The sequence below is a fragment of the Papilio polytes genome, unplaced genomic scaffold (genome assembly GCF_000836215.1).
Source record: "Papilio polytes unplaced genomic scaffold, Ppol_1.0 DF823177.1, whole genome shotgun sequence".
Lineage (NCBI taxonomy): Eukaryota > Metazoa > Arthropoda > Insecta > Lepidoptera > Papilionidae > Papilio > Papilio polytes.
Genome location: NW_013526027.1, coordinates 228575 through 343822, shown reverse-complemented (window position 1 = coordinate 343822; position 115248 = coordinate 228575). Strand labels below are relative to the sequence as shown.

The 115248-nt window shown below is 32.6% G+C and overlaps 8 protein-coding genes across 16 annotated transcripts in view; 7 read left to right on the top strand and 1 right to left on the bottom strand.

Annotated features, from left to right (window-relative positions):
* The window catches only part of LOC106105193 (rap1 GTPase-activating protein 1), a 197409-nt gene extending 186110 nt beyond the window's left edge, over positions 1 to 11299 (top strand). For 7 of the 8 annotated variants that reach the window (XM_013285460.1, XM_013285457.1, XM_013285459.1 and 4 more), the window contains 10 exons: positions 4718 to 4865; positions 5304 to 5579; positions 5717 to 5898; positions 6190 to 6287; positions 7064 to 7423; positions 7767 to 7848; positions 8276 to 8450; positions 8933 to 8971; positions 9463 to 9647; positions 10208 to 11299. In XM_013285460.1, the coding sequence (XP_013140914.1) occupies positions 4718 to 4865; positions 5304 to 5579; positions 5717 to 5898; positions 6190 to 6287; positions 7064 to 7423; positions 7767 to 7848; positions 8276 to 8450; positions 8933 to 8971; positions 9463 to 9647; positions 10208 to 10354 (1692 nt within the window). In that variant the 3' untranslated portion in view covers positions 10355 to 11299. The remainder of the gene's footprint in view (positions 1 to 4717; positions 4866 to 5303; positions 5580 to 5716; positions 5899 to 6189; positions 6288 to 7063; positions 7424 to 7766; positions 7849 to 8275; positions 8451 to 8932; positions 8972 to 9462; positions 9648 to 10207) is intronic. The other variant, XM_013285461.1, reaches the window with a different exon arrangement.
* Positions 11300 to 49321: 38022 nt separating this feature from the next.
* On the top strand, positions 49322 to 55144 carry LOC106105136 (synaptotagmin-15-like). The gene is made up of 9 exons (XM_013285368.1): positions 49322 to 49428; positions 50318 to 50448; positions 52324 to 52412; positions 52557 to 52681; positions 53046 to 53139; positions 53374 to 53541; positions 54173 to 54280; positions 54632 to 54848; positions 54954 to 55144. The coding sequence occupies exons 1-9, from the start codon at positions 49322 to 49324 to the stop codon at positions 55079 to 55081; spliced, it is 1167 nt and encodes a 388-aa protein (XP_013140822.1). The 3' UTR covers positions 55082 to 55144.
* A 14291-nt stretch (positions 55145 to 69435) lies between these two features.
* LOC106105231 (basic juvenile hormone-suppressible protein 2-like) lies at positions 69436 to 72302 on the top strand. Its single transcript, XM_013285508.1, has 5 exons — positions 69436 to 69547; positions 69746 to 69879; positions 69959 to 70792; positions 70875 to 71047; positions 71199 to 72302. Exons 1-5 carry the CDS (start codon positions 69469 to 69471, stop codon positions 72223 to 72225), a joined length of 2247 nt encoding a protein of 748 aa, XP_013140962.1. The 5' UTR covers positions 69436 to 69468; the 3' UTR covers positions 72226 to 72302.
* Positions 72303 to 75407: 3105 nt separating this feature from the next.
* Positions 75408 to 78187, top strand: LOC106105230 (basic juvenile hormone-suppressible protein 2-like). The gene is made up of 5 exons (XM_013285507.1): positions 75408 to 75511; positions 75700 to 75833; positions 75910 to 76743; positions 76816 to 76988; positions 77069 to 78187. The coding sequence occupies exons 1-5, from the start codon at positions 75433 to 75435 to the stop codon at positions 78096 to 78098; spliced, it is 2250 nt and encodes a 749-aa protein (XP_013140961.1). The 5' UTR covers positions 75408 to 75432; the 3' UTR covers positions 78099 to 78187.
* Positions 78188 to 82733: 4546 nt separating this feature from the next.
* On the top strand, positions 82734 to 86218 carry LOC106105199 (hexamerin-like). The gene is made up of 5 exons (XM_013285469.1): positions 82734 to 82856; positions 83081 to 83223; positions 83303 to 84091; positions 84162 to 84286; positions 84386 to 86218. Exons 1-5 carry the CDS (start codon positions 82760 to 82762, stop codon positions 86121 to 86123), a joined length of 2892 nt encoding a protein of 963 aa, XP_013140923.1. The 5' UTR covers positions 82734 to 82759; the 3' UTR covers positions 86124 to 86218.
* A 4180-nt stretch (positions 86219 to 90398) lies between these two features.
* LOC106105202 (troponin C) lies at positions 90399 to 93950 on the top strand. The gene is made up of 5 exons (XM_013285473.1): positions 90399 to 90508; positions 90850 to 91021; positions 92078 to 92180; positions 92671 to 92819; positions 93583 to 93950. The coding sequence occupies exons 1-5, from the start codon at positions 90506 to 90508 to the stop codon at positions 93609 to 93611; spliced, it is 456 nt and encodes a 151-aa protein (XP_013140927.1). The 5' UTR covers positions 90399 to 90505; the 3' UTR covers positions 93612 to 93950.
* Positions 93951 to 94569: 619 nt separating this feature from the next.
* Positions 94570 to 98214, top strand: LOC106105201 (basic juvenile hormone-suppressible protein 2-like). 2 transcript variants are annotated; one of them, XM_013285472.1, is made up of 5 exons: positions 94570 to 94804; positions 95270 to 95337; positions 95600 to 96421; positions 96769 to 96914; positions 97259 to 98214. In XM_013285472.1, the coding sequence occupies exons 1-5, from the start codon at positions 94702 to 94704 to the stop codon at positions 98112 to 98114; spliced, it is 1995 nt and encodes a 664-aa protein (XP_013140926.1). In that variant the 5' UTR covers positions 94570 to 94701; the 3' UTR covers positions 98115 to 98214. The 2 variants fall into 2 exon arrangements, with proteins under 2 accessions (XP_013140926.1, XP_013140925.1); XM_013285471.1 differs by having other exon boundaries at positions 95225 to 95337.
* A 97-nt stretch (positions 98215 to 98311) lies between these two features.
* Positions 98312 to 101690, bottom strand: LOC106105200 (arylphorin subunit alpha-like). Its single transcript, XM_013285470.1, has 5 exons — positions 101563 to 101690; positions 100702 to 100835; positions 99786 to 100613; positions 99537 to 99703; positions 98312 to 99301 (listed from the first exon to the last, which is right to left on the bottom strand). The coding sequence occupies exons 1-5, from the start codon at positions 101651 to 101653 to the stop codon at positions 98410 to 98412; spliced, it is 2112 nt and encodes a 703-aa protein (XP_013140924.1). The 5' UTR covers positions 101654 to 101690; the 3' UTR covers positions 98312 to 98409.
* Between the last annotated feature and the right edge of the window lie 13558 nt (positions 101691 to 115248).

The window sequence follows — 115248 nt, the reverse complement described above, 5'->3', positions numbered from 1 at the left end:
TTGTTTTTGGTGTATTTTGTTTTGTTTTGTTTTTCGTGTATTTTGTTTTTTCAATCTATACTAATGTTATAAAGAGGAAAGAATTGTTATTTTGTATGTTTTGAAGTTATTAAAAAACTACTGAGCCGAGTTAAAATTCTTTCATCGTTAGAAAGGTATTTTATCTGTGAGTAACATAGTCTATATTTTTAAATTTCCCGCGGGTTCGCAACCAACAGCTAGTTAATAATAATTTGCAATAGTACTAAAACAAATGACGTCAAAGGTCATTGGATTTTTGTTTATGATGTCTTGTTTTAGAAATTACGTAGGATTACATTAGTATTAGTTAGAGTACAACTTGCAACTAAAATCACATAAACGTTTTTACAAACTGTTTCAACTCATTATATGCTTTGGGAGAATAGTTCTAACGTCACTTTGATGAATCAAACCTGCATAACGATGTAAACTAGTAACTAAAAACAATAATAAAAAAGTTCCTTGTGTAATAAAATCTTATACGACGTAACCTATATTCTAGTCGACCGTATGTTTGAGACAAGACTTTCGTAATGATACAAGTACGATGTCTATCATATTTAATAGTTGATGTACGTACAGGATGTTTACATATACATTAAATTAATGTCTCAATAGATGACTGGGTCACCAAAATATAAACTGTTGGGAATTGTGCAATAAATATAGGTCAATTACTTAAGAGTTCGAGATGTAAGTACATAGGGGACTATTCATAATAATCTACATTGATTTTTAGATAATTGTGGTCGAGATGGATTAAATATTATTACGACATTATAATTGATAAGCTAAAAGAAAACTAAATGGTTGATTAAAAAAGGATTCATTGATGTAGAAGTAAGTGTTCCTTATTTAAAAATCCATTCAGTGGAACCAATAAGATATTTATAGTGGTAAATAGTATGAAAATAAATGAAATCTTAATAAAAGATGTAACAAAGTTTACTATTGTCATCCAAACCTTTCGTTAAACAGATGTCTGAACAAAGGAAAGGAGAAAGCAATAAGTAAATGCGTCGTTTTTTTGACGCAAAATTGGTTCGGAGACAATTTCGGCAAAGAGAAAATTATGGACCCTTAGAAATGATTGCCATTTTCACTGTCACCGTTCAACTGAATAAATCGGGGGACGACTTAGAAAGAAAAATGCTTTGTGTCTGCAGCGAGACTGACACAAAAGGTAACAAAACCGCTCACAAAGTATTTCTTTGCGATTGTAAAAGTTTGTGTCATTAGAGATTTTTTTACGATTGTTCTTAGTTCGAGGTCAGTGGAGTGAATATGGTTCTGAATCATTAAAAGTTATTGAAACAAATAAACATCAATCTTGCTCTTAAAAGTAAGAAAAACAATTGAAATAAACCTAGGATTTTCAGTCTTTTTAGAAGTTAAATTAAATCGAACAATTGTTCTTATGTTTTACGTATAATATGTGAACTCAACTCATTTAAAATAATTGTAAATTTCAAAGTTGTAATTGCATTTCCATTCAACCCTCAAGAGTCAATATGAGGCAGTTGGTTATTATTTTGGGATTGTTTGCTTAAAACTACGTAAACTTTGGGTATAATTAATGAAAACTTTGGTATATAAGATTAAGTTTAGATATTAAATAAACAATTTAATATAAACTAATTTGATACCATTGAAACAAGGATTCTTAGGGTAGACTCCAGACCCCTTACTTGGGACTGAAAACGTATAGTGAGCTGATGATGATGTAACAAGCATAGTAGGCGTTTATTTTAATATTAATAAAATTAATGTTATTATCTTAAAACATAATCTAATTTCGAAATCATAAATTGGGATGTTTTATGTGCATATCAGTTTATGTCAGATGCCATTTTCACCGTCCATGATTCCCCTATTTTTATAATATAAAATGTGAGACTCAATCACCGATGCGATCCATCAGAGCTTTGAAAAAGAGGCATTAACCCCTCGCCCCTTCAATTACCGTCTTTAGCTTTCAATTTGCGTCTTTGTGGCCCATGAAAAAGGACAGCCGATAAATTCGGTATTTTCAATACGATGACTGGCAATCTTTGATGTTTGAGCGGTGATGTGAAAGTTACAATACTAATACACATTTTTCGGCAAAGATTTTTCCTCCCTTTATAAATTTTACCAGTCTGTAATAACCTTACCAATTTTGGTTTTACATATTTTAAATGCAATATGAATTGAGAAGAATTGGTTTTGAATTTTTCTACTTATCTTACTAATATTATAAATGCAAGTTTAGATGGATGGATAGACGGATGTTTGTTAGAGTTTGTTGCCTAAACGAATAAACAGATCTCCATAACATTTGACATAGACGTACAAGAGAGTCTGAATAAACACGTAGTCTACACACTTTTGTTATTTTTTATTACACGCTGACGGAGTCGCAGGTAGCAGGTAGTATTGGTTAATTCTGAAAGGGTCAATTTCGTTAAATCATGTTTACACTTGCTATTTAAGTTTTATTGTTTTCTTAATTATAGAATCCCCACTTAAAAAAGTAATAAACCCATTATATTGGTTCAGTAATTATCATTACAAGCCGTCGATAATTTCGAAGCTAAATGGTTTTAATTTAATTGGTTAGTCGCTAATGAGTTTCTGGCAACATACGAGGAGCTAATGACGTTCTCAGCACTAGTTGCAACTTTTACCACACACATGGAAACTTAATTGAAAATCAAATAGTATGAATAGATATGTATTCAATTGAATGCGCAAAAAATATTTTGTAGTAAAAAATGAAGTCAGTACTAAAAAAAGATCTTATTCACCATAAAGCAGTATTTGATAACCACTAGTAGAGCATAAGTCACTTTATCGATTGTAATTTGATACTTTATTTAAAAGAGAACGAAAATGAGAGAATTACACTAGTTAAGATAGTGGAAACTCACAGTTATGGACGACTCACAAGAACAACAATACATACATGGAATTTTGAGAGATTATTGTATTTAAAATAAATTCAAACTCTGACTAACTGGAAAACACTTCGAAAGCTTAATCTGTCAACTGTACGTAATATTCGCCATTACAATAGACTATCCTTCAACCGTGTACTATAATGGGTTGGTCGAGGTCAACGTAAGAAACAAAGCGAAAACTAATTACTATTTCCTTCGTTGGTAGCTTTGTTTTTTTTACAAACATAACGGGTAATGGAAAAACTTAATACCGTCAATTTTTAATACCTTATATGGTCAATATTGGAATGTAGAATAAAATTATCTTAGAAATATTCAATGATTCATGTTTTTTCTTTAGAAAACTTTACATATTTTAATCACATTCTGGTAAATTTTGAAAAAAAGATTGTACAGTATTCGTTGTGATTTAAGTTCATAATCTATGATTTATTTACCCTAAGACCTAAGATAAAAATGATATTTTTTTTACGTCTATTCCACTCTAGTACTTTAAGAGCCATATATGACACAATTCACACAATTGAATCCTTCAAAGAACAACATAATTAACCAGACGACGCAATCTGTAAGTGAATCAGAGCTAATAGTGCGTGATGATATCATACACCGGTTTGATGAGGTACCAGCTGATATGGCCAATAAACGGCAAACCCACCTACATTGTAATTGAAACAATTGTTAAACACTGTATATTCCCGTCTTGTAAACTGATACGTATTTATCTAAGGAAATAAATCATACTAATATAAATGCGAATGTTTCTAGTTTAATTGTTAGTTTGTAGCCTAAACTGCTAAACGGATATCGATGAAATATGACATATATGTGGACGATAGTCTGGAAGAACAGATAGGCAACTTACTTTTGCTTTTTTTAATTCCACACTGACGGTGTCGCGATCGAAAACTAGTTCTTTTTAAAATTGATAATACTGATCTTATACGTTGTAAATCTGTAGTAATATAAATGTAAACAAACCCATTAAAAGACATTGTATTTCCAAAAATAAGTGTGATTTTCGGTTTTAGTAATATTATAATTCCTAATATACATAGTAGAGAGCATGTAAAGGTATCATATTATTTAGTTACATAAGTTTGTTTTTGTTTGTCTGATGAAATATAATATGAATTAATATTAACTTTTATTTTTAAAAAGGTTCTTAAAGTAGGTCTCGGTAGTCCTATAATTAACAAATGTTGATATTTACATGTATGTAAACATATTTTTCCCTCTTGCTTGTTGACCGACACAAAGGAAGTCTGCACTCGATTTATAAAACTGATAACTTTTAATTACACATGAAAATGGTCATTGCACGATTTTCCTGTTTTGAAATAATATATTACACTACGGTTATAGACGAGAGCTAATAATGTTGTTTTTTCACCTCTTAAAGTAAAATAACACTATTAGAACAAAACTGTTTTTCCATTTTGTCTTCAATTAAAACCACCAGTCCTATAGCAAACACTGAACGAATATGTAATATACTTTATGGGCGGAAATTGGAATGGTTGCCTCGCCTGTCAGACTAATTGGCGACGGCATTATGATGGTTTACAAAAAGATTGCCATGGTACTCGCCTTTATTTACTACTAGCTTTCGCCCGTGACTCCGTGGAATAAAAAAAAAACAAAATGATGTAGCGTAACTTGTCTAACCACGTAACTTGTCTAAAACTTAGGTCAAACTAGCAAAAATCCAGCTTCGGAAACCCAGCATAATTCACATTTCATGTTTTTGTTACTAGGAACACATAAACTTGGTTGGGTTCGACGAGAACCAGAGCCCGGTGGTGATGTCCCTGAAGAACGAGCACATGGCGGGGCAGGACCACACGCGGATACTGCTGCGGCTTCGCACAGAGACTATGCATGGACTTATACCAGTTACAACAAGTTAGTAGATACATTTATTCACAAGTGGGCATAGTTAATATAATTAAACTACGTTAAACGTTAATTCATCTCGTCCACCACTCACTTGCATACCCATAGCATAGGAGACTAGCATGCCAGTTAATGATTCAGCATACCAGTAACATGCGATGTCCCGCAAAAACAGACTAAATTGACGAAAATTTAATTAAACCGAAGTTAACAAAAGCTTTAACGTTAACATTTTTGGAACTAACCTAATAGTTAATCTGTTATGCTGATTGGTTTGCAAATAAGCAGCAATACTAAATTGTAAATAAAATTCATCATCATCGTCACCAGCATCATACGTCCCCACCGAGAGGATCGGACCCTAAGTTAGGGAAGAGTAGACCTAATTCTTAGAAAAAATAAAATGATTAGAGTACACGTAACTTAAAAGGAACTATTGTGTTTCAGGATCTGGTATAATACCATCACCAGCGAGAATGGCAAAGATGTTGAACGAGCAAGTGAATGTGGATAACTTTATGGCGGTGACGTGTCTGAGCGCATCGCCTCTCATCGCTACTTACGACGAGCACGTGCTTGTTAATGACTTTAAGTTCGGCGTCCTCTACCAGAAGTATGGACAGACTACAGAGGAAGAACTCTTCGGGAACAACGAGACGTCGCCCGTCTTTGATGAGTTCCTTGAAATGTTAGGACAGAGGATTAAATTGAAGGACCATAAAGGTAATATTTTCTATTATCTAAACTATTTTTATATCTTCATGCGGATGAAGCCCCACGCGATTTACCGTATGAAGAAATCTATCCACCAAAGATCCCATATCTTGTGTGGCATGGTCTTAGTATGATGTGTGTGGCAGGGTACCGCGGCGGGCTGGACATCCAGAACGGTCACACGGGCTCGGAGGCGGTGTACGAGCGGCACGAGGAACGTCAGATCATGTTCCATGTGGCGCCGCTGCTCCCGCACACGGCGGGCGACGCGCAGCAGTTGCAGCGCAAGCGGCACGTCGGCAACGATATTGTTGCCCTCGTCTTCCAGGTAAGCATATATAGTTGATAAAAATTTTATCAAGTTCACTGTATTTACCGGGGAACAATACAATTAAACTAGGGTATTCATGTGCCCTAGTCAATCTGTTTAAAGTAGACCATAGCTAACGGTGACTCAGAATTTGTTTCAATTCAGACCTAAAGATTGTCTTGATTTTACTGCACCAATCTCTACCGATGAAATCTGTAATGTCATTGATTTTGGGATTATCATGCATCTTAAATAATGTTCTTGATATCTTAATTAACATTACTTAAGTTCTGTTGTTTCTTTTTCCAGGAAAAGGCGACTCCTTTCACCCCTGACATGATAGCGTCCCACTTTCTTCACGCTTTCATCGTGGTCACGCCTCTGGAGACGAACGGCGGGGAGACCAGGTAACTATTCAATTAATGAATATTGCTAACCACGATAACAAACTGAAAAATCAAGTTAATGTATCTAAAGCGAGAAAGCGAGGGAAATAATAATGCTATTTAAATTTTATAATGCAGTTTCTTCATAAATTGTATGTTTAGTTTCATCGCTTACTCTCTCTTGTACACTTGTCAAGTTGTTTTGCATAAAGTTTGTTTAACTTCGCGAGCGCACGGGGGCGCTATTTGCATCTAGTGTCGGGAGAATTGCCCGGAAAAGAGAATGGAAATTCTCATGGTAATTTATATGCAAACGAATCGCGACTTTGTAATTAGGCAGCTTTTTACCGGACCGAATATACGAGTATTCAATCCGTCGGGCAATATTCCCTTGATGTTGATTTTGCTGATTGAACTAAATGTATGAACTTTTATATTCGTTAACCAAGCATTTACTATGATACGCAACTTCATATCATATTGCATTCTGTATAATATTATTTACTTAAAAGCACATAGATAGTTTATATTATTTTCACGCCCAGTTAAGAATGGTTATGGTTTTTTTTTGTTGTCGCGGGGAATGCATTTACGCACTTCACCGTCCATGCTGCGGAGGCAGCAAGGACAGTTTCGTGTGGGACTCCCGGCCTTAAACAATGGTTATGGTACTCCAGTTAAATTCTGATTTACGTGAGATGACCATAAGCATACCACTTTAGGACTTTTATTTAATAGGAATTTATATCAGTTGTATAGATTAGAAACTAAAGTTTTTTTTTTCATTTAATTTCCAGGTACAAAGTGGCCGTCACCGCGCGTGAGGATGTCCCATTCTTCGGGCCGACTCTCCCTCAGCCGTCTGTATTCCGCAAGGGGCGTGAATTCAAAGAGTTCCTCCTTACCAAGTTGATCAACGCTGAAAACGCGTGCTACAAAGCGGCTAAGTTCGCACAACTTAAGCTGCGAACGCGGGCATCTTTGCTCCAGAACTTAGCTGAAGACTTGAAGAGTAAAACGATAGAGTTTCTTGGTACGGGGGTGAGAAGCGAACCCGTCGCCGTCTCGCCGCAGCCGGAGGGGTTTGGGACTCCGAAGATGGAAGGTCCAGGCGCCAGATTTTTCGAGACTGTGAAGAAAGCAATTTACAAAGGCAGGTTAGTTCAGGCATTGGTTGTTGATTAACATTAATAATGTAAGTTTTAAACAAAAACTCTCTTTTTTGTTAAAATTTTAGCAATTACGGTTAAAGTATTTACTAACACTTTATTCGCCAATAATATAATCGTGCGTTGAGAAGGTTAAAAGAAACAAATGTGAAATTTTGATTTCCAGTCAACGAACTTTCAGTCAATGACCTTTCTATTTTAGTCTGCTTTACCTAGAATGAAAGGGTAAGGATAAACTAATTATAACAAAATCGACAAAATACATTTCATGTAATTTAACACCTGCTTGTCTTGCAGAAATGTTAACCTTTGTTTGTTGTTAATTCTACAGATCGCCTAGCGACCCATCGGGGGACAGCACGAAGGGGTCACTTAACAAGAAAATCAATATACACGATACACCTACCCCAAACGTAAGTGTTTAAACAACATTTCGACCTCTCACGCAACAAAAAGCAATACAAAACAAATTCATACTCTATTAAGGGATTTTTCCTATAATTAAAACTAAGTGAAGCTGCCGCTAAAAATAAGCACTAGTAAAAGACTATAGGAAGAATAGAGAAGGGCTACTTCCTTCACTACTGTTTTCCTTACGATTTAATTTGCTGACGATGAATTGTACGTTCGTGGTTTAGTGATTTAAGCACTTGCCTTGTAATCTACAGATCTTAGGTTCGAATCCCGCAATGTACCAATGTGAATTTCGAATTTCATATGTACATAATGTCCTCGACGTTCTTACGTTGAAGCAAAACATTGTGATTGTAACCTGTATATATCGACGAAGAATTTCAATAGTATAGCGGCCAGGTGATGACAATGAAATTGTGTGTTCAGAGCGGTCGTTCGAAGACGTCCGTAGCGTCGTCATCCGCGTCAGCAGTGTCCGTGCGGTCTGCGGGCGGCTCGGGCGGCTCCAGTCCAGACGTGACGTCACGCGCCGCGCCGCCCCGCGCTCACCACGACCACAGCGACGACTCCAGCCTCAACTCCGTCGACCTCGACCCACTCGGTGAGATACTATCAACCTTATTGAGTTAAATTCAAGATCTATTTTCCATTAGCACGACTAGCCTTGAGACTGTCCGCGTGCAATTGTTTAAGTAATGTGATATCCACTGGAGCGACTACAATTGGCATAGAAATCGTATAGCTATTCAGGTGAAAATGGAAAAGGGATTTTTCTCTTTACTAAGCTGAAATTTCTAAAAAACTTAATTATGTTTTGTACTGTATAGTCTATTTTAATTATTTATGATGCTTGTCTTTTAAACCACTATTTTAACATCAATACATTACGTTGTATTCTTTCCGTTTAATTTTCGTATATATTTTATGTAACAATCATAAAAATAATTACCTTTTCTTTCATTGTATATGAATGACATTTATTATAAATATGTAGCTAAAGAGACGTATGTTAGTTTTTTCCCCTTATTATTTTTGTAGTATATTTATTATATAAATTAAAATACATTTTTTCCTTTCAATTAGACGACAAGGACTGGCTGAGTTGTGGTAAAGGCGCAACAGGTTAGTCCTTAAAAAGTTTTATATACCATGTCATTGTTCACATAACATTAAATAGATTCTTTTGTGAATTTCGCATGGAATCATTAGTCTCTGAAATATATATCATCATTCATATGCGATGCATACTAAACCTATGAACGTTCTAGAACAACCTTTTGAATAACATCTCATTAACATATTTATGTAATAAATTGCCAGAGTTATTTATGTCCTTTATTTTTATATTCCATATAATTCCAATAAACCTAACTTTTGAGCATATTCGAAATTATCTTCTAATATTGTATTAAAAAATTGGAAAGTGGCATCTATTTCATTTGATAATTTGAAATTCTTAAATATACAACTAACAATCACAAAATCAACTGCAAATAGAATTAAAAAAAGTAAAAAAGCAAAATGACTGAATATACATTTCTCTTCCAATGTAAGTTTTCTATGATCATTCAAAGCGATATAGTTGACATATCTTAATAATTAACATGTTCTAGGTACGCCAGTTTACGTGGACAGCGACACTGGACTGGAATCGATGTCATCTGCTGAGGCGGGTGCGGGCGCGGGCGGGGCGGGGGCTGCGCGGGGCGAGGCGGGCGCGCGCGCTGACCTCGACTTGCTGCGCCAGGAGGTGTGCCGTCTTAAGAACGACAAGCTCGATCTACTGAAGCAAAATATCGTTAGTATTGTTTGTTACTTTACTATCTAAAAACGTTTGACGGATAAATATTCTTTACCTTTTTCTACTTACACTATTATTCCCAATAAAAGCTAAAATGTCATTACTGACTAGCTGTTCCCGTGCGGCTTCATCCGCATGAAGTTATGAATACTTTATTTCATTATTTACATTTATGAACTGTCAAAATAAAATGCATAAATGACAACCTTGCTTCCTTTATGTTGGCAGCTTGTAGTTTGTGATGCCTTTCCCACATTAAGATTTATTTCTATTTTATTTACCCCCTAAGTTTAATATCGTGAAAATATATAGCTTAAAGCGTGTGGTAAGTGTAGGGCATTTTATTAAAGGAAGAATTATTCAAAAATATGCCGTGATTGCTCACATCCTACGCCACGAAGTAGAGTGTGTTTACGCTTTATTATATTAATATAGATTACCATATATTTAATGTAATTAAATATAAAAAACTAACCTTTGTGGAGAATCTTTAGATAAAAAATATATCTCCAATATAAATATAACATCTTATAATATAATTATAAACTTTTTTCCAGGCATGGCAAAACGAGATCAAATGCCTTCGTGAGAGGGAGATCAAACTGCAAGGCGAGTTGATGTCCATGTCCAAGGAAATGAGGAAGATCCGCGAGCACCAGAGCACCATCATACCGAACCCTTCGTCGCACGACTCCACTGCTTAGAACAGTTACTATGATTGTATGTGATTCGGACACGTCGGACAAAAGAGACGTGCCAAATCAAATCAACCACTTGCGGAGTCCACATTTTGGAAAGAAACTGTAATAATATGTTTATTATGTTAAAGTTTCGGCAGTGCGAACGCGTTAGAAAATACTAAAACGCCTCAATGCGTAGTAATGTTAGTAGAAACACTATATCTATTTTCTTCATATCTGGGAATGATTGTGCAATATTAAATTTGCAATAATTTACGTAATTATTACGTATGATTTATATTTTCATTTATGCAATAACAAAGTTTGCCTATTCTATACATTCCTGTAATCTCTATGGTATTATTGGATATGTGTGGACTTTGTTCGTGCAATTTTGTGTATTTTTGATCATTTGCATTTAAATCAAAAATTGTATTAAAAGCTTAGATCTTCGCTTGACTGATTAAAATGCTATGATTAACTTTGTATAGTTATTAGAGAGAATTTGATTCGACTCTTCTATGTTATATCAAAATTAATATTGGAATTTCAGATTTAGTAGAACAACTTAGGGTAGTGTTCCACTGCTTTAATTATTGTATAAATTATTGTCTCTGGTTCTTCAAGGAGAAAGGGATGGTAATATGTTTATACAATTTTTATCAGTGGAAATTCAATAATGAACTGTGAAAACAGTTTGAATCATTATCTTAATTCGAAACAAGAACAAATAAAGACCTTGATTTATATTACCTTTTAGACCTCATAGAAAAGATTGTGTTTATTAAAATAAAAAATATAACTCGATTTAGCCATTATTTCTATGCGCGTAAATGTAAACGAGGAAATCTTAATGTATATTTAGTAATTTTTAATGTACTCTTGGTACTAAATAGTTGGTATTTTGGCGTTGACGGAGTAAGATCTTGAATTTTTTGATAGTTGATTTGATGTTAGAGTACTTTATTTAAAAAAAATTAGAGAAGTTTTCAATGTATAGTTTTTATAGGTATTAAAAAATACAAAAAAAAACTAACGGTACCTACGAAATTTAGCCTTGACTTGTAGAGCCTTTACGTATATGGTGCATTAGTAAAAATGTTAATAGACGCAATCTTATAGTCTGTTAAATATTAGAATATCTATTTTATAATAATGTATAAATACTATCCCAGTATACATTATATTATGTACTATTTATATATTAAATATTTCATTACTTCAGTGCAATTCTATTCGTAGAAGCACAGGATCTGTTTCCTTTTACTTAAGTTCTCCAGTTATTGTAAATATATTTTAACTGGACTTAGACTAATTTAATTAAACAGTATTTTTTTTCTAATTTATGTTAAAATTAAGCGTCGTTTCTCGAGTGTCTTTGAGTTTTGATATGTTTTGTTGTTTGTAATTAATATTTTATACCAAAGTTAACATTCCCCACTATGATAGTGTTTTTTAATTCACGTTTAAAGAAACGGAGAAACAGTATTCTTGATTTAATTAACGGATCACATTAACATTATAACATATTTCTAATTTTACATTTACTATCATATTAAATGTAATCTTTTGGATTGTTCGACTGTTGATTATAATTAAGTTTTAAAAAAAATAACTGTTAATTCGTCTTTTCTCGACCTAAACCAAATATTGCAAGCGCGGAGCGTTAGAACATTATAGATTATAACTTTAAGAGATACTATGGAAATATATGAATAGTTAATTACTAAATAATTGTTGTTTCATTGCCTAATGTGATCTGAAAACTTCCTTACTAATTTACCTTATACCACCTTATACCCATTTACATGTTTTCACTACTCAACGAAAAAACGCAACTGAGTGTGTGGACTTATGTATCAATATAGATAAAATGTTTACCTATTGAAAATTGATCGTACATTTAAACGAACCCAAAAAATCCTTTTATGTATGGAAGACGCTGAATTCTCTTAAATAATAACACTTACATATTTACATCAAATAATTTAAGCATGCAAAGGGTTCGAAATAATTTAAACAATTTCTTTGTACGTCTTTAATTCATAAACATAGAATTTATTACATTATTGTCATATAGTATAAACATATAAAAAAACAGAACATGTTTTGTTATTTTCAGTGCCATCTGTAAGTTCATGCCTAAACGTGGGAAATCCCAAGTAGCGCGAACGATGTAGAGACAAATATTTAATTCTCATACATACCTCAGGGTAATGGTTTAGCGTTTCGATCCCTAGATGGCAGCTTTTTGAAAAATATTTTTTTAATTTAACTACCAAAAATACCTAAAAATAAGCCACGCTTACAGTTATGAATATACTTCACCTGTTAATTATATACTCATCTCTCGCTATAGCTAGCTCTGTCTATTATAATGTCCGCCTAACTATTAATTCCCTTATTTGTATTTACCAGAAACTTGTAGATTTAATTATACTAAGATTTTTTTTTAGAGTTTGTAGCCTAAGATGAATGGGTGTCGATGAAATTTGGCATAGGTGTAGATCTGGATAGTGTTTGTTTAGTAAGAACACAGGCTACTTACGTTTGCTTTTTTTTAAATCCTAGGCTGAAGGAATCGCAGCCATAAGCCCATCAATAAAATAAAAAAAAAGATTGAGTATTTTTATTAACAACACTGATCCCTCCATCGGTGATTATAAGATTACAACTTCCCAATTTTTTTTCAAGTAGATTCATTGACATTAAATAAAATAACACTGTGAATCTATAAATATAAAAATAATTCTCAGTATCTTATACAAAAGCTCTGAAGTATCATAAGTAAATAAAAAAGTTAATTTTGTTTGCAGATGACTTTGACCTAAAAAAACAATAGCTTATCTAAAAAAGTATATCTTAAAGAATTTCACAGGCAAGGATTAACGCTTTAACTTTATAGTTTTTAATTTCTTTTGCTTGTACAGTCTTCTTTAAAGTCGAGAAAGTAATTTTTTATTCAAAGCACTCCTAGTTTAATTAATTATTAAAAAATATAACATGTTTTGCTTAGTAACTAGTTTTTATAGACATTTTAATTAAGACAATTGAATAAATAATAATAACGTAATAAAAATACTATATCTATACTAATTAATTAAAAACGGCTCAACTCACGCTTTTTTTCTCCGGTGACGGCACCGACTAGTTTCGGATCCTTCGGGGATCCTTCTTCAGGGCGAGTATTATTTAACTTTTGTTCGCGGTCGCGTCGCGCCTCGCACTGCGGGCCAGGGCGCGGAGGGCGCGGTTCGAGGGGGCGGGGGGCGCCAAGAGCGTTGTGGCCGCTTCGTGCTTCGGCGACGGAGATGTCGACGGGTTCAAAAATGTTGAAGTGTCGCTATTGTTGTTATTAAAATTTAACGGGGCGCAGAATGTACTGACAATGTCAGTCATGTATTCATCATCGTTGTTCTTCTGCTTCGGTATTGATAACACGGGTTTCTATACTAATATTATAAAGAGGGAAGATTTGTATTTTTGGATTTTTGTATGTATTGTTATAATTCAAAAACTATTTGGTCGATTATAAAAATTCTTTCACCATTAGAAAAGCAACGTTATCAGTGAGTAATATAGACTATATTTTTTATATCACGCAGACGAAGTTGCGAGCAACAACTAGTACAAGATGAAGTAATTTAATGGATTTATTTAATATGATGAATACTATCCAACAATAACAATAACAATGGCAACGATATTTTACAAAATGACAAACTCCAGTCTAGTTTTCTCTTATTTAATAAAATAAATTACGTCAGGTGCTCTTTCGTACATCACATGTTTACAAGGAAAACCTGAAACAAAAAAATGTCATCTTATTACACAAAGAAATTGACGTAGTAAAATTAACTCCAAGAGCCCATTCAACATATTCCCTACAAACGTTAAATAACAGAAAAAAAAATGTAACTGTTACTAAAATTTGAGGTAATGTTGTTCGTAACACAAAATGTTAGAAATTACAAAACAATACACAGAACGTTGAATATCGCTGCATTAGCGAACTATGCACTTTAGTGGAATATTAGTTTTGAACTAATTTCTTGGTTGCTATGTAGAGAACATAGTGTGTTATAATAAACATTTTAATTCTCTATTCTGTACTCACGTCAATTAAAGAAAAAAAATGTAATAACTTTAAACATTTACAGAGGTGGATACATTGGGTTCAAAGTAAAACCAAAGACGGACATTTAGGTCATCAACTAATACGGTTTTGATCCTGCGCCCCTAATATATATTTGAGATACACCCTGTATACAGAAAGATGATAGTTATTACTTTTTTAAATAGTTGATCTATTACTGTTAAGAGTTAACTCATGATGTTATGCAACTATTCGTGGTTTGGTCGTTAAATGTGTTTACATTTTATCGCCCCCACATATTCGTCGCTTCAAGTCGGCCATTTAATTAATAGACTGTTGACAATGAATCTGTTTACATTTACACTATAACGTTTGTTCTGTCGCCATACTTGATTTAGTTAAAATATGTTGACTAACATTACGTTGAAAAATGTTTTCAGTTAAACTGATAATGTGCTAGAATTCTTTCGATTATTTGATTTATATTGAATACATAATCTATACTAATATAATTAAAGAGGAAAGATTTGTATTTTTGTATGTATTGAAATAACTCAAAAACTACTGGCCCGATTTCAAATTCTTTTACCATTAACAAGGTACGTTATCAGTGAGTAAGATAAGCTATGCTTTTTATCATTTTTTAATCACACGCGGGCAATATCGCGAGCAACAGCTAGTATAAAATTTAGTTAAACATAATCAAATATACAAGCTATCTAATCATTAATGTGTAAAGTGTATCGACCCATTTTGAAGAATTTAACTAGTATAATTTAAATTTATTCGTATTACAGTAGTAACGAACAGATCTTTGTTCTGATAAATTGCCGTTAAGATTTACACGTAAAGTTAAGTGAACGTCGAAAAGGTGGTTTTCGATTTATCATCATTAACTTGAATAATAGTCCACATTAATTTTACTTAGTATTAACTTAACTAAAGAATTCTTATCCCAATTTGGAAAGAAGGGATCCTATTTTTAATTTCATTTGTAATACATATCTTAATTTGTATTTACTATAGACTAGACTAGATATAGACTTATTTGATTTAATGTAAATGGGGGAAAAACAAAATTGATACTATCAATTCATTTTCAAATCTCAACAAACATCTGCTCATATTATAATCGAACCAGAAATCGTCTTATCTTATCCTTTTTTTATCTACACCTACATTTTTGCCTATCTTAAAACCAATTTTCATCCCTCTATTCCTATAAACCAATAAATGCATGAACGAACCTAATTGAATCCTCTAGATAAGCAGATTTGGAATTTGTCAGCACGTTATTTATGTTTGAGAAAATATCGAATTATTACATTTTTTCCCTTCGATGCTAGATTGAATTTATTTCGTATGATCGTATAAATTGTATTTATTCAAGGAATTGTAGCTTCATAAATATACGTAAACATTCTGCGAGGAAATGAATTGCCGTTTGCGCGTTTGTTTTTTGATCCAGTTTTTATCTTTGTTAATTTGAAAGTGGAATAAAAATATGAGAATATTACGGTTTATTTTTGTAAGTCGTTTTGCACGTTACGTTTTTTACCATAATTCTAAAAGTTTTATTCTAGATAGAAATTAAGAATTACTATTTTTTGATGTTATTATAGCTTTATTTACACTTCGACAAAAAATAATAATTACCGCTATTTAATTTCAGGACAATTTCTTAAAGTAATTAAATTAATTTGCTTAACAACTGAACCCTATCCCTAGCCGCCATAAGCTCAAAATCCCCAGCGGTTTGCCATTCATTATATAAATTTAATGTTTAATTTTACCGTAAATTTGTTCAGCTGTTTTATGTTAGCACTTCGTGAATATTTTTTCTGTTTGGTTTAATATTTTTATTAGGCGTAATATAAAAGAAACTTCTAAACTAACATAAAATATGAAAGTTTATTTTATCAAGTTTTAACATTATTCTTTAGTAAGTAACTTTGATTGGAAGATTTTAAGTTCACTTCTAACTAAAACTAAGTCATAAAAAGTTTGAAAGTCGATCATCCTACATATTTCGTTTTTTGGCTTTAGTTAAATTAAAATTTATATCATTGGATGGAATTAACGTATTATAGTTGTTTTAATAAAAGAGATTGTTAATCTCCATAGGGTTTTAGTTTTTTTTTTAAATTTTAACTTCATTATGAAGGTTTGAATATATTTTAGCCAGAGGTAAATTTCAAAACACAGCACTTTTCATATTGTAATTCCTCCAAATCCACGATATCAAGGATTTCACTCACAATATTTAGAGTACAAATATTAAAAAGGGTTTACTATTAAAATATACGTGAAATTTCAACAAGATTATTATTTCAAATATACGAATTTTATTGCATAAAGAAAATTTCTTCGAATTAATTTTCGTTTTCTCTCACATATTTTACAATACGCGTATGATTTTCTACAAGGGTTATTTCCAACATTGAATAAACCTATTCATTATTTTTATAAGTCTAGAGTCTTAACCTTTCAGACAATGTGTTTAGTTTTACAAAGTATTTTTACGTAGAAAAATTACGATATAAGCAGTAAGTTGAGATATATGACGGCTAAGCTTGCAATGTCAGACATTTATACACAAAACATATGCTTTAAACACATATTTCTTTACGTTTAATATTTATTTTATATCTAAGATATACTAAGGTCGAAGTATTAGATAAAATTTAAACAAAAATTACGCTAAAATACAGCTCAGTGTTTTTTCATTTTTTTATTAAAATGTAACCAAGTCTGTGGGGACCAATCCATAGCCAATATCTCTTCTCAAATCAAATTTAGTTTCAATATTCGAGGGTCACTGTAAAAGCTTTTCGCTATTTGATAGAGTATTACATTATTTGAGTAGAAATTTCATACTATGAATATGGAAATGTCTTTAAATGGCATGGGTTTTCACTGCCGAAACAGGTGTGCAAATCATATTGATTACTGTTATTTCAAAGACAAAAAATGTACGGTACTTCTGTATTCATTGTGGAATGGAAATTAGATATACGATTAGTTCTATTATACTTCAGGGATACCAAGAGAAATGTACTAGATAATATACCTGAAACCTCTTAACAAACTTGCCTTATTTCCCTGGAGTCAGTAGAATCTAGAAGATACTTCAACTTGAAAAGCAACACTTCTGTAGTGTAAACTAATTAAATGCTATTACAGGGATGTGGATATTGACTTCTCTCTTAATCTCTCAGATAAAAAAGAGATAGCAATACATTCCAGCACAGGTGTTTAGGTAGTAGAAACTGATTGGTACATTAAGAATTTAATAACACAGAATTCAAGTTTGGAATTACTTGGTTTTGTACGTCTTATATTATACTAGATTTGCCGAGCTATTACGTCCGCGTGGAATTAAAAAAAACTAAAGTGAATAGCCTATGTTTCCTTCCATACTACCCTCTACATCTACGCCAACTTTCATCGAAATCCGTTTAGGCTACAAACTCTTACAAACATCCATCCTTCGATCCATCCATCTAAACTTTCGCATTTATAATATTAGTATGATAATAATGTTATAATACATGTTTCACTTTGAGATGTAATATATTACTATGCCAAGCGTTTTTTCCATTCCACGCATCATTCTCGCTTTGTTATTTTTATCAAAGGAATTGTCAAGTGAAGGAAACTAATGCGTTTACATCAAAAACTATGGAAAAAAATTTCTTCAAAGTAACAACTTTTTACATTAGTTTTCTTTCTCAGATTGCTTTCCTTTTATCAGTGAAAAAAATTTAGTTAAACCAGAATGATAACAAAATTAAGAAAAGGTGAGATATGCAAAAATAATGTGTCTCAAGAAAAAAAAATTATAAACTCGATAGGATGGAGTTGAGTTTACAATTTGTTTTAGTAAATATACGTCACAATTTACATAAAATATTAAAACAATGTATTAATATAAGCATGGAATTTACATTATTATTAATTTAGGCGTTAAATTGTAAAGAGATATCAAATAATCTGTAAAGAATTATCTCAGTTTTCGTAATAAAACGTATGACGGATGTATAAGATAGATGTACGGTGTGTGAGCGCGGAGTCAGTTTTCTTAAAATTTCAAATATTTACTTTTGCTTCTAACGTTGGATGAATTTCTTAAGTTCAGTAACTACAAGGTACTGCACAAATATGTCTAACAATATTTTTCTAATGCTATCAGATATAATTTATTTACTTTTTATGACACAAAGGAATGTTCTCAACGCAAATGGAAAGTAAAATATTTATTCTAAGAGTAATTTTGAAAATGACATCTGAAATGTATAATGCTTCAAAGAGATTTGAAAATGCAACACAAAATTAAATATGCGATACTTTAATACATCTTCTTTACAGTTTAATTTACTTAAAATATTTTATCAAAATCTTAATGCATGATTTACAATTCAGAAAATTGTCAAATATTCACCTTTCGTCGTGTATTTTAGCGAAGATGAAATATCACATAAAGTTTTTACAAAGGAAAATGTCGCTCTTGTATCAACGTCTAGTCAGTTTTATGTTTCAATCTTGGATTTTACAATAAATATATTACGAGTACACGTGTGCGAAACATGCAATTTTACTGCAAACGTCTGCATGAGTTTCACAATATAGTTTATTTTTAATAAGGTTACAAACCAATTTAAAATAAAATTTGATTAATTAGAGATATATGTGCTCGACATAATATATATTTTTAATATTAAATAAATATAACCCTCGGGAAAATATTTAAATACGAATTAAGCCGAGCGCGTAAATTATAACCTGCCAGCATTTATATTAGTACAAGTTAATGGATCCATTTAAATTAAATTGCTATAATTCGCTAGAGAATATATAAAAATCCATTTGTACACAAAGAAACTCGGAGTTTATTATATAAACCCCAAAGCGTTTCGTTTTTACGAAATCTTGAATTTACTTTTTTCTTTAATCGGACGATTTACATGAACCCGGTGTTTTACCCATGAGTTTTTTTTTTTATTTAATGAAGTACGTAGTACTGTTATATTTTATAAACTTTTACTGATAGTGTAATCATTTAATTATTTGACCACAAATTATATTAACACGGATATAAAAAATCAGTTACTGAAATGTAATATTATATGAAATAATACCAAAATGAAGGCCTTTATAGCAGGGAGACGTCCCCAATTGCGGGTAATTTCATTAACAGGAGCTTTTACATTGCAATTACGCCTTGAACATGACAAAAGCGATACTAAATTGTTTAATATACTTAATATTGTATTATATTATAAAAGTATTGTAATAAAATGTCCTTTTATTGATATTTTCCTTAGTCTATGTTAACGGAAAAATGTATCTTGTTTCAATGGAAGGCGATCGAAACTGTTTCATAATTTTTATCAACAGTTAAATTATTTACTTTACTTACGGAATTATTGTCCTTGTCATCTTACTAATATTATAAATGCGAAAGTTTGGACGGATGGATGTTTGTTAGAGTTTGTAGCCTAAACGGCTGAACTGATCTCGATGAAATTTGGCATAGTTGTAGAACATAGTTTGGAAGAACGCATAGGCTACTTACTTTTTTTTAATTCTACGCGGAAGGAGTCGCGGGCGAAAGCTTGTATAGAAATAAAAGTTTCATAGTCAAAAGAAATGGGAGGAAAGTTTATTTAATTTAACAAATCTAATAAATTCATCGTAAATCTACTTAATTATAAGTTTTATTTAAGAAAGATATTAAAGAATACATAATAAGGCTAATTTCAACTTTTTTAATCTTCAAGCCTTTTGGAAATGTCTTGAATAAAAGCGGCAATACTTTTGAGGAATTCATTAAAACATTCATTAAAATGATTTCCAGTAATTAACAGAGAACGCCGCAGGCCTGTTCATCGGGAAAGGTTAACTCGACGCTTCTAAATATTTGCACTCACTTTGAACTGAATTCTTTTTTTTTATTTATAAAATACAAGCTACAACTTTAGGTTTGCTCGGGTATGAATGATATTAAATCAAAAATAAAACAGCATATGTTGAGATTTCTCACTTATTTCGTTATCGATAACAGAAAGAAGCGTCAATAGTTAAATATTAAGAGAACAGAGCATTTGAAAATATTATTTTTGTTATAAACAAAGTAATATGATTTCAAAACTCGTAAATAGAAACTTCTGGTTGCGGATTCAATTAGGTTAAAGACACTTTACTTTTAAATAACCACTCTCGCGATTCCGACCGCGAGGAATTTAAAAAAAAAGTAGCCTATGTGATCTTCCAGACTATCCTCTACATCTATGCCAAATTTCATCAAGTTCCATTCAGCTGTTTAGGCTACAAACTCTAACAAACATCCATCTATCCATCTAAAATTTCACATTTATATTATTAGTGAGATTATAATGGCTCATTTCAATCTTAAGCACGTATTTTACTAAAGTTCTTAAGTAACACGAGCTTTAATATTTTATAACCAATTAACCCGGGACAGTGCATGTTAATTAATGTAAGGCTACATCAAAGGTTGGTTCCAATAACTTTTTTTCTACACAAAAAGGTGGCAAACGAGCAAGTGGCCACCTAAATCCGCCGAAATGGCGAAGTGACCGCTGCTTATACACATCCGCAATTGCAGATGCGTTGCCTATCCTAAATCGACGAAAGAGGAGAAGCATGTAAAGAGGATATTTCCCCATCCTATGCGTCTCCTCCACCGTTAAATCCCTTTCCCATCCATTCTTCTCTTAAAGAAAAAGGTGGGACGGGAAAGGGACTAAAATGGGGCCTTCGGCACCACACTCATCAGACGAAACGCGGAATTGCTCCCACTACACGCCTGTCCTTTGTGTGGTCGTGGTATTGCACCGGGCGAGCCGACCCATTCGTGTGAAGATGTTAAAGCGGGCTCTACCACTGTCAAACCAACTTACGCACGTAAATAATAGTTACACTAATGTTAAACAATATTTCTATTATTTTGCAATGATAAAGCCAAAAATCACGTGTTCCGAAATAACTATATTAAAATACGCAATGTTTCGTAGATATGTGATATTTATCTAACATGATAACATTCTTTGTTATTTATTACGACATTTCCTTTGTTCATGGACAATATTGAAACATGCTCTATAATCTTCTACATAATATTGCTTAAAATAAGTGCGTTATATTAAGAAAGAAATCGACATAGAAGTTACACTACAGTGTTCTTTATAATTTAAACATTTAAAGAATTTTGTGGATGTTTATGGGCAACAGTCGCTTTCCATTTCGGTGGACTCAGGTGGCCGCTTGCTCGTTTGCCACCTTATATTATATAAAAAAAAGAATGGTGAAATAACTAATTGTAAAATTAAAATAAAAAAAATCAAGGCTATTATAACAATATTATTATATATTTTTTGAGCAAAACTCGTTGTTTTCCCCATAATTAAAACCAAGTCCTAACATTTATCTGCTAAGCTAGTACTGTATCATAAAAACAATAATTTGACCCACATCGTAGTTACTTCGTACGTGTTCTATTTATTATTCCTGTCACATTAAGCATAAAACATTGCCGCCCCCGTTTCGGCTTTTAGGAAACTGTATAAATCTGAATTTGTAGAGATTTGTCCAACTAGTCACAACTAAAGAAAAAAATATATATTTATACAATGTATAAAGCAAAAAAGATTTGAAATGATACATAGAATTGAATTATCTTTCACAATGACAATTTGCAGTTTAGTTTTGCTACGATGTAGTACGGAATTGCTACGTCGTAGCACATAAATGCTAACTTAACCTGATCGACATAGACGTAAATCTCCTGCATTTGATACACCAATTTCAATTGAATGTTGCGTTGCTTTAAGATTATTGTGTACATTTAATTATACTAATCATAGTGGACTAATATTATAAATGCGAAAGTTTAGTTGGAAGGATGGATTTTTGTTAGAGTTTGTAGCCTAAACGGCTGAACGAATTTCGATGAAATTTGGTTTATATTTAGAGGATAGTCTGGAAGAACACATAGGCTTCTCATTATTTTTTTTTAATCCCTGCGGATGGAGTCGCGGGCGAAAGCTAGTGTAAAATAATTTTAAAGTGATTTCGCATAATCCAATGCGACTAAGCCTTAAGTCTTAAGAGGTAATAAACACACCAAAGGAATTACGTAAATAGGAAAATTTAATAAATAAATTACGTAACAGGAACATACGTTGTTGAAATACAATTAATCGAATTAACCGTTTTATTTAGGTTATAACAAATATTCAACACGATGAATGTCAGAGTAATAATTTAGATATTACCTTTGACTTAAGTTACGAGAACAAAAGCCTATTAATTAGTTAAAAGGTTACGTTGAAGCTCAATAAAGGACTGTTTTAGAATCCTCACCGAGTTTTGGTTAATTAGCATACGAATCGTGAAGCCGACAGTTATTGATAATTTCTATTACTTTGCCTAATTAAATTTATGTTAAAGGCTTAAATTTCCTTGTAACCCTTTCATCTTGGAATTTAAAATAAGAATTAATTGAGTTGGAACAACGCTATACACTGGACTTGCTGTTAGTTTAAATACAAGGTAACTTTACTTTATTAACTTTGTATTAAAAATACATTCAGAAAACTATAAAAACATCGTAAAATAAAAATGGCACATTTTATGAACGTTAAAACAGCAAATGTCAATTTAGTAATTTTAGTTCGGGACAAAGTGACATTCCATTCACATTCGGCCTGCGAACTCCGCCATCTTATATCTCAATGCAAATTAAAAACTCGATTACAGTTGTAAATAAACTTTAATCTCTCGAGTATCATTTTGACTTTCATGCTTTATTTGAAAACATTCCAAATTTAAAACGTAAAAAGTAATGACTTTACTGTGTTTTTTACGAACCGAAACGCTATTTTTTTCATTACATATGTATCCAGTAGGTAAGTATTTATGTATAATACACTATGTGGTTAGTAATAACATATCGTTGACGAATTATATAAGGGCCTTTCCCCCCATTGCCAGATAGAGGCTCAGATGGCTAAAAAATGACGTCACTGTCAGATAGGGTACCAAAATACGATTATTATCTGCCAATTTACAAGAATTTAGTAGAACTGACTAAACATTCAAAACCACCGATTAATATTTCCTAGATTCTAAGATCTCTCAATGATTTTCTAAAATTATTTAAAGCTAGTCCTGATTTAAACTCCTTGAAGTCCATAAAATGTTGGTAAAACAGAATTGTTTATTATACTTCAGTTCTTATCTGTAGGAACCGTAAGCCGTAAACCCGTACAAAGTAGAATTAATTGTCCTCCAGAAATGATTCATTTAAAGATTTAGATTATAAGATAACACTTTAAAAGTTTTGTTTTAACTCTTTTATTATTTACGAGTAATACATTATTTAGAATAGATTATGAACGTTTAGAATTTTTGTAGATAATGTTTGGTTTTAATTATTTTTTTCAAAAGTTTAAAAGACACTAGTTGTGTATTATTTAGTTATTGTAATAAATATAAATTGAGTAAAACTTTTTTATTGTTATAGAGATGTTTCTAATAATTCAATTGATTTGATTGAAGAATTAAAAAATGTTAATAAAGTTTCAAAAAACCCTTTTTAATTTCTATTTTATATTTATTTACAACTCTGCCTGTCAAGAGCATGTTTAGAAGTTTGAAAGTTAAAAGCCCGGGGTAAGTAACGAAGCAGCTTTACATTAAGTTAGACGCGTTCTCGGAATTACTTAGCGTGTTTTGAACAGTATTCACCAAAGTTACATAAAAACTTATTTAATCAGAAATACGAACCGGTTATCCTAGAAGTATAGCAAATAATTATATAGGATAGAAGATTGATTTGCGTTTCTATGGGTTTTCTTGGGTTTTTCTTTTACAACGATTTCCTTGTTTTTATTACTTATTAATAAAATTTACAAAAGCAGTGGCTGCAAACTGATAAAAAATAAATCAAAACAATTTAACTTCGCACAACTTACGTGTTGTTTCTAGTTGAAACATGCATTCATGCATTGAATTTACAAACTGTTTGAATACGTTTATAGGTCATACTAAACTTGCGTACACTTAATTATAAATTAATGCATACGTATACAAAGTCGAAGCAACTTGACATGCAAGTTTAGTATTCTGTTTGTAGTTTAAAGCCTGCAACACTCCTACGTAAATGCACGGTAACTGAACATACAAAAGCGTAGTGGTTTTGTACGATATTCACACAACTTGTATATAATATTGTAAAAATCGAGAGAAATACCTGACTTCTTAATAATATTATAAATACAATATGTACAAGTTTAGATGGATGGATGAATAGGTAGATGTATGTTAAGAGTTTGCCACCGGCACAGTAAAGTTTGGAAGAACACATAGGCTGTTTATTTTATATAAAAATCTTTTAGTTTCACTCGGACGCAGTCGGGTTTGAAAGCTAGTAAATAAATAAAGTTCGGTAATGTACTTTATTCATTCCTTATATAGGTATCAGTCTCCTATTAAACCCCATTTTATCCTCTCTACCCGATGAAAACATATTTTAAAGCACTTTTTTCAATGAGCAATCTAAAGAAACCTTTCAAGAGACAGGTCTTTTCAGGATGCGAGGTGTCTTTCAGAGTTTTTTTCTACTTAGAAAACTTATCAACTAGCTAAGCTTAGGTTTTAAAGCTGATTCCTATAAGGTATTCCGTAATGATCCGTACTCATCATCATCATCTCCTTATCCTTATAATAATAAGTGATCATTTCAATAATTTTGAAGTGTTTAATATTATAAAGTGGAAAGATTTGTATTTTTATACGAATAAAATAACTCAAAAACTACTCGGCCGATTTCAAAAGTACATTCATCATTATAAGGCTACGTTATCACTGATTAGCATAGAATATATTTTCTTAATTCGCCTCAGACGAAGTTGCGAGTAAAATCTAGTATTATATAAATTAGCAATTATTTCTAAACAAAATTTAGATTTCCCTGAATTTGCCGAATTAACTTCAATAACACCAACGCCTGTTAAGCAATATAACAACTTGCTGAAATAAAATCTAACCTCAACTAAGTTAGTACTTAATTGTTGATCATAATGAAAGCTTTCTGGTTGGAGCTGTGAGAAATTTTGCTTTTAAAAGTTTTGTTCATTTGCTTAATTAAATTTAGTTCCAACTAAAATTTGCGATAACACAATAATATTAAAACAACTTGGATAAGTCCATTTATTTTTGTACTAAATTTAAAACTAAAGTATACAATCAAATATGTTTGCTTTATTTATTTAAATTTAAACTTTATGACTGATTACCGAAACATCATGACTTAAAGATCTATTTCATATTTTTCAAGGAGAGCGAAAGAGATGTCTATACATTTTGGACGAGTATTACAACACAACTACGGTAAGAAAGCTTACATATATGTTACAGTGAATGGAAATCTTACCCTTTACAAACCTTTGGCTTCATACGTCAACCCTTCTCTCATTTGCATATTCACTGTATACTCGTATGTATTGTTATTTAAAAGATAAAAAAGCAAAACAAATCTCATTTAAATGAAATAAATGGATTTAAAAAAATGTTTTACGCTCGAATACCCTTGTCATTTGAAGTACTATGAATAACCTCGACGAGCACTTGTACCGGAAGCCTGTCAGCACTGTACATGACAGCTGTTAACTTGAACAGGCATTTCAAATAAGTAGTATATTCCAACAAACGACATTTTTTTCATTGCTAAGTTATTACGAACTTAACGATGGGGACATAAACCAGAAAGTGTTAAGATTTAATGTGGAAGGCTACAAAGGTAGAGGAAGACCGAAAAAAGTATGGATGGATTGTGTGAAAGAGATTGCTTAAGAAGGGTGTGGATTCAGATATGACGGCTGATAGAGATGTATGGAAGAGCAGCACATACTGTGCCAACTCTCCGTAAGGGATAGGGGGAAGTGGATGATTATAAGGTATTACAAACTCGCGGAACAATGATGTGACTTGACTAATCAAAGCTCACAACAGTTTCACATAATAGTCGTATCAGAAATGATATGTTAAGTTATTGGTGGCAACATTAAAAGGGCCAATTATGGCTTATGGTTACCCTTTTCTATAAATTGAGAACTAACAAATATTTACGTAATTATTTTATATAAAATTCTTACATTACATCCTATTCTAGTACGACGAAACTTGGCAAATTATAATTTAACTTATGTATGTATTTGTAATATAAAAAAAGCAAATGCTTTGAATAACAATTCAATTTTTTTTCTCTTTGATGGTTGATTTCTTTTATCAAAAAATACACTTTAATGCACTTTCATTATTTAACCCAAGTTAATCTTTACCAAAATTAATTTGGCTTAATCGAATTAATTACTTACCTCGCGCACAAAATTGAATTTTACATGGTAAAAACGTTAACGGAAAAGAGAAATGCAAATTAAAATCGAATTACCCACAGAAAATGTGACCACAGAATTTTTTCCACGCAATCGTACAGAAAATTTGAATTGACAATTGTTTATTTTGTCAGATTTATTCACGAAAAGAATTCACTATATTATTTTTCAATTTCAATAAAAAGCAAACTGTGCAAAAAGTTAGACTGTGCTTCCAAAGATAACATCCTAATCGGAATATATAAGAACTAAAACTGAATAGGTTTCTATCTGGGGCATACGTGTTCTGATTTTATAAGTTTTATCAAGCGCACTAATACCACGGTAATTTTAGTATTGCTAGATAAAAATCTTATTTGTAAGGAACAAAGATCATAAAAATTATTGCCCAAGAAAAATACAAAAATAAAAAACAACAAAACAAAATTTACAAAACTTATTAACGATTTAGAAAAAAAAACTATAAATAAAACAGTTCTCAGCCAAAAGTAGAATGCTCAGCTGATGGGGCTTCCAGCATGACACTGAAGGCCGCGCGGATTCCAGACTCCAGGAATAATTTTAAATATTTGTATTTGGAATAAACATTTTCGTAGTATTATTGTCTATATTCCTTAGTTTTTACGTAAATAAGTTGTGGGTAAGCGGTATAAGCCGTTATAAGCAATAATTATTTTGTAAACCATATTTACCACGTTAATGAGTCTCTCAGTCTTGGATAGAGATAACTACATTATACTGAGATGAGTTTATAATTAACTATATGTTGTACAGGTCTCGTGTGTGTGTATTTTTTTAATAATATGATTTTTCTTGTTATCTTGTATAAGTTGATCCGAACTATTTTTATCTATGCATTTTAAACATACAGTTTTTCCGCATATTTGACCAATTTTATTCGTTCGCATTACGTATCTTTTCTCACTCAGCATCTAAAGATCACACATCGTAAAGGTATAAATCATTTAATCTTCCTTTATAAGAAATAAGTAGTTCCCTTAATTAGCGTGTTAAAACAATCATTTGTTTTATTACTCGAAGAATACAAAGTGTTAAACGAAACGTAAACCTAAAACTATTCATTAAATATAAGTACTAGCAAATGTTATGTACGCCAGTATTTGCTTTTAACAATACAAAATTGACTTAAAACTATTTTATATAGTAAAACGCTAAATAAACCTCATATTTACATATGTATAAGAAACGATACTGAAAGTACTTAAGTAAATAAATAAATAAAGTGTTACATAAGTATACTGAATATAACACAGTGACGTCATCACACCCTGAACGAAATTCCTATCATTTATGTTGAATTCGCAATTGGACTTTAAAAGCTTCCGTCATTAAAATTAACTTCCATTTTAGAAGTGTTCGTCGGAATTGAATGTAATTGAATTATTATAAACGTATTCAAGTTATTTACATAATAATGTGCTTATGTTTTCGATTTTCACATTTATTATTATTTACTGAAATAGCATTTGTTATATGTAAAACAAGACGCTACTTTCCATTTTTGCAAACATATACAAATTTACTTCATTGATCTAAAAAGTAATTAATACTATGCACAGATATGTTCATTAACGACGATAGATTTTGTTTTTCTTTCAAGAATAAGAAGAACAAGAGAAGATCAAGAACAAGAATCTGAAGAAGAACAAATGAAGATCAAGAACAAGAATCTCTTATTGACACATATTAATAATGTGTGTCAACAAAAAAATTTACCTACATTAGCATATGTGTGACACAAAGACAAAAAGGGTAAGTAACTATAAGAGAGTCATAGGCGCGCAAATGTTTATTAACAAAACAATACAGTACTTTAGAGTGGAGCCTGAATGAATCTGAAAAACTTAATAGGCCTTGAATAAACAGGAAAAGAAAAACAAAACTGTATTGGTAAAAGTTCATGAACTTTCAATTAAGTGTGTAATGGGTCGTAGCTGTTCTAATTTCGAGAGTGTTCCAAATAAGAACTGATTGGTAGCGATGGAAGCCGGACTTTAATAAGGGCCAAAAGAATGCTGCGTTGTTAGATCAATATTATACACATACAATATGTACATGTTTAACTATAAGCAAAGATATAAAGAGGTAAAAAACCATTAAAAATACAAATGATGTCAGTATGGTGTTTCCATAGCTACATTTTTTACTAGTTTGAAAGGGTAAGGTCACGATACACTGTCGGCTATCCTATAAAAATATTAAATAATCTGCGTAAACAGTTTGATAGAGTAACGTAACAAATTTTACGAATCTTCTTGCTTCGAGCTCGCAAGTAAAGTAAAATGTAAATGTTCAATACATTCTTAATTCTTAAAAAGACATCTGTTTGCGAATTCCCTAGAGAACTTATGTAGACGTCAATCTTACTTAAATACATTACTTTAATTATACGTTAAGATTTTTTTTACTTCAATTTATAGAAAATGTAAATCGCTTTGTAAAATTCAAATGTAATTGTGTTTGAGTTCTGAATAAGATGTGAATGTACGTTATTAAAGATTTAGTACTAGCTATCGTCCGCGACTCCGTTCGCATGGAATGTTCTTCCAGATTGTCTTCTACGTCTATGCCAAATTTTATCGAGATCCGTTCAGCTGTTTAGGCTACAAGTTTTAACAAATTTCCATCCATCCATCCATCTAAATTTTCGCATTTATAATATTAGTAAGATAGTAAGATTTGCAAGATAATTTAGCTATATTTAACAATGAATCTGAAAATGTCACTGAAACTCTAACCTACGACCTTAGGTTAAAGGTCTGAGTCGCTTACTTGTAATTTCAACTAAGAGTAGTATTAAAATTTTACATAGTGTGGCTGAAGCAATATGCTAATAATAATATACCAACGGGTCTTCGCGTAACTATCTTAGTACCAAGTAATATTATTAGGTAATTCGCGTAAGGTATTAAATTAATTTTCGATTTTTTATACATTTCTAAAAAAAGACATGAATACAAGATTATTTTGCTTCAAAACTCACATGGAACGCGATATAGGACAAAGTTAATTGACAAGGATAGATTTTCTCCGCGCGACAAAATAAATTGCTTGTTTATTCGAATAAAAGTGTATTATTTCTTATCTTGGTAAAGGAATTTGCAATATCGTTATTTTACATATTTTATTGAGACATTTAGTAATATTTACCTAACATAGTAATTAAATGAAGAACAGAATGTATCTTGTAAAGTATAATTAATAGTTTTGTTCATTTTTGTCTTATTTTGCTTTAGTTTTATTAAAATAACTGATAAATGGTTTTGTAATATAATAAGTTTCATCCACAAGACAATTTAATAATGACGAAATGACAAAATGTTTTTAAAGGCTGTCTCCGAGTAATATTTCTTGTTTTGCCGCAAAAATTTGTTTCCCCCTTCTGTAATGATAACAGATACACCACCATGCATGTTGGATGAGTTACAAGGTCGCATTCTTGCTTCTGACATCTTTACATCTTTACTCTAAGAAGAATAAATTTATCTTATTTTTCACTAATATTATAAATGCGAACATTTCGATGGTTGCATGGATGTATATTTGTTAAGTTTGTAGCCTAAATTTTTGTACAGATCTCGATGAAATTTGAACATAGAAGTAGAGAATAGTCTGGAAGAACACATAGTCATAGTCAGTTAGTCGCGGCAGAAAGCTATTAAGTCATAAGTATAATAGAGTAAAGTAACTGCTTCTTTGATTAGTTTAAACAATTACATTGTTTTAATATTTTTAAACATCAAAAAGGTAAATTAAAACAATTAACCTCTAAACAAGTTCATTATGATTTCAGTTTATTTAAACATTCAAAGGAATGAGTGATTTTGAAAATACAATTATGTTCTCTAATTGTACTCGACAAACGAGTTTGCACATCGTTATAATTTCTATGTTTTACGCTTTAGATGTTTTTAGTTTTATTTCATAGTTTAAAAGAGAAAACTGAACTGAAACAGTAATAGTTTTTTTTAGTTTGTCTAAAAATATACTTAATTACATAATTAAAAAGATTTCAAATATTTGACACAAACAGTGGTTGTCTTTTTTTTCGTAACGAAACTTTGTGGAAAAACATTATTATCAAAGTAAATTCCCAAATGATGTACAAATTTAAACAATTCATAGTTAAATGGTGATAAATCTCCGAACTTTATTCCCAACGGACCAATTAAAATCCCAATTACTTGAATAACAATGTTATTTTTAATCTTATTACAGATCTTAATATCCCTTTAGGTTCTGCCAATGAGACAATTGTATATCATACTAATTGTAAATACAATTTCAAATATACTAAGAACATTTAATTAACATCTTACGATACGAGGGCTTTGTGTTTTAATTAGTCAATAAACGATATCTTATTAGGAGTTATTTATGGTACTGCCTTTATACAGTTTGTTTAACAGTCACTTAGTGTTGATACCACACATGAAACCTTCATTACAGAATTCCTTTAGTAACTTAGAGACTCTGTGGCAGATGCAATTTTATTTATATTCGTTTAGTATTCTTTTGAAATGGTATTTAATCTATAACATTTTTTTTTTACTTTTTATAAGTACTTAATTCGTTTAATACAATGTTTAAACTACAGCAAAAAGGCTTTAATTAGATTTATGAGCATTAACTTGGTATGCAACATAAAAATATATACTTTTATTTGAGCTTTCAAATTTTGCAGGACAATGGCCTTTCTCGCGTTATATTTAAGTCGCAGTATAAAGCGATTCATTAAAACTTCAACAAAATAGTTTATTATTACCAACATATCACAAGTAAGTATATTTTTCTCATAAAACGCGTATAGGTAGTAGCGAAAGTCGAACGCAAGATTTTTTTTTAATAAACTGTAAGGAAAATAAAACTAACCTCTCTAGGAAACACACTAAATAAAAATTTTAAAATAATGTTATGGTATTTATATAGATTTTTAAATAAAGTTTTCATAATTATGTTAGATTTAAATTAATTCTTTTAACAAAATCTGTTGCAGAAATTCTCTGTTTTACTTCGTAACCATCGACACATAAAGATATTGAGGAAGTTTGTAACTTATTTTGATTCTTTATTGACTGAAAAACTTTTCTCATAAATGTTTGGGTCTTCTGGGTGAAAATTTGTTCTTTCTTCTATATTATTTTTATTATAAATCACGAAGAGCACAAAGCTTTATTAAGGCAATTCTTGGTAGTGGAAACATATTTGATTATCGAATATTGGCATCCCATAAGAATTGACCAACATCTGATTTTGAATCTTTTATTAACGGCCGGTTTTCTAGGTACGTTTATCCATTCGTTAGATTTAGGTTCGATAACTTCACGAAATGCGTTTGAGTTTTACTATTTTGAAACGTATGTCTAACTGACACTAATTAATCACTAGGTAATGAACATATAAATGGAAACTTCAGAAACCCAGTATAAGTCACTCAAATTTTGTTTAATTGAAATTAGGTTTTGTCTATGAATTTGTTATACCACCATTGCGTTGGATTAAAACATTAAAAAGGTATGCAAGTAAAAATACCGTATATTCATTTACTCGTATATTACAGCAGGGATCGTAAACCTGGTAAGGTGATGGTCATGAATTGTTAAAATAGAATTCAGTAGATTAAACAGCTTCGTCTCGCTTCGGTGCGAAAATTCCACGTCAACTATATAAATAAGTACTCGTAAATAACAAATATACGAGTTTTACGTGCGATGGCGTCTTTAATAGCATACCTATCCGAAGACTATTAAATACTAACAGCACACTTTCACTTAATTTATCATTTGAATTAACTTTATACCGCACATTTGACTAAACTATCGCACAACTGTTTAGTCGCGCTAAGATTCCTATGAGCATATATGGAGGTGCGCGCACAATTCGATTAATTGTGCATCTAAACTGTTAAATGGGCTGCGAAACAATTGACAATCGCAAAACAGTTGTGCGATACTTTAGTCAAAGGAGCGCCCGCTCTAAATCTTTCTTATAATCTGAATTTATAGGAAAGCAATTTTCGCAACATTCAAAACATTTATGCTAATTATTTGGCTCTAACTTGCTGTAACCACATCAGATCGTGATCTTTCATAATGAATGAGGCAGGTTGTTTCGTAATAGCTTCATTTACTTTCGGCGGAAGTTTAAATAGACCGATAACTTTGGGCATTCGGAAGCTGCGCTGGTAAATTATTAAAATAAAATAGATAGCCTTTTGGATATATAGTATGTAAAAATAAAGGATAAATTGAAAGTGCATATAGATTCGTCCTGACGTCGGGTCCTTTTCTTAAAATATGTAGGCGGCATACGTTTGTCATGGAAAAATTCTTTTTCACCTTATTTTGCTTATTTAGTAAACGCGTCATCTTTGTTATGACGTAAACTTTTTATGTTAACAAGGGGTTACTCCACATTTAACTTATTTTCTTGCTTCTTATTATAATATCTGGTACATGACATTTCCTTTACATTCATTAATCTATTCTTTTACGACAACTTGATTATTGGATTTTATTAAAATAAAGTAATATTTATGTACGTAAACACAACATGACACGCAAAGAACTAATTATATGTGTTTTTATTTATTACTTTTTCCTAATACGAAGAATATTGAAGTTCGGGCAAATAAATATGCTTGTCTAGTTGTATTAGGCGATAACAAGTTGCTAATTTGACGTGACGTTTGAGTAAATCTTACCGGAGGTTCCAGAAAATACGTAATAATATTACTGTATTTCTTAAGTAAAATATATTACCACCTGTTGGGAAAACAAAACATGTTTTGGGAAAACAACAGTTTCATTTTTCACAGATAAATAATTGTAGGATGTTTTAAATCAGTGTGTCTGTTTAAAAAAATGCTTGCTACATTGTAAAAAGCATTTAATTATTAGCATTGTATGTAGCGTTATATTGTAAATTATTGTTCCATTTTTTTTAATCTAAAAAAATCTTCTTCAAAAACTATCTTCATTTCACATAAAACTTTATAAAAGTACTCTTATAAAGTAAAATAAGTCATTAACCGTACTTAATCTACCATTTTTAAAAGAATTACTTTTCGCATTTTTGTATCGTTTTTGTTTTAAAATCTTTGATGTGTATAGATTATTTTTACTAAAAAGTGAAACTACGATTTATCCGTTCACCACTAAAATATTTACAATTTAAGTTACTTAATTCAAGTAATAGTTCTACGTAATTACACGTCTCAGCTCATACGTGGTTTCAATATTCAACCGGGACCTGTCTCGTTTCCGCACCTGCAAATGAACCTATCAAAGTTACCAGAATATGTACGTGCATTATTTACTGAGCATGCGCGAAGCATACCAACGGCAACTCCATCGGTGTACATTCAAACAGTTGCTTCGGGGTATTCTTTCGAGCCGCGCTTACTCTCGGCGGGTATTCTTCGAGTGAATTAACTACAAGTAACACCGAGTGTTCTATGTAAGCATACATTGAAAGTAGACAAGCATGCTGATGTGTATTTAGAGAAACTTAAATATATTCCTGGGTGACTCGGTGCGCCTGTTTATATTTTTTAAAGGTAAGTAAATGCTTATTTTAGGTGTCCCTTGTGAGTTTTAGATACCCGCCTGTTGAGTCAAAGTTGTTACAAAGCATGAAAAGTAAATATACCCTCAAATCCCATATGTTTGTTAGTTATGTCACGTCTACCCTTTACTAGGTTGTTTAGAATAATTAAAGCTCAGAATCTACTACTTTTTATAGTACTTTATAAAATTTTCTACAATGTACATCTTCGAACCATATTTTTTATATTTTAAGAAGACATACAATTATAGTGATTTGAAATAATTTTTCCTTTAAAGTCGACAATAATTATCTACAATTAAAGACATCTTTAAAAATTTCCTGACTTGTTAATTTTTAAAGCTGAATCTGTAATCTTCTTACTAACAAGTTGATCTCATGTAACAGTCTGTTATTTTTCCTTACTTAAAAGAAGATTGTTACAAAGGCGTGGTCCTTCCCCGGTAGAGCCTTTTATCTACAGTTCTTCGTACCTAGTCTATAGTTTGTTATAGTTTCTATAAGTTTTTCAACCATAGAGGTGTTTTAAATATCGTTAGATGCAACTTATGAATCTGTGGTCTATGGGACTTAATAAGTAAGCTTAAGGATGGTAAATGTTCTAATTAAAATATACTTTGATCGTCACTTTTTTGTGCAACTAACTAAGGAACAATATAGACTACTTCAAGCATTGGAGTTAAACTTCAAGCAGTTAGCCGCTTCTTTACAGCGACTGGTAACTGTCAATTGTTTATAATAATCGTTACTGTTTGAAGATTTTATAAGTCAAGGAGTATGTATGGGGACCCTTAGATATTTCCTCCTTTCTTATACGTCGGGATGGTGTAATGCTAATTTAGTATGCCAGTTTCTACACATATATATTACCAGAAAAATACGACTCAAGTTCGTCACAACGAAGATAACTTGGGTGTGTTTGTTTCATTTGGTTAAACATTTTTTACAAGGATGAAAATATAGGTCGAGGCCTCAGTTACGACGCCATTTCCTCTTTTAAAACGTTATTTAATCTTGCAAACGTGCGAAGTACAGAAAAACTGAATTAATAAGACGTGCTAAAGATTCATAGTGGGTGTACCAGGATAATAAATTGTAACATTTATGTATAACAATGTTAAAATGAAATTAATAACGACTCAATTAATCAAAATTAATATAGACATAATATGATTTGAATTACTCTCTTATTAACTTAACTTTAGTACAGTGTATTTAAGGAAATCAGTCTTAAACATACAGACCTTAACTAGAATCGCGCTTTTAAAACGATAAGCCTGAACTATCAAGTATGATGATTTAAGCATCTCTTTGGGCTTATCATTAGCGTTTTATTTGTTCAAAACTTTACAAGAAGCTCTCGGAAGTATGTTAATCTAGAATTAAGTTATGTGATGGATTTGTGCTCGAATTATAATAAAAAAATCTAAATCTTTAGATTCGAACAAAAATTGCAGCAATTACAAATTGTACGTAAGATTTCTTCTTTATATAGCTTTGAATCGCGAAATGGTCCACACGGATTAAAAAAAACTTCTTAGGTAGCCTATGTGTATTTAAACACTATGTTCTGCATATGTGTCAAATTAATCGAGATCTAAAACGCCTTAAGTATAGGCGTTTCGGAGATACGTGTAACAAGCACCCATCCATATAAACATTCCGCATTTATAATATTAGTTACATAACAAGGAAGATAATTAGAAGTCAGATTTTGATAATTGTACAAAAGATTAATAACTTCATAATGTATGCATACTTATATTATTTTAACTAAAACCTTAGGTTTAATTAAATAAGAACGGTGGCTATAGAATTAACTAAAGCCTCTGCTTCATTTTGATAATTACGACGCTTTCGTATCAAACGACTGTGAAATAACAAGCCATCGTGGTATGTGTGCTGATGATAATTGAAAGTTACCGGACATCCAATTTCTGGCAACGAAGCCATTATTGTTCTGGCTAATGAAAATATATGTAACACGTGTTATATAGTATACTGTATTTATTTTACTACTTAATAGATCTACACTAATACTATAAAGAGGAAAGATTTGTATTTTCGTATGTATTGAAATAACTCAAATACTATTAGGCCGATTTAAAAGATTTCACCATTGGAAAGCTACGTTCTACGTTTCCTGAGTTTGCTATATCTTTAAATTTCAAGTGGACGAAATCGCTAGCAAAAGCTGGTTTAATAATGTAATGGTTCCTGCTTCGTTCTTGTTATTTCTTCAACGCTGTCTAAAAAACTAAGTTTTAAAGTTGAATTGGTCTTTTAAAAATGTTTAGTGTGGATAAAATCTGTACTTTTCAGCAAGCGGACGAAACTTAATTAAAGTAGAGATGCTTATTTGACTAAGTTTGTCCAATAAGCCAAATGAAATGCTCATTGATGGAACAATGACCTTTGATGGGAAAAGTTTTTGGAAAACAACCATGTATAGCTATACAATGTGGGTAGAACCTCGTAATAAACTGAGAGTCTAGTCAAGAATATGCGAGTAGTTATGCGAACTCAGGGGATCGATTCTAGTACTCCTTTGGGAGTACTTACTTCCTACATTCCATTGAAGGATGCTAATATGATAGAGAACAAATAGTATACGCCAAATATTCCCATAAAGTTACGCACAATTATATACATATATTTAGATGCTACCTTTACCAATGAATTTATTAGACATTTTTCATATGCTTATTCAAGTTTAAATTCGAAAAAAAAACGACTTATAATTTTCCTAGCTAATTTTAACCATTCGTTAGGGCTTTTGGTTTGATAACTTCATGAAATGTGTTTCCGAAGTACGTAACTAGAGTTTTACTCCATTGTAGCTTAAACCTAACACTAATGAATAAGTAGGTAATGATAAAACAAACGTAAATTTCTGCAACTCATCATTAATATGACGTCGTGTTTATAAACGTCACTAAGAGCTTAATAAACGCTGGAAACAATAGACAGGAGGATTTTAAATGGAATTAACCAAGTTATAAATGTCATAATTAAAACCAAGACTAGATAGACACTTTGTTACATCTATAGTAGTATTACAAAGAGGACAAATTTGTATTTTTGTATGTATTGAAATAACTGAAAAACTAAAAGGCCGGTTTTAAAAATTCTTTCACCGTTAGAAAGGCCATTTATTTATGAGTAAGATAGGCTACATTTTTTAAATATTTTTTTAATTTCACGCGTACAAAGTCGCAAGCAACAGCTAGTAATTTATATTACAAAATAAAATAGGAGATTATTTTGTTTCATTTAAATTAATAACAATTTAAATAACTACAAGTAAATTATTTCAATTTCAAATAACTCTACATTGCATGTTAGAAAGTTATAACGTAACGTGTCATTAAAATAACATAACTAGCATTTAAATTGAAATTAAATTTCTATTAAGAATTACTCGACATGTTTGTTCACATTGAATGTTATTCGAGTACAAGGTGTAACTTTCCAGCCGACGGCGTATTAATTATTATGAGTGAATAATGTTTTAATTACATTCGATTGATTTATTAGTGTTATTGAAATTTACTTTAAATAGGAAAGGTCAAAGTGTCTAATGCTGGGTTTGCTGAAGTTTCGATTTCTATTCTAGAGATCTAGTGATGCATTAGTGTTGGTTTGAACTGACTTACAACATAGTAAAACTCAAGTTACATAGTTCGGAAACGCATTTCATGAAGTTATAGGACCAAACATACTAACGGATGGTTAGATATAGCTGGGAAACCGGAAAATAAACTAGCATTATCTCGTTTATCTGTTTTCAGGACGATTAGTTTTTAACACAGTGAAGGGTGAAATCTTCTCTTTCTTCTAGCGTTAGGATTTACGTATTAATAAAATGCCGAAGAATTTATCATCCCTAAGGACGTCGACATGTTCTATTTTTATTTCGCCGAAACATGACTTTATTTATTATACTTGCAAATTTTAGTGTGACCTTTGTATGTTACGAAATTTTTCCTGTTATAGTTTTAGAATGAAATAAATTTTGTTTCAGAATTCATAGGGGAACGTTCATAATTGTTAGTCATTGGAATGAATAATCACCTTACTTTCGGACTAAAATGTTATTTATTCTTTTTAATAAATTTACTTTAATTTCACGCGGATAAAGTTAAAGGCGGGAAAGCTATTTTAAACATATACCAAAAACATCCTATTAAAAATGTCAATAGCCAAAGTGATTATTAAACCTAGATTTCTCGTTTAAATATTTTAGTTCAAACTAAAATAAACCAATTTCAGTACTTCTTGTGACAGTTCGTATAATTGGTTTGACAACTTTCAGACTTATTTTTCCTATTTAAACATCCCCGAAGAAAATGAAATTACTCCGACAAAACAATGGGACCACTGACGCATATTTCATTCAAAATTTACATAATTTTATAAAAGAGGCTCTCTAAAGATTATTTTACGTTGGAAATACTAAAAGTAAATGCGATTAGTAAAATTAATTAATTTTGAAATGTCAAGAATATTAGTTAAAGTTTAGGTATTTGATCGAAGTCACACTCTTTTAGTTATTGCATAATTAAAAAAATTGTTCATTATATAAAACGGTAATATAGATTTTTTTACATAATTTACTTTTCACATTTTACTCCAGATACGTACGCAATTCAAAATTTTAATTTCTATAGTAGTACCTTTTTTTTTGTTTTTTTTTTTTATAGTAGTACCTAAGTAACTTAGGAACCGTGATAGAATCACTATTTTCCAATTAAGTTTTCAGATCAATTGAGTTGGACAAACAGTTGTTATATATAATCTTTCTAATGGGAAATTCCTCCTATATTTTATTACTTTAATGATATGGCAATCTTTTATTATTAGATAGAAAACAATAAATAAGAAAGTCTATTGACTTTGTTCGTGTATTTTGCTTATTAAAAATTGTTAATAATCTATACTATTATTATATTGTATATTTGAGTGTAATTAATTAACTTAAAACTAAGCTGATTTAGTAATTTTTTTAATATTAGAAAGCTGTATTATCTTTGAGTAACATAGACTATATTACTAGATATTTAATTCCGTTCAGACGAAATGGCGGGCAAAGCTAGTGAGAAATTATATGGTTGAAAATAATCGGTTACCTGATGTCTGTGATAAATTTTTACATTAGTTGGTAATCGAAAACTTTAGGCTTGTAAATATTAAGCCCGCTACAGAGGTTTATTTTTAACTAAATAACCGAACTGTACACTCACATTTGTAAGCTGCGATTTATTTTTGTTCCGCGTATTGTTTCAAAATGTTGAAACAATTGTAGTTTTTAAGGTGAGACACCGCCTGTTTTCCAAAATGTACGTATTTTAGACAGGTGAAATATATGTCAATTTGTGCTATAAAGTTACAAGTAATGTTATAATCCCCCATTATGGTATTTACATAATATGTAAACGTATTGAAACTGTTTAGATGAGTAAAACATAAACTCAATTCAGTAGATTAGCCTTTGAAAGGAAATGGAATGTGAATAAGATGTACAGATTCAAGATGGGGTAATGTGTAATGCATATAAAGGTAAAATTGGACCCACATCTGTACGTTAGAGAATGATTTCTTTGATACATCCTTGTCTCACTCTTGTTTACAAATGTTATGTTAAAATATGTTCAATTACGTCCGCGTGAAAGTTAAAAATATTAGGAAGTAGTTCTACATATCTGCCAAATATCATCGAGATATTATGCCGTTTCATATATATAGTGTTATAAGTATTTTTTAACTTCATATTGATTACAACAATTACTACATATTAGGTGTTTAGGTAAACATTTTTTCCATAAAATAAATGAACAACTGAATACTTTTCTAACAACAGAGGTATTGGAAAGGTCAATTTGGCTCTGTAAATGGATTCTGAGAACAAAGTTAGCGTAGGTGAAAATCTAATATGTTACGCTAATTACTTGTTATTTGATAGTACAAAGGAGTAATTTTAGTCATTTATTGTACAAAACTTGCTTTACTTATAAATAAAATATTTTGATAATGCAGTTTTATTAAACTTATCTTGAACTTTGAATGGCACATTTTATGGCAATATTTACACTTAAAGATTTACAGTGTTAGGCTTTTTAGCAAATAAAAGGATCTCAGAATGTAAAGGTTCGATGTAATGTTTACGGGCGGGAGTTTTGCGTAGGTTGATCAAAGTCCGTGCATCGTAACGGAGTTATCGAAATTGATTACTAAGGGAATAGAGAAAATCTAGATTATAGATTTTGTAAAAAAATCTAAAACAATTATTAGGTCTTAACAACAACCAAAAAACATTGAAATTCCACTTGTCTATTAATGGAACTTTGTTTGATTGAAATTTTTAAGTGCGAATATTTTTTATCAATGCTAGAGTCACGATCTATTTTAAAAATCTATTCATACTGATACTTAAACTGCTTTACTGTCGCATGAATTTCTAATAATACTGAGGTGAAGCTGTTTTCTAAATGCATTTTCAGGAAAATGATATTTTACGTAACGCGGTAAAAGCTTCTGATATAAATGGAGATATTGATGTATAAAGCAAAGATGATGTTATTTAATATGGCGTAAAATTTTGTTGCTCATATTATGAGGTGGGTAAATGTGCAAATAGATTTTGATGACATAAGTAAAAACATTCGATAGCTGATTATGAGAATATTTAAGGGACTTTTATATAGATTCGGTCGTTTTAAATCACAGTTAAAAACCTAAAATGAAGCAAATTTGTATAAATAGTAAAATCAATAATGTCCAGTTACTCCGAGTTCTTGGTCTTTGCTGCCCAACGGGGCAATAAATTCGCATTACTTTAACTGGTCTGGAAGGAGCAGGTGCGAGGTTTTATTACCTTATTTATCGAGTATGTGACCTATGCAACATTTAAAGATATTACCGTTGAATTCCATTGCTGTTACACTTTCAATATATATTGTAGTTACTGTTTTGTTATAGAGAACGAAATACATGACATTTATCTATTAAGTGTAAATGCAGTGTAACTCTATTGTTAGGGATGTTTTCGGTTGCAATTGTTTTTATAATTCATATTTATTTATTTATTTATTTATTCATTAAATACATGAAATAATTATTTCATTTTATCAAACATTCACAAGAACAAAATAAACATAAAAAACGTACATAATATCAATACAAATGTTATTACATACTGACTTTTAAAACATCAAAATTACAATATTTATAATCCAAAAGTATACAAGAGCTATATAAATCGCGGCGTTTTAAACTTAAAATACAAGAAATCTACATATGACTCAAGTTCCAACTTACCTTATATGTATATATTTTATATATTTTATTTACAACACAAATATTACAATAAATGATAATTTTAAACAAAATTTGCATATTTGTATAAATTAGGCTAAGGATCAACTTCATACTTTTCTCTTCGATTTTTTATGTATTATATTTGAATAATATACAGACTTGCAACAAAGAGAATGAGTTGGATGTAAGAGAATATTCTATGAGGAAAACTTTTTAGTTATTTGAATGTCTTATTAAGATTAAGTTCTTGCACTTTAACTAATTTATTACATAAAGAAAATGCAGAGGCGGTGTCATTGCGACCTTAACAACAGAAAACTAGGGACATAAGAAAGTAAGATGCGTTTTTATTATTTTTGCCAACAAGTTACATTAAAATACAAGATGCTGTATATATTCCTAGAAATGTTGGGTCCCAGTGGATTGTGAATTGTGAACTGGTTTAGAATACAAACCAATGTCATTGCCTTCGGGTTATAGTAACTTAAAATATTTTACCATATAATAAATTTACTTATACTCGCGTGAACTTTGTCATTTAAAAGAGATTAGGAGGTCGTAGAATTTAGAATAGCGGAGTTTTCGGAGGCTAGACGTGTTATTTAAGTATCGAAACGAGAACTGCTACTATTTTTGTTACAATGTCAATTCAAAGGGTCACCTTGTCCATTTAGATTTGTTAATGATGTAATATGTTATTACAGTATATACTAAAGTTATTACGGAATTATAAAGGTGAAAGAGATTAATTGTTTTACATATGAGTTCACAGAATTTAATATTAATATTTGTGTTTTATGTTATATATTTTAGATGGAGTTTTTAAAATCGTTTGTTGATGCAATAGTGACTCAAATCTAGTATTCTCAAATACAGTTAGAAACATTTGAACCAAACGATATGCAATTGAATTATTAATATTATTTCACGCAATAACGTTGGATAAAAATTCACATTCGAGTTTATCGGATTAAAATTTATTATTCTTTACGATGACAGTTTTCAATATTAAATTGTTATGTTTATATGAAAAATATTTGAATATTGGATGTTATTTTTACGCTATATATCTGTTATATTGACTCCGAATAACTCCGGTGAAATCGTTTTATTTAAATGTTATCCATGATCACAATAACATCATCATTAATAAGTTGCCTTTATCACTTGTCAAATTACAATAATATTAATTTTTTTATTAATAAATGTGGGCAAGAAAAAAAACCTTCTCAACGATTATTATAAATACCGATTCTGTCACAAAACGGATGCTTTAAGATATTAAGGAATTCTAATAGTCCAAAATATTGTATCTAACAAATTCTATACAAAAATACATTTCGATTAAATTCTAAGGTAAACGGCTACGGTAAATCATTTACTGTGAGTGTAGCGACAGCAAGCACTTTGAAGAACATCGGTAAATATTATCTGCTTTGCGATGTCAACTTTGTACAAGATATCAACATTGAATATTTCTTTTTCCGTCTGTACGATTATAAACCAGCGTCTTTATAAAAGAAAACAATTCACTCTAATTGAATTAGAAAAACAGAGCGAAAAACGGAAACGAAATTGGCTAGTCACAAAACCGTTTTCTAAACCGAATCTACTTTGAAAAACCGTTTTATCGCATCGTATTCTAAAAGTACCTAAACAAATTATTGAAATTCCGTTTGTAATCTTTTAGCGAAGTTTGTTTACTTATCGTTAACTGCGGGCAAATGCTTTAGGAGATTTCCCTTGGCGGCCCTTTTGATCCTACGTCTTTTGTTTGATCTTAACCGACGGATCGTTTCTTTAAGGAAATAAACCCGTCGCACTTTCCCTTACTTATAAAAATACGCTTGGATTAAGTAGCCTGGTGCTATATTTCTAAATTGAAAACACTTTTTTTATTAAAAAAAAACCTGCCTCTCTATCTTATTTTTAAATTTTAAATAATGCAAAACTATCTCTACTTCAAGACTATCATATTTCATCGCAGTGTTACTAAAAGAGATTAATTTTTTCTGTCAAATAATTGCTTATAAGTCTTAAGTTGAATAACTCATTTAAGTTAAAATTTAAGTTGAAATGCTATAAAGCGATATAACCGTGAGTTGTTGTGAAACTTTAGTCGTATCACTTGATTTTAGTTTCCGCTGAGAGCCCGAGCAAAGACGGAAATGTCAAGTCATAAAACTTCAAGCTGTATTAGCAGCTACATTTTTCTACTCAGTGCTAAGAAATATCGTACATTTTTAGTGAATTGAACAAGCAAGAAATGTAAAATTTAAAGTCATTCAAAAGCAAAACATTAGAAATATACAAATAAAATTGTATGTAAATGTAATTGTATAGAATTATGAAAATCTGTTACAATTTGCCACAATCGTTGGACTGTGTTTGTCTCATGTTATAGGAGGCACTTGAGTGCCTACATTGAACATTTTGTTGCAGGACTCAACAGATGATTAGAGATGTTAAACTTGTCTCCATCGGGTTATCGGAACGTTGATGAAGAGCAACGGACCCTGAGTAGAAAGGAGGTGTATCCTAGACGACTTTGGTATGCTCCTAAAGTTAAGACGATCGATGATATAAAGGACGACAGCTATAGTGGTAAGTTGTGTAAAACTAGAATTTATAAACTAAATTGATATTTAACTCGACTTATTTAGGTTGAGTGAACTTTGAGTAAGTTTAAAAACAGTTAAACCCCTTTAAATTGCTATTAATTGCAGGCTATTGGTATGCACAGTTTTGTACTCTTTTGCTGTTTTTATTTAGCCTTTTGAACGGCAATCTTCAGAGAATGATTGCTTTTAAAACTAAGCATGTGACGTTTCGAAAGATTAATTAACTGTATCAACTTCATAAAATTTTGACTTTTCTATTTCCGATATTGATAATCTAATACCAATTCAGTCTCCATCCATCCATCCATCCATTCAGCCATATGACGCCCACTGCTGGGCATAGGCCTCCCCCAAAGATCGCCACGATGATCGGTCCTGTGCCTCCCGCATCCAGGATACTCCCGCAACTTTGACCAGATCATCGGTCCATCTTGCGGGAGGCCTACCCACGCTGCGTCGACCTGTCCGTGGCCGCCATTCCAGGACTTTGCGGCCCCATCGGCCGTCTGTTCTGCGGGCGATATGGCCAGCCCATCGCCACTTGAGGTTTGCAATTCTTCGGGCAATGTCGGTTACCTTGGTTCTGCTGCGGATCACATCATTTCTGACGCGATCTCGCAGAGAAACTCCGAGCATTGCCCTCTCCATTGCCCTCTGCGTGACTTTGAGCCGCCTAATGTTGCCCGCAGTGAGGGGCCACGTCTCAGTTCCATAGGACAACACTGGCAACACACACTGCTCAAAAACTTTCGTTTTGAGACACTGCGGGAGGTCTTGGGACGACAGGATACCCCGCAGCTTCCCGAACGCTGCCCATCCGAGTCGGATTCGGCGATTGACCTCCCTCTCGAAGTTGGACCTACCTAGCTGGATGGTTTGTCCCAGGTAGACATACTCGTCAACAACTTCGAGAGTATGGCCTCCGATGGTTATGGGAGTGGGTGAAACATGAACATTAGACATGACTTTCGTCTTGTCCATGTTCATCCTCAGACCCACTCGTTCGGAGGCTCTATTGAGGTCATCGAGCATTGTACCGAGTCCCTCCATGGTCTCAGCCATGACTACAACGTCATCGGCAAAACGCAGGTGCGTGATGTACTCGCCGTTGATGTTAATGCCTAGTCCTTTCCAGTCGAGGACCTTGAAAACGTCTTCCAACGCCGCGGTGAAGAGTTTCGGGGAGATGACATCACCCTGTCTTACACCGCGCTGCAGATGGATTGGTTTTGTGTCCTCACTCTGTACTCGGACTGACATGGTGGCGTTTTCGTACAAGCACCTTAGCGCTTCGATGTACCGGTAGTCAATTCGGCACCTCTGGAGTGACTGCAGTGCCGCCCAGGTTTCGACCGAATCGAAGGCTTTCTCGTAGTCCACAAACGCTAAGCATAGTGGCAGGTTATTCTCCTCGGTCTTCTGTATTACCTGCCGCAGCGTATGTATGTGGTCTACGGTACTGAAGCCTTTACGGAAACCGGCTTGTTCGGGAGGCTGGAAGTCGTCGAATCTGCGAGCGAGACGGTTCGTGATGACCCTTGAGAACAACTTGTAGACATGGCTCAGAAGTGAGATGGGCCTGTAGTTCTTCAGGAGGGCTTTATCGCCCTTTTTGAAGAACAGTACCACCACACTTCTGCTCCATGCCTTTGGCGTATGTCCCTCGAGAATGACGGAATTAAAGAGCTTCTGAAGAACCTTCAGTGCCGGCTCTCCAGCTGCCCTCAATAGCTCTGCGGTGATTCCGTCATTCCCCGGCGCCTTGTTGTTTTTAAGTTGTTTCAGGGCCATACTAATCTCGTCGAGACTGACGTCCGGGATGTCCTCGGTGTAATGTCGGGTTAATCTGGCTCTGGGATCTTCGACCAGATCTGTGACAGGTTCCTGCGTTGCGTAGAGCTGCCCATAGAACTTCTCAACCTCACTCAAGAGTTCAGGTCTGGAGGACACAACTCTACCCTCTCCAGTCTTCAGCTTCAACAGTTGACTTTGCCCAATAGACAGATCCCGCGAAAACACTTTGGAGCCCTGATTTCGCTCGATAGCCAATTTTACCCGATTGGTATTAAATCGGCGTATGTCGCGCTTTATGCTCGTGGAGATCTGTCTATTTAGCCGTCGATACCGTTCAGCATCATCTGAAGAGTGTAGTTTCATGTCTCGCCTTTCCTTCATGAGTCCGAGAGTTTGGTCTGAGAGTTTCTTGGGCGAGCTTTTACGGTGGGTCTTGTAGAACTTAGAACCCACCGACTGCAAAGCATGCACGAACCCGTCATTCAGATCGTCCACGCTACTTCCCAGGCATTCAAACTGGTTTCGGAGTTCGAGCTGAAAGGTTTCGGCATTGTGGATATGCACGGGCGCTGGCCGGAGTGTAGACCCCATCAGTCGACATCGTTCGAGCTTGACGTCGATATTCAATGTGCCTCGGACAATTCGGTGATCGCTCCCGGTTTTAACCGCGTTGATCACTGAGACATCATTGAATATTTGCTTCTTTGTCGACATGATGAAGTCAATCTCATTTTTGGTAGCACCGTCCGGACTCATCCAGGTCCACTTCCTGTGCCCTTGCTTCTTGAAGAAGGAGTTCATCATGTAGAGTCCTTCCTTCTCCATAAAGCCGGCCAGCAAGTGTCCCCGGTGGTTCCGCCGTCCATATCCAAACTTTCCCACTCGTAGCTCGTCTCCATCCCGAATGCCCAGTTTCGCGTTGAAGTCCCCCATGACAACGGTGTAGAAGGTTTTGGAACTATGCATGGCTCGTGAGATATCCTCATACATAGTTTCCACCTCATCGTCGGAGTGTGTCGAGGTCGGTGCGTAGACCTGTATAACCTTCAGCGAATACCGTTTGGATATTCTGAGTATCAGGTACGCAACCCTCGTCGACACACTCTCGATCTTCACCACATTGTTCACGAGGGACTTGTGGACGATAAACCCGACACCACCCTGCGACTGTTGGTCGCCCTCCCGGAAGAAGAACAAGTTGCCGGACTTGAGGATTATCGTTTCCTCCCCCTCTCTTCGGACTTCGGATAACCCTATAATGTCCCAACGCAACCTGCTCAATTCTTCTTCCAGCTCCGCGATCCTCTCGTCCGTCCGCAGTGTGCGCGTGTTCAGTGTTGCCAGGGCCAAAGGTCGTCGTGTGTGGTAGCCGTATCCTAACCGGGGATTCTTAGCACCCCCTGCCCCGCCGTTACCCTGGCCGCTACCGTAACCAGGAACGGCGGGGCCGCCGGGTACTGGGGGCCGTACTTTTCTAGTGGCCATCATTTGGGGGGATTTGCCATAATCGCCACGCTTGGCAGGCGGGTTGGCGATCGCAGACTTCTCCACCGTTTTTGAAAGGGACGCTGCTGCCCGTCCTCCGGTGGTCTGGACGCAGTTTAACGACGTACCCGGGTCGATTTCAGTCTATGGTGCTGTTATACCATAAATAAGTCACCATAAATGTTAATTTCATAAACCGAAACAAAAGTACATTTGCAATATTTTGACCCAGGTTACGATACCGACGAGGCGGTTCCTAATGTCGACTTTTACGACAGAGAATATGAAGAGCCTATAAACTCTCAAAACATTGACATCCTCAGTCAGTTGGAGACGGAAGCGCCCCAGCCTAAATACGAACAAGCGCCTACCGCTAGCTCTGTAGCCGAGTTCTCTATTGCTAATGCGATTAATTTGAGAGGTAAGTTAATAGTTACTCTAAATCCTTAAGTAATAATTTAAAAATATATATTGCCTGTAAACTGATCTGTGATTATTATGTTGTAAAAACAATTTACAGTGTGTACTATTATAATAAAGCGTAAACACACACTTCTTTGTTGCCTAAGATGTCAGCAATTTTAGCATATTTTTGAATAACTATTTTTTTTAATAAAAAGCCCTACACTTACGTCACGCTTTAGGCTATATATTTTCACGCCATTAAACTTAAGGGGTAAATATTGGATAAAAACCCTAATGTGAGAAATAGACCGTAAGTTGCTGCCAACATCAAGGGAGCAAGATTACCAAGGTTTGTCGTGTCATGTCATTTTGACATTTGCTATTGATAATTTGACAAATGTAAACAATAAAATAAAATTTTAAGCCGCAATAATAAGCCGCATGAGAACAGCTCCTTTTAAATAAAAGTAAGAACATCATCAAGATTGTTGTATCACTATTAAAAATATTTTTACAGCGTGATTCATGTATCGTGTTTTATGTTACATTTATTTTCCTAGACTCAGCAACATTAATGAGGGTTATAAAAGTGTTAATGGCGCCATATTACATTATCATAACACACTCATAACATATGTTAAAGGCTCTTAATTTAACGGGCTGGTTGTAACAATAGTAATTAGGCAAAGTTATATTATGTCGTTAAAATATTATTGAAAGTTGTGGAAAGTGATTTATCATGTTCATATTCCGAAATAAACAATTACCTAATCAAAAGTGTATTCAAATTGTAATTACTAAGTGTTAAATAAACTTAAATTACTTGTTTAATAGACATTAATGTATCGTAGTTTGTAAACAATTGTTAAATGGTTAATTTGAATATCTTTGTCTAGTGAAGATAACAAAGGGTTGAACGTAGAACATAAATAAACAATACAAGACTACTAGTTTACTATTATAGTTATAACTAAAACAACAACATTATTATTTTAGTTTAATTCAAACATTTATTTAGAGATTAAGATTTCATATCAAAGAAATAAATAAATCAAGAACATACATGAAAATTAAAATGAAACAGGATTTGTTCAACTGAATATCTAATGGAATATAACTCTCAATTGATTCTTATTTTTAATTTAAATATATAATGACAAAAAAGTTTACATTCTCTTTGGACACATTTTTTAAATTGTTTTTTTTTTCAGAGGCTGTATTAGTGGCTCTTGGTGGAGCGAGCGCTGCGTTAGTTCTCTTAATAGTCATGGCCGGTGTGTTCGTGGCCCGTCGTCGCAAGAACAGCCCATCCCCCGTGCCATCGCCCCCCATTCTGGTCTACCCACCCCATGACGTAACGGCCCCATGTTACACGTAAGCATAACAAATGCCATAATTTTATATCGATGTTACGCTAGATCAATATGTGTTAATTTAGTTGATGCTATTTATGTTTCTAGACGGGTATTCAATTACTATACGACTGTTTTCTTTAAGGGTATTATTTTAAGGTTTGGTGCAAACCATGTATAACAGGTTATCTTAAGAGTTATGTGTCCTTTTGTCGAGTGCATTGTGTCGTAAAAATTTAAAAACTTTGTTATATTCCTATACAAACGAGCACCCAATCATTCGTACATAAATAAAAAACTTTGCCTCGTTATTGCATTTGAAATCTGTGAACCCACACGTCGAAATCAAAATGCCGTAGGCGAGTTATAAATGCGAAATCACTTTGTAGTATGATACCTACGCTGATGCGTTTTCGGACGTCATACCAAGTCTTTAAAGGTAGCGGGTAATTTCATTAGGTTTGCCCTTTCGGGGGAAACAGAGTTTATAGCTCGTCGATAGAATAGACAAATTGACGTAACGCGTATACGGACTCACATGAACCTATACCTAATAGCTGTTGAAAATCTATTTAATTTTTCATAATCAGTTTCAATATAGATTTAATTTTAAATTAAGTGTCTTCACTCATAAAAACTATTTCCTTTGTGAGTTTTTTAATCATCAACAATGCTATAGATTTAAGTCTATATGTATGGAACATCTACAAGAATTACGTAGTTTTATGCATGTTAAATAGTGATGAGGGAAAACAGTAACGAAAATGAATAAGCCTAACAATTTTAACTAAAAAGTTATGCAAATGTTAAAACAATGTTTGCATAATCTTAGAAACAGAAAGGCCTGTTTATCTTTCGGCTTTACTCGAAGAAGGAACAAAAATCTAAGAGACAATACTAATAATTCTTAGGACGAAGGAGATAAACTTTTCGCTGCCCTCCCTGCGTTCGACATCTTTGGGAGAGTTACGTGACGTCAGCGGCCTGCCGGGTGACGTGCTCTGCCCGCCCACGCCCACGCAGTTCCGATCGAATTCTTTCAGTAAGTTATTGTAGCAGATTTGTCGTAAGCTACAGATTTTATTATCCTATTTCATTGGATTTTATTCTTGAACTAGCCACATCTAGTGAAGAAGTAAATCTGACTACACGCAACTTTTATTTGACTTTTCAATATAGTTTACAGATTTGGATTGTGTACAAAGTTTATCATCATCACCCTTCTTATCTTACTGCGGTAAGGTCGACGCAAGAGGTTTTTGTATTAAAACTAATATAATATGACTATTTATAATATTGTCTGTGTACAAAGTTATTAAATATTTAATAAGGGTATGCATTTGTATAGCCTCAGTTCGTATAGATTGAAATTATATTCGTTTGTACAACAAACTTTATAGCTGTATTTCAAAATTCTAAAATGATTTTTTTATAATACATTCTGTTGCATTTCAACGATGTTAATTAATAGCCAGACAGTTTTCCATTTGAGTTCAACTTTTAAATTTATTTTAAGAATTACAAACGGCATTCCCCAGTATCATGACCTTTGGTTCTTACATTCCTGTGGGAGTTATTTAAACAAATGTTTCCTGTACGTATTAGGCTATGCGACGCGTGTTATGTCAAATGTAATCTATCAAATGATATTTATTATGTACATACGTAATGAATTCTGTTAATGAATAACGAATAGAATTCCGTTTGTTATAGGTTAGGTAACATTCAACCTGTTTGTTGACACATATTGAAATTTTGTCCTATTCAAATAACATTTCATTTGTTTCAAAGGTCTGCATGTTACTGTTTGTATATTTTGTAGTCACTTGTTTGTCTAACGAGAGAATACTGAAATAGAATGGAAATATCTAACAGAATATACTATAGGTCCCCGCTTAGATTTTTGACGTCTAAAAAAGCGAAAACGGAAAGGTTCGTTTGAGGATTCGGTCATAACTGTTGCAAAGTAGTAAATTAATCCTTAGGGAGTCACTCAGTGCAGTTTTAACATGATAAATGTTAATTACGAGACTGTTTAACTATAAGACTTAGATGAATGAATTTCAAAATATCACCGAAGTCTAATAAAAGATTAATTAACAAAAAAGATTAGACGAGTTCATATTGCATTAAATTTACTTAGGTATATGAAACTAGCTTCAGTACGGTCATTAATTTTTATAGATCCTTTGAGCTTAAGTTATTTCTTACACGAAAGGCGCTCCTAGTTTGTCCGTGTGTATTAAAGTGCCTATGGCTAAGCCTATGCCTAATGGCTTAATCACGGAAGGGTTCAATCAAGGCCATTGACGTTGCTATTTTTTTTAAGTATATATGAATTAAAATAACAAGTCCTAAGTGAATAGGCAATTTTCAACATTAAACTAAGTACCACCGGTTTGATGACCGCCGCGCCTGTTTTTTGTTGTCGCGTCTACTACCTTTGTAATATCAGTATTTGATACTAGCTTTCGCCCGAGTCTCCGTCCGCGTAGAATTAAAAAAAAACAAAAGCAATTTTCATGGAAATCCGTTCAGCCGTTTAGGCTACAAACTCCAACAAACACCCATCCATCCATCCATCTAAAGTTTCCCATTTAAAATATTAGTATGATTATAATCCACATATGCTATTAATGTCTAACAAAACCCATGTAAATATTTATTCTATGGTCGTAATGATCATTTTAGGACACATTTAGTTCAAATATCTCGGAAATCCGATATAAGGTATAACTGCTGCACTCAATGATTTATTATTAGTTACTTAAACTCTCTCTAAGTGTGTTAAATCTACAATTAAATACTCTATTCGGGAATAGCGACTCCAGACGACTTTACAAACATCAAATACAGTATAAATATATCGACAGTTGTGTATGAAAGATTGATAATTTTCATAAGTTTTTTGTTCCAGCGAATACAACGGATTTGGGCGTACTCGACCCATCGCTGTACAAGTCGGACTGTCTCGACGTTGATCATATGTGGCCCGAGGGACATGTGGTGAATAAAAATTCTAGCGTCATCAACAATATTACCCCTTTTTTCTTGTTTCTAACAAGCTTTCCTCTTCACACTAGATTTATAATGTAATCGTTAATTACGTAACATTAGAAAAATAAATTTAATCATGAGTTTTTTAAACAGGGTCGTGTATGGTTTACCGTGAAATACGAGTCAGCTACCGAAAGGTTTCAAGTGCACATAATCAAGGTGAAACACTTGCCATCGCGCACCCCGGCATTGGCCAACGCATGCGACCCTTACATCAAGTAAGTAACCGTGAATTTCAAATGATGTGATACTATCTCTGTTTTATCAAGGAAAACGAAAGGGATGGCAATATTGTTGTAATATCACATGCATTACGTAGTTTAATGGATTTAATTGGCATAAATTATTGCGAGTTTTGCTTTGACTCGAATTTAACTTCTGTATTAACTCAAAGGCATTTTGTTGCATAAAAAAATTAAATCATTCAACTAACTAATTGAATCGTATCATTTTTAAAAGGTCAACACTTTTTGCTTAAAATTGAAGGCTTAATATTAAATGTCAATTTTAAAACGTAATTTAAAACTTTGCCATTTGTTGATTTACAAAACATAACCTAATTTTAACAATATATATTTGTAGGATACAACTGATGCCAGATGAAAGGCGTGTGCTTCAGACTAAACAAAAGAAAAAGTCATGCAATCCATTCTTCGACGAAACTTTTATTTATCATGTGAGTTAAGTTTTTTATCTTCATCAACAATATAGATAATTATAAACGATTTGTAAAAAAAAGTAAGCTATAAAGTTAACAGAAAGTGTAATAAAAATGCACCTCTTTTTAAAATCCCCGAATTTAAGTCTTAAACTGAATAATCACATTACACAATTTTTTAAAACTGTAATTAATTTCTGACAACATCTCGATATAAATGTGGAATACTAAAACCCATTTTAATATACGTAGATACCACCAGGGAAACTGGATTCCCTCACTCTCAAGTTATCAGTGCTGGATGCGGGCCGTATCGGAAAATTCAAGCAGCTTATCGGCCACATCATATTACCGCTCAGCGAACTAGAGGGTGTTGCGTCTGACGAAGAACCGCAATTATACAAACTGGATATCGAAAAGGTTAATATTTAAATATTTCCTTTAAATAGAACTCTTAAAAAAAAACTTTTCTAACATATCAATTAAAATCCAATTAATTTATATTTAATTTATCGTGAGCGTTAAAATAAAAAGTTTGATATTTATAACACGATGTATCTTCAATTTTCTCTATTATATGGATTACAATGTTAATGTTTAATTCTTAATCAAATCTAACTAGCAGGTAGGTTTTAGGTAATTTACATTTTATAAGCATTTTTTATTAATTTTTATTAATTAGAAAAAATAATAAATTCAGTACTATTTTCAGCAACATATTTTATTCAAGTCACGCTCTAAAGATTGCCTTACAAAAATATGTACATTGGCTTTATAGTTGATCTGTCAGGAGAACTAGAATAGCTAGCGGGTTGCTACCATCTGTGCGAACTGACCTAGTTTGATTCGCATCGTTTAACATCGGAATAACATTATAAAAGCCACTACAAAGTGAGATATATCAAGGTGACGCGACGTTTGCTTTAGTTCGAGAACGATAATTATCTATGTTGATATTAATGTTGGATGTAGGATATCAGATTATTGTCTTCTAATTATACTAGTTTTCTTCTATGAGTTAGTAAATTTGTTTTTGTACAATTGTTTGTAGGAACTACAAGAACCCACTTCAGATTTGGGCGAGATGTTAGTGTCCTTGGTTTACAATGAAAACTTAAACCGGCTCTCCGTTACTGTAATTGAAGCTCGGGGGTTAAAGGTATTTTTGATTTTACACTACAATATTATGTTATACAAGAAAACAATTTTACATTTATGTAGTTACCTATTATATCTTTACTTCTACTCTGATATTATAGCTCTAAAACAACTTGGCCGATTTCAAAAATTCTATCACCATTAAAAAGCTACGTCATTAGTTAATAACATAGGCCATATTTTTTATTATTTTTTAATTTACACGCGGATGAAGTCGCAAGTAAACGACAGTTTAATATATTTGTATGTTGAATTGTAAATTAACCTGTATGATCCATTTCGCAGTGTGAGGTCATTTATGTTTTTATTATCCGTATATCCGTAAGATATTGACTGTAATACTCTTGTTTAGCTGGACCCATCATCATCACGACGTGAGGTAGTGGCTCGAGTAACCCAAGAGAGGGCTTGCCGTGGGGTGCGCGCGCGCCGAACAGCTGCCGTCGAGGTGTCGGAAGAGGGCGCTGCACTTATCACCGAATGCTTTCACTTTAGACTGAGCGCCGACGAGTTGCACACGACATGCGTTACCATACAAGCCCTACAACCGCATTCGGTGTACGCTAAAGGTAGTTACAACTTTTGTTTTTCAAATTGGAAATAAACATAACAAAATTATTACACTCAATTTCTAAAGAAGATATTGGATATAAAGGTTTATGTATTTTTTTCAGATCGATTACTAGGGAAGTTTGTATTAGGCTCGTATATGTTCGCAAGAGGGCGTGCGCTTCAGCATTGGAACTCAGCACTAGCCAGTCCAATGGAACAAGTGAAGCATTGGCATCCATTGACAAACTAAACCCGTCGACTTATGCCAAACTTACGTATAATATACAACTATATTTAATATATTAAATGTACGACATCCTTCATATATGTCAAGTTTAAAGTTATCTTTACCAATCCAAGTTATACAAGCACTTTTAAATATCAATATACTATCAAAATAACCTGTTCGATTTGCTTGCAGTTTAAAATATTTTATGATGTATGTTTACTAAGAAAATATTGAAATATATTTATTTTAGAGTTTCATGTAAATATTTCATATTTTCCAAATAGGATAGACCCTTAATATTTTTGTAAAATCTATTGATGGAAGTTTTAAGTATTTTTACAGCTTCAATTGCTATTTTAAATATAGTTTATACTTTTGTTTTACATGTACGTAATACATATTTATATTTACTAAAACAACTATTACCTTTTAATATACAAATGCTGTAGCTTTTTAAATTGAATATAATTCAAATACGATTTTGGAATTAAAAAACTTATCAATGTTAAAATATATAACCAATATCTTACATATATCATTACATTCTATATATTGTACGTAGTAGATATGATTTTAATAAGTATGAAGCAAAAATAAACTGTGTAATGCCAAATTGGCTAAACAATGTTGTTTTATTTCTAATACAAACGTATATCCTGATAAAGCAAATTTTCAGAGGCAAATTACAAAAGCAACTAAATTAAGTTACGTTTAAACATTATCTCAAGTAATAATCTTACTATCTCACTAATATTATAAATGCGAAAGTTTAGATAGATGGATGGATGTTATAGTTTGTAGCCTAAGCGGTTGAATGGATCTCGATTTAATTTGGCATAGATGTAGAATATAGTCTCGAAGAACACAAATAGGCAACAATTTTTGTTTTTTGACCTACTTCCCTAAAAAAGGAGGTACTCAATTCGTCTGTATGTTTTTTTTTCTACTTCCACACGGAAGAGTCGCGGACGAAAGCTAGTATATCAATAAATTACTTGTAATAAACATCGTAAAGTATAATTTGCGGCTCAAGTTAAGAACCATCCACGCTTATACACCAATATTTATATATATAGTTCATTTGAAAAGAATCGAAAGATGATAAATTTCCTATTAAATTTATAACACAAACTCGTGCAATATAATTGTAGTAACCCCTAACATTGTTCCACGAATCTGAAGTTAAGAATAATCATCAAAATTCTCACCTGACAAGTGATAATTCAGAAGCTGCAAGCATTTCTTGACTTATGCGTCGCTCTTAAACCCCGGTTACTTTTACGGTTAACTAGCTATCGCCCGCGTCCGTCAACGTGAAATTAAAAAAAAATCAAAAATAAGTAGCCTATGTGTTCTTTCAGACTATCCTCTACATCTATGCCAAATTTCATCGAAATCTGTTCAGCCATTTAAACTACAAACCCCAAAAAAAACCACCCATCTATCAAAACTTTTGTATTTATAATATTAGGAAGAAGTAAGACTAGTAAGATAAGTAAGAAGCAAGATTGATGATTTTTATACTTTAAAACTATTATCTCACTTGTTTATTGCTGCTGCTGTAGAAAATCTATAACAAGACTTAAGCTGTGACATTTATTAACAAGAACTTTTGCGACAAACTTATCCGAACTTCTTTAGCCTGTTAACGCCTTTATAACCAAATGTCAATTTTAATTTTGTTTATCAAATAAATTCTAAAACTAACGGTTAATTGTTTCTTAGAAAAGTTTTAGCAACTAATTAAAACTTAAGTCGACTGAAGAGTTCAGATTTATAAAATTGAAACGTGAGAGGAATTTAAAATTACTTTTTATCGCTGATTTTTTTTAATATTTATGAATGCTTCGCTTTTGATTCAACAAAATAATTTCAATAGCAAATGAAAAAAAGGTCAAGGGTGGAGGATTGATTAGACGTCAAAATATCGTTATGAAAGGAATTATTGTTTGCGTGACCTGCCATTAGTGAATTGAAAAGAAGTGTAAAGATAAATAAAATTTGATTTTTTCTTAAGTTATAAAACAAAATATTACTGGTACCGACTAATTAATTGACGTAAGTAAGAAATTTAAATGATCTTTGGTAAGTATTAGCTTTCGCCCGCGACTCTGTCCGCGTGAGATTAAAAAAAAAACCTTTGCAAACTCTAACAAACGTCGACCTAAACTTTCGCATTTATAACATTAGTAAAAATATAACACTAAAACGTTCATTTTAATATAAAATTTTCACTACGTAATATCCCTAATGGGTTGGTCATGTTTGCTTTAAATATTCATAACATAAACAAAGTATTTAATGTACTCGTATAACAACGGTTCATTTCAAATTAGCTTTTACCGTTAATAACGTGGTTGCGGTGAAATACAACCACCGTTATAATGTCAATAAATGACGTACGGCCTTAATTTATCTAGTGTAACTTAAAACCGAGCATGTAGATTATTAATTATTGGCTACTCTTGGTTTCTATAACTGAACGATGTAGCTAAAAGTTCTCGTAACTTGATTATGTTAAATGTACTAATCATACTAATACTTACTTACTAGTACTATAAATGCGAAAGATTAGAGGGATGGATGGTTGATAGAGTTTGTAGCCTAAACGGCTGAACAGATTTCGATAAAATTTCTTATAGTTGTAGACAATAGTCTGGAAGAACACATAGGCTACTCACTTTTGTTTTCTTTAATTACACGCGGACGGAGTCGCGGGCAAAAGCTAGTATTATACGTATCGATTTAATTTACTTTACAACACCGTGACATCAAATCATTGTCACGTCACACGAGAAAATCGAACATTAAATACGAGTATCACATTCCTAAGGGACGCCTATATCCGACGTAAATATTTGATTTGAGGATCGTAACAAGCTCGGGATGTTTGCTATCGACTGAGATTCAATATCACTTCAACCCCTAAATGTTTCGTAGCGGTTACATTACAATGTTTATTAAGGGTCCTAGTACTTTAAACGTTACTATGCAATAAACATGAATGTTTAGTATGAGATGTTTTCAAAAACAATGTTGTCACATGAAAAGAAAAAAAAAAATCACAGTACCACTAAAATAGACACATGGAAAAAACCGTCTACGAGTACAGTCACTAAACGTCACTATTGTCTTCTATTCTAAGATGGTTTGTTAATGACCCTAAAATAGTTAAATAAATCACATAATTTTATATTTTGTCCAATGCTAATCAACTGTCCATAGACATCCCGCATCCTACGTAATATCAAGACATTTCCAACGTAATTGACATTTACACAAAACAAAGTTTGTGCACTTATTATTCTCAAGAACATTTGTCGCGAGTAGTCACGTCTTTGTAAGTTTCACACAACTTGCTAAGTCCAACAAGACGCTACGAAGTTACTACGTTTGACAGAACGTGATTATGGTATGACAAATTCTCTCACCACAATGTATATTTATCTCAGAACAATTGTGTTACAACATAGCAAGCATACATTCATAAATAAATTAATATACTTTTTAATAGAACTAAAATATACCTAATAATGCATCTTCTGTTATATTTTAGTTATTGGGTAAAACATTATGCTCTACTGGACTACCCAGTAGTATAAAGAGCGGGCGCAAGCCTTTTACTAAACTATCGCACAATTGTTGTGCGATTGTCTATTGTGTTGCAGCCAATTCAATTGTTTATTTTATTTATTTAGTTTAGTTGCATAACTTAAAATCGAGTAGTGTGTGCACCTGGTGTGCACCAATGTCAATGAAACCTCTTAATATCGAAATCGCATTGCACAAGAATCTAGATTCCTCTTTACACTATTTTAAAAGTGGTCTAAGAAAACGTCTAACATTAAAGAAATGTTGAAAGACTAATATAACATTTGAAAGTCAAATATTAAAGTTTTTACTCAACTGCAAGAAAACAGAAGTTATTTACATATTTATTCAAATCTTTCTCTTTTGAACTTTATAGTGGTTTACATGTTAAACGTGAACAGTGCAAATATAAAAGTTAAAAATAAACTATTGTAGTTTTGAATTATAACTCGGATTTAGAACAATACGCTTAAAGCTCAATTTTTAAATAAAAGTATAACAAAAAGCGCTAAGCTTGATTGTCAGCATATTGTGACTTTTGTCGATCCCAAATTGGCCTCTCTTATCTTTGTAATTGCTTCCCTTTTGTATTTTGGTTCAAATGTAACTATCGAAGTAATCCAGATTTAACGACTTAATAGAAAAACTGCTATAAATAGATACAGTTAGATAGATCGCTAGAATTAAATCGTTCTAGCTATATCTATAATAATATTATACAGAAGGATTTGCACTTTAGTATGTATTGAAATAACATAAAAACTTCTGGGCCCATTTTAAAAAATCTTTCACCGCTACAAAGGTAACTTATCCGTGAGTAACATAGGCTATATATTTTTTTTTAATTTTACGATGTCGAAATCGCGGGCAACAGCTAACATTAAATAATTTGCATATTTCTTGTAAATTTTTTAAAAGTTCTAAAATAGGAATAACATTGGAATATTTCGTTTATAAAGTTTTGTATTAGTGAATTTTAATACAACATATTAAACATTTTGTACACTTTAGGCTTAAGTATACAAGCAATTTTGTCATATTCCTACATAATATTTACTTTCAACACATAATCGTATTCAATAAAGGAAGAATATATAAAAGTTTACCCTCTCCTTGCCGACGTTATTTTATCAGAAAGGATAACATTAAACACATTCAGAGAAAACCGTGTTTGGAATATAAATATTTAAAAGAAAACTATATGTTACTGTTTCATATCTTATAGCTTTCACCCGCGACTCCGTTCCCGTAAAAATAAAAAAAGCAAAAGTGCCTGTGTTCTTCCAGGCTATCCTCTACATCTATACCATATTTCATCGAAATCCGTTCAGCCGTTTAGGCTACAAACTCTAAAAAAATTCAACCATCCATCCATCCATCCATCCATCTAAACATTTAAAATATTAGTAAGAAGTATGATGTAGTGTTATATATAGTTAAGTAAATATTATGTTCGGAAATCTTTATCACGGCGACGTTATCTGTGTATCGTTACAGAGTACGTTTCACATAAATAGCAAATTTCAGAGATAACCATTAAGTCATTTTAGAGATAGTTTCTAACAAATAACCATCCAAACATCGAAACATTCGCATTTATAATATTAAGTAATATCAACAAATATCTCTCTTAATAACAATATACCGACAGAAGGTCTTTCGTATTGTTCTTTGTACAGATATGCCGCTTCATAGATATTCTAAGATGCGACTTACAACATAAATAACCCAAACAAAGGTATTCCCTAAATCTACATTAATGGTCGTACCATTTACCGAACGTGCGGGAATAACCATTGCGTAATTTAAAGCTTCGGCCATTTGCTTACTTTATCTAATGGTATTGACGTTTAAGATCTTTCGTAGAACGTACTATGCCTCTTTTTGTGATAGTGTTTGAGATTAGAAATGCAATCCATTTATTTTATTGCTTCTTTTACCGAAAATAGTCGTAGACGCTTGCGTATCTAAATTTCAAGTTTGCCATTCATTAAGGCAAAATAAAGAATAGTCAAAAACGCTCTTTTTAATATCTCTTTAGAGTATTTAATGTAATAGTCTTGTGATACGGTTTATTACAATAAAGCATTGCCCGAATTAGGCTAAGGTAACAAAATTTTTTGCACCAATATTTACATTACTTTTTTATTTAGAAAAATGTTTTTCCTGGCGCTTTTTCGCTATAAGGAAATTGGATTGGTTGTTTCAATTTCGAAATAGTATCCAGACCGTACTTACTAAGAGATCTTTTAAAACGAAACTTTTCATGTAACGTGGAGTTTTCAATTTTCTCGAATGATATAATCATGGATTAAAAAAAATCATGTATAACTATATTTCAAGACTGTTAAAAAACTGTGATACTGATGATTTAATATTACACAACTTATTTAAAATAAATGCACCCTGTAACATCGTCCGAAGTAACTATTTTGACTATTGTAAATTGAAATTTAATTCCCCATACATCTTGAAATAAAAGTAACAAAAAACTTGCACCGTCCAATTTAATAAAACAAAGAAAGCTGTCAACGATATAAACAGAGTCTGTTATCGTAAAACTAAGGTCCTAATAAACTTATTTACGACGTAGACAACTTACTACACGGTTGTCAAACGTGATGTATTAAGCTACGCCGTAGCTACTCGCGTAGCTCCTGTGAGACGTCACTAGCAACGATTTTTCATTGCGATTTCTTGTAGTGTATTCCATTAATAAATGTTGTTTTAAGAAAATGTCTCAATGCGTTCTTATTCTTATAAAAAAAAACTAAGATGACAATACGTTTTATGTGAGAATACAGACTGTCTAAAGATTAGGAAAACGCTATTGAAAGTCCTAACGCGGGTAATAAACGACACAATAAAAGAGCAAACGTTTAAAAAACGATATCTATATTCGAACAACATTGTCATAATGGCAACACGATCCCATCACGTTTTTATTTTTACTTCCTCCGGCCTCCACTGACCTACATAGCTTAATCTTCCTTCGCGTTAGATGTCACAATTAATCCTCGCTTGATACTAACGATAAAACTTTGCTTTCAAACAAGTAATCGAGTTATATTACTTTGTTTTTAAAACTTATATCTGATTTAATATTGAAACCTAAACAGTGGTTTAAATCGTTTGTAATCTAAAATAGAGTTTAGTACATTATAGAATAAACTTTAGCTAAGGAGTTTTGAATTCTTTTTACTTCAATCAATTGCTGGCAGGTAATAACGAAGTGAAAGATTACTTTTAAAAATCATTCTCGATAAATTCTACTTTGTTACATAGCAGAGAACTCCAACACCAGCTCTCATTATGCAAAGTTAAAAGCCTGAACGGAATCGTCGAAGCTCGTAATTGCCCGCCTACCATTCCTATTGTCTTTATGAATTGCTCGTCTATTTTTTACTTTCCATTCTGTTTTCGCGCGTTGTACATTGAAACTTCGCGTGAAAATATTATCAAAATATAAATTAAAAATCGAAAAAATTATCACCCCTACCTTATCCTACTCCCATAGGGTCGGTGCACCGGGCTTTGCAGCCTCCAAATACAGTGGTAGTGCCCGCTTTAACACCTTAGCACGAATGGGCCGGCACGCCCGGTGTAATACCACGACCACACAGAAGATAGGCGTGAAGTGGAAGCAATTCCGTGTTTCGTCTGATGAGTGTGGTGCCGGAGGCCTAATTTAAGTCCCTTTTTCTTTACCGCCCTTTTCTTATAAGGAGGGGATGGGAAGGGAAAGTGGATTTGACAGAGGAGGAGATGCATAGGTAGGGGAAATATCCTCTTTTTGTGCATCTCCTTCTTTGTCGGATAAGGGTAGGCAACGCATTTGCAATTGCGGATGTCTATGGGCAGCGGTCGCTTCGCCATTTTGGCGGACTCAGGTGGCCGCTTGCTCGTTTGCCACCGTTTGCTATAAAAAAAAAAAAAAAAACTATTATCCGTTATAGTCACAACTCCCTTCTTCGTCATGTCATCTTTCACGTAGTTGATTGACGTTATTTATTAATTTACTTTGACATACTACACCATACACTATACACCGCGTAATTATTATTCTACGCATATAATTTTTTTTTCACAATTTGTACCCTAATAGAAGCAATGAATCAATAATGTATAAGGGTACTAAATTCATGGGAAAGTTCGCAACATAATTCATGTCTCCAATAAATATTTATGAAGGTCTCTCGCTTCATTTCTTAGTCGTATTGTGTATTTCACTTTTATATATGACGGAAATATACATAACTATAAAGATACAGATAAAACAAATTATCGTCCGTTTTATTCGTTTATAAAAAGAGAAAACAGTGATAAAATCTCTGCGAAAAGATTTATTTTTCAGTGACACTGTGGTAAGTGAAGTTCATCGTAGAGTACAAACGTCAAATAATAAATTACTATGTACAAGTTAACTTAAAATGATATCTTACTATTATTACATATTCAAAAGTTTTGGATGGATGTAGGTTTGTAACCTAACTGCTGAACTGAACTCGATAAAATTTGGGAAATGTTGAATATGATCTGGAAGACCCCACTAATTTACTTATACTACTTATTTACTAACTTACTTTTTTAATTTCGGGCGCACGTTGTCGCGAGCGAAAGCTAGTTTTATAATAAACGGAATCGTACTATAAGTGATAATGAATGTATGTGTATTGGACAATTTGTTTCCAGTAAAATAGGTTTATCAGTTTTCCGACAGAACTCTCGTTGATTTGTGTTATGGAATGTGAGCTCGTCAAATCCCCGAAGTGCTTTAATCGTTCATTCGATGAATATTGATGAAGGTTCCTTGATTGCTGAACTCTACCGACTTTTACAACTTTTTTGTTTTATCACAAAGGAAGTGTGTTCTTTTTTTTCTTTCAATTTTAACGTTTAATTTCAAGATGTTTTGTTGTAATTAAAAGTCCTTTGTTCTTTAAAAATACTTTAATAAATGTGTATAATTCTACAAAAAAGGTCAAAAAACACAGAGTTAATTGGACCGATTTATATTTAGAAGGCTTTTGTAATTTTCTACTGTAACAACATACGTATTATTTTATTAGGGCACGTTACACTCATTTAGTTTTAATTAATATTCATTAGTTGAGTAAATTGCGATGAACAAGGGAAATTAAGCCGCATATATTAGAGTACACAGTTGTTAGTGAGCTAATGGTAATATGTATAATGGTAATTTAACAGTGGTAGTGCCCGCTTTAACATCTTAGCACTGCAGGGCCGGCACGCCCGGTGTAATACCACGACCACACAGAAGACAGGCGTGAAATGGAAGCAATTCCGTGTTTCGTCTGATGAGTGTGGTGCCGGAGGCCTAATTTAAGTCCCTTTCTCTTTACCACCCTTTTCTTAAAAAAGAGGATGGGAAGAGGAAGTGGGTTTGACAGTGGAGGAGATGTATAAGAAGGGGAGATATCCTCTTTATGTGCATCTCCTCCTCCGTCTGATAAGGGTAGGCAACGCATCTGCAATTGCGGATGTCTATGGGCAGCGGTCACTTCGCCATTTTGGCGATTTCAGGTGGCCGTTTGCTCGTTTGCCACCTTATGTTATAAAAAAAAAAAAAAAAAATGTAAGGTTACAAATGTATAGACATATGGGGTGAACAGAATTGACAAAATTTAATAGATACTTTTTGATAACACTACGACAATTTAAAATAACACTGTAAGTTTTTACCGTATAATACTGTTTCTAAGTATCTATTTACCGGTAAAATGCGCTCTACTAAATTTTTAAACTAATATACTTTAAAACATCTAAGTTGTACTAAGAGCTAAGTTTTCTCTATTTTTCAGAGTATATTTTTATTTTATTACATCGAATAACACGACGTTATGAAACTAAATTTTCTGTTACAAACACAGAATTAGCTTTCAGAGAAATTGCTTCGCGGCTTCGCGGTTATGATGGGAAATTCAATAAAAACGTTGTTAACCGTAATTAGCTGACAACAGAGCTTAAATATAAAACTGTAATATTTATTTACCTCTAAAAATACAAGTCGTACAGAAATGTTATTAAAAGAAATAAAATTGAAAGAATAAATATAATTTACTAGCTTTCGCCCGCGACTTTGCGTGGTAATAAAAAAATAAAAGTATATTATGTGTGCTGTAGGCTATTCTTTATATTTTTGCCAATTTCGTCGAGATCCGTTATGTAGTTTAGGCTACAAACTCTAACAAACATCCATCCATCCATCTAAACTTTCGCATTTATAATATTAGTAAGATAAATGTGAGTCGTTTGAACGTTTAATATTGTCCTAAATAATGATAAGGCGAGAGTTAATTATGACGACATTTGCTAAAACTTTTGTGTGATAAAAGGCGAATATTTTTTATTTCGCTCAGGTATGATGAATCTGAATGAAATGTAGAGACCATTATTTCGTTCGCGTAACATCAACGATATAATTTATATCAGTTTAAAAGTTTTATTTTCATAAAACAAGGCTTACAAATTTCATATTAATTATCGTAAGCAGGTTAACTTCTATTATTAATGCGTTTGAATGTGAAAAAACACATTTTTACTTTCATAATTATAACAATAAAATGACTAAGTAAATAAAATATTTATTTCATTTTTCATTTTTTTCACATTTCAAACCGTTCGAGATTGTTATTCAAATATATTAATCGTTTCATAAATACAAAATCATACTAATCATACTAATACTAAAATTATAAATGCGAAAGTTTGGATGGATGGATGTTTGTTAAAGTTTGTAGCCTAAATGCCCGAACAGATTTTGATGAAATTTGGTACAGATGTAGAGGATATTGTGGAAGAACACATAGGCTACTTTTTATCCTGGAAATAGTTACGGTTCCCTTGGGATGCATTAATTTTATACTTTAATGTTTACTCGATAATTCTGCAATGGTTCAACATATCTTATTGAAATTTAGCACAGATATGAAACAAAGTCTGGAGTACACATGGGATAAGGCACATCCCGGAAAAATGTCCGGTTCCCAAGGGACACGTTATTATATAGTTCGTCTGTTTTCTAATACCACGCGGACGAAGTCACGGGCAACAGCTAGTAAATACATAAATCAAAAATCGTAATTTCATTGTTTTAGCTTAGATAACGTAACTTTATACAATTTAATATAAGCAACTTAACTTTAATATCTCACGTTCATGGTGCCTGCCTACTCTGTATAGGTATAAGACTATTAGCATTAACGTTTCTTTTAAAAGCTTATGCACGTTAGTAGCAAATTATGGACAGTAGCATCCCCTAGAGTGTTACCCTGTCACGTCCTTGTAATACTCCAGCTCTATTACACAGATATGAAAATAGGGAAAATGAATTGTCACACAAAAGCTGATGAAACTCTAGAGTAAATTTATTTACACTATTACAAGGTTAGGTTATTTTTCTGGTCATAAAAATAATGCATTCCATTAAAATAATTTTAATAATATAATTTGAAACTGAGAAAATTCCATGACCGAACATGTAAGCTAAAGTATATGTAGGCAGAGGTTCAACAGTGGTAGAGAACACTTTAACATCATCTCACGAGTGGGTCAGATGCGTAAAGTGCGAGCAATTCCGTTTTTCTTCTGATGCGTGTGGTACCAGAGGCCTTATTTTTTTTTCTTTCAATCCATTTCTCAGGAGGAAATGTTGGGAAGAAAACGTGGATTTTACGGCGGAGGAGACACATATGAAGGGGAAATAACCTATTTATGTGCATCTTCTCCGTCAAATAAGGGTAGGCAACGCATCTGCAATTGCGGATGTATATGGGGCGGGGTCGCTTCGGCATTTCAGAAATTTCAGGAGGCCGCTTGTTCGTTAGCCACCTTACATTATAAAAAAATAATAAAAAAGCTTTTTGGGATCGTTAAATACGTTCATATGCAATCATAATGATATCTGTTACTAAGTGTTGCAATGTGATTTCATTTGCAATACTTCACCTTTGCCTTGCGATAAACCAGTGCAACGACCGGTAATAATGATATCATTATTTTATTTGACTGTTAAACCTACTGCAATGTTTTTGGTATATTATCGCAAAAGATTTATTTATACAATTCATATATAATTCATTAATTTTAATTAAAATTCGCTAATTAGAATAGATACAAGATGAATGATCGATTTCTAATCGATCGATAATCGATATTATGTTTTGCTTTTCATAATAAATAAAGACTGTTTTAGAAAAATTAAAGCTATTTTACCTTCATCGATAGTACTAGCACATGCTAAAGCCACGCAAAACTGCACTATATTACAGAAAATTGCAGCGAAATACCTCATTCTACAACAGATGTTGCAAGTTTGAATAAGCAGTAAATCAAAGCTTTGCACCTCGTTTATCATTACTACTTTGCAACGAACAATACAACACGTAGATTATTTATGGACTTCTAACAAATTCCCTCAAGCGCATTTATTCATCTGAATTTCTCATTTCGGCATGTATCAGTGGCAAGCTAACGCAGACAATTTAAAGTTACTTTATACAAAACACGAAATTTTGTGTAATAAATTAAATTTTAAACCACCCAATTATTTTCTCAAAAGAAGATTTGGCAAGATCGCGCATACCTTGACTAAACTATCGCAAAATTGTTTAGTCGCGCTTTGATTTCTATGTGCTTATACGCACAGTAATCGATGTTTGGTTGTGCAACTAAGTTGGGCAGAGCAGTTCAATTGGCTGCGAAACAATCGACAATCGATAATAGCACAACAGTTGTACGATAGTTTAATCAAAGTTGTGAGTCCGCTCTTACAGTATGCTTTGGAAATAGCAATTGTCTAACATAACTCAATACTTATATTGAATTCTTACTGCCGAAATTCGTGAACGAAACCAAATTGTCACATATTTCTAAGTGGAATCTCACTGTAACATAGAAGCTATAAGACAGTAAAAGGTCACAATAACTGCAGATACAAACATCGTTTACGGTTCAGATATTCATGAAAATATTATACATAGAGTAAGACCGTCGCTCAACATAGGCTTGTCAAAAATCGGTCAACTGAAGTTATTACGCTGTTTACTGGAGCGTTAAGACTTGTAAATGAACTGTCAATATTGTGCTCTACGAAGTTGCTTTGACCTAAGTTATTCGTTAATGTTTTTGCAGTTGTTCAAATTAATATAGTTTTATTCTACAAGTTGATAATTATATTAGAATAAGCTTTCTTCCGCGACTGGAATTAAAAAATACAAAAGTAAATGAGTGAGTGTTCTTCCAAACTATCCTCTACATCTATGCCAAATATAGGTACAAATTCTAACAAACATCCATCCATCCATCTAAACTATCGCATTTATAATATTAGTAAAATAAGATTATTTCTTAACACAGAAATTAATATTTTTATTCATAAATTCTTCAGGTTTAACGTAAGAACATTTATGTAGAATGTAGATTAAATTTTTTAAATATTTTTTTATTGTCAATGGTTTGATTCGAATATTGCAATGCAATGTAAAGTAATTGGATTAATAATACATGCAATTGTTTGAATATACTTCTACAAACCAAAGGGAAAACTCTTTAGATCTATAATTGTTGTGAAAAAATATATATTTGTTTGCATCGAATAGTCTAGAATCATCGAATAGAATAGAAGGGGGCAAACGAGCGGCGGGAACACAAAGGTGGTCAACGACGCTCATGTACATCCTCAACACCAGAGGTACTACAGATGCGTTGCCGGCCTTTGAGGAAATTGTAGGCTCGCTTCTTGAAGGACCCTAAGTTGTATTGGTTTGGAAATACCGCCGAGGACAGACCGTTCCACAACGCGGCTGTGCGGGGCAGAAAGTTCCGCGAAAACCGCACGGTTTTCAATAATTCTTTCGCCATTAGAAAGCTACATCATCACTGAGTAACAGACTATAATTTATATCTACTGGAAGGGTATGGATATGACAGAAAAGATATAAGACGTATTTTAAGCTAGAGCGGATCGCAAGTGTATCATATCATAAGTACTAAAAAATGATATAAATATTTCGAACTTGCAGGTTTAATGTCATTTTTCTTAAAATTATTTTACTTCATAATAATGCCAACAATGTTGTAACAAAAACATAGATACGCTTTGAACTTCACCTATCTGAAGCTTTGTTTGTATTTGATAAAAATAATTGTTGTTTGCAATAAAAATATCTCAGATTCTCTTTGTAGGATTGGAACCGGTCTGTATTATTTATATATTTAAGTTGGATGTTATCTTAATATTGAACTATAACTATAAACAATAATTTCTATTACTTTATTCATAAAGTGAATAAAGTTGATTAGAACTTCACGATATTTAGTTGCTAACTTGTTTTATTGGAGTATTTTTTTGGGTATAATTTAAATACTACATAACCACTGTAACTTAATTTCGTTTTCGCAACGCACTTGAGTTTTTGCATTGTTTTATGTTCATGACATAAACATATAATTTACTTTATTAAATTTTATATTATCCAATGCTTGAACTTTAGATTTACTATATCTAATCTATGAATTTAAATTAAATTAGAAATTTAGCACCCAATTAACTCTCTCTACCTCTTTAAAGCAATTGCAACTATTACTCTCAAACATTAAAAAAACAAAACATTCTAAAGAAAGTTCTATAGGTTATCCGCATGCAACTTTGTTGCTGCCATAAGTCGTTGTTCTAGAAGAAGTTATCAATAAAAAAAAACAATTCATATTGAAGGTTAATCACAGTAGGATTGATTCTAGTATAAATAGTGATCTGAGTGGTGTATGGAGCACAGTTGCACCGGCTCGACTGCAGCATGAAGTCGATAGCATTGCTTGTGCTGGGGCTTGCCGCCCTGGCCGCGGCTCGACCTGAGGTGGATGATCATCGCTTTGGTGAGATTTCTTTTAATCATATGTTATGTCTAAATCAATTTAATAAAATTACATAATTGATTCTGTGTGAGGCTGGAATTTAAAAGGATAATTTACAGTGACTTTCAAATGTCGATCAAGAATATACCAAATACCTTATTGTGTAAGCATTTACTGTTAATTATTGCCAACTAATATTTAAAAAATCTTATGTTTTAGTTGATATGGATATCAAACAAAGGCAGATGTTCATATTGAAATTACTGAACCACATCACCGAGCCGGTAATGTACAAGGACATTGAAGAAATTGGCTTGAACTTCAAAATCGAGGAAAACGTCGACTTATACACCGTAAGTTGTAATTATTGAATTTTACTATAACATTTGAATCATAATATTTCAACATATACTGATGAAAAACAACTTTCAGAGAAATGACGTCGTCAAGACCTTTGTCAATTTCGTGAAAATCGGATTACTGCCCCGTGGTGAAATATTCACTATTCATGTCGACCGTCAACTTAAGGAGGTGGTGTCCATGTTCCACTTGCTCTACTACGCTAAGGACTTCACCACTTTCATCAAGACAGCTTGCTGGATGCGCCTCTACCTGAACGAGGGTATGTTCGTATATGCTCTCACAGTTGCCGTCAGACATCGTGAAGACTGCAAGGGAATCATTCTGCCGCCTCCTTATGAAATCTACCCGTACTACTTCGTCCGTGCTGATGTCATTCAAAAGGCTTACTTATTGAAGATGAAGAAAGGATTACTCGACACAAAGCTCTGCGATTTTTACGGCATCAAGAAGACCGACAAAGATATTTACATAATCGATGAAAATGTTTTTGATAAACGCGTTTACCTGAACGACAATGACGTACTGAGATACTTCACTGAAGATATCGATCTAAACACCTACTACTACTACTTCCACGTAGACTATCCATTCTGGATGAGAGATGAGCTCTTCGACAAACTGAAAGTAAGAAGGTGGGAATTAAACTTCTATGTGTGTCAGCAAATTCTTGCCAGATACTACTTGGAGCGTTTGTCCAATGGTTTAGGCGAAATAACGACTTTGACATGGAACAAGCCCGTCAGAAAAGGATACTGGCCATGGATGCTGTTCCACAACGGCGTTCAATTCCCGCTGAGACCGAACAACTACGTATTGGTTGGCGACAAGGACATAAACTTAGTTCGCCTTGTGGAGAATTACGAAATGATTATTAAAGACGCTGTTCTCAAGGGTTACATTGATGTAAGTATTTAATAAATTATCAACCCTTTTGTTCTTTTTTTTGCGACAAATAAATGATACCTGTTTACTATTTATTTTTCAGATCAATGGAGTTCGTCTAGACTTATTCAAACACGATGATATTGAAACACTCGGCAAGCTTGTCTTCGGTAAAATTGACAAGACGCAAGTCGACAAATTCCACATCGATGCCTACCGCTATCTGCTTATCATCATGAAGTCTGTAATGGGACTTAACACGTTCAACTCGGACAAGTAAGTATTGTTTAATTTGTCAAATATTTTATTATAAAAGAATTTGCGTCAATTTTATGACAGTCAATGAATATCCCTTATTTAACTACACAAAAATATAGGAAAATCTGAGACACCAATAAAATATATTTTAAATAATATAATTTTTCAGGTACTTCGTCACACCGACTGTCCTCGACATCTACCAGACTGCTCTTCGTGACCCTATCTTCTATCAACTGCAGAAACGTCTTTGTGATTTAATGATCCTCTTCAAGAAACGTCTTCCATGCTACACAAGAGACGAGCTGTACTTCCCTGGTGTGAAGGTTGACAACGTTGTCGTTGACAAGCTGGTTACTTACTTCGATGACTACTTAATGGATATGACTAACGCCGTAACATACACTGACGATGAATGGAGGAAGACTACATCCGATATGGTGTTCTTTGTACGCAAACGTCGCCTTAATCATCAACCTTTCAAAGTTACCCTGGACATTATGTCTGATAAATCTGTTGACTGTGTTGTCCGTCTATTCCTGGGACCCAAAGAAGATCACTGGGGCCGTTTGATCGATCTCAACCAAAACCGCATCAACTTTGTTGAGCTGGACTCCTTCCTGTACAAGTTGACTACCGGCAAAAACACCATCATCAGAAACTCAATCGATATGCACAACTTGGTACGCGATCGTCTTATGACTCGTGATCTCTGGAAGAAGATCGACACGATGACCGACATGAGGGATCTACTGATGAAGGACTTGAGAAACTACCACACTGGATTCCCGACAAGGCTTCTGTTACCTAAAGGTCGTGTAGGTGGTATGAACTTCTTGTTATACGTCATTGTAACTCCCTTGAAATTAGTCGACAATGTGGACCTGACTATCTTGGACACCAACCGTAAAGACTTATTATTGGACTTCAGATCTACTGTACTTCTTGACAAGATGCCATTAGGTTTTCCGTTTGATCGTACTATTGACTACACTAAGTTCTTTACACCGAACATGAAGTTCGTCGATGTTGTGATCTTCCACAAGAAGCAGGTTTGTGACATGAAGACCAGATGGGACCGCTGGGTGCTGAAGAACTACAACATGGTCGACCACACCGTTGTTGGCAACGACTACATGGTAGATGTTGACATCAACACTAAAGTCGACAGAGATGTTAATCTTTTTGACTTGTAATCAATGACTAAGGCGATTGTATTTTTAAAATGACAGTTATTTAAAGCATCATAAAATAATAAAAAAATATTTAAAAATAAATTATTTTTCATTTATGGCCCTAACCCGAAACTTACCAACTTATGCATATAGTTAAGTAGAATTTGTCGAAGTGTGCCGAACACAACAGGTATCTGTCACTGTCGATGTCAATTAAGTGTAGTCAAATTCTGTCAAAGTCTATAGGTGCCAACGAAGCTGCCTGCAAATGCACCCGTATGCACCGTTCATCCCAAACGCGAAACCGAAATTCAAAGCGAGCCCGTTCATTACCCACTTCTGATGGCTCTCAAACTCGCATTCTCGTAACTGACTGACTGGGCTGCTTATACATGACACTTTCTCCCGCACCCCTCTCCGCAGGCCCGCTTCCGAGCAAACCGGACAGAGATTCAAATTCAAAACTACCCTTTGCAGGCGAATAAAAATTATAATTCATTGAATGAAATTTATTTGTATTTTTATTATTCCCTATTCCTATTCTCACTTAAAAATTAGTAATATACTCATGTCACAACTCTGTGGGTCTGACGAGGCTTGTTTCTTTAAAATATAGTGTAAATCGATTTAAACAAGATCGGGCAATTTATTTGCAAAACATTAACTTAAAACACAATAGGGATGAGATGAAAAAGTAGCGGTGAAATGCTAACCACAAAGAAGAGTGCATGCTTTCACATACATTAATAAGCAAGTTAGAATAGCCTTTCATTTCTAAATAAAAAAAATAAAGCAATAACTGGTTAAAGGCGTACTCGTAGTCTTACCAGAAGATGTCAATGCTGGCGATTGACAAGCAGAAACAATTAGATACTCCCAGTCGTGCATATGTTGCTACGAGCTTCTACGAGCTACAATCTTCTAAGTATAAATATGAATATGTTCACTGATGTATTGAAGTATCGGAACATAATTTTTGCATGCTTGAATTTATAAACCACTAGCTTTTTTCCCGATACTTTTTCTGCACGGTATAAAATTTTATATGTAGCCAATGCATTATTCCAGAAAGTGATCTAGCTCCGTACCAAATGTCAACCTTTCCGTTCGCCACTTAAGGGTTATCTGCTAAAAATTAATTCTTGCAAACAACTTTCAATTTTAGAAGTATAACTAAATAGCTGTTGCTCGTGACTTCGTCTGCGTGTAATAAATAAAAATGATGCCTATGTTACTCACAGATAAATAACCTTTTTAATGGTTTAGATTTTTTGAAATCAGCCCAGTAGCTTTTGAGTTATTTCAATACATACAAAAATACAAATCTTTCCTCTTTATAATATTAGTATAGATGAACAATATGAATAAGTTTCATAACCCCGATAGTTTCATATAATATTTACATAAGAATAAAATAATGAAAGTGGATGTGGAACGAGAGTTTCAATTCCAAAGTTTTGAAATATGGATTTAGCTTGACGAGCAGTATAGATCAAAATCTAAAACATATTACAGACAGTTTACACTTTTACTAAAATATATTCAGAGGCAAGTTTTATTCCAATAGTTACAACGTTTTAAAAAAATATGCACCTTGAGATGTCAATCTAAAATGATAAAGGGACTTATTATCTCCTAGCTTTCGCCCGCGACTCCTTCCTTGCGGATTTTATCAAAAAAAAGCAAGTAGCATAATTGTTCTTCCAGAATATGCTCTACATCTATGCCAATTTTCATCGAGATTCATTCAGCCGTTTAGGTTGCAAACTTTAACATCCATCTAAACTTTCACATTTATAATAATAGTAGGAAAGTAGGATTTACGAGTATTTATTATAATGATGATATACGAGTAGAAGGTGGTAACTATGTCTTTTATTTTATCGTCAAAGGTCAACGCTATTTACATATTTTACACAGTTTCGCTAGATAGAAAGAATATCCTTCAGACATCCCCGTAATTATTATTGTGCGACTGTTCTAATTAAAAGAGCTGTAGTCTAAGGTGACTAGGCCATAGTCAACCACGCTGGCCAAATGCGGGTTGGTTGACTTCATACATATCTTTGAATTTCTTCGCCGATATGTGCAGGTTGCATCACGATGTTTTCCTTCACCGTAAGAACGTCGGGTACATTATGTAAATTCGAAAAATCGAAAATCACATTGGTACATGGCGGGATTCGAACCCAAGACCTGTAGATTACAAGTCAAGTGGTTAAACCACTGAGCCACCGACGCTCCATAGAGATATGATTATAATTATTGTATACCTACATGACCTTCATGGCGTTAACATTACAAAAAGAGTAAGAGAAATTAGTAAAAGTAAAATCGACTTTTTCAGTTTTGCATTTACACACGAAACATCGTACATAAAGGATGAATATATTTGTCTATTGATGAACTAGATCTTATGAAATAAAAAAAAATTCAAATCATGTTTATCTAATCTTTTGATTGTGATTTTGCAAATCGTGGTAAATTAACCCAAGTATGAAATAAAACCTTAAGGTATCGATTAAAGCTAAAATAACAAAAAGCACTATTTTCTGAAATAAACATTTGTAGCATAGATGTAAAAACAATAAAACGTGACACCATCGATGCCTACAATTCTTGCTTTTGCATTTTCGAATTCAATGAGATACTATTTACACTACCTGCAGGGATCTATCTTCAGTAGGCTTCTTAGTGTAGGCATACGTACACCTTTGTGATAAGGTCTAATCGCACATTCGTAATAGGATTCTTTCAATAAAAAATCAAGTCATATATTAATAAAATAAATAAAATAACCTACATCTCAATGGATCTTCAAATTAGGAGTATATCAAAATATAATTACCTTATAGAATATTTTCCCTTTCACTAGTACCTAGTACCTAAATGTTTGCAAAAATACCTCGATTGCCTCATCGTTGTTTATCTTTGTAGGTAATTTTTTGTAGACTATTTAATCTCTTTTATAATATTTTGAAACAGATTACAATAAAAGGTGGATAGGTTGTTTGCTTGTTTATAGATACAAAATACATTGTAAGAAGTTCGATACTCTATCAACAGTGAAACATTGTTGCATTAACGAACACGATGTCCTTTCTTATCATTTATCGAAAAAGAAAACAATCATAGGTAAGGTCACATATAATTAGGTGAAATTGGGATATAAATACGAGGTCCACTTTGGAAGAAGCACAGTCTAGTGAGCAGAGGCTCGACTGCAAGATGAAGTCGATTGCGTTGCTGGTATTGGGCCTGGCCGCCATGGCCACGGCTCATATTGATATGGACGTCCAACTATCAGGTAAGGGTTATCAGAACATAGAAATTGTTTTATGTTCATACCAGAAAATTCATTAACCGCTAGAAATTGCTTGCAGAATTTCTTTACATACTACTGATATCAAAGCTATAGTCTAGTTAATGTCCAGCAAAGATGATGAAGCTGACAAACGTGTATAGGTAAATCTAACGGCGTTTTATTATTTTTAGTCACAATGGATGTTAAACAAAAGCAGCTGTTTATTTTGAAATTACTGAACCATGTAATTGATCCGGTGATGTACAAGGACATCCAAGACATTGGAATGAATTTTAAGATCGAAGAAAACCTTAACTTATATACCGTAAGTTTATTAACAACACAATTTATTTATTTTTATTTATGATACCAGTGTATGATAAAGGTCCATTTTTTTCTAGAGAACTGATGTCGTTAAAAATTTTGTCAACCTGGTAAAAATGGGATTGCTGCCACGTGGTGAAATATTCACTATTCATGTCGACCGTCAACTTAAGGAGGTCGTATCCATGTTCCACTTGCTCTACTACGCTAAGGACTTCACCACTTTCATCAAGACAGCTTGCTGGATGCGCCTCTACCTGAACGAGGGTATGTTCGTATATGCTCTCACAGTTGCCGTCAGACATCGTGAAGACTGCAAGGGAATTATTCTGCCGCCTCCTTATGAAATCTACCCGTACTACTTCGTCCGTGCTGATGTCATTCAAAAGGCTTACTTATTGAAGATGAAGAAAGGATTACTCGACACAAAGCTCTGCGATTTTTACGGTATCAAGAAGACTGACAAGGGCGTCTACATTATTGACGAGAACATTTTCGACAAACGTGTTTACCTTAGCGATGAAGACACGCTCAGATATTTCACTGAGGATATTGATCTAAACACATACTACTATTACTTCCACGTGGACTATCCCTTCTGGATGAAGGACAACGTCATCGACAAACTTAAGATGCGTAGATGGGAGCTGAACCTATATGTTTGCCAGCAAATCCTAGCAAGATACTACTTAGAACGTTTGTCCAACGGACTGGGTGAAATTACTACATTGACATGGAACAAGCCAATTAGGAAGGGTTACTGGCCATGGATGTTACTTCACAATGGTGTCCAATTCCCACTAAGACCCAACAACTACGTTCTGGTTGGTGATAAAGACATCAACGTTGTGCGTCTGGTAGAAAACTACGAAATGATCATTAAAGATGCTATCATTAAGGGCTATATTGACGTAAGTATTTTTTCGTTTATAATAAACTTTGCAAACAATTTCAAGGCATAACTAAAATTTTCTACTTTATAGATCAATGGCATCCGGTTGGACTTGGTCAAATATGAAGATGTTGAGACTCTAGGAAAGATTGTTTTCGGAAAGATTGACAAGGTTGAAGTTGACAAATTCCACATCGATGCTTACCGCTACCTGCTTATCATCATGAAATCTGTTATAGGACTTAATACATTCAATTCCAACAAGTAAGTCTTATTTATATATGAAATATAGAATAAGACAGAATCTTTTTTTTACAATGGTTAACATGTTCGATTCATTTCAGATACTTTGTAACGCCATCCGTTCTCGACATCTATCAAACTGCTCTGCGTGACCCTATCTTCTATCAACTTCAAAAACGTTTGTGTGACTTCTTGATCCTGTTCAAGAAACGCCTGCCTTGCTACACAAAGGAGGAACTATTCTTCCCTGGAGTAAAGATTGATAACGTTGTTGTTGATAAACTGGTGACATACTTTGACGATTACCTGATGGATATGACCAACGCTGTTACACTAACTGAAGATGAACTTAAAAAGACCACCTCAGATATGGTATTCTTGGTACGCAAACGTCGTCTTAACCACCAACCGTTCACAGTCACACTAGACATTCTTTCTGATAAAACTGTTGACTGTGTGGTCAGGTTATTCTTAGGACCGAAGGAAGATCACTGGGGCCGCTTGATTGATCTCAACCATAACCGCGTAAACTTTGTCGAATTAGACTCCTTCCTTTACAAATTGAACACCGGAAAGAATACCGTCGTCAGAAACTCGATCGATATGCACAATTTGGTGCGAGATCGTATCATGACTCGTGATCTCTGGAAGAAGATCGACACACTAACCGATATGAAGGATCTGCTAGTTAAGGACTTGAGGAACTACCACACTGGATTCCCGACAAGGCTTTTATTACCTAAAGGTCGCATCGGCGGTATGAACTTCTTGCTGTACGCTATTGTAACTCCGTTGAAGTTGGTTGACAACGTTGACATAAACATTCTTGATACTAACCGCAAGGACTGGATTGTAGACTTCAGATCCACTGTTCTTCTTGACAAGATGCCACTAGGTTTTCCGTTTGACCGCACTATTGACGTTGCCAAGTTCTTCACGCCTAACATGAAGTTCGTCAATGTTGTGATCTTCCACAAGAAGCAGGTCTGTGACATGAAGACCAGATGGGACCGCTGGGTGCTGAAGAACTACAACATGGTCGACCGAACTATAGTAGGAGTGAACGACTATATTACTAATGTCGATATCAACTCAAAAGTAGACAAAGACGTTAATCTATTTGACCTGTAAATACCAAAATAATTGCTATTTTTGAATATTTATGACTTATATACCAAATATATATTAAAGCATTGGAAAAAATTAAATAAATAAATACATATTTTAATTACTCAATTGTTTTATTGTTTATTTAGTACTTAATCAAACACTTCAAAAAATATGTCTATAGTTACATTCTTTTAATATTATGCGGATAACTTCGTATTACGTTTTTGAGAGTTTGAGTTAATTAGCAGGATATTTGTAATCTAAGAACTAGCTGAATGAAACAATGGCAGGTTAACGATAAATCAAATTAATGTACTATTTTTGTTTAACACCAAAAAAGTGTTACCTAAATAATATTTGATGCGATTTATTTTGGCATAAACTGTAGATGAACTGGTACGTGCGATATCTGACTATAAAAGCTTTTCCTACAAATTCAATTTAAACACTCGACACGTTTCACTTGTCAACAAGGCCGATAAATTGAGGAGGCTGCAGCTTTACGTAAATATTTGTAAAGACGCCTTAAGAAACAAACAGAAATCAGCTGAAAAGATTAACCAGCACATTATTTTTTTTGTTTGAAAACTGTTTAATTCCAAAACCATAATACAAGGCAAACTCTAGTGGTCATTCCTACTGATTTCATCAAAAGTTATTTTAGACCTCAATTCAGAGAAAAATAAAGTAATTCTAATATGTAGGATAATTGTGAGGACATTATGATCTCCATTGGTGCAATATAAATGACGTCATATAAATAAAATTATAAAGCATATTATCAAGAACATTAAAAATTGCATCAAACGTGTTAACGTTAACTTGGTTAAAAAATACAAACATTATCCAACAAAACGTAAATGATCGCCATCTATTGGAGACTGTGTATATTTATGTAGTGCTTTCTTTTAATACTAGATGGCATAACTGTAAATGCAATTTACACCAGTCATATATTTCAGTAAATTACGTAATTTTGTGACATTTACGTAATTGATTTAAAAAAAATCATAACTGTTTATTATCAAAATAGTTCAGTATAAATAAATAAACAGCAAAATACATACACGGCTCCATTATGTGCCTATCTGTTTTATGATTCTATGTGTGTGCAAAAGATGGCACATTTTTAAAATCAGAAATATAGGATATGAAATTCAAATTTTTTTTTTAATATTTAATTATTAAGATTCCGCTCAATGCTCGAATAATTCAACTATAAATCATATTTAAAAGTTTTTTTATAATTTTGATTAACATTAGTTTTGTGCACCTCTTCATATAAAATTTATTAACATATTTAAATACTACCTTACAAAAGTAATAAATGCTAGTAATATTACAATCAAATATAGACAAGACCTTTAATTATAATGTGTGAAAACTTTAAGAGAAAAGGCCTTACATTTATATTTATTTGGTCCAAGAGTCTTGGCACGCAGACATCGAAGAATTCCATTAGCAGTCGCTCAAAACAAACGGTGGCAACATGACAAGGTGCGATCAGGGATATTTGGCTGCGAACCTACATCTCCTATATTACTAACACATTATATTTAGAACAATTAAAATTATTGTCACTCTCATTTTTTATTATAATTACAACATTACTTTTTTTAAAAGACTAGAAATATTGAAATTGTTATCTGTGATATGCTCGTGTTAATACGAGTATAATAGTGATAACTTTTTTTTACATATTAAACTTTCTGATTTAATTTCTTGCATTAGCATATAACTATCTGGCAGATATGACGTAATTTGTTAAGAACAAAGGCGGTATAATAATTTCTAAAACCACTTTAGTCATTTGTAAGTATCAAATATTTACTCAAAAAATATACAAAATATGTAAAGAGATTTTTTTTTTACATTTTTGTATGTATTGATATAATTCAAAAACTACTGGGCCTATTTTAAAAATTCTTTCACTGTTAAAAAGCTAATTTATCTGTGAGTAACATAGGCTATGTTACTATACTACACTTTTTTAAATTTTACTTGGACTAAGTCGCGACCAACAGCTGGTAGGTAATAAATGTTTAAAAACTAAAAATTATTCGATAATAAAGAATATGATGATTGAACAACCAGAAATTGTTTTGGCAAAATTCCGCTATAGAAGGAACGTCTATTCAATATTATTAAATAGACGTGCGTTTGGTTAATGTATAGTAAAATATTTGGCTGTTCACAAGTATTTGCTATCGGATCTGGATAGTGTTGTTTACACAACGAGTCCTTGGTACAAGCTTCCGAAACTTCCGTTAGTCTATAATATGTGTATTAATCCGATCTGAAGAATGTGTCAAAAATAATAATTACTTTATTATTACAAATAAATTAATAATTACATGGAGATTCTAATATTGTCAATAAGTGAACCAAATAATTAGTCCCTCCTTTATCGCAATCTTTAATGATCGTGATCACTTAGAGCGTGCGCACATCTGAAACTAAACTATCGCACAACTGTTTAGTCTTGCCTCGATTTCTATTAGCTTATACATGACTCGATTTTTAGTTGTGCAAGTAAACAATTGAATTGGCTGCGAAACAATCGTCAGACAGTTGTGGGATTGTTTAGTCAAAGGTGTGTGCCCTCTCTTACATGTAGTGAGTTTTGACATTCCTAATTGAAAAATAGCAAGACCAAGTAGTGTAGCAAATTTGACGTGAAAGGAGATTTCCTACCTTATTGACTTTGCAACTGATGGATGAATGAAGAAATACCGTTTGTATTAAGAGTATTTGAATTAGAGCAGTATGTATGCGTAGTGCAAATATTATCTCTGGACGGAATTCAATTTGAGAACACGCAAGATGTATCTGTTTATCAAGAATAGGCCTGCACTCAATTACCCTAAAATACCATTACCGTGACACTAATATTATTACATCCTGTAGTTCCCATTTCGTCAAAGTAAGTGAACGAGATGATCAATATTTGTATTATCTGGAACTAGCTTTCTCCCGCAACTAAGTCTGCGTGGAATTTAAAAAAAAACAACTGTAAGTAGCCTATGTATTCTTCAGACTACCCTCTCAATCTATGCCAAATTTCATCGAGATCCGTTCAACAGTTAAAAGGTAGACCTAGAAAGAGATGGATGGAATGCGTGTGACATGATCAATAAGGGAGTGATGACTAAGATGACGTATGATAGAGTTAAGTGCAGGAGAAAAACCTGTCGCGCCGACCCTACGAGACTGGGATAAGGAAGAAGATGATGATGATCCGTTCAACAGTTTAGGCTACAAACACCAACAAACATCCATCTAAACTTTGGAACTTATAATATCGTTGGTTAGTTTTTAAACCCCACATAAATGTAAGTCCAATCATCAGCCCATCGAATTAGAATGAATTTAAATAAAATAATAGGGATATGGAAGTATTAGAAGCTAATGTTGGCAGCATTATCGAGAGACATTAGTGCGGCGTAGTAAAATCAAATGAATATGGATCAATGCCAGTCGAACGATAAAGCATAATTAAAGATGAAAATAAACACAACTATCTAATAGCTTCATTAGATCAATAAGATAAATGTACTGGGCTTTAATTAATTCGTCATATAAAACATCAAATAGGACATAGTTAATTAAACTACGAGGATATCAACACCATCAAATGTATTGATTTATAACGACTTATTTGCTGGATAAGGAAGATGAAGAAAGTACAATAGACGGGAGTGAATTCGAATACAAAGATCGATAGAGATGTATGGAAGAATAGTACATACTGTGCCGAATCTCAGTAGGGACAAGGGTTGGTTGGTGATGAAGGATTATCATATAGTGCTGGTATCTATTGACTTAATTCTGTTATCGAAGATTCCTAAAATAGTAAAGTAACGCTGTTGATGTTGGAAAATTGAGACATGCTTTATAAAAATAAATCTCTTATGCGATCCTTACTTTGGCTTATACATTTTCTAGAAGCGATATTAAACTTAATATATATATGGTAGTATGTTAAACTTTATAAATATGACGAAATAACCCGATAAATACATTTAAAAACAACGTGATAATTTACAGCAAGTTTGTGCTAGGTCAGTACGTTGACATTGTAATTATTTGATAGCACCGGAGATTGTTTATAATTTTTGTTATGACATGACCTGTAATATTTTGTAACTGATAAAGATAGTATGACGAACTCATATTACATTTTAATTTGATTTCAAACTCTGACACTCGTTCAAAACGGGGTTGGACAGAATTTAAATTAGGCTAAAATATTGATATGCAATTAATGGTTTTATGACATCGTTGTATTAACGTAACTAAATATATTGATAGATAAATATCGATATAATTACTTATAAACGATGTCCTTAAACGTCTCCAATATTGTAAAACACAAGTCTAACCTTACATTTGTTGAACAGTTAAGAGAAACAAATGGCGTAACTAGAAAGAATTATAAGATATTTTTGTTAGAGTTTGAAACCGTGAAATTATGAATTCACCATTCCTGGTCCAATATGATTGACCTCTTATGCCATTGACATTATAATGTTGCATTAGTCATAATAAACAAAATAGTCGTTAAAACTGTAGTGCATTAAACTGATTATCTATTTATTTTCAAGAATAATTACTTAATTCATTGCCCCTAAAAGAAAGTATATATACAGCAAGGATCGAATTAACAAATCAGTTGCGGCACAATGTTTCAATTAACATTACTATTGCTTGCTGCTGCTTTTCTCGGGACGTCAGGATACCTTATCAAGGTTCCTACGACACCATGGCTGCCGAGAACAGGTAATATAAATTTCTTACAAAGCATTCACTTAAAGCCAGGTTTACAGGTTTCCACCAATTTAAATTTTGATATGTTGTTTTGTTCAAAATTAAGGTCTTTTATACTATCAGGAAATCAAACTTTTTATATTCTACATTATGCCATTTCCACGACACGCAATTAAACCAATTTGTTTTGTTTTGCCTGCTCTTATCCTTGCCAATATTATTGTTCACTATTTCAGTTCCAGTTCAGAAACAAGAATGGGTGTATTTTCAGAAGCGTTTAATGCCTTTATTCGAAAATGTTTGCGAAGACAGTACTGATTTACTGGTTGTTAGTTTAAGCAACGATTTTGAAAAGGATTACGGAAATGAAAATTATCTGGTATTTTTTTATTTTCAATGTATATTGTTAAATGTAATTCCTGTAGGGAATATTACTCATTTTTCAATAATCTTTACAGAATCCTAATGTGATTACCACTTTACAAAACTATAAGAGTTCAAAAGGATTTTTACCTAAGGGTAAAATATTCTCTGAATACAACCAAGATCATTTAGCTGAATTGAAAATTGTATTCGAGGTTCTCTATTTTGCTAAAGATTTTGAAACATTTTACAAGGCAGCTGCTTGGGCGAGACAAAATATTAATTGTGGTATATACGTTGATGCGATTTATCTTGCAGTCTTGAACAGAAAAGATACTGAAAAAATATCGATTCCACCACCTTATGAACTACTTCCAAATTATTTTGTTAATAAAGATGCTATTATCAAAGGTTCATTATTGTTATCGGATGAAGAATGGCTTATTACTGAAAACGTACGTGAACAGGGCAACTCGTATATTGTTGATGCTGAATATTCTAACGGCCCTTACGAAACTAATCAAGAATCTTTAACGTACTTCAATGAGGACGTGGGTTTAAACACATACTATTATTTGAACAAACTAAATTCATTGCCGTGGCTTAATGTTTCATTGGGTGTTCGTCCAAAATTTGCCGAAAATTTATATCACTCGTTAAAACAGCTTGCTACCAGATACAACTTGGAAAGATATTCAAATGGTCTACCAGAACAAGAAGATTTTGACTGGAATGCAAGATCGATCATACCATACAATTCAATGCTAATTTACTCTAACGGTAAAGAATTTAGACAAAGTAATTTAGGTGATTTACTTGAAAATGAAGACTTGACACTACTACGTAATATCGAAGAAAATATTGTAACAGTTGCCACTCACATGGTGAGTATTTTTTTTGTAAGACTACTAGTATTCCTTGTGTTTCTATTAAATTTAATTGAAAAACTTTCAGAGGGAGAAAGGCTTCGCAAAAGAAGAAATTATAAATCATTTAATGGATATCCTGGTGATAAGTAGTAAGAGCTACCAAAATTTAGCGTATAAGCTACTTGATATCAACATTGGTTCCGAACCAAGGTGAGCATAATATTTCTTAATATTATTTTTCTTGTAAGTTAACTATAAATATCGCATTGTGGCACATCTTTTCTTTGACTATAACCATTACTTTTACAGGTTACCTACGGTGTTAGGACACTATTTAACGACAGTAAGAGATCCTATATTCTGGAAGATTAACAAAAAAATTGTGGATCTAGTTGATTGTGCTCTAAGTGTTTTACCGGGTTATAACAGAAACGACTTAATATTTCCTGGAGTGGAAATTGTGAATGTCGATATCAAAAAAATGATGACTTCTTTCGAATATTTTGAATTTGATGCCACCGATGCTCTTAAGACTTCGACAAGTAATAGCAAATTTTTGGTTAAGATCGGTCAATACAGATTGAGTCATAAACCATTTTCAATAAAACTTAACATTTCGTCTTTAGTAACACAAAAGGGATTTGCTAAATTATTTATAAGTCCTAAAGTTCTGCCCGGTCAACTTGATAAAATGAAAAATCAATTCTTTTTGCTTGATTGTTTTGAAATTAACCTTAAACGTGGCAAAAATATGATAACGAGGACATCAGAACAGATGAAACTATCACCTGATTTGACTTCATTAAAAATTATAAAGAAACAGTTAGAAGATGCAGAATTTGGATTAAATTCTCTGCCACTTAAGACGTTAGAATCTCAAACTGGATTCCCTTCACGATTGGTCCTACCTAAAGGCTCTGAAAATGGTTTACCATTCCAAATATTCGTCTTCATAGCTCCGTACATAAAGCCAGCAGTCAATGGACGTTTTGGAAATATAGAATATAACTTCGATGCTATGTCGAATCCGGGCTACCCTCTGGATTTAAAAATTAATATGCATCAATTACTTGATCTTCCAAATGCTCTTATCAAAGACGTTGTTATAACACATAAAGTTGAAAATAAACCTGTAAAAGAAGCATTCGATGCACCAGAGTCCACTAACACTTGGACAAGCAGTGAAATTGAGCCAATGGGATTTTTAAAATCATCAGCACGTCCAAGTTTTAATGCAAATAAACAACCTTTTGATTACAAATCGAAAAGAGGTCAATATGGTAAAAAAGATGACTATTTGGCAAAAAGAACTAACTACAAAGAGGATACACAAGATCTTATAGAAGTACCCGCATCTTATTTTACCGATTCAATTAAAAATCAGTACCTAGATGTAATTGAAGAAAATATAAAGAATACAATTCCAGTCGATGAAGACATCAGTAAAACTATATATAAAGTAAATTCTATGGAAACAGATTTTTCAGAAAAACCTTTAAATGAAGAAGAATTTGACGCTATTTTAAAAAAGAACAGTGAAATACAAAAACCGCTAAGAATTTTGAAATTATCAGCTCGACCTGATTTTACTATTAAGAGGGAACCTTTTGATTACAAATCAAAACGAGGTCAATATGGTAAAAAAGATGATTATGCATCAAAAAGGGGAAATTATACCAAATACAGACAAGATACAGATACTAAAGAGAGTACAACAAAGAATCTTATAGACGTTACAACTAATAAAGTGGTACGTGATGTTGAAATTAAAGTTAAAGAAGATTTGAACACTAATCTCAAGGATTTCGATAAAGTTATATCAAATACTAATAAGAATGTTTTTAAAAACATAGTTAAAGAGACAGATAATAGTGACATTTTACAAAAAACCATAACAGGGCTGAAAGACGAGTACAAAGTTGACGATGTTGTGACTGAACCTGTTGTAGTTATACAAACGAAGAAACGTAATCCAACTGTATACGATTTTCTTTTTACTAATCCTTTTGACAATTCTGACAGTACTGAGGACAAAGTTTATTATTAATTGTATTTAACTGTTACTTGAAATATTTGTTATGTTTTGGTTTATTTAGTAATACAGATACAATAAGATGTAAATAAAAAACTTCATTAATTTTAGACTTGATTTCATTTTTTAAACGCCCGATTTCCAAATTTATTCTTAATTTTAAACGTTTTGATATGAACATCATCTTGTTCGGAGGTATTAAAAGCCGCTTGAAGCTTACTTAAGCACTATTTGTTTGGCTTTTGGCTTAAAATTACCTCATCGCTCATCAATTTAAAGAAAACAGTTTAGATTCAAAATATTATGATCAGCACAAAGTTGTCTCAGTTCTATTAATAAATAACATAAACTATACCGCAAATGTATCAATATTAAAGCGGGCACATACTTTTGACTAAACTATCGCACAGCTGTCGTGCGATTGTCGACTGTTTCGCATCCAATTCAACTGTTTAGTTGCACAACTAAACATCCAGTATTATGCGGACCTCTATATAAGCTCATCTATACTAATATTATAAATAACATAGATTGTATTTTTTTATGTATTGAAATAACTCTAAAACTACTAGGCCGATTTTAAAAATTCACCGTGAAAAAGGTAATTTATCTGTGAGTAACATAGGCTATATTTTATATTATTTCTTAATTTCACGACGACGAAGTCACGAGCAACAGCTAGTATTAATTGAAGCGCGACTAAACAGTTGTGCGATAGTTTCGTTGTAGGTTTGCGCACGCTCTAATACGATTGAAGAATCAATCAATTGGGTAACAATAGTCAAGAAATCAATGTAACAATATAACTGTGTCATCCAAATATCTGTCATTATTTTTGGCACTGTCCCAAAAAGTTTACAACGATGTTACGCTTTCCCTATTTTCATCACGGAAAATTTAAAAACCATCGCTCACCACTGTGACAACAGCTAGAATGCAAACAGAAATATTTTTACAGTCGATTACAAGGTTTTAGAATCTTACGAGTGCAGATACGTTATTACCATGTATTACTAAGTATCTGTTTCCATTAATTTAAAGTGCATATTATCTGTATTACAAGCAACTTCAATATTACTACTATTCATAGTTACGTAAGTAATAGACTAGGAGTTTCTGCTCAGAATCGCTCGAGTGAAATTAAATGTGCGTTGGTAGTAAAAAAATAGTCTACCTTCTGTTACTTCTTAACGACGTATTTTAAATATAATTTTTTCAATTCGATTGTTTTAGAATTTACATATTAGCGAGATTTTTTATTATATTATTATACATTGAATAGTTGTTCATTGTTACTTAAGTTAAGAGGAAAAAATTACATTTAACTTAACCATTGCAAAATTATAATAGCTAAATTAATAACCTAAAGACTTATAAAGATAAGATTAAAAAGTTACACTTTACAACAGAAATGTTTAATCTAGCAGACATAACACAAAAGATTGAATATGTTTAGAAATTGTAAGACCTATTCTTAAACTAAAATTTAGTTAACTATATGTATTATGAAAATCATATTGTTTGTATCAACATTAATCAGCTATAATGTAAACACTGGCACGATTGAACACGAATTTATGTTTGGCAATAGATAAAACGTTGTAAGTAGTTCCTGCAAGGAAGAGCGGTCGGTTCCGTGCCAAATCGTAGCTGTACTCCATTGACACAAATGACTCAGGGTTCAGTTTCGATTTAGCATAGCTGCCTAATTAATGCATTACTCTGATGAAGTATTTTAGACACAGACCAAACAATAATTTTAATAGCTCCTTTTTACAAACTCTCAAGCTAGTATTGAATATAATGTTATAGCAAATAAATTACAAAGGTTTAATAACCATTAGCTGCTTTTATTTGCATTTCAAAATACTTTTCACGTGATATTCTCAATGTTTGTTATTGTCTGGCATGTTTATAACCTTAAAATCTAATGTTCGTTATAACTATTTTTATAAAACAACCTAAACGTACTAAGTAACAGTTACATTAGTAAAATTAAACAAAACAATACTAACTTTCGATGTGTACGATTCCAACGACGACGAGAGCAAACTTGATATTCACTTCAGTTTTCACACACCAAATAATTACGTGTTGCGTTAAACATACGTTCGTAACTTACACGAAAAACTTTCTATAGCGATTCTCTTTTGTTTTTCTGTGAATTATTTTTTTAAAATAAAAGACTACACAACCGAGGGTACATGTCATATTTACAACAAAGAATATGCATGTTCTATGTTTGTTTTGGTAATATTTTTACAGATAAAAAATATTTCTAGTTATTATTGGTATATTTACTAAATGTTAAATCATAATTTCGAAAATATTATTTAAATTATTTGATGTGGTATACCATATATTATTAATATATTTACATACGAAAATGCAAATCTTTCTTCTTTATTAGTATAGATTTATGGTAAACATAATAAGATGTCTATAGTTTACGATATAAAATCTCCAATGTTAACCACATCATTGAAATACTATAACAGATAGATGAAAAGTGTTCACAAACAGTTACACAGATAGTTGAGATGAATTGATATAAATAACGCGTAACTCAGTCCCCACGGGCGTTATTCAGAAATAGTTTAGGACGTGCGAAGCCAAGGTATTTGGAATATCATCTATTGGCCGATGTTATCTTCTCTACTTGAAAGACGATTTAATAAAATACAGTTGCATATGACACGACGGATTCGATGTGTTACATTCGGTAACATTGGTCAACAATGCCAAATAAATGTCAACGAATAATTTATTGGAATGAAATTGTATTGCCTTAATTAACTATTGTAATTGTGTTGGTTTATAAATACATAGATTATATTATCCAATTCTAACACTTGTTAATGTAAACACAGATTATAAAAGCAAGATTTTAGACTAGTGAGCGATTGATGAAAGAAATAAAATTATTACAAACACAAAGCGTATGTCCAAAAAAGCAAGAATAAATATTCTTTAAGCTGAAACAAGAAACAAATATTGTTTATGTCTTACGCTTTGAAGTGATTATAAAATCATGAGGCGACTGTAAAAGTGCGATCATTAAAAACGTATGGTCGTTCACAAAAGCTTATTGGAGACTGAACCGTCTGTTATGCTAGTATTACACGGAGGCAGAATTATGAAGCAGAGCAGTAGATAACGGAGGTCTCTTATTATTTTAAAGTAAACTAATTTTTAAAACAGTGCTATTCTGTTTAAATGTATTCATACATTCAGTGTACTGTATTGCATACCGCTTTACTTCACTGGTCTGCTCTCGTGTGTTGCCAGCTTTATAGTGACGTTTGCTAGAGAGCACAAAAATTATAGTCGATCACCGACATTCTATATGTGCGCGGGCGTCGTATAACCCGTTTCACGCGCCAGCGGCCGCAAATTGGTATCGCATACCAAAAGCAGTCTCATCACCTTAATACATCAAGGTGACAATAGAACAATCGAAAGCACTCGACTCTATTACTGTCATTGCTAAATTATATGCCAAAAATAAATAAAAAAAATTGCGAACTTAAAAAGAAAATTCTTTTTTTAATAACACACATAATTCTAAATTAATTTAGAGAATTTACTCTATAATGAAGTAATTATAATTATATTTTAAACATCTATAAACTACAAATTAATCTACCAAACTGTGACGTTCCTCGTAATATTTTCATTGGGACGCTTGCGGAACGGTATTTACTTCAAAGGTATTTCCTGTTCTCGATCTGTAAACTGCTTAATACGCATACGCTTTTAGTTCTAATATAAAGCATTCCAAATGCAAGCTTTTAACAAAACTATTAAATCCGCAAATGAGCTGATTGCGTCAGTTGGCATGCGATTTTCATTCACATTTAGATTGATTCTGTAAGATTTTGTATTGATTGTCAAAAGTATAAAACATTTATCATTTTATATATCAAATCACTTATTTTATTGAATCTGTTGTAATTGTGTCAAATGTGTAATTCTGTAATTTACATAACATACAAAGTTGTAGGTAAATCTAAATACATTATTAAAAAAATGAAATTTGTAGGTATTTTTTTAAATATCAGGAAGTGCTAAAAGCGGACTGCATTCCCATTAAAAAGAAATAAAAAGGCATTTGTCATATTGAACCAATAAATTGCTGGAAATAAACAGCCCGTTTCCTGTAATGATACAAATTTTCAGAGCTCTGACGTATGTGAGACGGAGGCGCCGCGTCACTATTGGAGATCACACGATAGATAGATAGAGAAAGATATATGGATTTTCAAGTATTTTCGTATGTGTATACCGCGGACTGAAATGGTCTATAAATAAGGGTAGCACGTGAAGTTAAGCTTCAGTGTAACAATACTCGCACTCGGTTTTGGTTCTTGTTACTCTCGCGTCAATAATTTTTAAACATGGTGAGGATTATTTTTTTTATTTGTGAAAGAACAATTGAAAAGTGATAGAAGTGATGTGTTAAGACATGTGATAACAGTAACATAGAAATTTAATTGATTTAAAAAAAATATACATAAATAATTAAATTAAAATAGGTTAAATGTGAAAGTAATATCATATTTAATCTGAAGCATACAATTTAAGTTATCCTCCATTGTTTTCAAACAGTCAGGATTCAAAACCTACAACAAAAAACTTAAGTCTAAGATTTTTTACTTGTCAGTTCAGTCAACTTCCGATTTCCACAATATGTTGTTTTTTTATTTATCTTGTTATAATATGTAATTGTTTAAATTTCCAGGACACTGACGATGATCAGAAAATGGCCATGCTCCGCAAGGCATTCCAGATGTTCGACACCACTAAGTCCGGTTACATCGATGTCCTCAAAATTTCCACCATCTTAAACACCATGGGTCAACTGTTCGACGACTCTGAACTCCAGGCCCTTATTGACGAAAATGACCCCGAAGGTTCGTACATACAAGATTTGCTGTGCCTTAGGTTTACACTACTTAACATTAACAAAAACTGAAACTTAAAAATCTTACTTCTTACTAAAGTTATGAATGGGAGAATTTGCATGGATGTTTTTTAACGTTTGTACCCTAAACTGCTGATCGGAATGTAATGAAATTTAGAATAGATGTAGACAGTCTGGATGAAAGGCTAGTTATTTTGTTTAGTAATTCTACGCGGACGGAGTTACTTGCGAAAGTTAAAGAAGTTACTTGTGAAACTATTCCAAAATTATTTGGACAGAATAAGAGGCATTGAATTCTTGTTGATGTATACCACAAAATTTATTACCGGAAAATTCTTGTACAACTTCGTAGTGTATAGGAAATTGATTCTTAGGGCCTGTCCCACCACTGGCTGATAAAGGCTCAGATAGCTTAAAAATTACCTGACTGTCAGATATGGTAACAAAATCCGATATTTCCATCACATATTTTACACGTTGGATTATCAGACAATTTACAATTTGGTGGGGCCGGCCCTTAATGTAGTTGTTTAACAACACATTTCATAACCTATACTAAATTATCAAGACTTCAGTTGTTTCACATAAGCTATTTTAGGTTGACTTAACCACGCATGTGACAAGTGTTGACAGCTCATGGAAGATAAATGTCCGGTAAATATTTTCATTTGCACGCTGGAAGGAGTAACGAAGTTATTTCGGTCACGGTGTCGGAGTTAATTCATTCAGTTTGAAAAATATTTAAGCTCTTACGATTTCAATAAAAATAGAATCATCTATTGTCGATTCACTGTTTTCAAGGATTTGAGAAACGATCTATTGAAATCATTTTTTTTAACGTTTATTTTCTAGAGTAAGTGAAACTAGGCCAAATGAAATATTAGTTATCGAGAAGCTAAAATAGATTTTTTATACATCGTGTTGAGTGCAATGCATTTGTTTTAAAATATGTAAACGTATTTGAATATGAGAATTTGTAAAAACTTTGGTGAATGATGTGTTTACATAGTTTCAAATGATTTTAGTTCGTTTTTTATTGTTTTAGGCTCGGGCAAGATCAACTTCGATGGTTTCTGCAACATCGCGTCCCACTTCTTAGAAGAAGAGGATGCTGAAGCCATGCAGCAAGAACTGAAAGAAGCTTTCAGGTATAATCATCCTTACATTAATAAAAATGCGAAAATTTAGATGGATGGATGTTTTTTAGAATTTGTAGCCTAAACGGCTGAACGGATTTTGATAAAATTTGGTTTAGATGTAGATAAAAGTATAGTCTAGAACGCATAGACTACTTACTTATGTTTTTTTTAATTCCACCCGGACGGAGTCGCTAGCAAAAACTAGGAAACTTATAATTTTTTATCAACTAGTTTAAATAATATTTTTTTTCTTATGATTACATTCTCATAGTCCATATACTGTTCTACATATACTAGAAATATAGCAAGAGACTGAAAAAATGTTTAAACAAAAAACATAGGTACTGAAATAACATGTCAGCAGTTAAGGCTAAGCTATTTGCTTGTAAATTACCCACAAGCTATAACGAAAATCAAAATATGGTCCCTAATCTAAACACTATTCCTCTATTATGAGGTTAACCAAACAATAAATCAAACGAATTGCCTGTGTTTACAGATTATACGACCGTGAAGGTAACGGCTACATCACCACGTCGACGCTCAAGGAGATCCTGGCGGCGCTGGACGACAAACTCAGCAACGCAGACCTCGACGGAATCATCGCTGAGATTGACACTGACGGCTCTGGAACTGTTGACTTCGATGGTTAGTCACTTTTATTTTATTACTCTGTTAATTAACAGATGATATAAAGATAAAGGTTTGAATTGTTTAGGATCGATTGGAAAACTGTGAAAATTTTATCAATTAGTAGGTTGATTGGATAACCAAAAAATAAATCATTTATTTGTTCAATACTTTTTGCACAAATATTACAATAGATATTCTAAAACTAAGCTAGTACAAGATTTGCGCAAGGCCACCCTTAAACTATGAGCAATATCACACAGGCAACCCAGTGGTTTTAAATTTGTTTAAAATAATGTTTCATCAAAGTGTTTTAGGCATTTAAAATTAAAGTTGAGATTCTGATATTTCAATAAATAAGTCTTTATTACTTACTAGCTGTACCCGTGCGACTTCAGCCGCATAAAATTATGAAAATTTTATTTCATTGTTTACAAGTGTCAAATGACATGGCGATAGCAACCTTGCTTTCTTGATGTTGGTAGCAACTTATGGTCTCTTTCCGACATTAGGGTTTTTATCCAAAATGTTTAACCCCTAAGTTTAATGTTGTGAAAATATACAGCCTAAAGCGTGACGTAACTGTAGGGCTTTTTATTAAGAAATAACTATTCAAAAATATGCTGTAATTGCTGACATCTTAGACAACAAAGAAGTGTTTGTTTACGCTTTATTATAACAGTATAGATATTTGTGTATTATATACACGTTCCAAATAATTTGTTTCGCTAACAACTTCAATTAATGTAAATATTTTAATGTTTTTTTTCTCTTTTTACAGAATTCATGGAGATGATGACTGGCGATTAAAAATATAAATTTAATACAGATATAGCAGATATAATTAGAATATATTTTACATTCTATTAAGGAGTTGCAAAACTTCGTTTTAAGTACAAATCGGATGCGGTATTAGCATGGTTGTAAAGCACATTGTAGACACATGTTTTATCTATCTTATAGATAGATATTAGTTTGATAACTTAATTGTTGTGATATTCATTTAAGTTTTCGTTCGTAGAAATTATTCAATCTAATAATTTTCATAGAACGCTAAATATTTAAACAATTTTATGCTAATATTTATAACGCATTGTATGTATTACGAATCTGAAAGTATTCTATAAAATTACAATAACATAAAGAAAACTGTTATTTTATTTAACTCTTATAATACCTTTAGTTTATTTTATTATATTTCTATCGTTGTTTATGAGTTCCGTTTCCTGTTTTTGGTGACGGGACTATCTGTGATATTTGAACCCTTATAAAATATAATAGCAATAATACGAACACTGGTTATTATTTAAAACCAAAATATGAAAATATTGAATTATGGTGTATTTGATATGTTTTGGTATATGGGAGCATGTGACGTTTTATTAAGCTTTACGACCAATTACTACTGGACCAAAATTAGACGTGTTCCTCACAAGGGTCACAATTGGAAAATTGATCAATTTTGTACTGCTTCCTCGGTTACATGTACAGCTAGCAACAATCACCCTTTTTCTTTCTTTTAACTGTTTATGATTGCTATTGTTTAAAGAAAGGTTTTGATAAGTCTTTTAATCTAACTATTGATTTTTATAAGTATGCGATCTTAAACCACTGGACATTGCTTTTATGAATTTTTCAGTTTCTATATTATCTTATTACGACAAAATCGTATTTCTTTTTGGTTATCCCTGTTTAAGGCTTACTATAGATGTTAGGTACTATATTTGCTAATTCGAGGTTAGTGTAGTTATGTCCATAAAAAAACTATTTTGTTCTCAGCTGTACAAAGAAAATTATTCCTATTAAACTGACCTCAGTAGCTCAAGTGGACTAAGAGAATCAGATATGAAACTGCATAACTCCTGTGATATTCAGTAAATTAAGTCAGTGAGCGACCAAAATGTTGTTACGTTTCATACTTGTGATGTTTTTGTGGCTGGTTGTATTGACAACGGTTAATACTTTACCTTTCGATGAATTCAAAAAGTATATTCATGAAGGAGGTATGTTAGAAAGTAATTTTTAATTCAATATACATTAACAGATAATAAATAAACACGGTACAAAATTAAACTTAGGAATAAACCGGGTATAAACAAATATAAGTACAAATTTTACTTATACTCAATTTATTTCTAATTTTAACTTTATACCGCGTTTATTTGTGTCTCTATGACTACTTAGAAAACATAAAACGCATGGAATTAATCAGAAGTCTTTACTTAACTGCTTTTTGTAATTTAAAAATAGATTGTATGATGAACATGTTCTTAAACTTTTTTGCCTTAACTCTGAAGTGTAGTTTAATTCGAAGCCTATTTTATCTGTTGAGTGAGGTACATTATAATAGTGCTTTTTTATTAAATTGTGCTTTAGATTACAAACATACACGATGCTATTTGAATACATACTTGTATTTCTAGATTTAGGTTTTGATGATGAAAAGTTTTTAATGCAAATAGTTCCAGGAAATAACAATCCTTCTCACAAATATGATAAGAACGATGAAGTACAATTATCAGATATTGTGGATCAGGTAAGCTTAATTTAGAGTATCATAGAAACCGTTAGACTATAATGGGCGAAAAATAGTTGCAAATTAAAATGTCACAACGTTATAAATATTAAAAATGTCTTTCAAAATCCATGTCAATTAAATAACTTATCTGAATATGATTTACGAAACTCTGTCATTATCAAAACACTGCTACTATTTTAAACTAGAATTTCAACTATTTTAAACTTTCATTGTTATACAAACCTAAAGTAAAAGAAATAATAAACCATGTTATTTACAGAATAATGAACATTACCAATTATTTATGACATATGTTGAAAAAGGTTTTACATCTAAAGGCCTAACATTTACAATATATGACGACAATTTAAGAAACGCCTCAATAGCGTTATTTAGATTACTGCAAAATGTTGAAATCGGAGAATTGCAGCGGATATCAGCGTGGGCAAGAAACAACGTTAACAAAGATCTACTAACATATGCATTAAAACTTACTGCAGTTTTTTCGGACAAAAGTAAATTAATAAACGCGTTTGAATATGAACCACCTTATATTACGAAACCTAATTACTTTATAAATGGTGAAACAATCAGAAAGGCGATGCAAGTAATAATAGACAACGGACAATTTAATAACCAAGAAGGGGAAGTAAACCAAATTTACAAAACTGGTGACGTCATAGCCGTTAACACTAACTACTCTGGTTGGAATCTAGCAAGCAATGGATGTCACGAAGAACTTAACTATTTTAGAGAAGATATTGGTTTAAACAGTTATTATTCCGGAATACAATTGCTACATTCATATTGGATGTCGAATAATGAGCTGGAAGAAATAAATCCGAAGCATGCTGAATATTACTATTACGTACATAAACAATTAATGGCCAGATACAATTTGGAAAAGGAATATTTGAAATTCGAAAAAAATAAATCAATCGAGAAATGTTTTACAGATTACAACCCGTATCTTAACTATGATAACGGACTGCCATTTCCTATTAGATCTTCAACTCTCAAAGATTGGAATGAAGAACAAGCAAGAATTAAATCAATTGATATTGCTATTAGAGAATGTATTTCTAGAAGAGTCATTTTTATGGTAAGACAAATATTTTACGATATCTTTGAACGTTCTTTATCTGAATTATTTGGATCAGTGACTTCATTACTTAATTTACCTAAAGACAGACAAAGAATACGTTAACGTTAATTTAATCGTTTATTGTTATTCATTATCTTCCCCTTTATCCTACTCCCGTAAGGTCGGCGCATCAGGTTTTTGTCCTCCACATAACTCTATCAGATGTCATCTTAGTCATCACTCCCTTTTTGACGATGTCTTGATAATCATTGTTATTATGGAAATTTATTTTTCTGTAAAAACTGTTTCTCATCGTAGAAAATTTATTGGAGAACAAAATAAATGCTTCAGGTTTGTTTTTTCAGGACAATGGAACAAAAATATCTATGACCGAAGACAACTATATTGATCTTTTAGCAAAAATATTACGCGCAAATCTAGACGGAGTAAAGTCGGCTAAATTTATCAGATCATTTTTCGGTTATGGAGGTAATACGTATCCATTGGACAGGTAAGAAAAATAATTATCAGTCTACATGGTTTATTATCTTATTTCTTATTTAAAAAATTGTATAGATTATTTGTATTGTAAACTCTTTATTAGAAGGTATATCCTAAACGATTGAAAGGATCTCCATGAAATTTGAAGTTGATAAAGAGCAAACTCTTAAATTTCTTTATAATTCTGCGTCCATAACGCCGCGGGCAAAAACTAGTATGAGACATTTTTTTAATTTTTTCCTTTGAACGAAAACAGTAGCCTGATAATTACTACGTGTAGTAATATCGATGTGTAGCACTAAGTAATAGGAACAATAAACTTTGTAAGTAATAACTTCCGAATTCTGTTTTTAGCTACAATCCAGCACCATCCGTATTACATCACCCTGAAACATCTTTGAGAGATCCTGTTTATTGGTACTTGCTACAAAACCTTTTGAATTACTTCAATGAATTTGAAAGGACATTAGAACCTTACGATATATCAAAGTATGAATACGATGATGTGAAAATAATCGATGCAAGGATTCCTAAAATAACAACTTATTTCTCCTACTATCAATTAATCTTAAATAAAGGAATAAAGAACATTGATCCAATGAAGATTCCATACGCAATTACAGCGAGACTTAAGCGATTGAACCACGTCAACTTTGATATTAATTTTACAGTGGAATCGAAAACCGAATCACCAGTTGTTGTGCGACTATTTTTAGGACCACAATGCTTCGAAGAGAACTGCTGGGTTCTATTCTCGAATTTCTTTGAACTCGATTGTTTCTCTTACCAGCTCCAAAATGGAATAAACAATATTGTTTGGTCTACCAATGAGCGATTTTCAAAATTCTCTTATGAGAATTATTATAACATGGAAGAGCAATCAAATGAGATAAATAGATATAATTTGTTTAAATTTCCTGCAAGTCTAGTTATTCCTAAAGGATTGGAACTTGGAATGAATTTAACACTCTTTGTAATAATAACTCCTAAAGAGGATGTTTTCAATATCGACATGCCTAATGATTATTATGTAAATTATCGGAAGCTGATGCCCGAAGAATTCGATAGTAAACCATTAGGATTCCCATTTCATAGGGAAGGAGCTAATTTTAAGCCTTGTGCAAATAACTATAGATTTTTTAACATCACCGTGTTTCATAAAAAGAGAACTGCTGATACTAACGGATATTTTTCTAAACATTTGAATTGAAATATGAGAGAAAGAGTTATAATTTATGTGTATAAATATAGTCAAGGTTAAATGTGCTTATATCTTTAGAAATATTTGTTGAATACATCTATTAAATATGGTTTGTTTTTTACAATTTGATTGAATTCCTGAATTATTTTGTTTCGTTAATAATATAATGCTTAAGATCGTTTTGGGGTGAAAATAAAATAAGTGAATTGCTAATATTATTCAACTTTAATTAACAATGCGTAAATAAAAACAATAAGTATAAATATCTGACGTTGATCATAAAGAAAGAAATAAGTTTATCTTCTTAAAACTTAGTGTACGTGAATTTGGGACCTACATAGTAGGGGTAATTAGATTGGTAAGGATATATTTCATCTTCGTGGTAAACAAACACATCCTTGAAGTACATGTTGGGCTGTACGAAGTAGATGTCATTCACTGGACGATCCAACGGGAAACCGAACGGTTTGTTGTCAACAATAAAGCTTTCAAGAGGCTCTGACGTACTCACTTTGCCATTGAATGGATAAACTACTACGAATAATTGGTAGGGGAAACCTCCCTTTGTTCCCTTAGGTAGCATCAATCTTGACGGCATAAAGTCTGCTTCCGTTGACATATGAGTGGGCACTTTGCCTTGGTCAAGAAGTTTCCAGATTTCTGCAGTTGGTACGGAATCTTCTTTGTAGAACAAGAAGTCGGTTGAGCTGCGATCGATCTTGTTCTGTCCGACTGTCAATTTCTGAACAAACCAGTCTAGCTCTACGAAGTTCATCCAGTTATCTTCCAATGTCAATGGGAAACCTTCACCGTTGTATTTAGGTCCAAGGAAGACCTTTATTACAGCGTCACCTTCAACATCAGATTTGACATTGACCGTTACTGTGAATGGCTTGTGGTTGATACGTGGCTGACGTACTTTGTAGGGTGTGAATTTGTAAGTCTTCAGTTGCTCTGGTGTAAAGAACACGGCGTTTGTTACATCGAAATCATAGTATTCGAAATACGTGAGGAGCTTGTCAACCTTGACGTCAGTAACCTTAACGCCAACGTAGTGGAGCAGGTCCTGAGTGTACGGTGCGAGGTATTCCTTGTACTGAATGAAGTATTTAAGAATTCTGCTGTAGAGTTGGTAGAAGACAGGGTCACGCAGCGATGTTTGGTAAAAGTCGAGGACATTAGGAATGTAGCTGTACCTGCAAAAAAATATGTAAAATGAATCCATTTTTCAATGCTGACGTACAAACGAAATCGTTTACTTTACGGATAAAATCACGAAATAACATAAAAAAGTTTCTGGATTGTATGTCTATAAATTTAGAGCAGAGTACTTCACCCTACATCCTTCTTTAAAAGAGTCTATGAGCATCATGGAAAAATCGTAAGAACTGTATTTAACTAATTGTTACCACTGATATTAGTACTACATACTTGTCGGCAGTTTCTGGAGAAGCACCCAAAAGACGCCTGGCAGTAATTTCATAGGACCGGTGGTAGTTCCTTGGTCCCACTTTCTCGTATAAGTCGACATTGGATTGCCAGTAGTTGCCAACAAAGTTAACAGATTTTGAATTGCTGAAATCAACTTCTTGGTTGTACTGTAAAAAAAGAAATCATTGTTATTTTTTAATTGAATACTAACATTTTATTTTTTTGCGTACAGTTAGATATAATACTTACAGCCTTAAAGCGGCCTCTCTCCAGGTACTGCAAGAACGTCGTTTCGTAGGTGTCGAGGAACTGTAATTCTTGAACATTGCTTTCGTATGGAATTTGGTAATCGGCATGTCTTTGAATGAACGGATAGTAGTACGTTAAGAATGGAATGTAGCCAGATTTGATAGGTTTGTTCCAAGAGAATTCTGGAATTTCCCCTAATCCATTGCTCAGACGCTCCAAATAGTATCGAGCGATCAATTGTTTGTAGAAGTAGTAGTATGCTTCTCCACGGCGGTCTTTCCAAACGGTGAAAACGTCACCTTCTAGCCAGAAGGGGAAGAACGAGTGGAAGTAATAGTAGTAAGAGTTTAATCCGATATCTTCTGTGAAGTACGACAGCTTGTACTCCTTGTCACCATAAGCCCAGTAATTAGAATAATTAGTGTAATAGACATAGTAATCTTTTTCCAAAGTGATACCATATTCAGACGCAAAATCAGGATTGGAGATTCCGTCTTGCATTTTAGTGCGGTACATTCTGTACAAGACATCAGAGTTGACAAAGAACTCAGGGTAAAGTTCATAAGGAGCGGGCAAGACTATGCCTTTAGTGTCTGATCGGTGGATAATAGCAATGTAGTATGCGTACAAGAATTGACCCTCGTTAAGGAACACGCGGGCATAAGCAGCAGTTTTGTAGAAAGTCTCGAAGTCTTTAGCGTAGTAGAAAAGATGGAAGAGAGCAATCGCTTCGTCTCTCTGTTTTTCATAGAAAATAGAGAAGACGTGATTTCTTGGCAGGAAACCATGTTTGTACAACACTAAGAAGTCTTCAACGGCCTTTTTATTCTGAAAATTAAGGAATAAGATATAGACTTAATTAAATACTTGATAGGTGCGATTTGCAAATTAATTATTATAAAAGGCTAATGCTTACGGTGTAATTTTCGATGTTAGCTTCAATGTTCCATTCTGTTGCAATTTTGTAGTAGTCAGCATCCTTGCTAATTTGAGATGGTGCGAAGAAAAGACTAAATATCTTCTTCTGTTTAGTGACAAATTCGGCATCCACTGGAAATTGTTTTTGGTACTTTAATATTTATGAATAGCTTTCGCTAATTAAAAAAAAAACAAAAGTATGTAGCCTACATCTATGCCAAATTTCATCAAGATCCGTACAGCAGTTTAAGCTACTAACTGTAACAAACATCCATCCATCTAAACTGATGCCTTTATAATGTAGTAAGATTTTATAAATTCAATGATATCCAACCAAATGCAAATTATTATTGTGCAACTTTTTTATGAATATTTTAATATAACTTCCAAGCGTACTACTACGTAAGGTAACTAATCTTCAATTCACTTCTAATTATTTCGAGATCTGAAATGACTACGTAGTTTTTTTTTCTTTTAACAATACAGAAACAATTATATCTAGCTTAATCTAAAAAAACGCTAAATAAACCTCAAAGGGATTTTTTTTATTTTGTACTTATGTATTATAGAGTACTTTTATATTGAGCATGAGGCCTGTTTAAGGATTAATTAAATGCAATATACGTCATAGAAAGGAAAAATGTTTAGTGAGAACTAATATGTGACCAATCGCCTCTCCATATACATCAACATTGACATGATATCGTTTATAACGTTCCTCAATATGGCGAAAGAAAACTAAATTCGCGAAATCATAAACACTGATCAATCATTTTTAGGATACATCTTATTGTAATTAGTGGATAATAATGATAACATAGAATTTACTTAAAGTATAGAAATTATTTAAAATGTATACCATTTTTAGTCTTGAAGTTGACGACTTTCGGAGGAACGGCTCCTGACATCGCCAGGGCCACTAGCCCTGCAAGCACCAAGAGCGTCTTCATCGTTGCGTTCTCAGCGAAAACTGTGTCGTCTCGATCAATCGCTCCAGCTTTTATACTATACCCGTATTTTTGTTATCGTCTTCTGAAATGCAGCATGATCTTGTTGATAGGATGTTTTTAAATTTCGTTGCCGTGGTTTATCATTTCACCTTTCACCTTTACCTCATTAGTATCTGTTTCGGCAGGTCCGTTAAAAACAAACGTGATCGCTTTGTTTACAATAACGATTATCAGATATCGATGTTAGCAAAACTTTTCCATTTTGATAAAACATCTTTCGTGGAGAGATTCAATATTGATATATTTTCCGTCATAATTGGGACAATACTTTACTGAATTAGGTATCATCTATGCATCGCTAGTTTAAAATGCTCTCTTTAGATTCAAGAGGTGAAAATTGTGGATCGTAGTACTAGTTGTAGTTTATTTTCAGTGTTGTAAAAGGTATTGTTAACATTATCCACGTTGAGGATACATTTTTAGACGTACAAAAATTATTGTCTTCTGAAAGTGTTTCTATCAATCACCAAGTAGTTCTGTCCTTCATTTTATACATTTAGGGGATACGTTTTAAATTATTTTTAAGTGCTTGTCTATAGTTACAGAGTTATTTGCACAAAACCCTATGACACTAATTATCTTTTGTGAGCGTCGATGGCGCAGGGGTTAAGCATATTGTTATTTACGAATCCTGGTACAATTCTCGCTGCATACGAATGGAATTATCGATTTTCCTACAGCTTATGGCAAGGACATGATGTTTGGGGAGAAATTTGCAATATGTGTGATGTCAACCAAGCCGCAAAGGAAAAGTATGGTTGACTTAGGCTTTGATTCTTTATGTAGGGTAAACTCCGATGATCATAGATGGGAACGTATAGTGACATGACAATTTTTTAAGTAGAAGCGCAAAAACCTCGCGTTTAAAATATTTACGTTTTAATTGCGTCACTAAGTAGAGTACTTCATAAAAATATAAGGAGTACATATGTCTATACTATTATAATAAAGCGTAAACACACATTTCTTTTTTGCCAAAGATGTCAGCAATTACAGCATGTTTTTGAATAACTCTTTTTTTTTTAATAAAAAGCCGTACACTTACATCACGCGTTAGGCTATATATTTTAACGCCAATTAAAATTAGGGGGTAAATATTTAGGATAAAAACCCTAATGTGGAAAAGAGACCATAAGTTGCTGCCAACATCAAGGAGGCAAGATTTACATCATATCATGTCATTTTGACGTTTGTAATTAATAATTTGACAGATGTAAACAATAAAATAAAATTTTCATAATTTTATGCGGATGAAGTCGCACTTGAACAGCTAGTATTTATTAAAGGGTAAGGTAACTTAATTAAATGTTTACCCTATTCGAGTTTACTAATCACCTAATTACATTTCTTCCAACTATCAAACCTGATAACCTTTAAATTCTACCTTTGCCATTTTATCACTGTTTATGTTTGTTTAAGAAAAATATTATTACATTTTTTTTGATACATAAATGATAATATTGATCTCCAACGAATTAAGTAGGCAAAGTCTTTTCAATGTCACATTTACTTTGGACGTCGATTATCACCTCGGTATTGTTGGTGCTTGTTTGCCTCCTCTCTTAAGGGTAAAACTGTTAGTAAATGTTGTGACCTAATTTAGTTAAAAAGGCCTACAACATTCTGTTATCAGACTTATATACTGTACAAAGCGTCCAAAACCGACGTACGTGACGTAGATAAATGTACTCGTAGAAAGAACGAGAGAAGTTAGGACCACGTCATTTGGTGGTCCGTGGTCTCAACCTACCCCTCTGGCTTACTCACGCCCGATACAGATTGCTGTTGTTGAATATTATGCAATTTACTCTATATCGACGTGTGATTTCAGTTCGCGTATTTTTTGCCTCACTGATAGGACCGCATATAACCACGCTTTTTGCTTTCATTTTGGTTGCACGGCCTGCTGTTTTGCATCTGTTCAGTGGTGTGGAAGCATTTAAAATTTTCACCTGCATTTAACAGTTTTTTAAATTAAATTCGCGTTAATAAATAGGTTAGTTTAAGGTTACAAAAATTAATTACAGTACAATTGTTAACAAATAGTAAAATGTGAAGTAAACTGAAGATAAAGCACAGATATTCATGTCATCACAATAAGGATGCTTATACTTTGTAAGCAGCTGATGCAATATTTTTATTTTATTGAATAATCCTACAATACTACAATATATTTGTAAAATAGTTTGATAAAAATACTATTACTACGTTTACTACACCTTAATCACATCATTCAAGTTTCTAGCTTTATTGAATACTTTGTAACTATATTTATAAACTTCTGTTTACATTTTCTCTATAAAAACAGATGTAGTAATTTATACAACATATAGTGACATGTTCAAGGGGGTGATGACTGAGATGACGTATAATAGAATATGTGGAGGACAAGAGCCTGTTGCGGCGACCCTACGGGAGTAGGATAGGATAAAGAGGATAATGATGATAGTGTAGTTGGACTAATTTGATAACTCACAATCACATTTTGACTGTATAATGTTAGTATTTCTTAGTGAGATGTCATGGTTAAAAAGCATCGATTAATGTGTATGAATCGATATTCGATACATGCATCATTAAATGCACCTAGAAACACAGCATCCGTGATTGTGTTTAAATGACTTTTACCGTTATTAAAAATGCAATCTCCTTTTCAATGTTATCAGTTTTAAATTAACAAAAAGGTTAGTTGTATATCCTTTATTCACTTTTGGCTACATTTTTATAATATTTTCAAGTAATTCAATATACTGTAATTTTAAAATTACTATGAAGAAAGATCATTTTTACTTATTCAATTATTATAATATAAAAAAAAAACAGTTTAGTAATAGTAATTTCGAGCTGACATCTGGCGTTTCGTTGCTTACATAAAACAGCACCACATGATGCGTTGGTTTATTGTCTATAAACCAGATGGCGGTATTTAGTAGTTTTCTCGAAACATTTTTTTAAATTCCGTAAATAGGTAGTGTAAAAAAGTTATTAATTTACATGATTGCAAATGTAATTGAATGTCATATTGAAAAGTCTATATTAGGTTTAAGATGATTAATGTATACTTAGTCTACAGAAAGACTAGGAACAAATTATAGTTACTACAGCTATGTAAAGGTAACGTGATATATTTAAATATAATTAAACTATTTAGGACTAGCTGTTTCCTGAACCTTGTCTTCACTGAATATTTAACAGACCTTAATATTTAAATTTGGTTTTTCGATTAGATTAAATTGCGAATTTATTATGTTTACGAATTGTATTTTTTTATAACAATGTAGGCTTTACATACAACAACATTTATAGAACATGTTGTACATCTGTTATTTATTCAAATTAGACGACGAAAAAAAAGCGTCTTTAAGCAAGATTCATTTTAATGTCAATAACAAACAATAGATGGCGCAACAGTACAACGATTAGAATATCCAGATTTGTTTCAATTAGATTTCTCACGAAAAAGTTTATGTGAAATATAGTTAAGACAGACTTAAGGGCTTCAACAGTATGAAGCGTCTTTCTTTTCATCAGTTTTATGACATTTTTCTTGCAAATAACTATAGTTTGTCTATTTAACGATAAATATTGAAAGGTTAAGTAAAATCGGGTAAGGCTTTTATCGATTTTTATTATCATGTTGTAATCGATAGATCCAAATTTATACTTATGAAATAAAATAAAAATCACCATTTTTCTAACGTGAATTCGTTATTATTATTGTGATCTCTATCTCTATTAGAAATGCTTTCCAACATTTACAGTTTACATGAGTAGTAACATCATTTTTACAAAACATCTAAGGGAATGCTAGCCTAAAAAATTAAGGATATTTATTAAAAAGTCAAAAAAGCAACTTTAAAATACGCTTCTATACAAATTAATCTAAGTCTAATAGTCAATCTCATTAGTACAAGCGGTTCATCCTCAATGTATAAAATAATTAATCGAGTGGCGTATTAAAATTGGTAGAAAAAGGTTGAATGCTGTGACAAGGGCCAATATATCACTTGGCATCCTCGCCGCGCCGCCCGGCCGCGTCCGAAGTTTTGACGTATGAGTAATTTATTGGCTAAAAAAATAAATTACCGGATTGCCCACACATTTGTTGTGCTCAAGGTGGTTGATTCGGGTGCAACGCAAAAAATGATCAACGCCCGGAGCATCGTATTAACTCTACTTGCGTCTAAAACGACCCATATGACCACTCACCCACACCATTTTCAAAGCACGGAAAACGCCAATGTTATTCCAAAATAATTTCACAAGAACAAAGTTAAAACAAAATTTATTTCAGGATTAAATTGATTTATAAATTGTGTAGTTATATCATAAAAAGAATACTTCGAATATTCTACAGTAATTATTTACCCTTTAATGGATAAAGAAGATTTAGTTTTAGTTGGCAATAGAGAGAAAATATTGAAGATCTCGGTCCACTCAAAAAGTATAAATGCAAAGAGCATAATAGCAATTATAGACAGCATCTTTAAAATAAATCGATTCAATAGTTAAGTATTTAAGTACTTCAGTAAGCAAAGTAACTTATTAAAATGATGCTGTAGTCTCAGTATTAATGGCAGTGAATAACACTGACGAGGAATAATGCCCCGTTTAATATTCATATATTTGTTTTGGACGTCGTTTCGCTCTGACACTTAACCGATTGCTGTGTATTAATTATTCAATGCATGAGCTCGCATTCAATGAACTTTGCACTCGTCTCAGCATAATTGTATGTTTATGTAAAAGTATCATATCTTGTCTTTTGATGAAGGTATTTGTTTTAAAAGGTTAGCATGGACATGTTATGAGGAAGGATGAATCGCATGTTACAAGGAGAACGTTAGTAATGAGTGTGGGTACATCGATAGAGGTAGATCTTGGAAGAGATGGATGGATTGCGTAAAAGGTGACATGATCAAAAAGCGAGTGATGACTGAGATGACGTATGATAGAGTTATGAGGAGGACAAAAACCTGTTGCGCCGACCTTACGGGAGTAGGATGATGATGATGATGATGTTGTGAAATTGTTATGGAAATGTTACCTGTTTGACATGTTCTCAAGGAGTGGTTTATAAAATACAAACCGTTACTCGCAACGTCGCCAGCGTAAAATTAAAAAAATAATAAAACACATAGGCTACGTTACTCACTGATAACGTAGCTTTTTAATGGTAAAAGAATTTTAAAATCAGCCCAGTAGCTTTTGAGTATTTGAGTTTTTAAGTGTGAGAGTATTTTCAATACATACAAAAATCTTTATATTATTTCAGACTAGCTTTTGCGCCCGACTCCGTCCGCGAGGAATTAAAAAAATTACTGAGTAGCCTATATGTTCTTCCAGACAATAATCTACATCTGTGAAAAAATTCTTTAAGAGCTATTGAGCCGTTCTGGAGATATTTTCTAACAAACATCTATTTAAAATTAAACATGTATAACATTAGTTAGAAGTAAGATTTATGCTCTTACTGTGGTCATAAATAAGAGCAATCTTTAGACTAGAAGTATACAACTACGTTTTGTCTACATTATAGCGGTTCTCAAAGATTTTTTTTAATGTGAATAATTTTAAACTTTCGGTAAGAAATTACTTTTACTTAACTGTTAAGTCTGAAAGGAAATAGCGTTATCGGATAAAACTGTTAATCCTTGTTTCGAAATAGGATTAAACAAATGACAACAAACAACGAACGTTTGACAAAATATTTTGTCAATTATTTGTCACAACTGGTGGTTGACTAATCCTTGTCTTGTTTTTGTCACTCTTTGTGTTTCGTACTATCAGGGTGGCGAAAATAAATATAAACGTCAACAACATCTTAAGAGCTCATCCGTTTATAAAGTGAGAATTTAATCGCAAAAACCCTTTTTGTGTTCAAGTATCGCTTTCTCTTTGATACACTTTTTTTTTCACTTTCTTATGTTTCGTAACAATAGAATATTATTTTGTACCCTTGTAGTTTTTAGAATTTGGTTTCTGTTTTTGTATCTTGTTTAATTTATTTAATAATACTGCGTATATTAATATTCTTTACAATCAAATAAATATTTCCTTTCTTTAAAAAACTAGGTGTAGTTGTAAAAAATAATTCTTCGATATTCTTCCACAAAATGAGTCTTCAATATAAAAGAATTCCATCAGATTGGTGTTTAATTGACAAAAACTATTTCAAAGTTCGAATCGTGTCGACCACACATTAAGACTTCCCATAAAATCAACGGGAAACATCCAAATCGATTGATCGTAAGACCGACCTTCGTGCTATATGACTATAACAATTCCAACTCGTTTATTACCTGAATTAAATATTATAAAGGAAAGAATCGCATACAGAGATTTTATAATAATAGTTTTATTATGACATTCAAACGGTCACTTCGGTATTATGAAAATCATATAAATGAAGTAACGCCGAAAGTTCGAGTCACATTGAATATTGATCACAAACGATTCACGGCTCGGCTTATCTGAGCAATGCTCAATATTATAATTAACTGACCCCGTGAACTTGGAGTCCGGTCACACTGTACTTGGTAACCGATGTTTCTGTTTCTGATTTGTTCCCTGTGATCCCTGTTCGGTTATCTATACTAATATTATAGAGAGGAAAGATTTGTGTTTTTGTACGTATTGGATTCGCGTAAAAACTACTAGGCCAATTTTAAAAATTCTTTTACCATTAGAAAGGTAATTTATCTGTTAGTAGCATAGGTTCTATTTATTAATTTCACGTAAGAAATCGCGAGCAACAGCTGATAATTTCTAAAGTAATTTTGCTTTCAGTAGGTACAAATGAACATTGTGCGTTACATTTCGAATACAAGTTTGTCATTTAACTAAATGAGTGGTACGCTTTTTTATACTTATTATTAAAACAAGAACAATTATCATGATTCATATTGTTTTGCTAAAAAAACATATTTTCTATTATTTACACAACTCTATTAATATGTTTTGTTGGCAATTCTAGTAAATAAATATCATCAATCGGTAACGTAAAGTTAAACTGCGATTTGCGACGGTGATACTTGTCCGTGCTTGTGGAGCGCATCTCGCATCACACCTGTGGCATCAGACGCATCCCCCCGCAGTCCTCCCTCGACACCCCTCCCCCGCCGCCGCATCACACGAGCCGCCTCGCATTTTATACACTCTTATGAGAACCAAAAAATAAAAACCATGATGTAAAGTATCTGGATACGACATGGTATCGTGTTTAATGTTATGATAGTTTCAAATAATTATACAAAAGATTAAAATATTGATTTTTTTTATACTTAATTATTATTTATTTCATAATATTAAAGAGGTCAAAAATATATGTAACGAATGAAAATGATAAAGTACGAGCTCAGAGCATAGAAAACTTAGGATAAGAAAAAAATTTAACTAACTTAAATCATGTCGCAAGTATTTTAAAGACTTAGCTACATTTTCATCCATTAAGCTTGTAAAAAGTAAGCAATAAACAACAAAATATAAGGAAACATCTAGCCATGTTGATCTTTGTAACCATCCAGCAATAATAGCCTTTTCAGATTTTATTGATTTGAAATATCTAATCCGCTGATTGATTTCTTTATTGCCGGCCAATGCTTCGGAGTTATATTTTGTTGATCCTATTGACGCTTGTCTGGCTATTAATAGAGTTAATTGCTGCATAATTGATGATATTCACGCGTCTATAAGACTTGTTTTACCACCTAATTAAATCCTGTGGGAATTGCTTCGATTAAACTATGTTTGATTTTTTATATTCACAAGATATAGCTCTTTTCAGTATTTTAGTCAACAAAGCTAGTTCGACAATAAACATAGGCTAGTTTAAATAGAAATAAATTCTTCTGTACCCTAGTTAAAAGTACGTAATATTACTGCCACACTCAATTATTTATGGTTTCCTCATGGACATCCTCAGTGAAGAATTAACAATTCTGAGTTTGATAGTTGATTATCTGAGTCGCTGTAATTATTTTCTTTTTCTTTCAACCAACTTAATGTTAATCGTTTTTAAAGCTTGTTGTCTTTTAATGTAGACTACATATTAAAAACTGTTTACTTAGGACTTAGGATTATGAATGGCTTCGTTTATCGTCATCTTTATATTCATATTTTGTATTAAAATAAACATCGTTATTCTTTCTTAAATTTTAATATTTTCAAAGCCGTCTTTGATGTTTGAGAATTTATTTTTTGAGGTTGTCATTTTTCTCTGAAACTTTAATACCTAGAGACTGTGAATATAAATTCATTTATTAAATTTATTTTTTGAGGTTGTCATTTTTCTCTGAAACATTAATACCTAGAGACTATGAATATAAATTCATTTATTAAATTAAACTATATGTAGATATTGTAAAATACCCGTAAATAATATTGGAAATTCTTGTAAAAATCATAAAACAAATACAATGTTCGACTCATAAATTCACACAAATTTCCGCATTAGATATAAGAAACGCCGACCTTTAAACGGCCCTCTGTTTTGTACAATGTATGTTGAGAATTTAGTCAGCAGCCCCTCGGCTCGACGTACTCGTAAAATGTTCACAAACGTGAACAAAGACATCAATTGGTACACATTTCATCTTAAATTATACATGTTTACTCATGTACACGGATACTCTCGTCGCTTACAGAGGATCATTCCAGAACATTCTTTCTTAAGGGCTTATTCAACGCACGAATTTTACATTCCGCGAATAACGCTTTAAGTTATTGCCAAAGCGAGGCTATTTTACCGAATTTATAACCACCGTCCGTGAAGTTTCACAAGAATTGTAGTAAAATTTTATTTACCGATGAAACTGTGTGAATGTACTATTTTTTATCGAAGAAAGTGTAAGATTAATCGGTCGACGTTTAGTTTTTTATAAGTGCGATTACCGACGGATGTTAACACCCGATCCCTGACTTGGGAATTGGCAACACGATGTCGTTCATCCATGAATAATCAATTTGCGAAGCGTTTCGATCGGGTCAAGAATCAAGAAGCAGGTTCATTGCGTGCTTCAGTTCTATTTTGAAGTACTAAATACATCCCGGACGTATCGAGATATCTATTTCAAATGCTTTACTTTCAAGATTCAAGAATTGAACATTCATCGATCTAACTGGGCCTGGTGATCCATTACACAGGGCACCACCCTAGTTTGGACACCAGTGCCCTGCCCAAGGGGAAAATTAATAAACTATTTCTATTTTATTTATTTTTAACTTAGTATCGAAATTATTTGCAGCAAAGAATATTTTTTATTTATCTAAGTACAAATGAAAAATATGAACAAAGTATTCACGAAATTTATTCAGTAGCGTATTAAAGAATCAACCTTAACATTGATTTTTAAAAGGTTATTAGTGAATTTTTTTTTATAAATTCTCACAGAAGCTAAAGAATGCGATAAGGTTGTTGCGAATAATTGACGGAAAATTAAATTAATTCGAAAGTGCAACAAGATTGAAGAAAGTAGGCCTAGAAAGACAACTTAAAGACCGTGGTAACATTTTATAATTTAAAAGCAAACAGTAACCTTTTGCAGATAGGACATTACAATAAAAAGCGAAACTAATATATCTACCAGCATTGGATACAGAATAACAATAAACATATTCACAACAAAATTCTTCACATTAAACAAAATTCGTCAAATAACAATCAATCAGTAATTAATTAACGGATTTATAACTCCAGTTTGAATACGTGTGCTCTATCACATCAAGGGCTCCGAACAAAATATCCTCGCGATCGATAGACCTCCAGGTGTGAGTGCATAAATATTACACACCAGACGACCCGCTGGCATACTCATGCCCGCTGTCATATTAACTGTTACATTAAATTACGGCTACAAACCTCACCCACTATACATACTTATTGTCATATTCATACACAAACAATAAAAGGCTTTAACGGACAAGAAATAAAGCTGAATATTCTTTCCACCTTTCACCGTAGTTACAACGTTCATTTGCTGAAACTTAGATACCGGAGCTGGCACATTGATTTCGGCTCTTCGAAGAGATACAATTTTTTTTTGTTCGTTTGTTTGTTTTAATAATATTTTATCTGTTTGTAACGGAGCAGGCGCATTTGTCAGCTTCGTGAAATATCGCCGCGTCCTGAGTGACACCAGCGGATTATTAATTAGTATAAAAATATGCTAATTAGGGTGCTTATTCAACCCTTCTTTACATAAAACTGGGTCACTTATGATACACACATTCTAAATATTAAGTAAAAATTAATTTGAACTTCAAAACCCTTTAACATATACGTAGCAAGTCTTAATTGACATATATCTTAGTATGAGCTGGCATTAGTTTTAAATGGTCAGCATTAAAACATATCTTCAACTCACAGACGGATTATATCACAGAAATTTCATTTTCACAAAATGCTTGAACTAGGCGCATTGGCCATATTTCTCATAGTGATGATAGCCGCAAAATGTCATACCGATTATTGTTTTCTATCTGTTATAGCAACAGACGCTTCTAGCGTGACGACTGATGCAAACGACACAAATAAGAAGGGAAACAGTCTAGCGCAATATTGTGATAAAGTAAAATTGAGAAAATCAATAATTGCACAAACTGTTGTTGCTTGTTTATCTAAGTAAACAACTGAAATAATTCGAAAATGAAAAGCAAGAATCACTCTCGACCTTGACCTGAGATGAAAAATGAAAGATGCTAATTATGACACAATGTTCTGAAGTTCCGGGATTTTCTATATCAAAAAATCTGACAATATCTTGTATCTACTAGCTAACTTGTTGCCCCTTTTGACAAGAACAACCAGAATACTGACTTAATGATTACTGGTATGAAAGTATGCCTTATCATGTCATTAAAAAAATGTTTGTTGAATTGAAATAGTGCGTAAATATAATGTCGTTGCTGCTTTTGTTTGTAATCAATGCGTTATTAATTCTCATGCAATTTAAATATAATTTATCAGAAACTAGCTTTTGCCCTCGACACCATCCACGTGGATTTAAGGTAAAGTAAGTAGCCTACGTGGTCTTCCAGACTATCCTCCACATCTATGCCAAATTTGATCGAAGTCCATTCAGCCTTTAAAGCTACACACTCAAAGAAACATCCATCCATCCATCCATATATAAACTTTCATTTATGTTAGTAAGAAGTAAGGTAATGTTGAGTTTTTATAGTTAAGTGTTGTAAGTCGTATATTACAAAATGTAAAAGCGTTTTGGAACAATGCCTTTTGGACAGAACAGTGTTCTACCTAGTTTAGTTGTAACACCAAACATTTATTAATTGTAACATTGTGACGTCACAGGAGTTCCGTAAACGTAGCGTATCAAATACGTTTCGGGTTCGGTTAGTTACGTGTCGTTCGTCTAACTCTCTAATAGGTCGTAATGTGCCAGTATCATTAACTGTATTAACCCTAATGTTTGTGACTCGGATAGCGAATCTTGCAAGTCATAGCGCTGAGCCTGGGACTGGGACAATCACCCTTTATTATGATTACACTTCCCGATTATGAGATATGACATGTCGGCGCTTTAGATGCTTTTAGGGTTCCATTGTCATCTTCAATCAATTCCGCAGCAGAACATAAAGATATTTCATAAAGTGTTCTATTGAAGAAAGAAATGCCCGTTAATTTGTCAAAGGGATTTTTATAAAGAAGTTAAAACTAAAGGAAAAATAAATACAGTTGTCTTGTTTACTATTTAATTAAAATTAGTTAGATATTACTAAAATTACTACGTTATATATGTAGTGATATAGTCATAACACTGTAACAACTATATTTGTACTCATATAAAATAAATAGACAATTTTCTACTAGTATTTTTATAAAGCCTTTCTTGAACATACCATTGCATTTCATAATAACACGATGTTACGACCCAGCTCGCAGCATGCCTCTATGTATTTTCTGCCTCAGTGTTTTAGAATTTCCGATTAGAAATAAGAAAAATGTACACAATTTTAAATACCACACGTTTTTATAGAATTGGCTATAATAGTATGAAGTTAATAAGGATTTGCTAAACTGTTGGTATGATTATGCAGAAACTAAAGATCTTATAAAGAACTTTACGATCTAAAGATATATGAAAATACTTATCTAGTACATATGTGTGTTAATGTTCAATCATGTGATAAAATGAGCACTCTCATAAACAGATTATGTTATTAAAATACCATTAAATAATATGAGAAAGCAATTTGTGAGGCGTACAGTTAAGTATGCACATCGACCTGTACGACATCACGTACCTTGTCCTGCGAAGTAACTTACAATTACATCATTATATTCACTTTAAACCTGTCACGAGGACTACAGGCTATCGCTTTAGTTGAAATTGGGGATCATTTAACGACAATCGTAGGGAAAATTACAACAAAGTTTAGTGGAATAACGTCCTTAATCCTTATTATATTTAATACTTATCTATTTATCTTTAGCTTTCGCCCGCGACTCTGTCCGCGTGGAATTAAAAAAAATTAAGTAGCCAGTGTTCTTCCTGACTAACCTCTAGATCTATACAATATCATCGACATCAGTTCTGCCGTTTAGGCTACAAACTCTAATAAACATCCATCCATCTAAACTTTCGCATTATATTAAAAGTACTTAATCTATATTATTTATGTACAAACTCAACTAAGATTTCTATTTCCATTTTCGTAGCTTAGATTATTACTCTGTGTCCTATAATAATATTTGACCCGAATATATACGATTCCAGGTTATTAAAAACGTGGGATGAATAAGTCTGTCTTTATTGCTGAGTAAATAAAGTCAATTTCGATTTAGCACTATTTACTTAGAACTTTAAGGGCTATAAGTTAAATCAAAATTATAATGGATTAGCTTTGGCCCGCGACTCTGTCCGCATGGAATTGAAAAAAAAAAACAAAAGTGAGTAGCCCATTTGTTCTTCCAGACTATCCTCTACATCTATACCAAATTTCATCAAAATCCGTTCAGCCGTTTAGGCTACAAACTCTAACAAACATCCATCCATCCACATCCATCTAAACTTTCGCATTTATAATATTAGTATGAAAGTATGAAAGTATGAAGTATGAAGTATGATTGCTGAACTATAAACACAATTTTATTGGAAACGTAACAACTATCACATATTAAATTGCCTTGAATATTAACACGTTAAATGCTACCGTACTTTAACCATCAGATCTCTATATTGGGGACATAGAGGGGGCTCGAAGTCTACCCTAAGTTACCCTGGACCATCAACCACGCTGGCCCAGTGCGGGTTGACTCCATACATACTCCATATATATTTGAATTTCTTTGCAGATATATTACATCACAATATTTTCATTCAGCGTCAAAACGTCGGATTAATTACGTACATTTGATTCGAATATTGAAAAACATTGGTACATGACAAGATTCGAACCCAGATATTCTAACCAGATTACATACATATATAGTGCTTAACCTCTAAGCCGCTGACGCTCTTATAATAGTAAAATGTAGTGGGATTACAGCTGTCAAAAAACCGTTATAACGTCCG

Coding starts and splice junctions, on each gene's coding strand:
- LOC106105202 (XM_013285473.1), top strand. Junction 92,181..92,670: donor GAACTGAAAGAAGCTTTCAG/GTATAATCATCC, acceptor CTGTGTTTACAG/ATTATACGACCGTGAAGGTA. Junction 92,820..93,582: donor TGGAACTGTTGACTTCGATG/GTTAGTCACTTT, acceptor CTCTTTTTACAG/AATTCATGGAGATGATGACT.
- LOC106105136 (XM_013285368.1), top strand. CDS start 49,322: ATGGCCGGTGTGTTCGTGGCCCGTCGTCGCAAGAACAGCCCATCCCCC. Junction 53,542..54,172: donor ACAAACTGGATATCGAAAAG/GTTAATATTTAA, acceptor AATTGTTTGTAG/GAACTACAAGAACCCACTTC. Junction 54,281..54,631: donor TTGAAGCTCGGGGGTTAAAG/GTATTTTTGATT, acceptor ACTCTTGTTTAG/CTGGACCCATCATCATCACG.
- LOC106105200 (XM_013285470.1), bottom strand. CDS start 101,653: ATGAAGACGCTCTTGGTGCTTGCAGGGCTAGTGGCCCTGGCGATGTCA. Junction 100,836..101,562: donor CAACTTCAAGACTAAAAATG/GTATACATTTTA, acceptor AACAATTTCCAG/TGGATGCCGAATTTGTCACT. Junction 100,614..100,701: donor CTAACATCGAAAATTACACC/GTAAGCATTAGC, acceptor CTTAATTTTCAG/AATAAAAAGGCCGTTGAAGA.
- LOC106105199 (XM_013285469.1), top strand. CDS start 82,760: ATGTTTCAATTAACATTACTATTGCTTGCTGCTGCTTTTCTCGGGACG. Junction 83,224..83,302: donor ACGGAAATGAAAATTATCTG/GTATTTTTTTAT, acceptor TAATCTTTACAG/AATCCTAATGTGATTACCAC. Junction 84,287..84,385: donor AACATTGGTTCCGAACCAAG/GTGAGCATAATA, acceptor TTACTTTTACAG/GTTACCTACGGTGTTAGGAC.
- LOC106105230 (XM_013285507.1), top strand. CDS start 75,433: ATGAAGTCGATTGCGTTGCTGGTATTGGGCCTGGCCGCCATGGCCACG. Junction 75,512..75,699: donor TATGGACGTCCAACTATCAG/GTAAGGGTTATC, acceptor TATTATTTTTAG/TCACAATGGATGTTAAACAA. Junction 76,744..76,815: donor TCATTAAGGGCTATATTGAC/GTAAGTATTTTT, acceptor TCTACTTTATAG/ATCAATGGCATCCGGTTGGA.
- LOC106105231 (XM_013285508.1), top strand. CDS start 69,469: ATGAAGTCGATAGCATTGCTTGTGCTGGGGCTTGCCGCCCTGGCCGCG. Junction 69,880..69,958: donor AAAACGTCGACTTATACACC/GTAAGTTGTAAT, acceptor AACAACTTTCAG/AGAAATGACGTCGTCAAGAC. Junction 71,048..71,198: donor AACACGTTCAACTCGGACAA/GTAAGTATTGTT, acceptor ATAATTTTTCAG/GTACTTCGTCACACCGACTG.
- LOC106105201 (XM_013285471.1), top strand. CDS start 94,702: ATGTTGTTACGTTTCATACTTGTGATGTTTTTGTGGCTGGTTGTATTG. Junction 94,805..95,224: donor AAAGTATATTCATGAAGGAG/GTATGTTAGAAA, acceptor TTGTATTTCTAG/ATTTAGGTTTTGATGATGAA. Junction 96,915..97,258: donor AATACGTATCCATTGGACAG/GTAAGAAAAATA, acceptor TTCTGTTTTTAG/CTACAATCCAGCACCATCCG.